This window comes from Molossus molossus, unplaced genomic scaffold (assembly GCF_014108415.1).
Source record: "Molossus molossus isolate mMolMol1 unplaced genomic scaffold, mMolMol1.p scaffold_m16_p_3, whole genome shotgun sequence".
Classification (NCBI taxonomy): domain Eukaryota; kingdom Metazoa; phylum Chordata; class Mammalia; order Chiroptera; family Molossidae; genus Molossus; species Molossus molossus.
In genome coordinates, this window is record NW_023425366.1 from 86601016 (window position 1) to 86712195 (window position 111180).

The window sequence follows — 111180 nt, forward strand, 5'->3', positions numbered from 1 at the left end:
GCTGCCCGAATCCAGCACATCAGAGGCCCTTCAGCCTCACGATTTGGAAAAAGGGGCAGATGGAGAAGGGTGGGCGGGGCCTTGTGGAGACGGACAGGAGAGGCAGAGAGTTAACCATTTCTGTCTTCCTGGTGCATACCTGGACTTTGGATGACCTACAAGGGCTTCCATCCCTGATTTTACCCTTCAATCAGCCTTTTGTAAGTTCTGTTTCCTTTTATGGTTGCCTTGGTATTCGTATATCCGTGACGATAAATAGTATGCTGTATCACTGTAACAGTTTGGTAGGGCTGCCATAACAACCCATCTTAGACGAGGTGGCTCTTAAGCAATGAAAATGTATTTCCTTCAGTTCTGGAGGCTGGAAGGCCAAGCTCAAGGTATCATCAGCAGGCTGCGTTTCTCCCGAGGCCTCTCTGGCTGCAGACAGCCACCTTGTTTCCTCACATGGTCTTTTCTGTGTGTGATGCATTCTCGGGGGTCTCTCCTTTTATAAGGATGCCAGTCACAGTGGATTAGGGCCCCACACCTATGACCTCATTTAACCTTAATTACCTCCTGTCTCCAATCACACTGGGGAATGGCTTCAATACCAGTCTGGGGCGGGGACAGAATTACCTCCGTAACAGTCACCTCTGTAAAGGGTATTGTGAATAGTACTCTTTATGTTATCATATGATTTACATCTGCATATATAATCTTCAGAAATCATGGTTATTATTTACTTTAGACATTGATCTTTTGAAGAAACAAAAACATGAGCAAAAGCTTTTTAATATTTATCCAGTCATTTCCTGTATTTGGGGGCCCTTCATTCTTCAGTGTAGCTTCAGGTCTCCATTAGGCACTTTTTTGTCCTTCAGCCTGAAGAACTTCCTTTAATATTACTTTTTCTTTGTTTTTCAAACTGTAAGAGAAAGTCTATTTAGACAGTCACAGAGGGAGAAGAAGTGAGCCGTGGAAGAAATGGGCTCAGGGAACAGGTCATGGAGCCTCGGGGCTCAGGAGAGGGCGAGGCGAGGAAAAGGCTCAGGAGGAAGGGGGTGGGCCTGCTGGAGAGAGAACCACCTCCGTTAACATTTCTCATAGCTCAGCGAGGCCGGCGACAAATTCAGCTCTTTTTTATTTTTATTTTTAATTCACTCTGAACATGGCTTCTTCTTTACATCCTTAGTTATAGGACTTCTGTTCAGCTAGTCTTCGGTTGGTCCTCCAGGTTGATCATTCTGTAATTTTGATGTGGTCGTGGGAGGAGGCAAACACAGCATCCACCTACTTCACCGTCTTGACCCTCACTCAGCTTCTTTTGTGTGTGTGTCTCTGGTGTCTCTGTGTCCACATCTCTTCTTATAAGAACACCGGTCAGATTGCCCATCCTGACAGCCTCATTTCAGTGTCACCTGTTCAAAGACCCTGTCTCCAAATACAGTCTCATTTCAAGGTATTGGGGGTTGGGACTTCAACATATTAATTCTAAGGGCTCACAAGTCAGCTTGAGACAGTCCGCATGCTTCAGACTTCAGGAAAGAGAATACCCGCCTCACAGTGGTTTGAATAGTAAAGGCATTGTATCTGAAGGGTAGCCTGGCTGGGTCTGAACCAAAGTTGAATCAGTGACTCAAGACAGTGTCCTCAGGACCAGATTCTTTTCATCCGTCTGATCTCCCATCCTCAGCATGTTAACTTTTTTTCCTACAGAGTTGCCACCTCGTGGGCAGAAAATAATTTTCTCAGCACTGGATAACTTACTCTCCCTCCAGCCTCATTCAAAGGGCAAGTGTGTATGGATGGGGGCGGGGCATAGAGAGGGCCGCAATAAATCTGTTCTTTTGTAATGTCTGTCTCTTTTCACCAGGGGATAAAATCTTTCCTGAAGTTCCCTCAGGTCTCAGCCATCACTATTACTGATACAATCCCAGGTTTTATTGGAATGAAAACTGACTACCCATGATGAGTAGTTGGGAGAAAAACAAAACAAATATGTGGAAGGTGTTGAATATTACATAACTTAATTACTACTAGCAGTGATTTTCTAATGTTGAGGACTCTGGGTTTCTAAAAATAACACTGCTTACTTTGGCTGTCTTCATTCTGCGTTCAGACCCAGAATATGCCCATCAAATAAAGTGTTCTTTGTGTTTCTGGGAATGTTGACAATTCCAATGATGATAATCAGTCATCGTGACAAATATTTATTGAGTACTTAGAATGGGCAAGTGCTTTATACACATTATTTCATTTCATTTTCATAAGGGATCTATGAGAAAGGTAATATTGTTAATCCTCATTTACAGATGAGGGATTGTGGTTTGGGAGGTGAAGTAACCTGTCGTGGGTGCCTGGCCAAGCTGGGTTTCACCCCTGGCAGCTCTCTCGCGTCGCCGCCCATCCCTGTGCTCTGAACTGCTGCAGAGTTTGACCCTCAATCCAATGCTACAGATGCCCCCGTCTTCTGTGAACTCCCAAAGGCTGTTACCTCTCCAACACTCAAGGTCTTCATAGCTTGTGTCTCGATTTTATTTTTCACATTTTGTATTTGCCAGTAGTGGGAAGGTGAGCCATGGAGCGGGGCGCTAACCTGGTGACCTTCAACAAGTCTGCAGTCTTCTCTACCAGGCCCAGAGAAAGATGGGACAACAGGGCCACACCCCAGCACTCAGGGTCTGTCATCCACAGACCTGTTTCCATCTGCAGACTGCAAATCCTGTTTACCTCAGAAGTGATTTACATTTCAAAGTAGGGAAGTGGGAGTTCACAATCAGTGGAGCAGACTTCCCAAACTGAGAGGGTAACACCAGCCTCAAGTTGGACAATGTGAATGACGCAGAGAAATGTGTCTTTCACTGTGGGTTCATGCAGCAGAGTGCCAGTCTTCATGATGGCGCATTTGTGCTCCCATCATAATGTCTCTGTGTGAGGCAGGTTTTGTAAAAGCTGGGACTTCCCATGGTCATGGTGCCCAGGCTGTGCCCTGCAGGATGCTTGGGCAGCGGAGGATGGGCCTTTGTAGATTCAGTGCTCTGTGTGCCTCTCATCTGCAGCTCTGAGGCCGGGAGTGACCTGGAGCTTCTGCTCCCAGGTCCCATCCTCACAGTGTAGAACCAGTGTAGACCTGGGGAGAGCCTGTATTTCTCTACTTAGTTCCTGAACTCCCGTTGCCAAAGCTGTACCAACACCCTGGGTGTGGCAGTTCACTTAGACTTTCGAATTCTTAAACCTTGGGGGAAATTGTTTTGTTCAGTTTCTGTTTGTTTGTTTTTTTTAAATCTACTGTTACTAATAATTTGCATGGGGAGCTGAGCAGGGGAGCGAGGTGAAAATTCCATATCTAATTCTGAGGCTGGTATGTTGAATGCTGTAACTTCGAGTTTAGTGATTCATGTCATGTCTCGGAGAACCTTTTGCAGTTCCAGTGGGCGTCCAAGAAGTCATTCTGCATTTCCCGGTTGAGATTGCCTTTGAGATAGTTTGGAGTATGTCACTTGCTATATGTTTTAAAAAAATTTAAGGTGTTATAAGGCAAATTTAATTAAAACCATACAAATGAAATAATTTACCTAAACAAGAAGTTCACTGAAACACAAGTCTTTCCTTAGACCCTGACGCCCGGCTGATTTGCAGCTGGGCCCCTTCCACTCCTCAGCACCTTGCAGTCTTTCCCATCCGCTGGGTTTCACTGTGCTGACACCTAGACCTTAGCACTTAAAAAAAAATGTTTCTATTGTGAAATGAAGCACAAATACCCCACCAACCCACACAAAACAAATGCACATTCTGGTGAATTACTGTGAGGCAATCGCTCATGTAATGATCACTCAGGTCAAGAAGTAGAACTTTGCCACCTTCCGCAAAAGCGCCTTCATGTATCCCATCCCTATCTCGTGTCCGTCCGTCTCTCCAAAAGAAAATGCCATTCCGACTTTTACAGTAATCACTTCCTCACATCCCTTTCTGGTTTTATTACCCAAGTGAGCAGCCTGACCACTGTAGTTTAGTCTTGCCCATTTCTTAAATATTTGATGTCTTTTTTCTTTTTTTTTTTAAATCCTCACCCGAGGACATTTTGCATTTATTTTCAGATAGAGCAGGAGGGAGGGAGGGAAGAAGAGAGAGAGAGAAACATCGATGTGAGAGACACGTTGACTGGTTGCCACCCACACGACCAACAACCGGAGCCGGGGCCAAACTGCAACCGAGGTACGTGCCCTTAGTGGGAACTGAACCCAGGACTCTCTGGTCCGCGGGCTGACACTCTAACCGCTGAGCCAAACTGGCCAGGGCAAAAATTTGAGGGAAGAGAAGAGTGGGAGAAAGAGAGACACATCAATGTGAGAGACACAGTGATTGGTTTCCTCCCACAGGGAAACCTGCAACCCAGGTACATGCCCTTGACTGGAATCAGCTCCTCGGGCCACACTCTAACTGTTGAGCCAAACTGGCCAGGGCTTAATCAGCTATTTGATTACCCAGTGGTATAGCTCACAGAGAAAAAGCAAGATAAATGCTTTGTCCAGTTTTCAATAATTGGTTTCCTGTTGTTCTCAGAAGGTGACCATTTGGTTTTTATCAAGTTTTATGATTTTGGAACTAAATATGTTTGATGGGGTTCAATCCATTGAAATTTAATTTTTACTAAGACTGAAATAGTCTCATCTTTGACCAGTGAGAGGCTCTTCCAATTAGCTCCTGAGTCCTTCTGACATGACCTTAATTATCTTTGATAGCTTCTGTGCTATCTGGTATGTTAAGGTGATTTAGGCTTGTCTTATAACTGGAATCAGCCATTTCTTCAATAATCCTTGGTTTCTTTTAATGAGAATATTATTTTAGGGCCAGCACCTAGGCACTAGGGAAGACCATGCACTGGATCGGTCATTGTCTCTAGGCATTTTTATTGGTTAGGGCTGGGAAAATACATACATACACATATACACATTTGCATATAAGCTTATAATCACATATAAAGATATAAGACATTGTGTGTTTATATTGATATTTCCAAGCCAAGTTCAAGATGGGTTTTTGTTTGTTTAACCTTTTCTATATGGCCTGTATTCAACAGGCTGCTTATTATCAGTCCTCATATCAGTGTCTTTAGGCATTTTGATTGAAGCTATTTCTGCAGTGGGATCCTAAGTAGGGCTCATGGGAACAATATTCCCGAAGTTCCTAAAGTGACCTTTAGGCAGTTTTTTTGGCTATAACATCCTTGGCCCACATTTTCTTTCCCTGAAAATTTTAAATATGTTACTTCATTTTTTCTGACAAAGTATTATTGTCAAAAAGTCTGATTACGCTCATCTGATATTCTTTTTCTCTATATGACCTACTCTTGTAAGCACTTTTTTTTCTTTTTCTATCTTCACCCAAGGACATTTTTGCATTTGTCTTCAGGTAGAGTGGGAGGGAGAGAGGGAAGAAGAGAGAGAGAGGAACATTGATGTGAGAGAGACACGTTGACTGGTTGCCACCCACACGACCACAACCGGAGCCGGGGCCAAACTGCAACCGAGGTACGTGCCCTTAGTGGGAACTGAACCTGGGACTCTCTGGTCCTTGCGCTGACTCTCTAACCACTGAGCCAAACTGGCCAGGGTGTGCCCTTTTGAGAGCATCAGCTGTATATCTATTTCCTTCAACCTGCTATCTACTTAGCATTCTGGTACAGTGATTAGTGAGCTACTGTGTTACCAAATCCAAGTTTATGACCTGGCCAGCCGTGATGCCAAATAACCTCTTTCTCCTGTTAACTCAGAATAAGCCATTTACTGTCAGTACCTATGGCTTTTAATCTTTGTAACCCCAGCTGTACCTTGTGAAGTGTATCACATGAGCACTAAATATATACTTGTTTGTGAAATAAATGGTGTGAGTTTTTTCCTTTCCTTTTGAGCCAGTCAGGAACTGCCCTGCCCCTTTGACTCTTTTCCTCCAATCACGCGTCCTTGGCTCAGACACAGCTGTGCTCACTGAGGCAGGCTCCCCCGAGCCGAAGGTGCGTGGGTGCTGCACCCACTGTCTGTGGTTGTTCCTGTGCTCAGTGTCGGGCTGTCAGGCCATGTTCTCATGTTACTGGGTTTCCAGGACCAGCAAGGGGGAACCCCTGGCTCACAGAGTGTCTAGCTCTACACCGGATGCCACCGCGGTCTCCATGCCCATTGCCCGCCCCGCTGTGGATTTTCAGCAGGGCTCATGGGAACACTGACCTCTTATTGTGGGTTTACAGCCCAGGCCTCGCGGGGGTGCTGGAGCACCACCTGCCCTTCCCTTTCTTGGCTGACTTTTTCGCTTTTCCCTGCTTATCTGCCAGAACCCATGGCAGGATATCAGAATGGGAGCCCTGGGCCCGAGGTGCCGATGCATTTTGTTTAATGTACACACTTTCATTTTTTAATTTTAATACCAAATAGTGGTGCCTACATGCCAGTTTGGCCCAAACTTCTGCTGCTCACCGTTGTGTTATTTATTCTAGTCATTTACCTGCCTGCCTCCTCTAGACAGTGGGGTTCGTGATCTCTGACACAAACACCCACATTTCTCAGCACATCTGTTATGTGGGGAAGGCCCTGGGCTGCCCATTTATGCCTGGCCTGCGCCACGCAGCGGTGCCCTGCCCTGGTGCTCCGCGTGCGTCCTGGTCTGCGGGCCACGCGGGCTTTCTGTTCCCGTCCTCTTGAGAATCTCGATGCCATGGAATTAACAGGAAAAAACAAAGAATGTTACGAGACAGTTTTTAAAAACATTTACCCTACAAAAGCAATGGTGAGAATAACCCAGAGGTAATGGAATAGTGGCTCTTCCCCAGCGGATGGAATGCAGAGGTGACCTCTTATCTCAGGTATGAAGAAATAGTGAACCGTCATAGCCTTGGCCACGCCAGGGAAAATCTCACAGGTCATGGGGCTGGTGGTGGGAAAAGCCACCATGACATGAGAAGTTTCTCACTGACCCACTGTTCTGCTTGGTCGGTGCCCCTGAGGTGAGGCTGAGGAACCAGGCTCGCCACTCCTGTGGCTGGGCTCACGGGAGGCAGGTCACCAGCCTGACCCACCCCAGTCATTGATCCCAGATCTAGCATTTCACATTTCAATGAAAACAGTTCTGGGAATGACTCTTTGCTCCTAGGAAGCTCCACAGAAAAATGGACTTGTGTAAAAATGTACCCATTTTCTATTCTGCTTTTATTAACTCAACAGAAATCATGCTGAAGACTTTTTCTTCTTTTCCTTTGCCCAGCTGCCTCTTGCCTCTTGCCTCTTGTCGGTCGCTATGGGAGCCAGCTGTGGTGGGGAGGCTCAACATTTTATTGAGCACTTACTGTGTGCCACGTATTGTACTAAGATGTTTATATCATTGCCAACCCCTACGTTCTTTCATTATTATTCCCATTTCAAAGATAAGGAAACTGAGACCCTGAGAGTTTAAGTCCCTACCGGAGGTCAAAAACATAGCTGATAGTCACATCCATTGGTTCTTGACCATATTGCTGTATACTTTCTTCCTCATACAGAAACACAGACTTCAACAGCCAGCTTGCAGGGGTCTGTTCTAGGTCAGTAACAGGGCTGGGCTCCAGGGCTTGGATGGTGGAGCTGGCTACTCTGTGATGTTTAGATCTTGAACAGACTTTTCTCAGGAGCTATTCGAGACCCTTGATTTAGACTCTACAGCATGAGTGGGAAAGGGGGTGGGGAGATATGCAAATCTAGCTCAGAGACTCAGCCTTGAGTAGTAGTCCCAGGGTTGGAAACCCCATACCAGGGCTGCAGACCCCATACCACCTGACAGCTCTGTGTCCTACTGATAACAAGTCAGCCTGGTAGCTAACACCTCAACAAGAGCGTGTAAGGAAGGTGAGACTTATATGTGTCAATTTCCAAGTTTGTTAGACATTCTAGTAGTGAATTTGGTGGAGAAAGAAGTAAAAATTATTTATAATAAGATTTTTAATTCTTACTATCTATGTTCTCTGTCTCTACATATGTTCTCAGATGTTTTTTAAGCATCGTTATTTCTACTCAGGGATAGTATAGACAAATTTTACTTACATGGGCTTTTTGAAACAATAAGCAAAGGGTGCAGATGTTATATGGACTGACATGGAAAAGGTGGGCTGTGACCAGCTGTGTGATCTTGCTGAGATATTCAACCCTCTAGGTCATAATAGCCAAATCTTAGAACTGTAAGGTATGGACTAGATGATCTCTAATTTAGCTCTGAAATTCTGCAGTTCTGATTATCACCTGCACATTTCATTGTCATTTTGAACATGGAAACCAGGCAATGTCCAAGCTACTGATAGAGCCGGTACGGCAATGCCTGGGGCCCCGGGAGGCAGCTGACCGCCCCAGTGTGGAATGCGGAATTCTGCACCAGCAGCTCAGCGTGGGAAGCCAGAACGCGGGCTATAACATGAGATAAAACTCCTGTGAGTAAATTTATTTTTAGATTATCTTGTGTTCACCTTCATTGCCCAGATAAGTCAAGTCATTGTTAGGTGTAGTAGCGTAGGAGGAAATTTGCTCTATTGTGTCCTACACAAGAGAACCCTTCTGTGACTCTCGAAGAGGCACAGACAGATGACCACACATGAATTTAATTTGGGATAAGAAGAGTACGTTACAATGTTGTTTTAAAGAATGAACAAAACAAAAGCTCTAAACCAGTTAAATATGCCTCAGCAGCTCGAATGCATTGTGGTACTTCCTCGAGGTGAAACACCACGTGGCCTCCAAACAAGGTAGCTCTCTGTGCACTGATATGGAAAGATCTCCAAGAGAGATTAAATAAACAGCCCAGTAATGAGCTCATTAAGTTTAAAAAAAGGCATATTATATGTTTATGAATGCATAAGCATTTTTAGAAGCATGAACAATATACTATTAATAGTGGGTGGGAAGAGGGGAAAGAAGGTTTAACTTTTCATTTTATACCTTCTATAGTGGTTAAATTTCAAAATCAAAAATACATTTGGTAAAGGAGAGCATTTAAATTTCAGTTGAGTTTTTGAGGCCTTCTAATACTTCCTTAGAAAAAATCTGAATGCACCAAGCATGCCAAGCAAAGCAAGATGGTGTCTGTAAACACTTTAAGCTCTGAGCATTAAGATCCTAAACTCCCCCTAACTCCCCCATTTCACCTCCCAGACTTTATTGTATTCCTTTTTTTTTTTTAATCCTCACCCAAGGACATTTTTGCATTTATTGTCAGACAGAGCAGGAGGGAGAGAGGGAGGAAGAGAGAGAGAAACATTGATGCGAGAGAGGTACATAGAGTGGCTGCCACCCACATGACCCCGACTGGGGTTGGGGACAAACTGCAACCGAGGTACATGCCCTTAGTGGGAACCGAACCTGGGACTCTGGTCCACAGGCCGAATCTCTAACCACTCAGCCAAACCAGCCAGGGCTGTACTCTTTTCAAAAAAACTTTTCTAAATTGATTTTATAGAGAGAGAAAGAGAGTGGAAGGGAGAGAAAGAGGGAGAAATATTGATTTGTTCTACTTATTTATGCATTCATTTGTTGACTCTTGTACGTGCCCTGACCAGGGATCAAACTTGCAACCTTGGTGTATTGCAGTGATGCTCTAACTACCTGAGCTACCTGGCCAGGGCCACTGTACTCTTCTTAACATGTAGCTGCTCAGTTACTGTGTTCCTCTAATGTCAGTTGTTAGTGGCTCCCGAGTCTATCCAAAAGAGCTGTGTGGCAGAGCGGCAGAGCATGGCCCGCAGGTTTGTCACGGTGCATCCAGGCAGTGGGCTGAGGACCTGCTGAGCACCAGGCACCGTGCTGCCTCAGGGATGTGTAGGTGAATGGCATGCTTTTCATTTTTTTTTTTTTTTTTTATCCTCACCCGAGGATATTTTTCCATTTTTTGTACAGATAGAGTGGGAGGGAGAGAGAGGAAGGGAGAGAGAGAGAGAAACATCGACGTGAAGGGACACATCGAGTGGCTGCCACCCGCACGACCAACCAGGGCCGGGGACAAACTGCAACCGAGGTACGTGCCCTTAGCGGGAACCGAACCCGGGTCTCTCCGGACCGCAGACGCTCTAACCGCTGAGCTAAATTGGCCAGGGCGGCATGCTTTTCAGAGACTATGTCTGACTTCTCACCTTGTAAAACAAGTTTCAGGACTAAATACAACAACAAATGCAAGGCTCCTTGCCCAGGCCCCAAAGGATACTATTTGCTCACTTGCCCCGCCCATTTTTGTGTAGTCAGGCAAGGTCTGACCCCATTACTCTGCCAGGTGTTCCCTTTGGTTCTCATTCCTAAGCTGCATTGTTCTAGAACACACCCCACTCTTCCCTGAGTTCATCTTTGCTGGTTAACGCCTCCTGCCTGCAATGCCCATCCTTTCTCTTTCTAGACACAATCAGACTGTCCTTCAGGACCCAGCTCAGGTGCTGCCTCCTTGGCTCTATTCTTTACCAGGAAAAAATGTCCTGAATAATCTCTTCCTCTTCAGAATTTGAAGAGCTCCTGTAGTCTCCCCGTCTTTATGTTGAATTTATCACTTAGGCATTTTACCTTAGTTCGCAGCTCTCTGTGCCTTTGGCCCCACTAGAAGATCTTCCAGAAGGCAGTACCTATGGCTTGTTCATCTCTAGAACTCACCTCTTCAACCACGCTCTCAGAAATAGGCATTCATGAATAACTTCATTTGAATGATTTGCTCAAATATTCTTTTTACTCTCATTCAAAGGATTATTTCAGTTTGAAACAACAACAAAAGAAATTTTAAAAATCTACTGTCATGCGCAGGTTGAGCAGAGTTTCTTCCAGGGGCAGGAAACTTGGAAATGGTAGAACTGCTATCCTTAGATCATTTTTAGGGAAGGACATGCAGGCGTCCATCGAGGGGAGTCCAGGCACTCACCGCCTTTCACGTGAGTACCTGGCTCCTAAGTCCTTGTCTGAGGACATGAGATCTTATCCTGACAATTTAAAAAAACAAACAAGCCCTGGCTGGTTTGACTCAGTGGTTAGAGCGTCAGCCTGTGGACCAGAGAGTCTCGAGTTCGGTTTCCGCTAAGGGTACATCCCTCGGTTGCAGTTTGCCCCCGGCCCTGGTTGGGGTCATGTGGATGGCAGCCAGTCGATGTGTCTCTCTCACATCCATGTTTCTCTCTCTCTCTTCCTTCCTCTTCCCTTCCTGCTCTATCTGAAGATAAATGCAAAAAACAAAAATGTCCTCGGGTGAGGATAAAAAGCAAGCAAACTATTAAGTAAATTACGACAACCACATCAGAAGTAAAGGAAATTCAGAAAGAAAAACCTTAGGGTTATAGATGGGTGTGAGGAAGCAGCTTCATTTTTCATATTACTTTCCATCCTTAGCCATAGTTATATATTATAGCTGTGACCATAGTACATATCCAGTTAGTGTTCTGCTTATTTTGTAGCATTATTTCCTACACATTTTCACTTGTGTTTTATGGACATTTGATTCTGTTTCTCAATAAAACAAAGGTTTGGGGTTCAGTTGAATGCTGCCTTTCTTGAGCAAGAGATGGAGACTGTAAAAGAAAGATGTAGCCTGAGGGAGTGTCAACATTGTATAATTTTAAAAGACATGATCTTATTCTGATGTTGCTGAGATGTCCTGGAGCAAAATATTAACCCGATTGAAGTTTGCAGTACAATAAATGAGATTAAGATCATGAGCCACTTTTGTCCTGGCTAGTTTGGCTCAGCGGTTAGAGCTTCGGGCCTGCGGACCACAGAGTTGCAGGTTCGATTCCAGCCTAGGGCACGTACCTCGGTTGTGGCTCAGTCCCCGGCCCTGGTCAGGGTTGTGCAGGAGGCAACCAGTTGATGTGTCTCTTTCACGTAGACGTTTCTCTCTCTGTGTCTGTGTCTCCCTCTCTTCCTCTCTTCCTCCCACTCTATCTGAAGATAAATGGAAAAATATTCTCTGATGATGATTAAAAAAAAGATCATGAGCCACTTTAAAGTGTTTTCTTGAATGAAATGCTCATCTTTAAGAGATTAGAGAGTGTTTGCCCAAGCAATGGCCCTTTATTTACAAAGGCTTGTAGGGAGCAGCTGGAAGGCAGCTTTGCCTTATCAGCAGGTTTGTATAACTAGCCCCACACTGTTTGCTAAAGACTTCAGGTCTCCAACACTAATGGGATGGAATAATTTTACATAGAAGAATCAATCTCTAGTCTCCTTTTTCAGAAGAAACTAATCTGAGCAATGAGGTGCGTTTAACATGTGCAAATCATTAGGCTCAATACCAGAATCTCTTTGAGGTCTCTGGATATAGTCTACAAAGAGAGAGGGGAGCATTTAAAACTAAACTTCAAAAAAATAAAAAATGAAACTTCACAGAATTCTCACAAGCACTATATACCCATCCTTGGGACTCAGCCTTCTTGCGTTGGCCCTAGGTTAAATGGACTGGATTTGTGCTCCCTCTATTGACGTGAAGCCACATTCATCCTTTGTACGATGAGAACCTACTGTCTATTAACATGATGGTTAGCTTTCCTTTATAGAGGTTCTATTTATTTTGCTACTTCTATTATCAGTCAGAGTCATTAATATAAATGTTGGTTCAAAGTAAATGTGCCTTCTGGGCCAGGTGACCTGTTAGGAATTAGTATATTTTATAATTATCTTGCTCTAGTATACTTATCATGTATAATCTCTCTCTTTAGCATAGGGATGATGATTAGATTTCTTTGTGTTTCCCAAAGGGGTGAAAGCATCTGTGTGTGCTATCTATGGTTTGGTCTATAAAAGGACCCATGAAAGATTGGTCCTGTTTTGTTCTGTTTTACCTATGGCTTAAAGAGAGATATGCAGTCTCATTGGTCACCCAGCCCAGCTGCAGCGAGTCCCAAGGAGACCTGTGAGAAAGCTCTGTTAAAACCATGTCGACGTAAGAAATGTCCAAACCTGTACGGAATTCTTATAAGAGTATTTGTGCCAAACTGATGACTTGCGCTGGGGAGCAAGACCTCAAATGCTCCCAAGAATAACAGTTTTGCAGCTGCTTATAATGCGTTTGAAATGGAAAGAACATAAAGAAGATTCCATGGAGGCGGGAGACAGCATGTGTTCTCTTGAGGGTGGTCATGGCTTATTTCAAAGGTGCGTTACTGTAGGTGCACAGAAGCAGTGCACAGGGCTTGCTTAAGGCAAAAATAAACCTTTTACTAAAAAGTTAAGTGCCTGGGGAGTGACTACCCACCATGACCTGCCCAGTTAGCAATTTATGATCAGATCGCCCTGTGAAGTTACTTTCCATAGAGTCCTCATTTTTTGTCTATAATCATAACAGTCCTGAATTCAAGAGATGACCTGAATGGGTCTTTCATTTTCTTTACAATATTTTAGGATTCAGAAGAAATGTCGATTAGAGACCTATGAAATGCCTTCCCCTCCGGGGCCTGCGGCCATAGTGCCTAAAGGAGGGATTCTGCAGGGTGTAGGCTGCTTAGACATGACTGATGGACAGCAAATCCTTGCTGCTGTCATTGCCAGTCTCTTCCCTTGTTCCCATCCCTGACTCTTGCCCCATCCACTGCCTGTTTTTCACCTGTGACAATGCTATCACCTTGGGGTGAGTTAGAAATGTCAGGGCGGGAGGCAAGTCCTGACGCAGAGGGGAGACAGGTCTGTCTCTCTGGATTCCTGGCAGCATTTCACAAAAGCCAGGGCTGGGATCAGAATCCAAACTACCCTCTGCTACTACTTCTGCACTACCAAGTCCTCGAAGCCAAAAGTAAAAAAGTGAAAATAAACTCAAAGATGACAGAATCCTCCAAAACTTATATGAATGCAGCCCAAGGCATAATTTCACCAGTAGTTTCATCTAGTTATTTTTTTTCTTTTATCATTCAGTCAATCAACCAATGATTACTAAGTGCCTTACTAAAACCTGCAGAGAACTGGAAAATGGCAAAGAAGGTTCCTGCCCTCTGGAAAATGTTAATCTAGTTCTAGGAAAAAGGTTAGGATGCAAATAGCCGGATGGATATTCATTTCTATTGCTGCATAACAAATTGCCCCAAAACTTGAAGAATGAGCATGCATATGACACACAATCTCTGTGGGTCAGGAGTTTGGGAGCAGCTTAGCCAGGAGATTCTAACTTGGGTTCTCTCATGAGGTTGGAGTCAGACATCTGAAGGTTTTTCTGTTTCCTGTTTTCCCCGAGGATTCAGTTCCGAGATGGGTTCGCTGACAGCTGGCAAGTCAGGGCCAACTCAGTAACTATGTAGATGCCTCCATAGGTTTGCTCTCTGTCCTCCTGACATGCTGGGTGGCTTTCCACAGAGTGACTGGTCCCACAGAGCACCAGGTGGAAGCCTCACGTGCCCCTTAGGACCCAGCCTTGGAAGTCACATGCCATCACTTCCACAGTATCCCACTGGTTACACAGGTCGTCGCAGTTCCACGTGGGAGGAGACTATGCGAGTGAGTGAATGCCAGGAAGTGAGGGTCACGGGGGAGGGCGGGGCATATGGGACACTGGCTATCTCAAGAGGCAAAGATCTTGTGTAGTAATGAAAAAACAAACAAACAAACAAAACAGTGTTGAGGTGCTTCCAAGGAGGAGGTGGGATGTAAAACTGATGGATTTTCAGCAGCTGAGGTTGGAGGTGGGGGATCGGGAAGGACAGGCATCAGGAGCAAAGAGGGTTGACAGTGACAAGGTATGTTCAGCTGGAGCCAAACCTGACAGGGTGATTTGGGCCAAGGCCTGTGAGGTCTTGGAGGCCAAGTGAGGGAGTTTGGACTTTCTTTGATTGTTAGTGATGAGTCATTGACAGTTTTTGAGCAGGCGAGGGACATGGTCACTTTCCTGTCTTAGCTTTAGTCTGTGTCTGAGCTTTAGAGTTTGGTGTCCATGCTGCACACCCACCCCCTTTTTCTTGGAATTATCCAGTTTGTCAACTCTAATTTCTAAAGCTCTGCAACACTTCTGCCCATGCCCCTTGAGCACATGCTATTTTATACTGTTTAACTTTTCATGTTTTTGTCTTATCACAAGTAGATTACAAGGGCCATAATGGCCGTATCTTTATCCATTTCTACTTCCCCTGCTGTACCTAGCTCAATGGGTGTTCAATAAATATTTGCTAACTGATTGGATAATAGCAGCCAATGACTATAGCCACTGTTTCCGGCCTGTGGTGCCACTTTACAGTCAAACATTTTTCGAAAGAGACAGCAATTGCAGGATATTTGATTCATGGATGTGGAAAAAGTGTTCACGGTCATTTTTGTGTGCTTGGCATTTGCCAAAATATCTATAGGAAACTTGGAATAATAACTTTATTTTAAAAAACTCATGGGTTATTTTTAGTTTCAAAGAGAGTTCTTATTTTGTCTAAATTAAGCAAATGAGGTAATAGCCGAATGAAGTGAAGGCAGGGCCGCTTGCCGCTCTCCGTAGGGAGGGGCAGCCTCTTGCATGCACGTAGAAGACATTTATGGAGTTACGCTCGCGTTTAGGATTTGGGGCAGGGTTTTGTCTTCCTCTCCCTTCCTTAGTTTGAATGAAATGGTCATTGTCCATGTATTTTCATTGGCCAAGGAAATATTTTACCATAGTCCATGAAAGTCGGAGACTTCTGGTTGCATGCTAGCAAAGGCAGTTTTCTGAGAATGCTCCCAAACAACTAAAAAAGCAAAAGACCAGGAATGGAGACTATATCTTCAATCTAGGAGACATCTGTCATCCTGAGCACCACAGGACTTGAAGACAGGAAGCAGATGAAGTGATTGTAATGAGTTTGTAGAGGGAAGGGGTTAAGAATAAAATGCCTGGCCCTGGCCAGTTTGGCTCAGCGGTTAGAGCGTCGGCCTGCGGTCCGGAGAGACCTGGGTTCGGTTCCCGCTAAGGGCACGTACCTCGGTTGCAGTTTGTCCCCGGCCCTGGTTAGTCGTGCGGGTGGCAGCCACTCGATGTGTCCCTTCACATCGATGTTTCTCTCTCTCCCTCCCACTCTATCTGTACAAAAAATGGAAAAATATCCCCGGGTGAGGATTAAAAAAAAAAAGAATAAAATGCCTGCAGGGGGATGAAGGGAGAGGACCAGATGTCAATGATGTGCTCACAGAATCCCGGGAAGGCTCAGAAATGAGAGTTCCCAGTTTCTGCAGAGCTGTGGCAGAGGACCTTAGGGTGGGAGTCGGGGTGTGAGAGTCAACAGGAGGTGACGAGGATTCTCAGAGTGAATGAGTAAGGAGGGAAGGGTCGCCATCACAGCTCTGAAACAGAGAGCAGCCCATCCAGATTGGAGCAGGCAGGAGGGCTCCAGGACAGATGTTTTAGGGAAAAGAGTGAAATTGATTAAAAAAAGAAAGAATGGGCAGTTGTGGGTTTGAATTCTGTCTCTGTCACCAATGAACTGTGAATATAAGCAATTCAGTTAATGTCTTTGGACTTCAGTTTTCTCATTTGTTAAATAAAATGTTGGAATAGATGACGTTTAAGGTCTGTTTCAAACTGACATTTTGTAATCTATTGGGTGAAAAGGCAATAAACCCCCGGCAATTCCACTCCTAGGTGTCTACCCAAGAGAAATAAAAACATATGTCCAGAAAAATACTTCTGTGCAAATATTCATAGAAGCACTCTACATAAGAGCCACAAACTGGAAATAGCTCAAATATCCATCAGTTGGTAAATGGATAACAACATGTGCTATATTTATACACAAGAGTACTAATTGATGATAAAAAGGAAGGAAGTACTGTATCTGCTACAACGTAGATGAACCTTAAAAACATTGTGCTAAGTGAAAGAAACCAGACATAGAACACTCTCTATTGTATGATTCACTTTAATGTAATGCCCAGAAAAGGCAAATGCATGGTCAGAAATAGATTCATAGGTGCTTGAAGCTGAGATGAGAATGGGGATTAATTGCAAGCAGGCACTTTTGGGTTGATGAAATGTTCTAAAACTGGATTTTGGTGATGGTTGCACGACTCTCTAAATTACCAAAAGTCATTGCATTGTTCAATTACAACGGTAAATTATACCCAATAAAGCTATAAAAAGGAATGGGTAGCCAGGTAGGGGTGAGGGATGGAGAGGTGTAAATAAAACAAGATTGACAATTAAGTTGATCATTGTTAAAGGTGGGCGATGGATAATGAAGGCTTATTATACTCTTCATGGTCTTTTGTGTGTTTGAAAACTTACATAATTAAAATGTTTAAATTATAAAAATAAAGAAAAAAAGGCAATCACTAGCCTGTTCTAGTGTGGAGGTCAGATACCACTTGCAACCTTTTATAGTAGGGAACATTCTAGACACTCTTGAGATATAATTTAACCCCCATTGACACCACATGTACAGTATCTCAAATCACTTTTAATGTGTTAGCTCTTCCCAATATCTCAGAAGGCACCTGAGAAACTCATGGTGATCACATCATCAGAAAAAAGGTTAAATTTTGATCATCTTGTTCTGTTTAAGTAAATGCGATACATTTTAGAAAGAATAAAATTAAAATAAGCTTTAGTGCTTTACAGGGAAACCCTCAATCTTAGAAAAGTAGACCATAAAACAATGTCCTTTCTATTAGCTCAGAAGAGCTGGGATTTTTTATACTTGAACCTTAGAAGCAACATTTCATTCCAGATGCAGTGTACCATCAAAATGAGTATATGAGTGATTGTTATTTTGCCCGGCCTGTGTGGCTCAGTGGATTGAGCATCCTCCCATAGACTGAGAGGTCCCTGGTTTGATTCCCAGTCAGGGCACATGCCCAGGTTTCAGGCTTGATTTCAGGCTTGATCCCCAGTAGGGGGTGTGCAGGAGGCAGCTGATTGATGTCTCTCTCACATTGATGTTTCTCTCTCTCTCCCTAAAAAATCAATGAAAATATATTTCTTAAAAAAAGAGTGATTAATATTTTCCTTGCTTACTGTGTTCCTGTACAAGGATCCATTTTCAAGTCTCACATCTACATTATAAAGAAGGTAGTCCTTGTCCCCATTTTACAGTGAGGAAAGTTGAGGCACAGAGAGGCTGAATAACTTTCCTGAGATCAAGCAGCTGATAAATGTTAGTCCTGGGACTGCCTGTGATTTTACAGCCTGTACTCTTACCAATTTTATTCTCCTGGTTGAATTGGAACATATTTTCTGTCAAAGTCCTTTTCCCCACAAACCTTGGTCTAACCAATATGATATGCTTCCTTCATGGAGTCCACACGAGGAAGACGAGTTGGTGTTCTGGGGAGAGGAACCGCAGGGGTCAATGCCAGGCGAAGGCAGTGACCATCTCCAAGGCACTCGAGTTTTGGGCTGCCTCGTGCTAAAAACGTTACAAATGGGCCCCACGCTTCGAAGGTCATGGAGACAGGTGATTGGAATTCAGAACTCAGATCCTCATTTATTGGCAGAATTGTTATGTGTTCTAAATGGTCTCCAAGTTTCCAGTCTATTCTTGGACTTGCCACCCAGCTGTGTACATCTGTGTACAGAAACCATCAATGGTCCTGCACTGCCTATAGACTGAAGTCTGAATTCCTTAGTTTGGTGTTCAGAGCTCCTCACATCTTGCTTCACCCTGTCTTTCTATCCTTCTTCCCAAAGTTCCCCATTGGGCACCCTATTCTCGTGCCATCTGGAGCTACACAGTTCTTACCTGTCTGTGGATTGGTTTGTTCCTACCGACTACATTCCCCGGTCCCCTTTCTCTGTGGGGCCAGCTCCTATTCAGCCTTTAAAGCCCCAGTGAGCTATCATCTCCTATGATCCTCCCTCAGCAGCACTAGCCGCTTCCTTCTCTGGATTTTCATGACACTTTCTAATACCTCAATTACATGTGATTTTGTCAGTTATTGGTGTGCCCCAGTTCCTTCAGGCTGGAAACCTCGGGGTCCCATTTTTAGTCTCATCACCCAGTTTTGTGTCTGCCATGTAGTGGGTCCTCATGGGATGTGGGTGGAATGAATTTTTCCATAAACTCTGATTTACAATTTTTAAAGATTTTTAACAAATCATCTTTACGTAGAAAAGAAATGGGAACTGACCTGGGAGTATTAAGGTATATATTCACAATGCACCAAAAATGTACTCCAATGTTTGATGGTCTGAGCAGCTCGCCCGATTGCTCTGTGTTGGGGAAGGATGAGGAAGTGAGAGCCCGGGACGGGGGAGGGGAGGTCGCTGCTCCCAGGGATTTTCCCGGTGTTTCAGGAAGGAAGACACCACTTACATGACATAATTTTAAAGGTCCTATCCAGCTCTGAAACGTTTTTGGTTGTTTCAGCCCACTTTATGTTAACAAATAAGAGAAAGGAAAGATTGGTTATTCACTCACTATAGGACCAAATTTCGTGATCTGTTTGGGGTCAGACTGGCCACGCGTTGAACTGGAGCTTCAAACCACATACTGTACGTTCAGATGAGCTAGTTCTGTGAGTGCTCACCGGCGTTTTATGGACCAGGAGATCCCTGTGCTCTCACAGAGGCTTACACCCCAAGGGAGATAATCCAAAAATATTATCATTTTTTATTAGAGAAAATAATTTCTAGAGCACACTGAAAAGTTTTTTTTCTCCTTTACTTCTAGTATGTTTCCTGATAGTCACTGGGTAAATGTTAAAAATAATAATTCACCTTCCTTTGGGAAGGATGGGCCGAGAATGACTTCTGTCTCGATTGAGAACTGCTTCTGCAGAACTCTCACATTCTTCCCCCGTAGCAAGTGGGGCAGCCTCTGCTTTTCCCTGGACATTTTAGGAGCTCATCCAGAGGGTGCTGCTCACCTCGCCATCTTTTCATCAGGGTTAGCTGGATCAGTGCATTCATCATTTTTTTTTTTCCTTTATTGATTTCTAGAGAGAGAGAGGAAGGAAGAGGGAGAGATAGAAACATCGATGAGCGAGAACATCCACTGGCCACTCCCTGCTTGCCCCCCACTGGGGATTGGGCCCACAACCTGGGCATGTGCCCTGACCGGGAATCGAACTGGCGACCTCTTGGTGCATGGGTTGACGCTCAACCACTGAGCCACACCGGCTGGGCATCATTTCCATTCTTAATTAACACTGAGAGCATATGATCGAAGATGGCTCGCCTACAGAAATAAACACCCAAAACAGCAAAATAAAGCAACGCTCCCGTCAAATGCTGAGCATGAAAGGGGGACCGTGAAAACCTGGCTTGGTTTTCTTCCTGCCCTAATTTTGCATCACCATTGAAGGCGAGATCCCTCCTAATGGGTGGAGATTTATATTGTAAATTGCTATACTTTGAGCCATTACAACGATAACTTCTGCCTTCATTCACTTGATTTTATTATGTTTTAGAACTTTGCTTGGAAAGGCCCACCTGTTGTGTCTACCTTTCTCTCTGCTGCTTCTAACTCCTCCTGTGCCCTAGAGCCCTACAGAGCAGAAACCACAAACTAGGAAATTGGGGAGCGGGGGCCTGGTTTCCCAGCGGATTCCCTTCTGGGAACAGCTCTGCCGCCAGAGAAAACATTCCAATTTGGCTAGCACGAACTTCTTGGTGTTCCATTACCCACACCAGTGAGATCATTAAGAAGACGCTCACTTTGGGCATTGTGTTTTGTTTAAAGTGTGTGCGGTCTGGTAGAAAATGCTCAGAGCTCTGAAGCTACAGGATTGCGTCCCAGTTAGTGTTTTGCTGCCGACAACATGTTAGGCTGGAAGCACTTGGCCTCCTTCCTGCGGCCTCTGCTCTCCCCATCACAGTGGGGATGCTGCTGCGAGCCACGGCCTGGGCCCCCATGCCTGCACCTCTTGACTTGACTCTCAGCGCCCTCAAACATCGGAGACCCGGCTTTCCCCTCCGCCCCCATGGGGTGCCAGGTGGGAGAAGTAAATCCAAAGTTGTGTGATGGCACAGAAACCAGAAGGATTGATTATTTGCATCACACGAATAAAACAGAAAGGAAAAACAAGTCGACTTCGAGTAGAAGTTCCACGCAGCGTGCTGAGGACAAGAGTAACCATGACAGCGACAGAAACCAATGGGAAGGAAGGGTGAGCCTCTCCCCAGCAGTGGCCCAGCAGTCACCCTTCCTGCAGGTGCTCCCCCAACATTGTCACATTAAGTGGACCCTGCGGTAAGAGTAAATACCAAACAACCTCTTAGCTTCAGGCACCTTGTGCAATAGTTGCCCATTGTTAGGGAATGAACTATTTCACCTAAGTAAATTTTCCAGGTAAGTGGTTTCTAAGTGTCAACATTTCAACCAGTTTCAATGGAAGTTTTCTTGACCTCTTTCTCTTCCTCTTAGCATAAATGGCAAGACTGCCCCCTCTGGGTCTTCCTCCCAAGGGTTCGAGTCATCCTTCCAAGAGACAACTATCACCCTGTCATTCTCCAGCTTGAAATTCTCAAAATGCTCCCTCTGCACTCAGGATCAAGTTCACTCCAACTCTACCTAACAGATTAAAGGCCTCATTATTTGGTTCCAGTCCAACATTCCAGCCTAATTGCCTTCCCCTCTTCCAAAGGTCTTTGTGCTTCCGCTGTTTTGAACTATTTGCAGTTAGTTAGTTGAATCTAAACTTTTACGCACATTGCTCCCTCTGCTCGGAGTGCCTCCCCTTCTTCATCTGGCTGATTCCTCTGCACTCATCCTTTGAGCTGCTCTGGAGGGGCCCTCGTCCCTTGAAGGCCCTGGGGCCGCCGCGTAATTAGATGCTGCTCTTTGGGAGTCCTCCAGGGCATCTCTCCAGGTCTATACTGTACTGTTATTTCAAAGCTATTGGCCTGCCTCCCCCACCAACAGCAATCACAATAGCTAGCATTTGTTGAGCATTTACTAAATATTAGGCCCTTTACTAAGGGTTTTATTTGTATTAACTCATTTAGTCCTAACAGCTATACTTTACAATAGATGCTATAATTATCTCCATTTTAAGGATGCGTAAACTGAGTCATGGGACATTGTACAACTCACCCAAGGTTTTACTGTTACTGATTGGTAGAAGTAGGATTTGATCTCAGGTGTATGGGCTCCATACCCTGAATCATTACACCCACTGCCAACTGTCAGCAGGGAGTGGACCCAGTGAGGACACACAGTGGGCATGCTCGGTTTGAGGGGACAAGTGCATGAGCTTACTGAAGCCAGCTGGTCTGAAACAAGGGATGTACGAGGTTGGCATTTAAAAACCTTTGTTTAACTTAACTACTTCCTCCTAGTTGGATGTCAGTTCTTGGTGTAATCCCTATTAATCTTACCTTGATCAGTAAGAAAAATCCTAAATGTCTTGTTGTTTAAACCCAGACCAAATTGCCCAGGGGAAAGAGCCTGGGGGACAGGGTAGAGTGTTGACGACAGAAGGCAGTGATGACCTTCTAGGACCTTCTGGCCCTCAGTGACCCACTGGGAAAGCTGAGCTCTTTCCCTGCCGTGATTCGTGCTGTGACCCTAGGCCAAGCCCTCAAAGCCTGCATTTCAGTTATGTTCTGCGTCATGTTCCAAATCGTGTTTCTGTCTTGTTAGGAATGTGATCCGAGACCGTGCATACACGAACTCACTTCAGTCAGACAAGAGTAGCATAACTATCCCTGTTCTCCCCCTCCTCCGACCTCCCCAGCGGATAATTTCCTTGTAATAAACTGATACTGACCTTTCGGAAATTATTTTAAATTATCGTCTATGTAAATCTTGTACACGAGTTTCCTTTTTGGATGCAAAGGAAGCAAATGAAAATATCTCTGTTTAATACAAGTTGATTGAAGTGATACATTTTGCTATATTCTAACCCTGTGTATGAAGCTGCATTGCACCAGAATAGAAAAGTCCCAAAGGAATGGTGAGGTGAAAATTATCTTTGAGAGGGCATACAGTTAAATCATGTATAAGTAAGCCAATGTAGTATGCCTTCAATCGTGACATAAAGAGGGAAGAAATACCACGCTGCTTAGAGGGTGGAGTGAGATTTGCTTACATTTTTTAACTCCACACCACAGAAGAGCCAGTTTTGATGCTGTGACCTCCCAGGTCCAGCCTCACCCAATGAGCAGAATCTAAGCTGATTTGTAAAGGAAAATCGAAGGTCTGAGAAAATGTAGGGTATTTAAAACATCTTTTTTTATAGTCATTTTAGCGGTTCCTCCTAAATCATTTTTTCCTTTCATTTTATATTTCTCATTCAGAACTGTTGAGGGTTTATTAAGCTCCTAAACTCTGAAAGAGACCAGACAATTACAAAATTTTTGAAGTTGCTTCACAAACTAAGTAGAGCAAAGAGAACAATAAAATGAAGTTAAGATATATTAGATACTCAGTGAACAGATTTCTTTTTAACAGACCGTTTTATTAAATATGTAGGGAGAGAGGGATATTTTCTAGTTGTCCAGGAGGAGATAACATTTCCAAGTTTTTGTTTCAATTTATGACTATTAAAATACAAAGGTCTTCATTTCAGAAGATCTAAGTCCTTCCTGTTTGAATGAGTATCAATCCTGATTTTAAAGGTTGTTTGGAACAAAATGTATTAAACTCTTAAATCTACTTTTTACATATTATAAAGATCACCCACTTTGTGTGGCAAATATAGATATTCAAATCTCCGTAGCTCAGGTTTAAACTGGAAATTACTTTGCCTTAGATCTGGGTGACCTAAGAAATCTGCCTTTGAACACGCTTGGTGATTCTGAAGCTGGTGGGCCACCAAGGGAGAAACACTGCCCTGAGGTCTCCACCTTCTGAGGGTTCCTCATGGCCCCCGCTGACCTGTACTCAGGACCTGGCTTGTCCTGCTGACCACCATTTGTTCTGGTCCTGGCCTGACACTGTCTCCCACCTCCCACTTGGTCCCTCAGACAAAGAGGACACTGGCTATGCTGCTTGGCTCCATCCTTCCAGAGGACAGGACTTCCGAATCCTCAGCGCTCTTCCTTCCCAGCATGATGACCAGGCTATAGCTTTTGGCCAGACTTGCCTGAATGATCAGGAAACAAATACGAAGCAAAACTCTGCTAGGCTCTCAGGATCTCCTAGCAAACTTACCCCTTCGTTGGTCCTTACTTTTCTTTTTTGTAAAATAAAAAAATATCATGGGTGATGTTTTCCCAAAATGGGTAGCCTGTCCCAGTGGTTGTCCAAGCCACTATCTTTAGGAATCTAGAATTACTTACACTGTGGCTTTTTTTTTTTTTAATGGAAGTAGTATATGTTCAGTGAAATACCTCAAACCTTAAGAAAGAATATGGGGCCCTGGCTGGTTTGGCTCAGCGGTTAGAGCGTCGGCCTGCGGTTCAGAGAGACCTGCGTTCGGTTCCCGCTAAGGGCACGTGCCTCGGTTGCAGTTTGTCCCTGGCCCTGGTTGGGTTGTGTGGGTGGCGGCCACTCGATGTGTCCCTTTCACGTCGATGTTACTGTCTCTCTCTCTCTTCCTGTCTCTCCCTCCCATTCTATCTGAACAAAAAATGGAAAAATGTCCTCAGGTGAGGATAAAAAAAAAAAGAAAGAATATGGGGTTAAGTAAAACAAATAAAACACTTTTCTTTCCCCCTACTTTACAGTTAGAAATAGCTTTCCAAAAATTTTCTATGCCTATGCAAACACATATATTATATGTGTGTGTGTGTATATATGTACACACATGTATTCGAGCATGCATGCCCCCCACATACAAATAGGATCATATTACTGTATTTCATGGACTCTAAAATGCTATTGATTGATACACACCAATTTCATACATGTGAAGTTATGAAGAGATCTGTATTCATAGTTGATAGAATAGAATATTGCTCTTTTAGAACTCACTTTTTCTCCCCACACAGTATTTCGAGCATCAGTCTATATTATCAGAGAGAAGGATCTATTTCATTCTTTCTACTTCACTCTATTCCATATTCCAAATCTATTCAAATACATGCTCATATTCCAAATTCATGAGCGTGTCATGATTTGTTTAAGAATTCTCTTACCTTTAGAACATGCGTGATGTTTATAGGTTTTTATATTTCAAATAATGCCACAGTAAGTATTCTTGCTAGTATGTCACTCCATACAAGCAATTATATGTATGAGGCAGGTCTCCAGAAGTGGAATTGCTGGGTCACAGGGGGTGTACACAATGCATTTTTTTGTTGCACCTTCTATAAGACACTTAACTAGCTTCCGTGTTTTCAGTGTCAGGAGGGAACCAAACACACAGGTGAGTAGTTTCTTCCAGGATCCCGAGCAGAGAAGGTTTCTGGAAAGGTGAATAGACACATGTAGTTAAGCACCTATATTTATCCTTTCATTCCACAGTCTTTCTAATCTAAGATGCATATTTGTCATTTTTTAAGAGCAATTCTCAGATGGGAATGTATGCAGATAATGTCACAGCTCTCCCCCAAAACCCCTGCTATTAAATTGGGTGTATGGCTGTCAGTGGCATTTCGGAATTGAGGAAAAATGAAATACAGTGTATTTTAGTAAGTGTGTGTACAAGTCTTTACAAGACTTATTTGGAAAGTATTTGTATTCTGATTTCATGATGAAAATATAGTTCTAATTATTTTCCCATCAAAGCAGTCTTGGAAACCAGACAGAGTTCATCAGCAGCGATTACTTTGCATTAGAGTCTGCGCGTGTAATGAGAGCAAACCTTTGTATTTGCTAAAGAGCCGCCCTACTTCAAGGGAAAAAATCAAGTCACAAGTAGCACCTGGAGAAATACTAAAGCCGTGTCACTTAGAACTACAGAATTTAGAAGCTGATTTCAACCCCCTTAACTTAACACAGAAGGAAACTTCTTACGGCTCCACACTCATATTCCGTGCATCTTGCCCAACTGAGAATTGGTATTAACAATATTATTAAGTGAAGATTGCAGAGCTGGAGGCACACTTGAGTCATGAAGTTGCTGCAAATGACACATTTCCCCGCCCCCACCCCTGTCCTGCTGATGAAGTCCCTGCACTCCTCCCCCTGGGACCCCTCTGAGGGGCATCTGCGTCATTCCCCAGGGGCTTGGTGTTGGCGAGTCTGGCCCCTCACATCTGTTTCTCCTGTTTAATTAGGTTTGAAACGAAACCGCCCCTTCTCCTCCACCTTTATTTGTCGGTTTCCCAGCTGGTGTGCCGTCCATCATGCAGGCCACACTCTCCTGCCTCTGGCACCAAGTAGCTTCCATTACATCAGGGGCGGCGGTGGGAGTAGGTCTGAAACAGTCGGCACTCAATAAATATTCGTGGCTGTCTTCGCTTTTGTGGCCTTTCTCCATGCTGCTGTCGCATTGCCCTGGCAGGTGTCTGAGCCCGGGAGCCGGCGGTGCCCTGTGGAAGTCGCCTCCTTTTCTCTTCAGTTATCTATTGTGTCCCAGTCCCACACGTAGAAAAGCAAAGGCAGCGTGCACATGGGTGATAAAGCTGTTCCGCTATTCTCGTTAACTGTCAACTGGTATCGGAGGAGACAGTTATTTTACATTTTCAGTTGCTTTTTGTGAAATACAAAGATCAAAGACCTTTGCCGCACTTTCCTCCTCTGCTCAAGCCACAACTTCCTTCCTATGTATAAAAGCCTCTGCAACACGCACTGGTGTTCTGCTCTCTCACCCTGAGTGGCAAGTCCTCATTTTACTGGACCAAGATGAGATGCTCCCTCTTCATCTGTGGCTGCCTCTGAGTCTCTGAATGGACACCCATGCGTGACACTTCGAGGCCTGTGTTTAGAAGCATCTTTTGTTTTTATTTCTTAAAGGACCAATGACTTTGTAGGGTGCTCCTCCATAGTTCTCAGTTTCTATTGGTATGAACTGCTCTGAGAATCTGATGAAAGCTGGGGGTGGGGTGGATGCAGGGTGAGGGGGGCAGGCTTGGTAACCAGGGACAGCTGTGACTCGCTCCAGCACGTGCTCTGAAAACCATTCCCTTTCAACAGTTGTTTCAGAGACATGTTCACAAGATGGTTCTAAGACTAATGAGAAGGTACCAGTAGGGGAACTAGGGTAAGAGCAAGGGCGGGTGGCTAGTTCTACAGGAGACTGAAACACTAGTGTTCAGACTGGGAGAGGCAGAGAGGGAGAGCCCCACCCCAGTCTCAGAACAAGAGGCGCAGCACCCCGTGTGAAGACATTCCCACAGCCCCAGAGCCCACCCAGGGGCTGTGGGGCTCGGTGGGTCTTCAGGAGGAATGTTCTGTCGGAGCTGTGTGTGGGCCCAAGACACCCATGGGGACCACTGCCTGCATTTCAGCTCTAATGCTTCCCAAGTGTGAGGTCTTGGCCCGTTCAGTCACGTCGTTTCTTTTAAGCTGAAGTAACTTTTAAGTTTTCTCAGTGAACGTGGGTTGAACTAGAACCAGGTACACAGGACGGTGGGAGGCCCACCTGGGATAACCTGGACGAAACACCTGGCACGCAGCGGGATTTCAGCAAGCAGCCGTTCTTTTCTCTTCCTCTGCTCGTCTGTGATTGATTTTGTGGGGAGAGGTTTTCTTGCCTAAGGATTTTAGAGCAACAGAAATCACTGACTGCACTGAGGGTGATTGTATCTCTCAGAACTCAGCTGCCTTTGCAAAGGTAGGAAATGGGTGCTACTTTTCAGTGCCACCACATGTAAGGTGCTGCTGGGGGGCACAGGGACTGGCACTGTTTCTGGTGGGCACTGCACAAAGGCTAGAAAGTCTGTGAAGCATCCGAGAAGGGCTCAGCGGAGAGGGGCCCCTGTGTTCCCTCGCAGAGGTTGAGCCTCCCCCCAGGACAGTAACTCCAGCGGGGGACACTGCTGGGCAAGGCCCAAGGCTGTATGTAGGCCCAGCGAGTTAGTTCCCCAGAGAGGATTACCGGACAGCTCTCCACAGAGGAGGGAAGGACGGTCTCAGAAAACGTGGAGGGGAAAAGGAACCAAACCTGGTCAGGGCCAGCAATGCCTGTCTTCAAGGCTGATGAAATGCTTTGAAAATGGAGTCGCCCTTCACGTTCTTCTCCTTTTCCCCCCTGTTCTCTGTTCTCCAAGGTCCACATAAGAGTTTTTCAACAAAAACATTATATTCCAAAGGCTTAAGTATTCCTAGCTTTGTGTGGTGTTCATTTGAAAGGGAACAAAAGGAGGAAATGGAAACACATTTTGAAAGGTAAAATGAAAATTAGGAACCTAATGACTGAACCCTTTTAGGTTAGTGCAATGGGGGAATAAAGTGACCAGCAGAAGGAGTCAAGTTGCAGGAGCGCTGATGAAGGGCCCTGTGGGTGTTCACGCAGGAAGGCGGAATTAAGCTCTGGTTTGTGGAGTCTGGGTGTTAAGCAGGGGAGTAAAATATCCACAGACCCCTGGTCCATTTGAGGTTCCGCAGAATGTTACTTCTGTTGTTTCTCCGGGGTGATTGCAAAGGACGGAACTGGCTTCTTCAAGGCAAAGTGTTTCTTCATCCAGTTTCCACCATATCCTGCAGAACCACCCTCCCCTCTCTGAATTCTCCTTCTGCTGCATCCTTTCTATTTCACTTTTTTCTGGGCTCTTTTTGTTATGCAGAAGAGATTTAGTGTCATGACATGGACTATTGAAAACAGCACTAGCTAATAACCTTGTCATCATACCTCAGAATCAGTATAAATGGAATTCTTGTCTAGAGCATTTTCAGTGGGAACCCAGGTATTACGTTCAGCAGAGGGACCGTGTTAGGTAACTGCAGAGCAGTACCAGGTCAGTGTGCTTCGAAAGGATATCATTTGTCACGCCTTTTACCTGATAAGCAAAAGGCCCAGGGTTGGAGAGAAGTGGGCAAACAGAGGCTTTCTCCATCTCAAATACTATTAATAAGATTGCAGACTGGCAGCTTATGTATTAAAATGTGAAACACGTACACCTTTTGACGCATCCGTTCCACCTCTAGGAATTTATTCTTAGGTAATAATTGGACACATGCAAGGACCTAGTTTAACTGAGGTTAACTTAGTTGGGGTACTGCCCCATGATGGGCTAGTGTTGAAGCATGACAGAAAGAAGAAAGAACTATATATTGGCTTGGAAAGGTGGTAAAGGGGTAGGCGAGCTTATTTGGCATTTACTATTTGGAAGAGGGGGCTCGGGGGAACTGGTGTGGGGTGATATGCTATCGTGATTTGCATTTCCCTAATTAGTGATGTTCAGCACCTTTTCGTGTACCTTTCGGCCACTTAAATATCCTCTTTAGAAAAATGTCTATTTCATTTCTTTGCCCATTTTTAAATCAAGTTTTTGTTTGTTTGTTTGTTCTTTTGCTATTGTGTTGTGTGAGTTCCCTACATAGTTTGTATATCAATCCCTGGTTAGATGTATGGTTTGCACATATTTTCTCCCATTCCATAGACGGCTTTTCACTTTTTAAAATCATTTCTTCTGCTGTACAGAGCTTCCTAGTTTGATGTAATTTGCTTTTGTTATTCGCGCTTCTGGTGTCATACCCACAAAATCATTGCCAAGACCCATGTCAAGGAGATTGTTCCCCTATGTTTTCTTCCAGGAATTTTTATGGTTTCAAATCTTACATTTAAGAATTTAATCCATTTGAGTTCATTGCTGTGATTGGCATAAAATAGGGATCCAATTTCTTTCTCTTGCATGTGAATATCCAGTTTTCTCAGCATCATGTATTGAAGAGAGTATCTTTCTCCTGTCAAGTATTCTTGGCACCCTTGTCAGGTGTTAGCTGACCGTATGAGCATGGGTTTATTTCTAGGCCCTCAGTTCTGTTCCATTTGTTTGTGTGTCTGTTCTTATGGCAATATCCTACATTTTGATGACTGTAGCTTTTTAATATAGCTTGAAATTAGGAATTGTGATACCTCCAGCTTTGTTTTCTTAGAATTGCTTGGTAGTTCCATATGAAGTTTAAGATTTTGTTTTTCTATTTCTGTAAGAAATGGCATTGGAATCTTGGCAGGGATTGCATGGGATCTAGAGAGGGCTTTGGGTGGTGTGGACATTTTACAATGTTGGTTCTCTCAATCCCCTGAACACAGGATATCCTTCATTTATTTGTGTCTTTTTCTATTTCTTTCATGATTGTCTTCTAGTTTTCAGTGTACAGGTCTTTCGCCTGCCTCCTTGGTTAAATTTATTCCTAAATATTTATCGGTTTTGATACTATTTAAATGGGATTGTTTCCTTTATTTCTTTTTCAGAGAATTCCTTGTGCGTGTACAGAAACATAACTGATTTTTGTATGTTGATTTTGTATCCTGCAAATTTACTGAATTTGTTTATTCTAACTTTTTGGTGGATTCTTTGGGATTTTCTGTATATAAGCTCATGTCATCTGTGGAGACATGTATGCTTCTTTGAAATTCTGAGATTGTACATTATGAAGCAGCCTTAAGATGGGTGGTTTTAGTTGGTGCATTATTGTATACACATTGGGATCCTCGTGCTCCAGAAGGGCACACAGTCTGGGAAGACAAGGTTCCAGCACTTGAAACATTTTCATGCGTCTAGTTTAGCTTGTAAACTAAGTGTTAAATTGTACAGCACTGACCGATTTATTTATTCAACACATATTTGTGCTTACTGTGTGCTAAACATTTATGTGTGAAGTCTGGGATTAAAGTCAAGAACAAAACTGAGTTAGTTTTCCACACTGTAGACAGAGTAATTTCTTCAAATGCACTTAGCATACAATCTATGCAATCTATAGAGGCGATGTAACATAGTGGTTAAGAATGGCCTGTGTCTGTTTTGTTCACCCATGAATCTCCAGCAAGGGGGACAGGGTCTGTCTGATAGAACCATTCTGTAATAGCTGTGGATTGAATAAATGCTCATAGAAATAGTCCATGTGCTATGGGAACTTTCAAACTACTGGTAAAATTAACTTTTCCCATCATGTATAAGATATTTCTCTGTCTGTCTCCCTCATAATCACAAATGAGCATTTTTGACAAATGCTAGGTAAAGCACCACTGTGGATGACAGCACTTCTTATTTTGATTCAAGAGGGGTTCTGGATATAACAGTCAACATTTGCTAAGCTCATTTAAAATGAATGCGTATGGTGGATCTGGCATCTTTGGGAAAGGTTACAATGAAGTGAGCTGGGCTGAGAGGCACTTGCAAATCCAAGAATGAGAAATGAGAGTTCTAGCACAGAAAATAGAACAGGAGAGGGGACTGGAAAGAAGAGTTAGTACCAAAATACATAGAGTACTCATACAACTCAACAAAAGGAAGACAAAGAATCCAAATAAAAAATGGGCAGAGGACCTAAATAGAAACTTCTCTAAATAGGACATACAAATGGCCAAGAGACATAAGGAAAAATTTCTTAACGTCACTAGTCATCAGAGAGATGCAAATTAAAATAACTATGAGGTATCACCTCACACCTGCCAGAATGGCTGCCATCAGCAAATCATCAAACAAGTGCTGGCGAGGGTGTGGAGAAAAGGGGACTCTAGTACACTGCTGTTGGGAATGCAGACTGGTGCAGCCACTATGGAAAACAATATGGTGTTTCCTCAAAAAACTAAAAATGGAACTGCCATTTGATCCAGTGATCCCACGTCTAGGAATATATACTAAGAAGCCTGAAACACCAATCAGAAAGAATATATGTACCCTTGTGTTCATAGCAGCACTATTTACACTCGCTAAGATCTGGAAACAGCCCAAGTGTCCATCAGTGGATGAGTGGATAAAAAAGCTGTGGTACAGCCCTGGCTGGTTTGGCTCAGTGGTTGGAGTGTCAGCCTGCGGACCAGAGAGTCCTGGGTTCAGTTCCCACTAGGGGCATGTACCCAAAAAAAAAAAGCTGTGATACATATACTCAATGGAACACTATGCAGCTGTAAGAAAGAAAGGTCTCTTATCCTTTGAGACGACATGGAGGGTCCTGGAGAGTATTATGCTAAGTGAAATAAGTCAGTCAGAGAAAGACAAATATCACATGATCTCACTTATTTGTGGAATATAAAGAACAATACAAGCTGATGAACAAAATAGACCCAGAGACATAGAAATAGGGTACAGACTGACAAACCTCAGAAGAGAGGGGGCAGGGGAAGGGAAGAGATAAACCAAAGAACTTATACGTATATATGCATAACCAATGGACATAGACAGTAATGCTGGGGGCGGGGGGATCGGGTGGAGGGTGTCAATGGGGGAAAAGGAGAAACATCTGTAACCAAAACAACAACAACAACAAAAGATTTATTAATAAAAATTGAAGAAAAAAACAGAAAGAAGAGTCAGTAAAGCACAGTGAGTGTGAGGAGTGAAATCTGAACTCCAGGATTAAACTAAGGCAGGTTCTGAGTCTTCATGGTGGTTTCTGGAACAAAATCTGCATGTCACGCACCCTCTCTATGTCTGGGAAATTTTCTCCTAACCTAACATTTTGAAGCCAAATCAGTGAGAACTTGACACATTCCTAGTTGGTGGAGTTCAAGTCACTGATTTGGATTCTTGCAGAACCAGAAAGGCAGCATTGCATGATGGTTAAGAGCATGGGCTTTGGTGCCAGAGAGAAATGGGTCTAAATTCTGGCTTGAGCTTGGATGAGTTTCTTAAACTGCCTAAGCTTCAGTCACCTTGTCTATGAAATGGGGACAGGAATGCATGTCCTTTACAGCGCTGTCAGGAGTCAGTGAGAGAACGCGTGCACGGCACTTAGATAGCACGAGGTGCTTCCTACAACTCGGTACAAGTTGCTGATGGTCATTGTTCCTGAACTGGGAGAAGCAGCTCTGTCATGGGTGCCTGCATGTGTGCGTCTACTTGCTTTTTTCCTAATTAAAGAAACAGCAGTCCATCTGTTAGCGTAACCAGTAGGCTGGCACGTGGTTGATGGGGGCGCCATAGCCAGAGACGAGCACTTAGGGGAGCAGTGCTCCCAGGGGCAGTGCTGGGCCATTCTCTGTGAAAATTGGAACTAGGCCCCATGTTGCTGGTAGAGGAGGCTGGGTGTAATGGGCCGGGGGGAAGAATATCGGCTGCTGGGCCATGGAGCTTTTGTATAGGTGTCAAATCCAGGGAGATCCCTGGTAATGTCATCGATGGTGAGATGTAACCCCCAGGAAGGGCTTGCTTTCTGTTCCCATGTGGGCTCTCTGGGTGTCTTCCCAGCCCACAGATTGTTTGTTTATTGTTTTTAATGAACCCAGCATTTGTCTCAAGCACTTGTTAAAGAGACGGCAGTACCGAAGTTGTCTTTGTTGTAGAGCTGACACTTAAAAAAAAAAAATTAATCTTCACCTTATATTTTTCCATTGATTTCCAGATAGAGTGGGATAGAGTGGGAGGGGGAGAGAGAGAGAGAAACATCGATGTGTCTAGAGAGACACATTGACTGGTTGCCTCCCGCACTACCCCAACCAGGGCCAGTGACTGAACTGCAACCAAGGTACGTGCACTTGATGAGAATCGAACCCGCGACTCTTTGGTCCACAGGCCGATGCTCTAATTGCCAAGCCAAACTGGCCAGGGCTATAGAGCTGACATTTAAGTTTGTGTTTCCTGTCAGTGAAGCTTGGTTTCTGAATATACACAAACCGTGGAGTGTTGTAAAACACAGTGTGAAGATTCAAGTAAATCTTGATGCTCTAGTTCCTGTCCAACCAAAAGGGGGAAGAAAAGTTTGCAGATAAGAGCTGCAATTCACTTTTCTCGCTTTTATCTCTGTCCTCTGTATGTTGGCTGTTTTCTGCAATCATGTAGATCCCAGTACTAAGATAAGGAATACTCTGATTTGGGGGAGTACAATGTCTTTCTGCATTGTGTTATATTGATTGAACAACTTACTTGATTTCATTAATAGACTCTAGGGAAGAGACTCTCACACCTGCTGCATATTAGAATCTCCTGGCTTCAAACATCAGGTGCCTTGGACCTAGCCCAGATGAATTAAATCAAACTCTCAGCAGGGGTGGGTGGGTGGTTGGAGGTGAGACTTGGAATCAGTATCTTTTAAAGTACCTTGGGTTGCCCTGGCCAGTTTTGCTCAGCAGTTAGAGCATCAGCCTGCGGTCTGGAGAGACCTGGGTTCAGTTCCCGCTAAGGGCACGTACCTTGGTTGCAGTTTGTCCCCAGCCCTGGTTGGGTCGTGTGGGTGGCAGCCACTCGATGTGTCCCTTTCACATCAATGTTTCTCTCTCTTCCTCTCTCCCCCTCCCACTCTACCTGAACAAAAAAGTGGAAAAATGTCCTTGGGTAAGGATAAAAAAATAAATAAAATAAAATAAAATTCCTCAGGTTGCTTCCAATGTGTAGCCAAGAACCAGTGTTCTGGAACAGTGGCTCTCAACCTGTGGCAGTTTGAACCCTCCTCCACCCTCCAGGGGACATTTGGCAACATCTGGAGACGTGTTTGGTTGTCACAGCTAGATGAGTGGTGTGCTACTGTCATCTAGTGGGTAGAAGCCAGAGATGCTGTTGAATAACCGACTGTGCACAGGATAGCTTCACTGTAACAAATATAATTATTGGGCTCAAAATTTCAGCAGCACTAGGTTGAGGAACAATGTTCTACAACAATCAGGCTTACGAAATGAGATACACCAGAGCCGTGTCAGTGAGGAAGCATAGCGTGCAGAAGTTTTCATTTTTGGCCTCCCAGCAAGATGAGAGGTGAGTGACTCAGTAAATGCCCCTACCCCTTGAGTCTCTTCTGTCCTGCCCTCACGGTGGTCCTGGCCTGCCTTTGTAGTTGGTGCACCTCCTGGCTCTGATTTTTTGGGGCAGGATCCCTTCCTGTGGTTCCATAAGTTTACTGCACTTGAATGTCCTGGAAGAAGACTAAAGTTAGGGAAATTAAACCCATAGCAATTAGCCAAGATAAACAATTTAGAAACAGGCTTTTGAGTTGCTTATTTTCTTATGTAAAATTTCCCAAAATTAGGGAGTGAACCATTTGAAAGTGATTTTACATGGGCTCGAAGAAATCCGACTTGAGGCACTATAGCCGGTTCCTTCTCTCCTTTCCATTTGATTGGCCACCAGGAGGCTTGGAAAGATATTTTTAATTTTAGTATAGTATAGTTGTCTTTAATTTTGAGACATTCAGAAATAATTTTCTAGCAGGTTAACGGTAACCTATATTTATTATATTGTATAATTAATGCTATGAACTTTATCTCCCTCCACCCAGTTTTCCAGTGTGACACACATAAAAGACCTTTGCCATAAATAACTTGTCTTTCCCCATGTACACTGTCAAGTTTAAGGTGTTTAATTCGAGGTGGCAAGTTGTGGTATTAAATAAAAATACAATGTAACATATTAAATATACTCAAAACTGTTTATGTTTCTAAAAGCTGATGGAAGTTGGTAGTTCCAGCTTTTGATGTTGCTTTGAATTCATTCAGCTTATGCAGATGGTTGATTGCCAGTTCTTTTGAAAAAAAATTTGTCCCTTTAAAGGGATTTTAAGATATTTCAAGTGGTACTTTTAATGCTCTACATCAACCTTTTATACTTGAATTAATTTTATGTATATGAATCTGGGGTTATGCCTATAAAGAGTGTTTTTTAAGTTTTCTCTTTTTTTTTCCCATTGCATGAGCCCCTTGACTTCAATATAATGGAGTTTGTTTATTCAGTAAACATTTCAGGGCCTACTAGGTATGTTTTTCCTTAACTGATATAATGGCTTTATTTATTTATTTTACTGCTGAGTTTTATTTTAATTTTTTTTTTAATCCTCACCTGAGGACATTTTTAGATTTTTTTGTTCAGATAGAGTGGGAGGGAGAGAGTGGAAGAGAGAGAGAGAGAAACACCGACGTGAAAGGGACACATCGAGTGGCTGCCACCTGCACGACCAACCAGGGCCGGGGACAAACTGCAACCGAAGTACATGCCCTTAGTGGGAACCGAACCTGGGTCTCTCTGGACCTCAGGCCAACGCTCTAACCACTTAGCCACACTGGCCAGGGCTAAGTTGTTTTTATTTTTACTTTTAAACTTATCTTGATTGCCCGGCCAGTGTGGCTCAGTGGTTGAGCATCGACCAATGCACCAAGAGGTCACCTGTTCAATTCCTGGTCAGGGCACATGCCCAGGTTGTGGGCCTGATCCCCAGTAGGGGGCATGCAGGAGGCAGCCAATTGATGTTCCCTCTCATTGATGTTTCTATCTTTCTCTCCCTCTCCCTTCCTTTCTCTCTAAAATTAATAAAGGAAAAAATTAAAATAAAAAAACCTTATCTTTATTGTTGAATATATTACAGATATCTCCCCTTTTTCCCCCCTCCTCCCCAATCCCACCCTTCTCCTGCCTTCCCCACATTATTGTTTGTGTCCATTGGTTATGCATAGATGCATAGAAGTTCTTTGGCTTATCTCTTTCTGCCCTCCCTCCCCCCTTCCCTTTGAGGTTCATGAGTCTAACAACCAATTTGTACTTCTTAATTCCTTCATCTTTTTCACTCATCCCCTCTGCCCCCTCTCATTTGGCTAGCAACAAAAAGTAGCTGTATCTATGAGTCTGTTTCTGTTCTGCCTGCTCATTTTGTTTGTAGATTCAGTTGTTAGTAGATATGTATTTATTGCCTTTTATTGTTCATATTTTTGTTCTTCTCCTTGAACATTTTATATAATACTGGTTTGATGGTGATGAACTCCTTTAGCTTTTTCTTGTCTGGGAAACTCTTGATATGTCCATCAATTCTAAATGATAGCTTTGCAGGATAGAGTAATCTTGGTTCTAGGTCCTTGCTTTTCATTACCTTGAATATCTCTTGACACTCCTTTCTGGCCTGCAGAGTTTCTTTTGAGAAATCAGCTGACACTCTTATGGGAGTTTCCTTGTAAGTAACTAACTGCTTTTCTCGTGCTGCTTTTAAGATTCTCTCTTTGTCTTTAATCTTTGGCATTTTGATGATGATGATGTGTCTTGGTGTGGACCTCTTCGGGTTCATCTGGTTTGGGGACTTCCTATGCTTCCTGGATTTGTATGTCTGTGTCCTTCACCCAGTTAGGGACGTTTTCTGTCATTATTTTTTCAAATAGATTTTCAATTTCTTGTTCTCTCTCTTCTCCTTCTGGTACCCCTGTGATGCAAATGTTGGTACACTGGAAGTTGTCCCAGAGACTCCTTACACTGTCCTCATTTTTCTTTATTCTTTTTGCTGTTCTGATTGGGTGTTTTTTGCTTCTTTATATTCCAATTTGATGGTTTGCTTCTTGGCTTCACCTACTGTACTACTGATTCCCTGTGAATTATTCTTTATTTCAGTTAGTACATCCTCCATCCTCCTTTTTTATGTTGTTGATGTTCTCACTAAGTTCCTCAGAGGTCTCCTTAAGTTCCTTGAAGGTGTCACTAAATTCCTTGAGCAACCTTATAACCAGTGTTTTGAACTCTGCATCTGATTGATTGCTTATCTTCATTTTGTTTGGTTCTTTTCCTGGAATTTTGTTCTGTTCTTTCACTTGAGACATGTTTCTTTGTCTCCTTGTTTTGGCTGCTTCCCTGTGTTTGTTTCTATGTATTAGGTAGAGTTGCTATGTCTCCTAGGCTTTGTAGGGTACCCTATTGTTTTAGGTGTCCTGTAGGGTCCAGTGGCACAGCCTCCCTGATCACCCCAGCTGGGCCCTCGAAGTGTGCCCCTACTGTGGACTGCACACCCTTCTGTTGTAGTTGAATCCTGATTGCTGTTGGCACATCAATGGGAGGGATTTACTCAGGCTGATCAGCTGCAAGGACTGGCTATGCCTGCTGACCACTGGCCTCTGACTGCCTTGGAGGATCAGCTGTGTAGGGGCCCACCACACAGAGCAAGACTTACTTCATCAGGGCTCTGGTACCCCCTGAGTCCACTCATTGAATGTGTCACTTGTGGAGGTGGTTGAGTGGTGCTGCTTCCATGTGGTCTTAAGCTGCCCACTGGGTGTGCTGGCTCTGGGGCAAGGTTAGCCACTGCCTGTGTTCTACCTGGGGCCACCCAGCATAAGCTACAAAGTGATCTGCTGATGGCTGCTTGTTGTGCTGGGCTTGGAGGTGCCCAGGAAAAGCTAAGTTGTGAACCAAGGCTGGCTGCTTCTAGTGCCAGACCTGGGGCCACTTAATGAGAGATATGGGGCTGGCTAACACCAGATGCTGCTTTTTTTGAGAGATTTTAGGAAAATCTGAAGCAGGATCCAAGACAGGCCAATCCTATGGTAAAGCGACTGGAAACAGCTTGGGTGGGCCCAAAGGTTGTGTGGGGCGGGGCCTCAGGGAATCACCAGGGCAGGGCCAACAGTGAGCCAGGTTGCTGGAGTCCCAGATGTGGCTGCCATCTGCTGTCCCAGGCAAGGGCTCACTAAAGGAACAACAGCTTCTGCCAGCAGTCTGTCAGAGAGAAAGCTGCCTCTCTAGCTCTCACCCCAATGCTGAACAACTCAGTTCTTCCCCATGTGCCTCTGGTGCCTTTCAAGCTACCTCCCCAGCGCTGGAGCTCTGAAGAAGCAAGTCCGAGTAAGTCAGTGCACAGGCCCTGTAAGAGGAACTGCTTGGGGCTCCAGCAGCTTCAGCCTCCCTTAGCCTCAGTTCCCACTGATTTTTCCAGCCAGAACTTATGGGGACTTCTTTTCCTGGCACCAGAACCCTGAGCTGGCCATCTGATGTGAGACGGGGACCCCTCACTCCTCAGGGAGGACCTTCACAGCCAAGGTGTCCCTCCTGATTTTTATCTGCCACACGTGGGTGTGGGACCAGGCCGTCCATGTCACTGCCCCTCCTACCTGTCTCGATGTGGCTGCTTCTTTAATTCCGTAGCTGTAGGACTTCCATTCAGCTCGATGTCAGGCAGTTCTGAATGATGGTTGTTCTGTAGTTTAGTTGTAATTTTGATGAGGTTGTGGGAGGAGGCAATACCGCGTTTGCCTATGCCGCCATCTTGACCGGAAGTCCCGATATAATAGATTTAAAAATTGTTTTAGCCAGTTTGTGGTTTGAGGCACTAAGCCAATATTCTTGCATACAGGGTGTCTTTTGCATCTAGTGGGTGGAATGTTTTAAATTAAGACTACACAAATAACAGTTCATGTAATATTTGGCATGAATGCTCCAAACTTCTGTGTTGGAATAACATATCCTGTTTCTTCGTTGAGTTTTAGCAACTCTGTAATCCAAGGGACACTTGAATTTTAATCTAAGCCTGGTTTTTGTTACTGTGCTTTTAATTTAATTTATAACTGCATTTTAAAATAGTTCTTTTTGGATATGTAAACATTCAGGTTTTTCTTCTGACTTTGGAGCTTTGTTGTATGAAGTTTGCAGAAAATTAATCCATATCGATTGTCATAAGAACCATTAAATTGTATACTTAATGATAAATGGTCAGATATTCTCCTTGCAGTCTGAGTGTGTGTGCATGTGCGCGTGCACGTGCCAGCATGTGTGTTGGTGGGGGGGGGTTCTCTTTTGAGACTGGGGGACAGGATGAGGAGGAAGAGAATTAATGCTTAAGGACTAAATGGATCAAGTATGAACTTTGAAGTAGAAATAAGGTGGAACCATTCTGGTTACTTGGAAACCAGGGTTATTGTGGGTTATTGTATATATATTTGTGTATCTTTACTCCAGAATGTTTGTCTACACCTTGATCATTGTAAAGAACAGCTAGATGAATTGGTAGCTCCTGTCTAGATATTTCCTAGAATCAGGACCTGTTTCTCCATACACGTAAAAGCACTGGTTTGGTTTGGGGAGTACTGGGATAACACGTGAAGCAAGAGTTCATAGTTTTCCAAATGTTTGAAGGATATGGAAGAGGTATTACATATGTTCTGTGTATCCTGTAGGCACAGAACCAGAGTTAGTGGGTTGAAATACAAGAAAACAGAGTCTGACTTAGTTCAGGAAATGTCCAAAGAAACCATAAACCATGGGCTGGTCAGGGGAAGGGGTCGAAATAGTGAAGAAATGTAGAAATTCCCTTCCAATGTAGGCTGTCAGGAAGACCACAGGTGAGATTGGACATAGGGGATTCCCACAGTGGACTGGAAGTAGACATTGGATTAGCTCAACAATTTCCAACTGGTATGCCACAAGAATTTTTATTTTTTTTAATGTTTTTTTATTGATTTTTTAGAGAAAGGGGAATGTGGGAAGGCAGTGGCCCTGGATGGTCATTGTCAGTGTCCTCAAAATACGATTTCACTTGCCTTCAGATTTCAAAAGGTTCCACAGTCAAAATTTTCTGTTTTGTTGTATGATCCTGTATATATGTTTTTGTCAGCTCTGTAGTTTCCAGGGGATTGTTAAAAATGGAACTAAAAGAAGGACGTGGTATTCTGCTAGCAAACCACTTTCAATATGTGCTCTTTGAATGGCCTTTGAGCTCCGAGCTTAGGAGGCTGCCAAACAGGACTTGGAACCAAACCACCTTTGTGACCCAATGGAACAGGGAGGCAAGTTGGCTGAACGGGCTCTCGTGGTGAACTTTCTCAACGTGGCCGTGTGTGAGCCAGGCTCCAAATGTCTCAGACCTGTTGTGACTCATCTGAGCTGTTTATGAAATCCTCAAACCTGTTTGGGAAGAAGGCTGGGACACAAGCGCTGGGTCTTGAGCAGCAAATCTTATTGAAAAAACAGACAAGAACGTAATCAAGTTTAACTTGTACTAACAGAAGTGGGACTGTTGGTCGCCACTGCCATGGATCTAAAGAAGCATAGGGAAAGGTTTTTTCCTGAGAAGATCCAGGGCAGAGTTTCACACTTCGCCCCCAGGGCTGGGAGATTCTGGGCGAGGTTTCCAAGTCTCCCTCCTCCCAGAGCTGCTATCTCTGCCTCCTTCAGAAGGAGGATCAGAGGAGCCCAACAGTCAGGGCTGAGTCAGAAGGATAAGCAAGAACGGAATGACACACTTCCTGCCCTGAGTTCCAGGGAGTTTTTATGATTTGTTTTTCTGTTTTGCTTTGAACATTCCCTAAAAAGACAAGACTGCCCTGGCCATCTCTTGATCATCAGCCTCAGTTCATTTTTGTGATCTCACAGGATATACACACTGCTATATAGTTTTGTGACTTACAGACTTTTTAAAACCTTCTTTCTCGTTACAAAGTGTATATAGTATATTGACCAACTGCAGTTTGAACCAAAAAATAAAGAAAGAAAAATGGGGAGAAAAGGTATTCCTTAATTTCACCGCCCAGAAAAAACAAACATTGTGAATATATAATACCAGGCTTTTATCTGTATGTCTGTAGTTTTTCCCCTATAAAAATTATATACTGCTTAATATAATTTCTTTGCCTTTATGTGTTGCTTTGTAGCCTTTGTGGAGAGTTCTCATGTTACTAATTACTCCACAAGATCGTTTTTAAAGACTGTAACCTGCCTCTAGATAGATGTGCCGTAATCCACTTACCCAATGCCCCATTTGTATAGTCGGGCTGTTTGGTTTCCACCGTTGGCATAACAACACACAATTCCCTGAACGACAACTGCCCACACTTGTCTCTGTTTCATTGGATGTGTTCCTGGAAGTGGTTCAAAGAGCATGTGGAGTACTAAGGTTTTGATCTTTATTGCCACTTGCCTTTCAGACATTTTGCCTGTTTTACGTTCCCACCATATCATATAAACTTCTTACCGTGTCCTATATGGCCCTTACCTACGCTGGTCTTTGCTAACTTCCAGCTCCTTCTTCCCATGCTTCCAACTCTGCGTCCCCGGGCCCTTCCCCCGCTCCTTACCCTGGAGCATGTCGAGCTGTCCTGTCTCGGCTCAAGCACCTGCTCTTCCTCTGGCTCTGACGTACCCCTGCAGTGCCCCCTCTGCCCGCGTGATCTCCATCAGAGCCCCCTGTGCCTTTCCATCCTTGAATGTCAGTTTTGTAAGACAGGAGACCTCATGTGTTTTATTGCCCACCTTGTCCCCAGCATGTGAGTCCGTGCCTCGCATGCAGTAGGTACTGGATAGATGCAGGCTGATTTTGTCCAATGAGTGAAGAACTCACCTAGGAATGTGACATATACTGGGGATAGTGAGATGTGTGAAACGATGGATCACTGTCCCCTGGAGCAAAGCATGCTAAATGCTGGGAGAAAGCTCCCAAGTGGCAGAGGGAGTCAGGAGTGGGAGCTGGCGTCTGCCTACAGGGTCATGAAAGGCCTCGTGGGAGCCGGGCCGTGGGAGACTGCAGTGTTTTGCAGCTGGTGGAGAGGACTGCGAGGCCAAGGCTGTGAGTGAGCAGAGGCCCGGCGGTGGGCCGTCGAGGAGCATTGCACATTCCTCATGGGGTGAGCGGGGAAGCGAGGGCCGGAAAGCGCTTTTTATACTCAATTCTAGGCGCAGATGGTGATGTGCTTTGGGAAGATGTGCTGTGAGGGCACCTAAGTGAAAGGAGCAGGAAGGACAGGCCAGAGGACGGGCTGGGGCAGGGAAGGCAGATGGGGCATCGCAGAGGTGATGACATGAGAACTGGGTGGCTGGCAGGGGGAGAGTGAGGTTCGTGCTGACACAGGTGTGGAGTCTGAGCGACTGACAGGAAGGTGAGCTCTGGAGCCCGAGAGGCTGCGGGAAGGACGACGTGCATGCATTTAGAGTCAGCCCGCCCCTTGCTGTATCAGTGAGCACTGTCTAGATTTCACTCGCCCACGTGCCCTTTTGGTCCTGAGGGCCTTGGGCGGTGAGAAGACAGAGGAGGATAAAAATATACCCCAAGACAGGGCACTGTGGGCTCCTGTGGCCCCTCCTCCTCTGTAGGAGTTGGACTGCTCAGTGGGGAGGGAATACTGGGCTCTGACGCCTCTCCCGGGGTATGAGGTGGTTCCCTGGCAATGTCTGCTCCCGTCACACGGAGAAGGAGCTTGTTTGACGTCAGCTTGTCGAGTGGTAAACCTGTTCAGTTGCTAAGCTGGGCGGGGGAGGACAGGTGCTGATTGCTGGCTACAGGAAACAGGGGCTCTGGGTACAGTGGGATAAGGTGCAGAGGAGGGTGGCACACTGTCCTTCTGCAAAGGGTCAGAACTGCTATGTGGTTTTCCTGGGGTGGGGTGGGGACCAGAGAGAAACTTTATTCAAGACGTGGTCTAACTTTTTAAAATTGCTCTTGAAATTCAAGTTTCTGGAAGTTATTTTTTAAAATTCAAGTCTGAGAATAACCATTTGGGTAAAGCGACAGAATGACAAAGCTCTCTGTCCTCTGGAGAGGGAACAGAAAGTAGAAGTGCTTTGCACCGTCCTCTGGGAAGTCGTCTTTCCCAGAAACCAAAGGGTTTAACAGAATCCGCACAGCAAAGAGACCCGGAGAAGCACAGACCAGAGGACAGCAGAACCTGGTGCATGAGCGACCGTCCAGACCAGGAGGAGAATTAGTGATGACAGGGTGACGGGTGATGATGGAATCCAGAGAGGTTAAAACAGAGAAAAATGAGCAGGTTTGGCGACGGAGTGAGGGTGAGGAATTCAGCCTGGGAAATATCATATGTTGCATATTAACTAGAAATTCTGGAAATTTATAGAGACATTTACTCTGAATTGGAGAGTTTTTCTTGGCAAATTGAGAGTTTAATTAGTTTAATATTTTATTACTAGGGATCATGTTCAATTTCGCATGAAGGTTTGCAGTGGAAGAATGCTATAAAATGTCAAGACTCTGTTTATACTCGGGTCAGGAGAAAATAAACCCCAGTCAAGCGCCAGCATATTTATTGCAGCAGAGGCCCGTGTTTCTCTGCTTTGTAAATGCTGAGTGAGTGTTTTCATTGGTGGTGTAAGTGTGAAGACAGATCTGAGCCTGCACCCTAGGAAGACAGACACACACGCTCTTTCTGGAGTCCTGACGCCCGGCTCTCGCCGCAGCTGCAGGCCCAAGTAGCCAGCAGTGTGATTTGGGGGCATGCCTTCAGCCTCTTTGGGCTGCCTCATTCTCCTTGCTTGTGAAACGAGACTAGATGGGATCAGAGGTCTTGCCAATACTGAAGTTAGATGATTCTGAGAGAGAAAAGAGATAGCATTTTAGTTTGTTTCTGAGTAACATTTCATAAAATGTATTCTTAAAATATAGAAACACACACTAAATGGTAGCAAAGTCTGCCTTCCACACTTACTTTCTGTGCAGCCCATTTGGGGAGGCTGTGAGTGACAGCTAAGATGACAGACTTGCGAAGTCTCCACCTAGCCCTGTCTTCGATGCCAGTGCTGGCCCCAAGCTCTGTTCACACGGTTTAACTCACTGCTCTGCTTGGCCTTGAAAGGCGGGTTGCCAGGTGTCCTTTCCATTTCCCAGACAGTTCCTTATTTGCGCTTTCTCTCTGGTAAACCAAGGACACTTTCATGCTATATGAAGAGAAGAAAAGCCAACATATTTGGAGTAAGACGTAGCTAGGTTCATAGCCTGCTACTGCACTGAAAAGGTCTATTACATTTATGGAGCTCAGGTTCCCCACCTGGACGCAGAGGATGACGGAGCCCACCTCCCCGGGTCTCAGTGAGGACTGGGAACGTAGGGAGAGCATCGTGCACGCTGCCCAGCATCCAGCAGGTGCTCAGCCAGCAGGAGTCCCCACCCTGGTCTAGGCAGGAACCATGTGCTTTTCTGCCAGGAGGAGGCCTCCTTGGGTGAGAGAGGGCAAGTCTGACCATCTGCCATCTCTGTGATAACATCTGTGAAACGCTCCTGGAGCACCTTGCCCATCTCGGGTGGTCTCCTGGAATAATCCCCCCAAACCCTCTTCTTCTTTCCTGCTTCGCCAATGACTGCTTATTCCTTGAAGAAGAGGAGAGAGACAAAGAGAAGTTGAATCAAAGAGGAGGCTCACCCGGCCACTGTGGCTCAGTGGTTGAGCGTTGACCCAGGCACCAAGAGGTCTCTAGTTTGATTTCCAGTCAGGGCACATGTCCGGGTTGTGGGCCAAATCCCCAGTGGGGGGCATGCAGGAGGCGGCCAATTGATGTTCTCCTCATTGATATTTCTCTCTCTCTCTCTCCCTCTCCTTTCTTCTCTCTCTAAAATCAATAAAGAAAATAATTTTTTTTTTTACCCTCACCCGAGGATATTTTTCCATTTTTTGTATAGATAGAGTGGGAGGGGGAGAGAGAGAGAGAGACATTGACGTGAAGGGACACATCGAGTGGCTGCCACCCACACGACCAACCAGGGCCGGGGACAAACTGCAACCGAAGTACGTGCCCTTAGCGGGAACCGAACCCGGGTCTCTCCCGGGCTGACGCTTTAACCGCTGAGCCAAACTGGCCAGGGCGAAAATAATTTTTTTTAAAAGGAGGAGGCTCTGGTTTGGCCATGGTTTTAAGGAGGCCCATAAAATAGTGAAGGTGGTTGAGAATGGAGGAGAGAAGTGTCCAGAGAGAATCAGTGGGGTACTGGGACGTGTGTGGAGTTTGAACGGAAAGAAAACACTACTACTCTTGGCGGCCACCGTATCTTGCACTGAAGACCAGGGAGCGTCTTGGGAATGTCAAAGCGTGGAGGTCAAGGTGTCTCTTAGACGTTTCCAGTTCTCTCTGAGGCGGTAGAGTCTGATGAAATGAACAAACAAAGCTCTCTTTTTCATTCACACACATTTCATTATTCTTGTGGCGATTTTGTTGACGGTGCTGTTGATAAGGATGTGGGTAGTGATAAAGGAAATATTTTTCTTGGGGTGTGTAATAAGCAGCTGATGAAACTAGGCCAGACTGAGAGAGCGTGTGTTTGGAGATTGTTCTGGGAGGGTGAGGCCTAGGTCCCATGGCGTCTGTTCCCAGCCCTGCCTCACCTTGCAGAGCTCTGTTGAATATGCTGCTTGACCTCTTTCGCTCTGTCAGTGTCTGTGGACATCGGGATTGCCACCGACTTTCACTGGGTGTGGGGACAGTGTAAGTGTCTTGCTGGGAGATGCCTAGATAACGTGTACATAACGCATGCTCACAGAAGAGAGGGTCTGGTTTTCTGATAGCCATCATCAGTCTTGTGTTTGCAGAGAGGTGGAAAAGATATTAGATAAGATGGACCCAGATATTCCTAACAAGGCTCATTCAACATCACCATGAAGCTCTGGGTGCCTCCATCACAGGCAGTGCCAGCTGTACTCTCGGGTGGGGGGCTGGGGCACCCTGCTTCAGCTGCAGCGCTGTGCTCACCAGAAAAAGATGGAGAGTTGTGTGCATGCCTCAGCACAAGCCGCCTTGACAAAGCTTGATCTGGGCAGTTGCTCGGTCACTGGGCCACCGGGCCGGGTTTCTAGGGCTGGACATCCCTGCTGCCCCTTCTCCCCTGCCTGCCTCGGGGCATGGGTGATGCCTCTGCATTGGGCCTCCACCACACCTGTTGATCCTTGAATCTGCTGAGAGTGTCCTAATTTGAAAGTCCCAAGGAAGCATAGAAGGGCTGTATTCATGTCTACATAGGCAACCAAAGAGAGGTAGATACTTTTTTTATATAAGGCTGTTCTGTAAATGGTGACTGTCCCTGATCTTGGGCCCCTGTCTGTGATTCTTCTTTCTTCCCAAATCAAGTAGGATGGCCAGAATATGTCATTACAATGGCTGGGGTTGCTTAAAGCAGCAAACTTTAATAGATCTGAGCAGGTAACACCTGGGCGTTGTGTTCTCAAGAACAAGAAGAGGGAGGGGTGTCTGTAGGAGAGAATCCCCTGCCAGCTTTGTAGCCTATCCAGATGCATTGTTCTTTATTCTGCCGTTGGTGGAGAGCTCACTGTTGGTCCCGCTGGTGTGGAGGTGCCCAGTGGATATACTGCTTGCAGTCTTCTGTGCCCTGGCCTGCTGTCAGGACCGCATTGGAGCCTCCCCGACTGCCTGCAGCATGTGTGAGGGCCCTGCACCAGGCCTCCTCTGCCTCCTCTGCCGCCCCTGCCCACGCGTCACTGTGCTGCTCCTTCCTCTCCTGTCGGCAGTGGGCGGAGTGGTCCCCGGTAGCCCCCTAGCCATGCAGCTACCCCCGGGGCCACATTATAAGGAGATGTAAGAGACCAACCCCTCTGTTTAGATGTAGCATTTCTGCCCTTTACACGTTATAACTTACCCTTGGACTTGCCCCCGAGGCAGGGTTTGGGAGGTCCTTGTGATGCACAAGCCTGCGCTTCCAGGAGGAGTCTTCTCTTGGCATCTTCTTTGACCCTTGGTCCCTGATGCATCCATAGAGTTAAGGGGCCAGGCAGAATTTGGGAAGATAACACAAAGACACACAAAAAGGATGATTTCTAAGGTGTAAACTTCAGACCATTTATCGCATGGTAATGGAGGCTAAAGAAAAGAACCACATAGTATGTTTGCAAGCTGATGTGGAGTTGGTGTGCCTTTCAGCCTTCTCTCCGAAGCAGAAGTAGGCGTTACTGCAGGTCAGCAGCAATGCGCGTTACCATTTGAGTTACTGCATGTCAGGCAATATGTTATTTTTGCTTCACATCCTTCTCTGTGCCTCTTGATACCAATTCTATGAGGTAGGCGATGCTATTTGACAGAGAACAAAATTGCTCAGAGAGGTAAAGTGACTTGCACGTCTACACAACCAGGTAGTGGCATCCCTGGAGGATGAACTGAGCCCACTGGACCCCATGCCCTTGACCATTGCAATTCACTCTGACGTCTTGCTGAGTGCCTGACAGGCTCAAGGCAAAGTGTGATTGCTTCAGAGGATAAAAATAAAATCCAGAAACTGACCAGGTAAGATAAAATACATAAGTCACCAAAGGGAATATAAGGACAACTGTGATTAGGTACCCAGAAAGTGTTGCCAAGAAAGGAGGACCCTGAAATCCTTCGTAGTTGGTGGGAATACTCAGAAAAAGGCTTCAGGGAGGTGGTTCACTTAAAGTGCGCCAGGTAGACCTGGCAGAATCCTACATGGTGGGGACGGAGAAGGGAGAGATCTGTAGGTGGTGATGCCTGTCAGAGCGCCGGTCAATAAATAAGCTTCTAAAGGATCATTTGATAGTGTCTGTGTATATATCGTGTGTCTGTGTATATGTGTATGTATTGTGTATGTCTGGGTACAGTCACATGTACGTTTTTATAAAAACCTTATATCCTCTTCAAAAACCAACAACTAAAGATTTTAAGTAGCAACATTGTCTAAACTCTGTTCTCTAGTTCTGAGAACAAGAACACCTCCAAGCAGTATTTATTATTAATAGACATTCATGTTTATACTGGCCAGGTAGAAATGAGTTTTTTTTTTAATGTATGTTTTTATTGATTTTTTAGAGGGAGAGATAGAAACATTGATGTGAGAGAGATACATCGTCAGCTGCTTCCTGCACGCCCCCCTACCCCCACCCCCAACTGGGCATGTGCCCTGACCAGGAATTGAACCAGAACCTCTCAGTCCATGAGAAGACACTCAATCCACTGAGCCACACCAGCCGGGCAAGGAATGAGCTATTTTTTTATTTACTTTTTTCCAGGCATCTATGATTGGGGCTGCTCCCTTTTTTTTTTTTTAAAGTATGTACTCCTCTTTTCTAGCATGTTGAAACGTTAGACTTCCTGTTTCTGCTTGATTTGGAAAATACCTTCTGTTCACCTATCACAGGTAATCCCTGTGTTTCTGTGCAGCCGTAGTTTACAGGTAACAAGTGCAGGCAGCGACCAGTCCATCCTCACTGAGATGTGGAGACCGCTCTGGATTCACAATTAAAGGCCACCTAATGCATTCCACTACAGGTGACGAAACCCAGCTCCCAGAATAACAAGCAGGACGACTTTTAAAGTGGCTGTTGTTGACCAGTGTCTTCTGTGCATTTGTTTGTAAGCTCATGGTGGATTTTTCTAAAGGACTGTGTACGTTCTTGTGAATTATCCTTGGGGAGGGCTGACTCTTCCTGAAGGTGAGACAGATGCCCTAGGATACAACAGGCTGTGTGTGTTCCTCTGGTCGGTGTGACTCTGCCAAGACTCTGTGAAGCTGTCCTGATCGAGACAGGAAGGAAATGCTGAAACTAGGTGAGTTCAAACTGCCCTCACACTGCCTCGGATGTGAAGTCCGCGTCGGAACCTGGTGGCGAGTTCAGATGACTAAGTAACCTGGTGTTGCTCTCTTGGAGGGAATGACTTTTGGTCACAGCTTTAAAGCGACTGTTCAACAAATCACAGCTTTTCTTTTGCTATGACTCTGGGTGTGGAGAACCGGTGTTGAGCTGAGGGAGGTTTGACTCTTGTGGGTTGAAAAAATGGCATCTGAAATTTGCATGTAGACAGTTTCATTTGCAGACAAATGAAGGCTTGAAATGTATCTGAAAAGATCGGATAACTTTCTCACTTAAAGTGACTTCTTTGTACAGTGTCCATGACTTTACAAACTCTGAGACATCTCGGACAGATGCAGTAATGCCGTGTGATGGTCTGCAAACGTGAGGGTGTTTGTTTCTGCCCTCCCATTGAGTCACTGTGCATCAGAACCTTCCTACTAACTTCCTACTACCATTTCCTCTGACAGCCGACAGGCAATTTTATCCTATGCATAAGCCCTTTTGTACTTTTAAAATACACTTTAGGTTTGTTTTAAGCCATACTTAATGCTTCTAGGAGTAGACTTAATTTTATTTTTAAGGTAAACTTGAAAAGTTTTTGAGGATTGAAATACAGAGAGTGTTTTTAGATAGTCCTTAAAGTTAGATTGATATTTACACAATTTTTTCAAGTTTATACATACTACTGGTTGAAGTTTCTCTAGAATTTTTCTGCTCAAAAAACTTTCCGGAGCTTACATTGAATGCTAGGTCGGAACTAAAGGTTGGAAGAGGTAGGTGGGTGTTGCTATATCTAGTTTCTTGACTCATTCATTGGCTGCTTAACAGCTAATGCTACTTCCTAGAGCCCTGACTTCTGTTATACAGAATGTGGTCCCTGGCACATCATTTGTGTTCAGTGTACATTTTCCTACCAGATGCCCAGAACTGTGTGTGTGATTCTCTGTCAACTTTCTTCCTATATGTATATAGACACATTCTGTCCCATATATAAAAATGGTTTTGTGTCTGTGACTGTAAATCATGGCATATCCGCAGTTGGGATCAGAGCCAGGTCTCATTGGGAAGGTTTTATGGAAGAAGGGGGTTTGGGGTAGAATTCCAAAGGGAGGGTAAGTTACATACTTTGGCAGAAAGAAGCGTACATAAAGCTTCCAAGGCTGGAGTGATTAAGTCAAATACATTCATGAGTAAGCATGAACCATGTAAGAGCAAATGATAAATTACTGGTTGGAAATACTGGGCTGAATGTGAAGAGGCAGAGGGATAAGTGGGGAGGAGAACAGGATGGGCGTGTGGCAGCTTCTCCAGTCTGTTGCTGGTAAATTGCACCCTTGGGTACCGGCACCCTGACCATGTTGCCGTCTCGTGGAACTGGCCCAAATGCATGCAGGAGCATCACCCACCTCTTCCCACTTCAAGTTAAATTAAGAGTGTGGTCACTTGGTGGTAGGGAAGCTGACTTCTCTTTCCCCCAGGGATTTTTAGATGAAGAATTAGACAAAGTAGATGGGGGTAACTATGTTCTCCAAAATGATATTAATTTTGCCTTAGGGGAAAAAATATAAGTATAAATAAATAGATATATTTAAATAGATGATATATTTATGTAATATGAAGAATTTCCCGTAGACAGCATTCAGAGGCTGTGGCATTGCCGAGGGAGCAGGGTGTTCATGGCCCTCCGGCTGGGGGCACGGAGCGTGCAGGGAGCAGCAGGGGAGACGTTCTGCCGCGGAGTGAAGACATCTCATCTGGCTCTGGGATGGTTTTGTGTTTCATATGGTATTAGAGTCCATCCTGGTACAGTGGTGAAAGAGGAGAGCCCTTGACCACAGATCCCACAGTCCACAGACCTCAGAGCTAGAAGGCACTATAAGGAGCGCCACCTGCCCCCCCCTTCTAGCCATGCATGTATCCATTCTCCGAAAATTACTGATTTCCTCTTATGTACCAGGCACTCTTCCAGGGGCCAGGGAAATACCAGTGGACAAAGCAGACAGAAGTCCCTGTCCTTGGAGAGCCAGCCTTCTAGACAGTAAGCAAAGCAAAGAAGGAAAACATTCAAAGGTAGAGCAGGGGAAGCTAGATCAAAGGAAACTAAGCAAGAATTTGTGCTAGGAATAGCTTTTAAAACAAGGTAATAAGGGTTTTCCAATGGCATACTTTTCTAGCTACCTTCTGGCCTTTGCCACCTGTAGCCTTGATTATTTCCATTCTGGATGTAAAAACATAAATATGCAAAGCTGTGTGTGTGTGTGTGTGTGTGTGCGCGCGTGTGTGTGTGTGTGTATATACACACAGTAGGTGAGATACTGTTAAGTGATAAGGAGGGAAACATTTTTTTTTAAGTTGAAAAGGGGAATAAGGATTTGTATGTGTGTGTTGGTGGAGAGGATTTTCTGTTGTGTGTCCTCACTGAGAATGTGACATTATTAGACTCACATGAAAGATGTGAGGAAGCCAGACTATACATATCCTAGGGAGGGACGTTCTGGGCAGAGGGCAAACAGATGCAAAGGCCCTGAGGTGGGAATGGGCATGATATTCCCAAAAGGCCAAGGGGCTGATAGGAGGGGAGATGATGAACCTGTATGTGGTGAGGAAACAAAATATTTAGCACCCTGCAGACAATTGTAACGAATCTCACTTTTACTGGCCATGAGATGAGGAGCCATTTGATCTGGTCTAATCTACTCACTTTACAAATGAAATTTAGAACAAAGAAGAAATCGAGTCAGGTGCCCAAGGTTATTCAGCGTCACGGTGCCAGAGCCGGATGAGAACCATCCTCTGACCCCAGCATTCTTCCCACCACCCTGCTGCCCGGGTGGGATGTGCAACCACAGACCAGCCCAGACTTTCAAGTGCGGTGGTCCCGGAGGAAGCCAAGCACCGTGGGCTCCTCTAGCAGCTGTTTCAGCCTGGTTCATGGTGGTTGTTCCCCCAGTGTGTCCTGCCCACTTCTAGAAGACCCACAGCAAACAAGCAAGGGTCAGACCGCTCATCCCTGAGGGTCCTCTGCTGAATATTGCCTTCTTTTGTTTGGATGTGGAGATAAATCCTTTTGGTTTTCCAAAAATTTTAATCTCATAAACCCCAGAATCTACAATCTCGTGAAGCCTCCCTACATTCATTTTTAAGTTACTCGGATATAGTTAGCGTAAGAGGGACCGGTTGTTATCAAATGCCGTGTGACCTGGACAACTTTTGCCTGACATTCATTGTCTTCTGCTTTTACTGTGAGCCAGTTCAAGCCTATTTGCCCTCCTCTCATTTCCTTTAGATCTTGTGACTGTTGTCCTTTGGACACGGGCCAGGTCCTCTCATTTCACTTTCTGTCGGAGGTCGGAGTGCAGAGGAAAACAGCTGTGCTGTCGCCTGGGTCACCCCTTGCCGTTCATCACCCGTGGCCTGTGTTCTGTGGACAAAGCAACACAAGGACTCCCTGGCCAGTGTGGCTCAGCGGTTAGACATCGGCCCGCAGACCACAGGGTCCCAGGTTCGATTCCCAGTCAAAGGCACGTATCTGGGTTGTAGGTTCAATCCCCAGCCCCGGTCAGAGTCACGCAGGAGGCAACCAATTGATGTGTTTCTGTCACATCGATGTTTCTCTCTCCCTCCTCTCCTTCCTTCCATTCCATCTAAAAATTGATGGAAGCCCTGGCTGGTTTGGTTCAGCGGTTAGAGCGTCGACCTGCGGTCTAGAGAGACCCAGGTTCGGTTTCCACTAAGGGCACATACCTCGGTTGCAGTTTGTCCCCGGCCCTGGTTGGTCGTGCGGGTGGCAGCCACTCGATGTGTCCCTTTCACATCGATGTTTCTCTCTCTCTCTTCCTCTCTCTCCCTCACGCTCTATGTGAACAAAAAATGTAAAAATGTCCTCGAATGAGGATTAGAAAAAAAAGAAAAAAAATTTGATGGAAAAATATCCTCAGGTGAGGATTAACAAAAAAGAAAAAAGAAGTAACACAAAGAATTTGTGCAAGGTTGTCCCATCTTGTGGAGAGAACTAACTCATTCCTGACTGTCTTGCCCCTTCTTTCCCTTCTTCCCATTATAGATACTGTGAGATTTACATTATCATCTTTTTCTTTTATCCTCACCCAAGGACATTTTTGCATTCATCTTCAGATAGAGCAGGAGGGAGAGAGGGAGGAAGAGAGAGAGAGAGAAACATCGATGTGAGAGAGACACATCGACTGATTGCCACCCACACGACCCCAACAGGGGCCAGGGATGAATTGCAACCGAGGTACGTGCCCTTAGCAGTAACCGAACCCAGGACTCTCTGGTCCACGGGCCGACGCTCTAACTGCTGAGCCAAACCAGCCAGGGCAGTTTACATTATCATCTTACTCTGCATTTCCATTTTTTTGTATCGTACTTTTTCTGTGTGTTTTTCTTTACATATGTTCACTTGCGTACATTGTCTATAAATGAGCTCTGAAATCCCACTACTTCATACCACTGGGGTTAACACTGATTGGCATCCTCTGGTATCAGTACTCTCCGTAGTCAGTTCTCCGTCTACCCCTGGAGCACGAGGGCAAAGACCCTGTGGCCCTTGGTTTGCAGTCTTTAGGAGAGTTGTCCTAGCTGGCTTTGGGGAGAACCCAAGGAGTGCCCGCTGGAGGAAATTCCATGGTCACAACTCAGGACAACAGGCAGAAGCAGAAATGCGGGTATTTATGTGGGGGTTGCAGTGAGCAGCAAGTAGGCCTTAAGAAAACTTGACAAGAAACATTTCTTCATTTCTAGCTCATAAACAAGGATTTGCTGCATATGAGTGGTGGAGCCTGAGAGTGTTCAGTCACAGGTGGCTGCAAAGACAGCCTAATTAAACCACTAACCGATTTCCCCAGCTTCCGGAAGGTCATTCTGTCGGCACTCGGTGTCTGGGCTGGGACTGCGGAATGGAAGTGCAGGCATGCGCTGAGCTGTGTGCTGTGTGCCTTCTCACAAGCAGAGGTGGACTTGGAGCACATCCCAAGGAAAAGCTGGCCTGACCCTACAGACCAGTGCTGTCCGGTGTTGATTTGCCCTCTCTGCTAGCTGCGTAATAAGTTCCTAACTTCACCAAATGTATCCCTGAGCTCCTTACCCCACCCTTGACTCCTGGGACAAATCCCAGGGTGGGCCTGACCTGGCTCCTGGCTCCGCATTAGGTCTGGAGTTTTTACACAGTTTTCTTACCTTATACATCTTGCCCTTTCTGCCCCCTATCAGGAAGGAGGCCACCTCTTTGTGGCAAGGATGTCCCCACACAGGGTCCATCGGGAAGCCCAGCAGGATGGCAGGGCCGCAGCATGCTGGGAGTGTAGGACCCTGGTCCTATCTCTCGGGCTCTCGCCCTGCCTTTGCCACCGAGGGTTTCTCATCATCCCCCCAATCTGGGGGCGTGGCTGTCAGGCATCACTGCCATCAGACAGGTGAGACTTGGCCTTGCTGGAGGGGGACTTCCCGACCGCGCTCTGGCCTTTGTCAGGCAGCCAGCTTGAGAAAGCGGAGGAGACGGGCCAGCCATGCGGGAGGCCGCAGCAGCCTTAGCCCTCGATAGCAGCACAGGAGACTGGCAGCTGGGGCTCCTCCTATGCAAGAAAGAGAAACCCAGTGTAGGCTGGCTCAGACAAAAGAGATTTACAAAATTTTTTTAAATTCTCACCTGAGGATACTTTCCCATTTATCTTCAGACAGAGTGGGAGGGAGGGAGGGGGAGAGAGAGAGAAAGAAAGAGAGAGAGAAACGAGAGAGAAACAAACATCAATTGTTTGCTTCCCACAAGACCCTGACCAGGGGGGCTGAGGACCGAACTGCAACTGAAGAACAGTACGTGCCCTTGACTGGACTCAAACCCATGGCTACTTGGTCCGCAGGCCGACGCTCTAACCACTGAGACAAACCGGCTGGGGCAAAAGAGAATTTTTTATTGGCTTGCATGACTAGATTGAGTTTTGACTTAGCAGCTCAATGATGATGAGAACCCATTTTCTTTCCAGTCTGCCTTCTGTGGTTGCACTTCATCCTCAGTTTGCTCCTCTTGTGGTGGTTAAATGTCTGCGGCAATGCAAACTTCACATCTGCAACTCTGTCCAGAGGGAGCGAGGGCTGCCTTCTGGTGGCTCTGTCACAGGAGCGAGTGGCCTTTCCTAGGAGCCCCAGCAGAGTTCCGGGGCCTCATGGACTCGGACTGGGCCATGTGCCCAATCTTAAGCCAGTTGGAATGTGCTGTGTTGATTGGTTTAGGCTTGGATTGCCTACACCAGTCACTATATGGGGGAGGGGGGGTACAATGACTGAGTGAAAATGATCGGAGCTGAACCTGAGGGCTGGGGGTGCGGGTAGTTTCCCCCTCAAACAGCACCTTGCTAAAAAGGGCAATGGAAGTGATGTCAAGTCAACCACATGCCTACCACACAGGCTTCCTTCCACTGTGGCTTTTTTCTCTGTTGCTTCTTATTTGGTGACTGGCTATGATATAATACTGTGAATGGAGCCCTGCATATTGAATTACCAACCCCCCAGCCTCCAACCCCTCAAGACAAGGACACAGATGCTATCAGGGTACCAAGGACATGCTCCAGGAACCACACCTCACTGCAGATCAGAAAGGGAATTCTCAAAGGTCGATAAGCATCCCCAAGGTACCATAGACCTGCTCTGGAAAGCATTGAGCAACGAGAGTAAGAACTAGAGAAAATTAATTATAGGCAACTTTCAACCCATGGTAATTATAAGTCCCCATACAACACTGCAGCTCAATACAATTTTTCTTCTAAAGCAGTGTAATAAGGCCATATGTCCCTATAAAGAATACCCCATAACTTGTACAGATATAAGCTGAATTGCCATATATGACTACTTTATCTATTTTAATTGATATTACGGGGCTCTGCATTCTGTAAAGACTCTGAGGCTGGCCACAAATAACTAAAATAGGGCAATTAGTCATATAGGGTTTTCTTTTGTTTACTCCAAATGGGACTTCCAGGAGAATATTGATCTAGGGTGGGGGAAGGACTAGGGCAAATTCCGAGAGCTTGTGGGGAGTGAAAAACATGGTGATACAGAAGAAACCACCAGTTTGTCATGAGTAAGGAGCAGAAGAGAAAGGAGTTTATCTTTTGCAGATGAAATTCATGATGAGGGTACAGGATTGCAAACTAGAGCCTTGTCTCCAGCCAGTCCCTCGTCCCTGCCATGTCTCTGAGGGCAGAAAAGCCCTTTAATAGGGGTGGGCTTTGACTGAAACCCTAACGATGACCTTGAGTGAGCTAGACTGTCTCTGCACCAGAAATCAAGCCCAGGAATACTAGGCGAGGCTGCAAAAGGACACCGGTGCCTAAACGCAGGCTGTGTCTCTGGGCAGCTGATTGCAGAGGGGACACCTCCACAGTGGAGGTCTTAGACACCTAGGTTCTAGTCTCTGTTAACACGCTGGGCCTAATTTCTCATTCATGAACAAGTTTGAGGAATGAAGAGTTTAAATGAGAGGACCTGACAGGCTTTCTGTGAGCACTAGCTTTCTCATCCTTTCTTGAGTTCTGTGCAGGGTGCAAGAGGAAGTGATGTGAGGAACTGAGATGGGGTTGAGGTAGGGACTTAAATTCTCTGTGCCAGAACAGACAGACAGACAGGCGATGGCACAGTGTTCGTATTGCATGCTGCAAATGTCTTCACTAGCCACCCAGTGGCTGACTGGCGTTGTGCCGGGCATGGATTGCTCCAAGTTGACTGTCATAAGTTGGACACTGCAGATTCTGCAGTATGACCACAGCTCACAGAATAGCAGGGCTGTTTCCTTTGCCAAGCCTGGCTTGGATCGGATATTGGCTGCCAGGCTGGTGTTCTGTATCATCCAGATGTCAGGGATCTTGTGGGATCAGTGTACGTGAGGTGAGATCAGAGGGTGACTCTGGCAGATACTTCTGTTGAAAGTGGTTTCAAAGCCATGGTCACATGGCTTATTCTGAGACTGATGAGCCCCACTGGTGTTTTTGGTTTCCTCTTTTGTTAAGAGGCCGATTACCAGCAGTATTGCACACGGTTGTGGTTTATCGTTTTTCAGCGATCCCATTGCCCAATAGTCCCGTGCTCCACTCTGAAACCGTTAACGCTGGAGCTCTACCTGAGCAGGAGAGCAGTTATCTGTTTGCTTTTAATTCCAGTGGTCCCACTCCTAGACGTCTGCAAGAACCAGGCAAGAAATAGGATGTGTAAACGGTGCTTTGTATGATCGACTGGAAGTCGAAGAGGCTGTGGCCAACTTGCAGGGGACAGGTCCCATCAAAAGGCATTAAAGTATTGGTGAAAAACAAAACTTATCTGGCCCAAGAAAACCTTGCGAGCTGATTCAGACCTAAGGTTACCAGTTTGTGATTCATGGGATATTACAAACTGACTAACCAGCTACCATTGATATGTTTGTTCAACTTCAGACATGCCAGAGTTTATGAACGCGAGCTTTTTCTAATTTTGTTTTTATAACACATTTTTAGCTTTTTACCTTAGATTAGAAGACTGAGAATTATTGGGATAAGTGGTAAAAACCATATTTTTACCCACAGATTGGAAATACTTCAAAAGAAATAATGTCCTCATGAAAATCATTTCTTTGGTTCATGGCCATTGGAGGCTGAGTCAATTTGGAGAAATAAAGGTTGAAATCTCAAAACAGTTTGCGTATTTGACATAAAAAAAAAAATGTATCACTAAAGATAAGGAACCCCAAGCATTTGAAATTATACTTCTGCCCTGCAAGTTGTCTGCTGAGTATATACACTCCTTTTTTCTTTTTCTGGGTGTTAGCTGTGTGGGGTTAGTGACGAGGGAGGAATTGAAGGGGACAGCTTGTGTCCCCTGTTTTCCCAAACCCACAGTCCATGTTACACTTCCACCTGGGTGTGCTGTGAGTGAACCGAGAAAGCAGGGAATTCCATGGTTCTTAGATGTTAGTCACCCACAGGACTTTCCTCTAAGGGACCCTTGTACGTTTTAAAGAACCTGACGGTAGAACAGAAAACTGAGCTTAGCCCGAAGTACCCCCTCTTGATGGAAGTATTTCCTGTTGTGCCGAGAGGATGATTGGAGGGCTGGGAGCCCCCCAGACCTCTCTGAGGGAACAACTTGAGTTACCCTTCTTCAGGTGAGACCTGCTGGACTAGCTAGCCCCAGCCACTGAGCGTGGAGTGGGGTTCGATTTCATTCTTCTTTTATTTACATTATTCAAACTCGGATCAGAGTCCATGCAAATTCGTGCAAATATATTTTTGTAAGAGATGGATGGCACCCAGCTCCCCTGTGTCTGGTGTTGGCTGGTGGGAGAGTTCTGGGAATTTAAATATTCCTTCGGCGAAGCAACTCAGAGCTGTGCTAAAATTGTGTTCTTTTGATGGTGCTTTCTCTTCAGAGTGCTCTCAACTTGTTCCTTTCAGTGAGACTTGGTCACCAAGTAGTCCACCAGCCCTTTCTCTGCTTCCTTCACACCAGCTTATTCTGTAGCCCCTTGCAATTGGGAATCTACTGCCAGTCATGCTACTCAGTTGTCTTTCTCAAAGCTCCCCGGTGGCCACCCGATCACATCCATTGGCCTTTCCTTTAGCCTTTCTTTATGACGGGTGGTTCTTCCATCTGTGGACCACTATACATGCTGCTAACTCTGCCTGGAACCATTCTTCCTTCTTTTCTCCCGCATCTCCTCTTCCTTGGCTAATTCCTGACCCTCGAATCTTAGCTTAGGCATCACTTCTTTCAGGAAGCCTTTCACGCTGACTCCGTTCGCTGGGTCTGGTGTAGGTACTTGTCCTATGAGGAGCTTTCATCGCACTCCGTTCTTTTCTGCCATTGCACTCACCATACTATATTCTAATTAGTGCCCCCCTTCTCCTCCACTGCACTAGAGACTCTGTGAGGACAGGTACCTTGGTGGTTTTATCTACACCATGTGCCTTGTACCTGTGCATGGCAGATGCTCAGTGAATATCTGCAGAATGCAGAGCTACATAAATGAAAAGGATGTCTATAGCTTCCTGTAGAGCAGACGACAACCCCCTGGTTTCCTCCTTTGACCTTTGGTTCTTCCTAGGTCCCTGGGACCCCCAGTTAGAAGATGTAGAAGTGTTGTTAGATGCTGTCAATAAAAAGTGACATCTGGCCCTGGCCGGTTTGGCTCAGCGGTTAGAGCATTGGCCTGTGGTCCAGAGTGACCCAGGTTCGGTTCCCACTAGGGGCACATGCCCTGGTTGCAGTTTGTCCCCGGCCCTGGTTGGGTCGTGCGGGTGGCAACCACTCGATGTGTTTCTTTCACGTTGATGTTTCTCCCTCTCTCTCCCTCCCACTCTATCTGAACAAAAAATGGAAAAATGTCCTTGGGTAAAGATAAAAAAAAGTGACATCTGGCCCTGAGGAAGAAGACAGCTGTCAGGAAATCCTGGCCATTCACATCAGCCACTTCATGACCAGGGAGTAACTCTCTGCATTGCTTATGTTGATAGTCGTGGCTGCCTGTTGATGAATCCAAAGGAGAGGATGAGTTCCAGGGGTCCTGACCACCAACAGAATGGGAAACATTGTTCAGGAGGCCAGGCTAATGGGTAGTAATGATTTTACCATCATCCTGGAGAAAGAACTTGACTATAACTGGTGGCAACTGTAGAGAAACATCCACTAAGACTGAGAGGAACTGATAAGTATTGTGTAGACATAAAACTGTGTAGACTGTACTGCACTTTCTGGGTTTAGTGAGCAGAAAGCAGGTCCATGTCTATATTATAGATTAGTGTGATTAACAACAGTGGTTTGTCGAAAAAAAAGAGTATGTTCCAGAGCCTTTGTATAGTGAAGAGGAGATAGTCTGTGCAATCTATGTTAGAAATATTTTCATCAAAAACTGAGTTTTATAGAAGCAGCAGGACTCTCTTGAAGAGCCCGGTTGTATGGGGAGCAGTCTGAAGGAAGAGGCTCAAGCATGTGCCCACACTGGTTGTCTGACTCAGACCTCAGACTCAGACGGGTGAAGAGGAACTCTCGCCTTCCCTCCTGCCACAGCTGTGGCTCCGTGGGCCTCCCCTTTTCTATTAATGTCTAGGTCCCTCTTCCTCCAAATCAGCCAGCTTCACAGCCGTCATGCCGGCTCTGCCATCGACCTCTCTTTTCTGATCTCTTTCCCTCTAGGAGGGTACGGCATATGTGCCTTGAAATATAATAATGTGTGCTCTGCTCAATCAGAGACACCATCGTACAGAGAGAAAAACCATGGAATGAGGTCAAAGGACCCACGTTCTAGTCTCACTTCACACCTAGTCTGATCTAAGCGACTTTGGGCCAGTCGCTTAATGCCTCGGAGGATCTGCACCTTCTCCAGAAGCAAAGGCACCAATAGAACCCCTGATTCTTTCCTTACAGGGCCCGTGGCCACGTCCATGGCAGCGCTCTCCGAGGCAGACTGTGCCACCTCCCGAGATGTAAGAGTAGAGGTGTGCTCCGCAATGTATCTTGCGTGATACCTAGTGCATAGTAGGTGCTTGACAAACTATGCTTATTGTTGCTGACAGTATTAGGAGAGAGCTGAATTTAAACACACAAATTGTTTGGTTCTAAGCTGGTTGCTGGTTCAGAGTTTGTGGCTATGACCCAGGGGAGTACGTTTTCCTTCCTCTGGTCCAGATAACAGGATATTTGGGACAAAAAAGGTGCTGCTGTTTTACATTCACAGGTTAATTCTATCCACTAAGAAAACATATGACAAAATTAATTATATATTGTATGAGGACAGATCCCAAAGTGGCTTTTTTTAATCCTCACCCGAAGACAATTTTTTTTCCATTTTTTGTTAGATACAGTGGGAGGGAGAGAGAGGAAGAGAGAGAGAGAAACATCGACGTGAAAGGGACACATCGAGTGGCCGCCACCCGCACGACCAACCAGGGCTAGGGACAAACTGCAACTGAGGCACACACCCTCAGTGGGAACTGAACCCAGGTTTCTCTGGACCACAGGCCAACGCTCTAACCGCGGAGCCAAACCGGCCAGGGCTAAACACAGCATATTTTAAATGCAGGCAGCTTCTGAGAGGAAGCTTGCTCCTGAGACTTGCTTAATAGGACATTTACCACCAGAGAGAAGTTCATGCCTTGAGTAAAGAGGTGTCTGAAATTCCTATGGGGGATTTATTAGCAGATACACTCAGGTGGCCGAGGGACGGGTGTTAGTTCTTAACGTAAGGGGAACAGAACTTCTACTCTGAGGATGGTGAGGTTGTTGCTTTTTTAAAGTGGGCAGCTGCTGCTGTTACCTTGCTGGCCCTGGAAATGCCAAAAACTAAAATGGACTTTTGTTCAATTCATCTTATTAATGGTTCCCAGGATAACTGTGGTGGGTTTGATAGGTGGCTGGTGACGTTGCCTCCGTGGAAATCAGTTCAGTCCACTAGCTGAAGCCTAGACTCGAGTGGCTTCAACTGTGGGTGTTTGCATTTGCTTAGCACTCCTGTTTACGAAGATGTTAGAGGAAGTCATCCATTCCGTGCATGTTGTAAAACAGAAGGGTTGCAGCTGTCAGAACTATTTTCTTCTTGGCTCTTTTGCTGAAAGGTTGTTTTTTTTTTTTTTTGTAAACCTGGTAGATTTATGAATTGAGGCAGATGACCAGCCTCCATTCTGCAAATGCAATGCAAATTTTCTTTTCTTCTTTTCTTTCTTTGAAGATAACAGATATTTATGGATGCGGTTCCTTGTAATGTACTTTCGGGTAAAAGGCAATGAAGCTTATTCTTATGTTGTCATAATTCAATATTATGAAGATTAAATGATTAGTTATTTAGTTATGCTGTGCCTTCAAAGTGTCCAGCATGTGCTCTTCTCTCTGAAAAGAAGGGGGGAAAGCTCACAAGGTATAATCTTGTGTTTTAAATGGCTTACAAATCTGCCCCAGAAGACAGGGAGCATGAAGATGATCAGCCTTTAGTATTGAAGATCCCTGTGGAAGTATAAGCTCACCGTGGGCCTCAGCAGGCTGCACAGAGGGGAGCTGGGCCCTGAGCAAGGCCTTGGGAGCGGTGGGAAAAGGATGTACCGTAGCAGGAAAACCAGACCAGCAGCGGCTGCTCTCACAGTGTGGCTGCACAAGGGGATATGATTCATCGTAAGGTTTGTGTCAAGTAATTTCCAGTTCATGGAAACAAGTATCAGAGTTTCTGAACGATTCCTTGCTTTTCAAATCATTCACGTCTCCGTGTGCGCGATCATGATCCTGCCGCTGGCGCGCCCTCCGCGCTCACCGGCAGCGCCGCGCTTGCTTTGGGAGAGACGGTGGTGTTTCAGCTGGCATCCTGGGCGCCTCGCCCACGCCTCATTTCTCTGCCGCCTACCTGGGTGCAGGGACTGAGGCAGCCAGTAGTCGTTGCAGGTACGAATTATTACACTTCTAGTTTTGGTGGCCCTAGAGTTTTCAACCCATGGTCTCATTGAGAGGAATGTGCATCTGTCTGTGTCTGCAGGGACAAGGCTACTTCCAGGCAGGGCGAGCCTGAGAAACCATCCAAGCAGACGGGTCCTAATGGGAGCTGAAATGTGTCAACTGGAGCAAAGGTTCCCAAATGTTGTTCACTCAAGCCTCTGTCATTTTTTCCATGTCATTTCTAGGATAAAAAGAAGTAACTGACAGTTTTAATTATGAATTGCATGGGTCCAAATAACTTAATGACTAATTATGTACTAACAACTTGGTAGCCACGTGAAAAGGTAATACATACAAATTGAAAGATAGAAATTAATGTTTTTACTTCATTCTTCACCACAGTTACTTACTAACGGAATGTGTGCACCTGTCGGGCTCTGCGTGTTTCAGTCGGGGTCTCATCAGGAGACATGCCACACAATCATTTGGACAGGGAAGTTTAATACCAAGAGATATTAACTAACAAAACCGTATGGTGGCTGCTCAAAAAAAATCAAAAATAGGAAGATGGCAGCGTAGGTAAACACGGGATCACCTTCTTTCACAACCACATCACAATTACAACTAAATGACAGAACAACCATCATTCAAAACTGCCTGAAATCTAGCTGAATGGAAGTCCTACAAATATGAAATTGAAGAAGAGGCCACATCGAGACTGTGAACACAGCAAGCTTACATGCCAATGCAGGGAAGTACAGAAGGAGAATGGAGGAGTTTTTATAACCTATGAAGACATAAGTACGAGCACCTTCTTTTGAGAGGAGTAAGCATCTACAAAATGAGATAATAACATTTCCATCTTGGCAAATGTTAATGATGCTTTAAAGCACAAACACCAGCAATAAAACTACATTAGCACAAATGTATAAACATCGAGAGAAAAAGAAATCTAAAACAGGATCACTGTATGATCTAACCATTCCACTTCTGGGGATATACCCCAAAAGAATTGAAAGCAGAGACTTGGACAGGTTTGGGGGCACCCACATTTATAGCAACATTATTCACAATAGCCAAAAGGTGGAAGCAACCCAGGTGTCCATTGATGGATGAATGGACAAAGAAAATGTGGTACATACATACCATAGAACATCATTCAGCCTTAAAATTTTAGGAAGGAAATTCTAACACATGAGGCAACGTGGTTGAACCTTGAGGGCATTGTGTTAAGTGAAATAAGCCAGTCACAAAAAAGACACATATTCTGTAATTCCATTTACATGAGGGACCTACAGTAGTCAAATTCAGAGACAGAACGTAGAATGGTGGTTGACGGGCTGAGGGGAGGGGAGAAGGGAGAGCTGGTGTTTACTGGGTACAGAGTGTTGTTTTGCAAAATTAAAAGGGTTGTGGAAATGGATGGTGGGGACAGTTGCTCAGCAGTGTAAATGTATGTCACACCACTGAACCATTCCTGCAAAAAGGATTACAGTGCTACAGTTTACGTGATGTATTTTCACTACGATTAAAAATTATAACGAGAAAAACAAACTATTTTTTAAAAACAAAATATTAACTTTTAGGAAGTCCAGAGCATTCTAAAGAATAGAGGAATGGCAAGTGTAAGGAGCAGCCACTTCCCTGGGTTTGAGATCAAGCACCAGGCATGGGCTTCCCTCTCTTCCACGCCAGTCCTTGTTGGAGAGGGACGGCTGGCTCCTTGGGTGGCAGAGAGGTCTGTGTGGTGCTGTGCTGGCAGAACTTGCTGGAAACCCACCCTCTAGGGTGCTGAGGACATCTGTGCATGGGGAGGTTTCTCACTAGAGCTGCTCTGCTCCACACCACGGTGGGAGACGTCCGCAGAAGCTGCTGGAAGCTGGGTGCTGCTGACCACCAGGTACAGCAGGAGGCAGTTGATGAAGGAGGTGCCTGGGTGCCGGAGCTGCCATGTGTGCTTGTAGGAGTTCGCAGCAAGACCACACCCGAACCAGGGAGGAAAAGTCCCTCCTGTAATGTAGCTACACTTTGTTTCACCGGCAAAGCTTAGAATTGCACCAGCTGGCAAAAATAAAAAATGTTTCAAGTCCCATGTTTATTGTCTCACAGCAGGTGATGAAGGGTGAGTTTGGAGCTGTGAGGAAATACATTGAACACTGACCACCTCACGACTTCTCAAACCCTGAGATCAGACCACCACCCCAATTTGCTTTCCCTCATTACTTTTCACATACTTGCTTTTTATCACAGCGACCACCGACAGCCTAGCTTTGCAAAGAAATGATGTCATCCAAAGAAATGGAGCGCAATCTAATGTTACGAATTAGTAGTTCATGTAGTGTCTTGGAGATGTTGAATGATGCTCTGTTTCCTTCAAAATGTGACATATCCTGCAACAGGCCCTGTGAGTTTGCTAAGTGTTCTGAGGCACCAGGGCACACAATGTGGGATCTTAGGTCTAAAACCATGCATCTCGTTCAGCAGTTCTGAGCACACCACTCTACGATATGAAAATCTAAGATGCTGACTTGGTTAAGAGTACAGAAGAGTCAGGTGTAAAGTGAAAATTGTGTGGGGTCGATATTATTTTTGAAAATCTCTTAGGAAGTTACCAGTTTGGAGAATAACATACCATCTTCCAGTAAGTATAAAACTTACTGTATCAGTATTTCCTTTAGCATTGGAACAGGTTGCTGTTTCTTTGGGACCAGATGAAATAGTTGGCTTGTCTTTAGAGGCACTGTGATTTGAAAAAAAAAAAAAATGTATATAGTCTTAAACACAGCATTTATCCTCAGTGCCTGAGCTGCTTATGGTGTGAGAGGCAATGCAAAACGAGAGTCAGGGAGGGACCAGCCAACTCCCAGCTCCGTCTGGTGCTTATTCTGCGGCATAAAATCATGAAGTGGGCATGGTGGCTGATGTGCCATGTACATCATCACTTTTCTCTCTCTCTGTTTTGTGCTGACTACATGGCTGAAATTGAGAAAGTTTAATGGCATGTCATGGGACTTTGCTGTTGAAATAGATTTTAGATGAAGAAATTAGTGATTTTTAGCCATCTTCTGTTTCTACTAGGAAAGGAATTGTCTTAATAAGACCATTGTTAGGTAGATAGGCAGGGACAGTGTCCCAGAAAATATATTTATTTTGGTGATGTCTACAACTTTGTGAAGCATAACCATTACCTATGTCTATAGCTGTTCTTTAAGAAGAAGCTGAATAACTTACGTTTTATAACCCGACCTACTCAAATGGAAAAGTTCTGACCCATGCCTTTCTGGGCTACCTGCAAAACAGCCCCCCCCCCCCCCCCCCCCCCGGCCAACCCTGTTTGGAAAAATTCTGCTGTGGTTCACAGATTCACTACCTGCTGAGTTTGTCTGTTGAGTTTCAGCCTTGGCTGCTTTTGCCTGGCCAGCCTGGCCCTTCACCTCCCAGCCTTTTCTGCCTCTGAAACAGTGACTAGTTGGCACAAAGGTTAACTTCACAGAGATCCTCCCCATGGCAGAAACTCAATATAAAAACCAAACGATGACAACTTGGAGTGCATTCGACTGTCAGACAGAGCTCAGGCCAGGAGTCTGTGGTCCAGATTCCACAGACGGAGCGCCACTTTGTTTTCTTTGAACGAAATTTCAAATTTCGTTCCAAAACCCGAGTAAATCTCGTAACTGCTCAGACGCAATCAAGTAGGGCCCATTACCCCACCTGCCTCGGCGTGCTTTTCCACCCCCTTGGAGTGAGCACGTGGAGGAGAGAAGGGCTCGTCACCGCCACCCGGCTGCTTGCTCCTGAAGGCTTCACAATAATCAATGACAGATGTGGCCGGCGCTGCGGCCTTGTATGACTGTCTCACATCGCATGCAGCTCCAACCCGCCCGCCGGTACGAGGGGGTCCCCACTAGGTTACTGAAAAAGCAAATCCAGTTAAAATGTATGTTTGTCTCATCACAAAAGTATTTCGATGCTGTAAGGAGTAAAGGCAATGGTGAGACTGGAAATAATTTGACACTCGCCACCCTCACACTTGAATTTCAGTTGGTGATGAGGAGGAACTTTCTAATGATTGGAAAGGAAGGGGGGCTGTCTGAAAGGACTGGGTCTTTGTGAACAGAGGTCATGGAGGATGTTGGGATGAATGCCTGTTGCCTCTGCTGTGTCTAGGAGATGGCCTCACCGCCAGGGAGAGCATTAGAGTAAACGCCCTCCCAGGTTCCTTTCCAGCCTGAGTTTCCGTGACTGTGATCCTTGACCCCTTTTCCTCCTGCTGCGTTTCTGAAGGAAAGGCAGGGATTTGTAGATCAGCTGTGACACGTCTGGGTCCTGCCTCCCTTATTACTGGTGAGTCCCTTCTGTAGCCCCTGCCATGTTATCCCCATTAACCTGGGCACATTAAAGAAGTTCAGTCCTTTAATTTTTACTTTCTGTCCTTGGACCACACCCACGAAATTGCCACACCTAACTCAAATGGTATCCGTGAGATCAGCATGTCGGGCTTCCAGATAGATGCTCCACCACCTAAAACAATCTGGCATTCTTCACGAAGTGTATTCGGAAAAGTGACAAAGGGGGACTTGACTGCCAGTGCTCAATCACATTTCATTATGGCTACTACCCTGTTAAATAGGGACACACAGAAGCTCAGAGAGGCCAAATGACTTGCCTGCTTTTAGAAGAAAAATGAGAGAAGAATGAATAGGGAAAAGAAAACAACGTCCTAATGAAGAAGTGTTTGCTGGGCTTCCTGGGACCCGCCACAGTCTCCCACACCCAGTGGAGTTCTCCTGCAGGCTCCTGACAGCTTCAGGTCCGAAGGTTACTTAGGGTCCTGACTGAACTTCTAATTTAAAAAAAGATTTGTATTTTCATGTCCCTGAATACATAGAAGCTATTGAACTTACAGCTTATGTAAAGCATTGAGTACCAGCCATGGAATAACTTTAACTGGAGGCTGTGATCTGGACATTCAGACAGCTGTTTGAGGGAATCATGGCCAGCTCAAAGTCTTTGGTAGTCTCCCCATATAGCCCTCTTGGAGTTACTCTTCTGCAAAATAAAAGAACTTGAATTTTACGTGAGCAGTTTAATGGAATGAAAAAGTCTGGATATAGGAGACGGCAGGCCGAGACTGCATTTATTATAGTCTGAAGAATATTATCATTTTTGTCTTGTGACCTTGAGCAAATCATATAACCTCCCTTTCTATCTGTAAAATGGGTATGATGACCCCAGGGAGCTAATTGGAACGTCTGAATGAAACCTGTGTCAGTGGAAGGCATTATTGCTAAGTGTTATAGAAGAAAGGCCATAGGTCGTAAATTCTTCAGACAGGATTTTCAGACCTGATTTTGAGTGTGTGTGTGTTTAATCATCTACTAAAAACTTTTTAGCAAGGCAGATTTCTTCGGAGAGAAATAAAAGCGAATGATGAAAGCCTAGGAGACAACAGCGCCTCAGACGCACTGTTGCCCCATGTGCGCACACACCAGGTGTCAGCACCTCTTCTCTTCCCTCGGACCTGTCCGCGCACACTCAGTACTAGTGAGTGTGGAGTCTTTATTGAGGATGTCACGGAGGACAGGGTTTACCTATAACAAACTTAAACTCCCAGGCAGGGCCCTGGCCGCAGCTTTCTCCCTCTTCCATCCCTACTCACCCTCAGCGTTCTTCCCTGATTCACAGCTGCTCCTTCCCTGCCAGCCCCAGACCCCCAGCCTCACCCCAGGACCCAGCAATGCATAAGCGTAAGACCCCTTGAGGAACAGGGCATGGCCTCCTGAGAAGGTCCATAAGTGACCTCTGCTGTCATGTGTGTGTCCCCTCCTCCAGTTCTGGTAGGTAAATCTTGAGGCAAGGAGAGTGAGATCGCCTGGGCCAGGGCTGGGGAGAGACACCCGTGTAGCCCCTGCTCTGTTTTGGAAGGTTAAATGCAACAGAGTGTCCGAGGAGGACGAGAAGGATGCAGAGCCTGCTGCCCCAACCAGGTGAGACCAAGAACACAGATCTTTTCACATGTGAGGAGAGAGGCTGAAAACCAACTTTACAAATAGAACATGAAAGTCTTCAAAGCCTTTCAAAGGTATAGACATAAGACAAGAAAAGTTGAAGAAAGCCCCAAAGTCAAATAGAAGAAACTACTTTTTATACCAAGTATAAACAACCTTTCCCCCCGGCCTCCAGTGTTATATGCACAGATTCAGCCTCTTACTAACAGGGTAGAAATAAAAATATTGATGAAATGACTGGTTTTGTGACCTAGGGTTCTTCTGACCTACAAGCTGTAAATATATAGCTAATTTACAGAGCTGCTTAGTGTTTTTCACTGCAGAGAACATACAACCTTCTTGAATGTGAGCAGAGTATGTGATTCGTCCTGAATTAACTGCACCTTCTCCTCCCAGGCCTGCTGGTCTTCTCATTTGCGTGAGTCTAAGCACTGCTGACCTCCCCTTTCTGTCCTTCCTTCCTTCCTTCCTTCCTTCCTTCCTTCCTTCCTCCCTCCCTCCCTCCCTCCCTCCCTCCCTCCCTGCATGCTTGTTTAAATTCTTACTCCAGGATATGTTTATTGATTTGAGAGAGAGAGAGAAAACATCCATGTGAGGGAGAAACTTCAATCAGTTGCCTTCCATATGCACCCCAAACCCCTGTTCTTAACAGACATCTAGGCGAATGTAAGCAAAATGCCCAAAAGCCCAGACTTTTTTGTTTGTTTTAACAGCTTTTGCAATATAATTTAAGATGAGATTTTTCTGCTGCTCTGTGATAAAGTTCAGTTTAGATGTGGTATTAATAAACCTTCCTTAGAACCAAGGTGACATGGAAGGTTGAGTTCTTTAGGTCTGTGGTCAAATTATACCAGTAAGCTCTGCATGAGCGGGGCCCCTTTTCCTGTGACACATGTAAATACTTGATAATGACTGACTGAAAAAACCAGAATCTTAGCCAGCATGTTAACTCTCCCATCTTGATGCAGAAGGTGGGAGATTCATTATTGGATATGGGTAGGAGTTCAGCATCGTATTTAAATGCAGTTTGGTATAAATGAGAAATGTTGCTAACTCACTTGCTTTTTGAAAAATCAGGTTGTCTATAATAGATTGTTGATATGACTTCCAAGCATTTTCCGAGCCACACTAAGTGATGTTGGAGTATTTCTGAAACATACAAGAGTGAACAGGCTCCACCTACAGGAGAGAACAACTCTATGATGTACTGAAGTACTGGGGCTAGAAAGTAGCTGATCCCCTTTTGAATAAATGCAGTGCAAAATCAAGAGGAAGTGACTGACCTAGTATATATCTGGAAGCCCCAGAGAATCAGCTGCCCTTTGTCATCATTTTGCAGAGTGGGGGCATGGGGGCAAGGTTGTGCCCACGGCAGATAGAGGGCTTTGAGGTTTTACAGGTGAGTAAGGAACATCCTTATCCATATACGATTTTTAAAAATAAGTTGGGTGTTCCTTGCACGTCAGCTTGGTCAACGCATTAGTTCCTCTCTAGGTTTCCTGAGGATCATGGTGAATGTTCAAAGATCACCTGAGCTGCTGAAGTGACTCTAAATTGAATTTCAAGGGTGACGTGGCAGTGTTTGAACTGTTCATTCAGCAGTTGTTCTCCTTGGCTAACCTGAGCAGGGCGGAAGGCCTTTTTTTGTGAACCCTGTGAAAAAACAAGTGGGACATTAAGGACATGTATTTTGACACACCTTATGTGGTTTGTGCATAATTGGACTTGCAAAAGGACATTTAATAAATAATTCTTGGGGGGCACTTGCTGAAAGAAGAGATGGAAAGTGAGTTCTGCCTGTGGCGGATGGGCCTGGAATTTGGGTTTGATTTTTGCATCATCATTGCCTTGAAAAGGTGTTGCATCTTCCTCCAATTACAGATGGACGGGAGTTATCTTATTTATATAGTTTACAGTCCTGGTGAGATCCTGCAGGGCTCCTGGTGGACATCTGGGCTGCTGGGGGGAGGGCATGGACAGATGGTGGGGGGAATCCCAGAATGTCCTTTTCTTGGACAGGACAGGAAAGGTCACTTCTGACTGGTGAGGGAGCATTACTTTGGATTCAGAAGGACCCTCATATCTCCTCCATAACTCTGAGGTTACTGGGTGGAGGACACATCTTAGTGGCTTCTACCCCAGGCTGTAGCCCATGCAGTTAGCTGTGTCTTTCAGGAGGGGCAGCCTGTTACCCTTTTGGTGGTGAGGTCAGTTTCCGGGAGGCTTTATAGTCCTGATGTCTTCCAGATGTTTCTCCTCTTCTCTCCTCTCTGACTGGCTGCGTCTTCCTCTCATCATCCTTCCCTTTCAGTGAAATTCAGATAAAATTCTGCTTGGGGTCTTAGGCATGTTAGAATCATTCAGCAGTTGGAAGTGATTTAATATCTAGGCCTTATATTAATATTTATAATAGCCTTCACTGCTTGTGAATAGCATAAACGCTTTTTTTTCCCTGTTCAAACTCAATATTGACATTAAACCCAAGAGTATCTTTTACAAAAATTTACTTTTAATGGTGTGATAGTTTGTAATAATCTGTGTGGTACTTTATGGTTTTCAAATCACTTTTTGTTTATATTACCTTCTTTAATACCAAACATAAATCTGTGAAGTAAATAGTACTACTTTTATCTTCATTTTCCAGATGAGAAAAGGAAAGCTCCAAGAAGTTATTTGCTCAAGGTCATACAAATAATAAATGGCAGAACTAAATTTTAACTCACACTCTTTAAATCCATATCTTTTGTATATTGTTTTTATTAAGTTTATCATAGTGCCTTTCCTCTTGTTTTTTTGCCCATACAAAAATGGGAAATGAGGCCCAGGTGGTGTGGCTCAGTGATTGCACCCCAGCCCATGCACCAAGAGGTCCCCAGTTCGATTCCTGGTCAGGGCACATGCCCAGATTGTGGGCCTAACCCCCAGTGGGGGGCATGCAGGAGGCAATCCATATTTCTATCTCTCCCTCTCCTTTCCTCTCTATCTGAAAAAAAGGGGGGAGGGGATGAGGAAAAAGAAAGCAGCTGGAAAATAAATTTATTAAAAGAATATAACTTTACTCACAACTTCCTAATCGATCTGCAAATCTCTCCATAAGATAGGTAGCAGCTCTTGTCCCCACTTCTCCGAAGTAAAAACTAAGGTTTTGCAAAGCTAAAAAGCCTCCTCCTCTCAGTCTGGGGACTGAGACCAGGAGACGGAATCCAGAGCTGTTCTCAAGGCTGTCTGGCCTCTTTATTCTATCAGCATTTCAAACGCTTGGATACCCACCCCCACCCGCCTTTGGCATTTTGAAGGAATTCATCCCTGGTTGTTCCCAGGAGCTGGGGAGGGAACTGAGCTCTCCCTCTGAAGACGGTCCTTTGGGGAAAATGCTGGGCTGTTAATGCCTGCGGGCTGGAGCTTGAATAGTGCTCACCTCAGTTATACCAAGTAAACCACCTTGTCTGCTCTTCCCTGTGCAAAGGTAAGGGGTGGAGGCTGTCCCCACTCTCTTCAAAAGGCCATCCTCTTGGGCTTGTGAAGCAGGTCTTTCCAGTCACATGGACCAATATCCACGTTCCTTTCCAGCAAAAATAACGTACAAAACCGAGCAGCTTTAAAATTCGTAATTTTTGGCATATAAGACCCCAAGACAAGGAAAGTTAAATGGGCATCGAAAAATGTAACCCAAAGATTTACTGTCAGTGATGAGCTTTTTTTATTCTTCTTCTTTCTTGCACATGTATTTCACTGGCCTAGCCTGTCTCAGTTTCCTTTGCCGACCACACCTCTCTGCCCTGCCTCTCAGAGCCCGGGCTGAGGTCTGGGCCTGTTTCCCCACCTGCGTGCGCCCCTGGCCGTGCGCCTCCGACACGCGGGTCGCCTCCGCCCTGGGACGAGCGCCTGGGGGGCGGACTCCTGCCGCTCAACTGAGACGCGATTCGTCACTGTTGCAGAACTTTCCCCCTTAAAATCCCTGCACCATAACCAGCCCTCCCTCCCGGGGGAGGTTTTGATTTTAGTGGCTTTCCTTCCTTTTATTTTCCGTCGTGCCTGCGAGCGCACTGGCGGCCGGTTCCAGTGCAATTTCAGAGGTAACCGCCCCTGCAGCGGGTGACCCTGACACCATGCACTCCGAAGCAGAAGAATCCAAGGAAGGTACGATTTTGATTTCTCTGGGGGCCGGCCAAGTTTTGCGGAGGAATGTGGAGGAAGGGCGTAGTAAGGGAGCAGATGGGAGTCGTACAGTGAGCGGTGGTACTTTGTTCTCCTTCCCTGCGGCCTCACAACCGGGTTAGAGCTGCGTCCGCGGACCCTGTGCCCCCTCACCCCGCAGCCCTGGAGCGGATGGCAGGAGGAGCCCCACCAGCTCTCAGCCAGCCCACTCAAGGCTGCCTTGTGGATTTCTCTGGAAACGCGCGGCCCCAGTGTTGACCTCAAGAATGCAAAATGGGCTTGGAAAAGCACCTCCTGTATGGGGCAGCCCCGTAGCCGGATCCCCTGGAACACCCTCAAAGTCAAGGGTCTCTTGAAAAGGTTTTTCAGAAGTTGGAAACGACATGTGTTTCTGGCTAAAAGGGGAAGCTGAGGGAGGGGGAGAAGTGAAAGCTCTTTACTTGGGGAATAGGTGAGTTAAAAAAAAAATTTTTTTTTTCTTGATTTTTTTTTTTGCTGGCTTTTCAGCAGCCAGTTCATTTTGTTGGGGGCTTAAGGGGCTGAGAGATATGACTGGAGCCTTGTGCAGCTTGAAACTGAGGAGGGTTTGTCTGTTTCTAACTTTGCCGAAGCAAAGGGTTTCATTTACTCCTAACAGAGAACGGGTGACAAGGCTGGAAGAGCTCCAACCAAAACACAATTATACGCTGATGTTAGTGCGCGGAGTTTATTTGTGTGTGAGTGTTTGTATGCTTTGTTTCCTGAAACTTCATGTATACAAAAGTCCTCTTGTACATGGGGGTGGCAGTGCGGATAGTTGGGGGAAATCAGAGCAAGGACGTAGAATGTTCAAGATTGTGAAATTCCTTTTCTTTTCAAGGAGCCTCTTGGCCAACTGGTAAATTGCAAGTCAATCGCAGCTGCTCTGGGAGCCTGAGGAGCAGAAAGGAACACTCACGTTTTTTCTCCCTGTGATAGATGTCAGTCAGGGAGAGCCCCTGGAAGTTGTCCTCTCCTGCCTTTTATTGATTCTCCTACCAAAGTAAAGCTCTGTGTTGGCTAATGTCGTCTCTGTGGGCTGATGTTTACCTTATTATGCCATGTGAGGAAAGCTGTCAATTAAAAAGAGTTTTGTTTAATAGAAATATGGGGCTGGTGTGAATGAAAATGACAGCCAGGAACATTGTTTTGGAGCTTGATGTGGAGCTTGGGGGATTAAAGTTTCCTTGCTGTGCCCTCTGTCCAGTTGGAACTGTATACTGCTGGATAGGATACATCTCTTTTTTCTCTTATTAACAGCAATTTCTAGTAAGTCAGAAGTAATCAAAGGAAGGCAAAGAGGAAATGGGCTGGGAGATTCCAATGGTGAACTTTGGTATTAATAATGAGTAGTATTTAAATTGGTATTTTCTCCCAGGCATGTTTTTCCTTTCTTATGGGTGAAAAGGGAAAGAGGAGAAAGTAGAAAAACAGTATCCCAAAATATATTATTATACATTTCTCTAGCGGCATCCACATTCTTTCCTCCTGCCCAGCTCTCTGGTTGTAACCCTGAAAACGAGTATGGAGGTCCCTTAATGCACCCCCTCCTGCTTGTTCCTCACCTCACCGCCACTTGTCCTCATTTTCATTCTACAGATCTGCAGCTGGCCTCCATGCTACTTACCGAGAAAGTTCAGAATTTTTCTTGTAAAATGATATGAGGTGCTAGAGTTTTAAGTTGATGGCAGTTAGGGTGGGATATGGAATAACTCTTGAGGGAGATTGCTCAAATACTTTATTAACAGATGGAATCATTGTTGCTTCTACCAGGAGGTAAAGGATGAGGTGTGGGTGTGTGTGTGCACGCACGCACGTGTATGCGCACTCACATGTGTCCTGGGCAGCTCTTGCAAGGCTGGTTATTAGCTAGGATCTAGAGCCATCACTCATGTCTGTGGAAGGAGCTATGCTGTGTAAATAACATCTTATTACTTCTCTATCCCTATTACTCCTTTCCCCTCTCCTCTACTTTATTTTTTTCTCCTGTGGACTTATGTGTCCCATTCAGTGTGAGATCACCGTAAGCTCTTTGCAATGTCTATATTGCAAGAAAATTGTCTTCAGATTCTTCATGCCTGATTTGCTGTAATGGGAGATACTTTTAAGTCATTATTCTGAGCCACAGTGCCAAGCCAGTACACTTTGGGGTTGAATCTGAAAAAAATATCAAGTCAGATTCAGAGGTCCTTAGAGGCCAACATATTTGTGAATGTAGAAGCAAATGACTGGGGATATTGTTAAGCCATCATAGTTCAGAAAGTACTTGACTCCATGCCAGGAGGGCTGAACTTCCATCCTGAGTCTATAGCCGCCTCCTAAAGAATTGATTTAGTTTTGCCTGCTTACAAATGAATAAATAATTGTGCCTGAGTGTTAAACAGAGAAAAATAATCCAGGCCTCACTTTAGTAAAAGCTGAATATGCTTAAGATATTCAGGCATAAAATGACAGGAAAGTAAAAGAAATGAAGGGAAAACCCACTTTATTAAAAAGGGGAAGCCATTTAAAGGAAAGATATCAACAGTTTACATCCAACAGATAAGAGCTTCCTGGAGAGTTAGGTCCATGGCCATGTTTTTGGCATTTTGTTGCTTTCTGTTGAGTAAATTCATTAACCAGTAGGCAAAATGAGTAGCAGTTAAAATTTCTGAGGACCTTTCTAGCACTAAGCATCCAGGGATCCAGAGATCCAGGGTTCCTTTGCCCTGGTTATTGAAGCTTTGGTGCTAGCAAGTGAAGAAGCCATTGTTAAGGAGGGGTTGCCTGGAGAGGACTTGGAAAAGAGTAAGTGAGTAAGCTCAGCGCCTCCTCCATTGCCCAGAATCACATTTCCCACCACCACCTCACCCAGTCGTGTGTGCCTCGCCAGGCCTGCTATTTCACAAAGAAAACCGTGGCCACCAGAGGATTCCCTTAGCTTCCTGCTTCCAGACCCACAGGCTCACCTCCACGTCCACCCCCCTCTCCCCCCCCCCCCCCTTCCACCTTGACTCCTCACTGCCTCCGTCTGCTCATGTCTCCCTGGCTCCCTACCTCCCGCCTAGAGACGTCCTCAAGCTCCCCCTTCGGGGTGTTGGCACTTGCTGGTCTTTCTGCCTCAAATATCCTTCTCCCCACCTGACTTCTTTTCCCGATCATTCCCTGGCTGGAGGCTTTTTCTGAACCTCCAACCTAAGTTAGGATCCCTTCTTGCCCTTTCTCAGAGCACCTAATCTTCTCGCTGGCACGCACCACGTTGGTTAGCATCTCTTCTCCAGACCACATGCCCTATGTCTGTTTTATTCTTCACTGTGTCTCCAAAACATACCCAGTGAGAGGTGATCATTCAGTACTTTGTAAAATGAGTGAATGATCTCCATTTTTAAAAGGAAATGCTCAATATTTTGTTCAGTTTCAGACACTCGTCTCTTCTTTAAAATGAACCCTTTAAAAAGAAAAAAAACTTGTGTGTGTTTCCTACTTTCTCATTCTTTTTCATCCCTCAACCCACTGAAGTTTTTTTTCCTACCACTGCACTGAAATCGCCAAAATCATTACTGACCTCTCAGGTGATAAAATCAGTGATCCAGCATTCATATTTTTGTCCTGATCCTCCTTGACCATTTTTTGCAGCATTGGACACTAGGAGATCAGTGTCTCTGCAATTCTGAATTCCTTCCTTAGCTCGTATGGCACAACACTCCCCCGATGTCCCTTCCCTTTTCTAGCTACTATCTAATATCCTCACCCTCCAGCCTGGGCTTCTCTCAGAGCAGCCTGGCAAACCCGATGCTTTGAATGTCATATAGGGACCTCGAATTCAAAATGTATAAACTGAGTCCAGCATTTTCTACTCTTCACAGATCTGACCCTCCTTTTGTATTTTCACTGATCATCACTCTCTTTGGCTCCCAGACTACAAATCTGCAGGTTGTCCTTGACCCTGTCCTTTCCTTCATCCTCAACTTCTACCTGCCACTCATCCTCCTCATTATCCGTTTGGTGTATCCCCCCATCTGCCTTGGTTCGAGCCCTCAGCATTTGTACCCTGATGGTTCTGGTAACAACCCTTGTCAGCTGGGTTTGTGGTAATGAGAAGTGGCAATTGGTTCCTGCTGTCATACGCAAAAGAAATTTATTGAGAATATATTGGGTTGTTCACACATCCACAGAAAGGTCCTTCACACATCCTCCGAAAATGCATCAGAAGATGCTGCCAGGACATACCCAAGAACTGCCTGGGAAGGAACTCACCATGGCCTTCCCCTCCTCTGTATCTTTCATTTCTGTCACTACTAGCACTCCAGATGTAGCCGAATATTGGGTTGGCATCAACATTTCAAAAATCTCAGAAATAAACCATCTGACTCATCAGTGCTAGATTGAATACCTACCCCTTGCTGCCCATGGAAGAGGGAACTTCTGGTTCCAGCTTTGGTAGTGGGAGAGGGGCCTGACTCCTACCACCACTTGCAGAACGTGGGTTTCTCCAGAAATAGGATGGGTGTCCTAGGTGGATCACCAAAACAACAACAGATATCTGCCACACCACTGGACTGCGCCGTCCAACCCTTCGTGTTGCCCTTTTATTTACGTCCTTGTTCCCTGAACAAATGCAGCTTCTTTTGTTGGGACCGCTCTCTTGCCTCTCCCCAGGGGCGCCTACTGCCACCTGGACCCTGTTTGGAATAGATGCTCTTTCAGAGCGTTCCCATAACACCCTACACTTCCCTCAGTTGCACCATGTTTTCATTTATTAGGCTTATTCGTTTTCTTTTTCTTTGCCTCACTTCATTATGAACTTTTTCATGGGAAGATTTGTACATTTTTGTTTGTTTTCTGAATCCTCAGTGCTTGACCTAGGGCCTCTCATATAGGCGGGCCTGATAAACCATTATCAAATTAATTTATTTAAAATGAGGTTATATGAAATGATGAAACTTTTGAGAGTTAGAAGTTGTCTAACCTCACTTTATAGGACTAGTACCTTTCAAACCTAGAAGAAAAACCTATTTAGGGTGTCTTAAGTTCTCCACTAAAGTCTTTTTAATGACAGAGGCAAAACAAGCATGTGTCTTTCGTCACCGGGGGCAGGGCCCAGAGTGGCTTGCTGGCATCTCCAATCGTCTTGAAGACCCAAGAAATAGTATTGAAACTAAAATGCATTGAGCTCTTCCACGTGCCAGACATGGTGTTAAAGGTCTGATTGTGTATACTATCTCACTTAATACTTACACAATAACCCGTTGTTTTCATTAGACATAATAATTAAGAAAACTGAGGTTCAGAGAAGTTAAAAACAAGGCCTCTGTGAAACTACAGAGCTATCAAAGGTGGAATCAGGATTAGAACGAAGGCTGGCTGACCACAGAGGCCGAGATGTCAACCCTGACACAGTGCTTCTATGATATCCAAGAGCTGCCCTCCCCGTCCCAGGTAAGCTTGGCACTCAGGAGGATGCTCTCTGTGCTCCTGTGTCTGCTTGTACCCCAGTCTGAGAAGCCAGGAGTGGGGAGACCCAGTGTCTTGGAGGCAAAAGAGTAGAGCCCAGGCCCTGCCTCTTTTAAAGCTGTTCAGGGCAAAGGCAGGGATTCTTGAGTGCATCCTTCTACCCCGACGCAGCAGACCAAGGAGCCCTGCAAGACTGGGTAGGAGGTGTCTGGAGCCTGCTGCAGAGAGAGACACTAGGACCTGTGGGACAAGAGAGGGACCTCACTTTCTGTGGCAGTGGCCAGACTGGAACAGAGTGTGGACTTCCCTGGTCACTCATGTGAAACAAGGTTCAGTTAATGTGTGTGTTATGTTATCACAACTGGGTGACTTTGTAGCATCCACAGAGTTTCAAGTTTCTTTAAAATCTGCAAGGTGTGTATACATACAAGTGTGTGATTCTCAGCACAGTTGTGTTCCTCTCAGTTTATTCATCATATCTCCTGATAATACATTAACTTGGGGGAATATGAGCAGGCATTTGTGCTCGCAATTACAGCCCCACTCAGTTTCAAGATTATTTAACAGGCTCCTAACCTGTTCTCAGTGCTTCCGCAGAAGTTTCCCTGGGCTCCAGGTTACCTGGAGTCCATCTCACCACAGTCTGCCGTAACTGGTCCCTAGTTCCCTCATGGGTTTTCAGGAAGCCCTTTTTGATCAGTCAGCTTGGCAGTCAAGTGACTAAGGTCAGTCAAGTGCCAGGAAAGAGGTCGGCCTGCAGGCTGTCCGCCAGCGCATTGTGCCAACAGGCTGGCGTGCAGAACCTCCAAGGATCTCATGGTCAGCATCGCCCAACCTGCTAGGGGTTACGGCTCTTCGGGAAGACAAAAAGTAGAGACTTCCCCGAGAAAGAATGGGACCAATACCGGGCAGAATATTTATCATTGAAAAGTTCAGTTGTTCCGTGGTGGTGACTTATTAATATCCTCTTCAATCATCAGAAAGCCCAGTGGTATTATAGAAGCTGCCACACCGTGCAGTGTCCTCGGAGTTTTAACCGCACATACAATAGCTTGCGTAGGAGCAGTCATTGCGAAGCGTTTCTGTAGTCTTCTCCCCTGCCCCAGCCCTTGCTTCGCAGAGGGAATGGAGAGGCAAGCACGCAGTGGTTCGGCTCTGATGCAAGGCAGGACATTTGGTGCTGCTGACCTTGATGTCACGTATTCTGTAGAAGGTATAGCCTTTGCTCAGGGACTCCAGACTCTGATGTGATGATGTCTCCTTTTAGTAGTCAGCCATGGAGTGAGGTGTGCTGACGAGGGCTAAAAGTGGACAATCCAGTTAGTGATCTGTGCCCTGCCGTCCCCTCTATAGTGGATGTCACTGATAACCTGGTATTGCCTGATGTCCCCAGCTCTGGAAGCTTATGTATATTTGGGCCTTTTCTTCCTCACTTCTGACAGTTTCATCAGACTGAATAGCACACCTTTCTTGTCCCCTAATTATGGTGCCATGGGACAATGAGGATAACGTGGATGATTGAATTCCCTGCTCCTGGCTGTTGGTAATCCCAGAAGTAGCCAAGAAGTGGATGAGTGAAAGAGAAAGCAAGTAGGGCCAGAAACTCCCAGGACCTGGTGAGTTCATTTCAGAATAATGCAGGGTCGCTGGGTTTGCTGCAGCCTGTTAACACTTCCGTCTGTGTGAGAAAGATGCTAACCACTTTGGAAGCTGTGGAAACGGCGTGGTGTATACCTCTCTCCGTTTAGTGGAGTGTGCCTCACGTGTAGTGTCAACTGAATTATTTAAAAAATCAGATTGTTATGTGTACCTGTAATATTTAAGGAAGATCTGGAGCGAGAAGACTTTTTGACTCTCTGTAACAATGCAAGTAGAATCACCATGATTTAGAGTTAGAAGCAACTTGATAGGCCCTTCATCTAACCTCTTCACTTTGGAGGAGAGGAGCTGAGGTCCAGATTGGTGATATCCAGGCCCTTTCTAACCCCCCTGGTGCCTGTTTGGCAAACAAGAAATTTTGCAAATGTAGGTTTTGACATCCTGGGTCCTTGCATGAGAGCTTCAAGCAGGACTGATCTGTTTACATAGATGCCACTCACTACATTTTGGGGGAAATTTAATGGAATGGTTGAACATGCGGAGATGTCCTATTTCACCCTCTCCTGCATGTACCTGAGCAGAGTAGGAGATGAACATTGTGATATCAACTTGAACTCTGCAAATAGAGCCTACTAGATCCCTGGCTTTGAAAGTGGTAGACCAAGTGAGAGGCAATTAAACAGTGAGCTCACTTGTTTTCATTCCTTTAGGAGCATCATTCAGGAAAATTGGCCATTGAGGGTGCTGGCCGGGAAGGTGTGCAGGTGTGTGGGCGGGGAGGGAGTCTGCATTCAGACGCCGGGCATGCCGTTGCAGGACAGATGCGCATCCCACAGCCTCATTGCCCCCAGTACCTCAGGCCCAGCGTGTTCTGGGGGTCAGAACCCATTCTTTTTCAGGAAATGCCTGTGGGGCTGCAGCCCACTGCTCCCCCAGCCTCAGACCAAGATATTTAAAACAGTAAAAACAACTGCTTAAAGCTTATTCAAAAGGCTTAAGAACCTTGAGGAGAGTTGTTAGAGCTGTCGTGTGTCCTGAGTGACTAGCTGCTGAGTGGGCAGTAAATGGCTGAGGGGTACTGGTGCCGATCTGGGCTCCGTAAGACTGTGCAAAGCCTGTGTTATTAGGCGGGTACCTTGTGGTATGTATGGTTTTAAAGTTGTATGGGGGTTTGTGTTTGTGTATATAGTATTATCTATGGGCTCATGTTGAAATACACTTGTAGTGACAAACAAAATTTAATTTTTTTTTTTTTTTCCTCACCCGAGGACATTTTTCCATTTTTTGTTCAGGTAGAGTGGAAGGGAGAGAGAGGAGAGAAACATCAATGTGAAGGGACACATCGAGTGGCTGCCACCCGCACGACCAACCAGGGCCGGGGACAAACTGCAACCGAGGTACGTGCCCTTAGCGGGAACCGAACCCAGGTCTCTCTGAACCGCAGGCTGACGCTCCAACCACTGAGCCAAACCGGCCAGGGCGAGCCTGGCTTTAAAGAGCTCATCTGCTAAGGGATGAGAACACATCCTGAGTATTCGATAAGTATATAATGGGAATGAGGGAGGTGGGGGGGGGGAGGGGGGCGGGAGGCAGAGATGACTGTCCCAGCTGGGAGCATGTGCCTGGTCTCCTGAGGAAGGGAGACTTTCATCATCTCAACTGGCACACACCTTCAAGCCCCAGCTGCCAGCACTTTCCTACCTGGTCTCCTCCCCTGTCATCTCCGACCCCTCCCTGTGGCATCACACAAAATCAGCACTGTGCATGAGGGTGACAAGTGACTACAGGCAGGAAATTTAATCTAGCTCTCCATCCTGCATAGAAGCTTTGGCCAGTCTGAGAAGTAGAGGATTTTTCTCTCCTCCTTCTCGCCTCCACTTGCTCTCCCCCGTGTTTTTCCTTCCTGTGACAGGAACATGTGTCTGAGAAGACTGCTGATGCTTCAGTAAGTAATGGCTTAGGTCTGACACAGTGTGGACTCTGAGGGCTTCAGTCTTATGCGTGTCAAGTAGGATTTGGGCCACACGAGTAAGCCGAGCCAGTCTGAGGTGGTAAGCAGTTCTCACACCCATGAAAGTATACCAGGTGGCTCGTTCCTTGTGAGAACCAATGAGATAATGCTTGTCCCTCAGTGCTGTAGAAAGAAGGAGGCTTGTAATCACACCCGAAGATCAAACCCGCCCATGGCCTGCCTACGCTATCACCCCGATTAGGAAGTACTCACTCCACGTCCTGTGGAAAGCAGCCCAGGTAAAGCCATTTGATACGAGTGAAGTATGAGTGCCCTGACTGTTCTTATCGTGAAGCGCTTGCAAAACCCTTCTCACCTTCCAAGGGTTAAAGTTAGAATTAAATCAGTTACGAAACAGCTAGAATGAAAATGCACCCCTCCCTGATATCACAAGTCTAAACGTGGTTCTTCAGAGAAGGAGATAATTAAAGAAGGGTTTTCTCGGGAGAGTTTTCAAAGAGGTAGACTTCAGGGGCAAGTAGCACCTACTGAAAGGGAAGATTTGGGAAACCAGAATAGCAAAGGATGTGGAGGAAGGGGGCCATTTGGCAGGTTTTGAAATTTCAAGGGAACCATGAGGTAGAAATATAAGTGGGAGCGATGGGGAGTTGGAGGAGGTGGGAGACACGGAATGGGATTCGGGCCTGATGCAGAGCCCCCAAGGGAAGGGGTAGACATGGGGAGAGAGCGGAAAGAAGTAGTAAGGAAATAACTAAAGTTAAAACCAAACCAAACCAAAAAAGTGTGCAGAACCAAAGAGGCGAGCAGCAGCATAACTAGGATAACGGATCAGAAGTTTCGGCAGTTTGTTTGTTTGATTCTGCATTTCTCCAGAGGCCTGACGGTGCAGTGGTCCCCAGAGCAGGGTGCAGACTTGGAGTCCATGAGCAGTGCTGTTCGCAGGGCCCAGGAGCTCTGGTTCCCAGGCAGGATTACCCCAGACCCGTAAACAAGGACGAGCCACTGAGGAATGCTGCCGCTTAACTTCCAGCTCTAGATGGGGGCCAGTCAGAAGCCAGGGCTGAGTTGTGTTGGCTTGGATATCTAGTGACTGTCTGACTGGGCTAGACAAATGATTTCCTCAAAAAGCTTGCAAACGGAAGATGATGAATTAGAAAAGCAGTAATGCCAGCCTGTGGGCATCATTTCAAAGCTGTCAGCTGAATGGATTGTGCCATCCGTTTTTTGGAAGGCCAGTGGCACCTTTGGTGAATGGCTATTGGAGTAGAAGGCCAGCTCGCCCTCCTATGAAGCTGAACCTAGCTTCTGGGGGGCACTCGTTAACAAGTCTGATGGTAAGCAGGCTCACTGAAGGATTTCGGGCTGAAGGTTTTTTATGGGGAAGGCTGGTTTAAATTATTTGGCTCACTCAACCATAGCTCTGACTTGATCAAGCTGATAACCTTAGAAGTACTGGAGCGATTACTGGTTGTTGCTATCTATCCCAGCATGCTCTGGGGTTGCCCTCTGTGCATGTGGTTAAGTCTTGGGGGATGAGAAGTGTTCTTGTTTCTCTCAGCAGTGGAACTTGAGCTTGTTTCAACATGTATGAGGGTTAATCAGGTAAATTATGCTGTTGGGAGAGGCAGCTGAGCTGAAGCCTGACACAGCCCTCAGGGTTGCTGGGGAAAGGGTCATTCTTAAAATCCTTAATTGATTTACTTTCTTTCCAAAGATGGGTTCTTAATGTAACACTATGGTGTTAGACCTGTTGATTAGACCAGCTGATCAAGTTTACATTTACATTAGTCCTCTGCACATTTGTTTCTTTAAAACTCAGATGGCCCTTCCTTTACAGCGGTTCTCAACCTCTGGGTCGTGACCCCTTTGGGGCTCGAATGACCCTTTCACAGGGGTCGCTAAGACCATCAGAAGACACATATTTCCGATGGTCTTAGGAACCGAGACACCGCTCCTCTGTCTCCAGGCGGGTCCTTCCACATGCAGATCCGCCCACATACAACAGGAGGAACTGTATTAAAGGGTCCCGGCATTAGGAAGGTTGAGAACCACTGCTTTAAAAGATAATTGGACCACGTTAAAAGAAGAAAGGACTAAATCAGTGTTGCTGGGACATTCTAGCCTCCAGGCATGTTTGTAAGTGGAGATGTGGAATGTCAGTTGCACTGTTGACCGCGGAGGGTGGGAGGGGAGAGCTATGCTGCTTGGCAGGGTGTGCGGGAAGATCACAGAACGTAGCAGCAGCAAGTTGCCTCCTAAAGCAGTGTTGCCTGCCCTTTGCTCTTTCCCCTCCATGGCTTCCTCTGTCCCTGTTCTGTGAAATAGTCAAACCTGTTTTCATTGTATATCTTTAGTTAGCCAGATTTTTTTCTTCAGTGTTCGATGCTGTTTTTCAGTCCATGAATGACTCAATTGACTCAATGTAGGCAGCTACTAAACTTGGCAGTTTGTTGCCTTCTTCGTGCCCCTGGACAGGAAGTGTCAGTATAGATATGACTAACCAGTTTCCAGGCTTAAAAATAAAGCGGGGGATTTCTGGACAGAATAGGCCTTTGTCACTCATTTCAACATGTCCATTAAGTGTGAAGCTCAAAGCCAACCACTTTGGTTTCTCATTTTTTCCAGACCATCACTTTACCTGAAATTTTCTATTATACAAATTGAAACTTATTTTATGGTGGTGTTGGTGTGTGTGTGTGTGTGTTTAATGGAATAAGAGGGTATTTGAATAGTCGTGAGAATCAGGTAGAGTCAGTATTCTCTCCTTATTGCTTCTTTTATGTTTAGTTCCATATATATATTTATTTAATTAATTTTTTTAGCCTCTCCCAGGGGTATTTAAAAATATATATTTTTATTGATGGATTGATTTTAGAGAGGAAAGGAGAGAGAGAGAGAAAACATTGATGAGAGAGAGCATCAATTGGCCGCCTCTTGCATGCCCCCCCACCGGGGATCAGGCCCACGACCTAGGCATGTGTCCTGACAGGGAATGGAACTAGCGACCTCTTGGTGCATGGGTCGACATTCAACCAGTGAGCTACACCGCTGGACTCAAGGGCATTTTTCCCATTGATTTTTAGGGAGAGTAGGGGGAGGGAGAAAGAAAGAGAAACATCAATGTGAGAGAGACACATTGATTGGTTGCATCCTGCATGACCCGACCAGGGACAAACTGCAACTGAGGTACGTGCCCTTGACCGGAATCAAACCCGTGACTCATTGGTCCATGGCCGACGCTCTAACCTCTGAGCCTAACCAGCTAGGGCTGGCAATTTTTTTGGTAAGCTCCTTTTAAATCATCTCCCTCCTGAGGTGGGTGACGGGGAAGTAACCTTCACTTGCCTGCGTAGCACCTTAAACCCCAGGTAGTAGGAATATGCTTGGACACCTGCATGCACTGTGTGATGTGTCTTCTTGAATCTAACGCCCACTGGAGTAGCATTTCCCCCCCCCCCAAAAAAGTTACTTCCAGTCAGTCTAGTAATCCTCAGATCATGTTTTTGTCAGGTAGCCCTTTAACAACTCATGAAGAATTACACTATTTTGACAGATACCAAATGTTTTGGGCATCTTGTGGCCTATAAGCTATTGGTTCCAGGACTTCAAAGATAATTTTATATTTTATTTTTTCTTGCCGTCTTCCTAAAGAATGTAATTTTCCCTCCCTTAGTAAAACTGGTTTTTCTCTCCTTTCTTTTTCTAAGCAGCTTTTTTTTTTTTGTCTTAAAGACTTAAGAACTCTTAACACCACATTTTGTGGAAGCGCTAAAGTAGACACAGCCTTTATGAGATGAGAATGTCTCTAACAATGTCAAAAAGGGCTTTCTCTTTCTGAATACTTAACTCTGCGCAAGTTTTTGTCTTTGAGCTTTTGTGTGTTTTTCAGATAAGGAATTGTGCCAAGGAATGATGATTTAAAATACAAAATGCATGCAGATATTTTTGGTTTGGGTTAGGGTAAAAGTAATGATTCTTTGGGACAACTAGGCTTCCTTTGCCAAATTTAGAAATAAATCATAAATGTGTAAAGAACAGGATTGGTTACTATACTTGGGTGGAATGTGTCTGTGGCTATGAAATGCTTGTTCTTCTGTGCTCCTTATTGTGTCCTCTGTTCTCAAGATCAGGGCAGAACGGTAGACTAGCCTCTACTATGCTTTGCATTAGAGCTTGATAAAAATCTGGTCTTTTGTAAATATAGCAATCCTGTGCCCCAAATACCCTCTACTTGTTCCAGTAGGATGCTTTCATGGGAAAAAGAGAACTGTTTATAAATGCCTGACTTTCGCTGAATGAAATGATTCCCTGATCTAAAATGTTAATCTCCTGTATCTTTGTAGTGATCAAGACTCTTGTAGTTTTTATGGTGATGGGCACATGGTAGGGAAACAGAAAATGCTTCACAACCAGTGAAGTGTGAGGATAGACATAGGTAAAACTATTTTGCAGAATTAAAGTCTTTGCTGTTTTTATGAGATTCGTGGATCATCCCAAAGATCAATTGTTGATGATCCAATATCTGGCCTTGCTGCCTGTTTTTTATCTGTTTGTTTTGTTTTCCCTGTCTGGTTTTTGGGTACTGGAGGGTAATGTACTCACTAAGTGACTGTACCATCCATGGTGTCAACAGTCAGCTAAAACCAAGGTGGACATTCAGAATAGACCCATCTGCTCTTGGAGGCCATGTGGGTGATATTCGGTCTCCTAGCCAGCGCTTTGAATCACAATGATTAGGCCTAAGCTAAGTCCACACCCACAGGAGGGCTTTAACCAGACCAGGTCTGCCCAGAGTTAGAAACTGGAGAGTTGTCTTTCAAGTTTGGGTCAGGCTGGCCTTTATTCTCAGAAGACTTCTGGCACATCTTGTGGGGCAATGGAAAAGGGGGTGTTTTAGGTGTGACCCTTACATTTGAAATACCTGCTTCTTCCCCCACTAGCTGTTTTGCTTGTTTTCCCACAAAAGCATGTCCCTTTTCAGTTCACTGGAATTGTGCATCTGTGGTTTTCCTGGGTTCCAGCCACTGGGTCACGGATTATCCCGAAGAAGCTTATTACCATCAAGTCTAGTCTAATATAAAAAGCAATTTTTAAGAGTAAGATTAGAGAAGAAAAAGCTGTTACTGGATTGGGAGACGGAGGACCAGTGAGTGAATGCAAATGTAGAGCTCTTTAGGCTGAGTAAGGGAGGCTGTTAAACCCAGTTTAATGCTTTTATTTACTAAAATCCCAGTTTTCATTTGTCAGTGTATACCTAGAAGATGAGAAATGGACTTTATCAGACTTGGACAGCAAATCAAAGGCCTCAGCCCTCTTTAACCATGAACATACATACCTTGAAGTCCAATCAATAATGGGTAATAAAGACAAGCTACTGGTCAAAATGATCTCAGTTGTACCTGGAAAGAAAATCTTGCTTCTAAGACCAGAAGGGCCCAAAGTATTGGCCTTTCTAAGCTTGGGCAGCTGTTTGGCATTGAGCCCGGAGACAAAGGAACAACAGTTACTAAGACCTCTGCTGACCCAACACCAGACTCCAGCCAGGGTTCTAGGCATCTCAGCTACCCAGAATGATTTAAAAATATATATGTTAAAATGTTTCAGATGCATCACCCTCCATCAGAATGCAATGAGCCGTAAGTCAGCTCAAGAAAAGATGACCCAACTCCTGACCCTTTGATACTTTACTAGATGCCATTAAAACCTTGAAGAGCTGAGAGAGTTTTAAGGCCTTCATTTGGAACCTGGTCTCTTAATCCAAGAATTCTGTAGCTTCCTTTTTATGTGTGCCTGTATCTAAAATTGCTCTATATTGTGATAATACCGACTTAATGGAAGAAAAATGATGTGAGACATCTGCTATTCAAGAATCTAATTTTTTTGGATGTTGACTAGAGTCTCTAAACATTCATTTAAACATGGTTTCTAAATTTTGATGGGTGTGGTGTGGTATATGGTTTTATTTAATTCTGTAGGATGTAGTGAAAAAAGAGTTTATTTTGATTCATGAACAGGGAAAATATGGCAGAATTCATTCCGAATATTTGCTGGAGACTGTGCCCTACATTGGAATGTGGGTGGGGTTCTGGCATTTGTGTATTTGTATGTTTCAGGAAAATAAAGGTACAGAGAAGCACTTGTTTATTGCCTATATAAAGACTAACTGTACAGCTGACAGCTTAAAAATACTGTATGAGACGATATTTCATGTCCAGCGGCAACATCTGTTTCTGTCATTCCAAGATCCACAAGTGGCATTAAAGACAGATCATGCTGAAAACGGAAGAGAAAAAAATACCTTCTTTTTGGCAAATCCATTAACTTCTCTCACCATCCTTTCCAAAAAAGGAGTAGACTGAATGGCACAAATGGAAAATTACCAAGAGATTAGTTCAAGGGGTAAAGTGTTCCTTTAGGGTAGATTTAATTTTCAGATTTAGAAACTGACTCAAATCATACATCCTAAAAACTTGGTTCATCTTTTTCCTAAGCACGTACAACTTATGCATCGTCTTGCATTTTAGAGATAAATTCAGTATTATTTCCCTCAGGTGTCTTCTGCCTTTTGTAGCAAGAAGAACATTAGAAATCATATGAAGAAGAAAATTTCAATAAAGTAGGTGGTCTTTATCCACAAAAACATTATTTTAATTGAAGGTTCTGTCATCTATCAAGAACGTAATATAAAATACCCACTGTTTTTGATCAGTAACATTTCTCAGGAACAAAGATATGACCATTAACCAGGCTAATCATTTGACTCAGTAAAATTATATTCCTGGCCTTACCAATGAGCACCAGGGCACCATGTGTTCAGATCTTATAAGGCTTTTAGAAAATGAATCTAGATACCTTAAAAGTACAAATTGACCATTATAAATTGCCTCCTAATACTTTACAAAAATGTTAGTTAATACTGCTCTTATTTATTTAAGGAGATCTTTGTCCTATGTCTCCTTACCGAACTGACCCTGATAATGTGAACTGGTTCTTCTTAGGCATGAATGACATTTGGGTTATCACAGAAACAACTCAGCCCCTTTGTCCACTCCCAGAAACAAAACCTAGACACTATGTCCACCCCTTCCCAATCTGCTAGGCACACTTACTGCGCTTTAAAACAAAATCTGCCCTAAGTAGGGGGTGGCTTTTACTTAGCACACCAAGAATGGCTCCCCAGTAGTAATTATTGTTGCTATTACATTCCTTACGGTATATACCCCCAAATGTAAGAAAGTGCAAAGAGATGCAGATATTTATCCCTGCGCCTTTTACCGTGTTGATCATTCTATCTACTGGGCCATTTAGAAACTGGTTCATTTCAGTTCATTTAGAAACTGGTGTGGAATTTTTAAAAGTCACTTCAAAACTCCTCACCAGGATGTCAAGGCAGGCATGCGCCAGGAGCCCGAGCAGGTGTCAGGTAATGCAGAGCCTCCACCAGACCAGGCTGTGCAGGGTGGGAGAGCCGGCCCTGCCCTGGCGGAGTTCTCATTCTGGAGGAGACGGCAGGCGTGCACATAAGGATGCACACGCCAGGGGAGTGCAGCATCGTTTAGAGTGGTTCAGGAAGGGCTGTCTGTGGCTGAGACAGGTGAGGTAGAACGTTGAGGAGGGTGGCATTGACGAGGAGGAAGCTTTGGAAAGGAGGGCCGCGTGGTACCATTGGTGGTGGTACAGCAAATGATTGTAGGAGGCCCCAGTCCTAGCGTTAAATCCTCTTCAATCACGTAGCGAGAAGATTAGTCCTTTTTTTAGTGTCTTTGGAATACTTTGCGTCATTCGGGGAGAACGCTTGTGTTTGTGGCTGACTTTTGCCACCTTGTTCTTAGTGGCTCCCTCCTTCTGTGCCACGCAGGTCGACATGGGGCTCATAGCCTTTGGCAGGCAACAGTATCTGGCTAGAAACAAATAGTATTGGGGATTTTTTTTTCTCCTTGAATGTATTTTTATTATTTAAAAATTTTTAAATGATTCTTATAATTATGATATATTTAGGGGAGTAATACCAGTTTCCATTCACATAGAGTATATAGTTTTCTTTTAAAACGAAATTATGGGTTTTTTTTTATCCTCATTCGAGGACATTTTTCCATTTTTTGTACAGACAGAGTGGGAGGGGGAGAGAGGAAGAGAGAGAGAGGGAAACATCGATGTGAAAGGGACACATCGAGTGGCTGCCACCCGCACGACCAACCAGGGCCGGGGACAAATTGCAACCGAGGTACATGCCCTTAGCAGGAACCGAACCTGGGTCTCTCCGGACCGCAGGCGGACGCTCTAACCGCTGAGCCAAACCGTCCAGGGCCAAAATTATGTTTTTTAATAAAACGATGTTAAGTAATCATGGGAAAATAAAATACAGATAGTAAGTAGACGACAAAGGCAAGTCCTGCTAGTGGTACAAAAAGGACAGGGGATCAGGATGTTGTTCAAGTAGATACAGGGTATTGTTTGGGTGAGAGAGATTTCAGCAAAAATCCTGGGGTGGAAAATGAAAAGCATTTTGAGGGAAAGTTGAGTCAAGAAGTTGGTGGACGCCAAGAGATCTGTTGGACAGTCAGAGCTAGGAAGCCATCTGGCTTAGCTTGATTGGCAGCCAGGGGAACAGAGGGCCGGCCTTAGCTTGTGGAGTCACCGCTGAAGTCAACCCATGGTGCTCTGAAAAGTGATTCAGAACGCGCTGAGCCCCTGATCATGTAAAGTAGGGGTGGGTTAGGCATATGTCTTGGGTGGTTTTCTGGCCCCTGTAAGCATGTTGCCAGGTGGTATATTGGAGAGGGCCCGTTTCTACCCCGGCCTCCCTTCTAGTGTTGCCAGCTCCTTTTTCTTGAAAAGCTGGAAATGCAAATGTTTATGTCACTGCTTCCAGCTTATACATTTTTTTTTTTATTCATTACAAAAACAAAAACCTTGAAGTATTGTGAGGTTCCATTTTTGAGGTGATGAGAATGTTCTGAAATTAGATGGTGGTGATGCCTTGTGCCTATAATAAAAATTATTGAAGTGTGCACTTTTAAAATGGTTACAGCGGTGACTATTACCCAAATTCTTTCTAAATTTTAAAAAGAAAAAATCATTATGGAGGCCCAACCAAAACGTATTGCCAACCAAAAGTTTGTCAGCTCTGTTTTAAATGGAGGAAGGACTGCTTGTAATTTTGATAATCTCCACATAAAGTACCTTTCATAGGGGAGCCAATGCATACCAGAAGGAGTCAATGGGGGTCACACTGTGACCCTGAATTAACCTTTGGGCCTCTGTGGTTCTCATGGTTTCTTCCATCTCTAAAAATAGGACTGGTACTAGAAACGGTGAGAAGTGGCATGGAGGCTTTGATTCCGGAATTAAATGAAGGGGTGAAGAAACAAAACTACGAAAAGGTGGGGGCTGCCAAAGTGTTTCAGAGAAGTGATTTATTTTGTTGTTATTTGGCAACTGGTCGTAAAATTGATCTGTTATGTTGTTTGCCAAAGTTTATCTTAGCCAAATATCTACCATTAGGGAAGTAATCCATCTCCAAGACAGCAAGTTAATATATTTAGGAAAACGTTTTTCAGTTCTTACAAGAGAACGACTATAATGGTCTCTTTAGTTATTTTCTTTACCCAAAAAATGAGTTTAATGTATCAAGGATGTGTCATCAGCACCAAAGGATTACAATTATTTTAACAAACTATTTGTCTTTATGGTTCTTGGGGACTTGATTATTTTAAATTCTAAATTCAACTTAAGTTAGCCAGTTTCCTTGAGGGCAAAATCTAGAACTTAAGATTTTACATTATATCCCAACTTAATCCTCAACATTTTCATTCTTAACAAACTAGCAAAGAAAGGTGGAATGTATGCCTTTTTAAGTTTCCAGTTTTTATGAATTAATTCTTTTTGCCCTGGCTGTTAGGTCAGTTGGTTAGAGTGTCATCCAGATACATCAGGGTTGCAGGTTTGATCCGTGGTCAGGGCACATACAAGAATCACCTGATGAATGCATAAATAAGTGGAACAACACATCATTCTCTCTCTCTCCCGCCCGCCCTCCCTCCCTCCCTTTCTCCTTCCTATTCTCCCCATCCCCCTCTCACTAAAATCAACAAAATAAAACATGCACTTTAAAAATATTTTTTAAAATAGAGAGAAAGGAAGGGAGAGGGAGAGAGAAATAGAAACATCAATGAGAAATCACTGATCGGCTGCCTCCTGCACACGCCTTAGTGGGGATCGAGCTCTCCAGAAACCGGGGCATGTGCCCTGACCAGCAGTGGAACCAGCGACCTCTTGGTGCATATCGGGATGGTCTCAACCCACTGAGTCATACTGGTGGGGCAAAACATGCCCTTTTTAACCTTTTTTTTTTTTTCCAATCCTCACTCGAGGACATTTTTCCATTTTTTGTTCAGATAGAGTGGGAACGAGAGAGAGGAAGAGAGAGAGAAACATCAACGTGAAGGGGACACATCAAGTGGCTGCCTCCTTTGGGGCTGGGGACAAACCGCAACTGAGGCAGGTGCCCTTAGCGAGAACTGAACCTGGGTCTCTCTGGACCACAGGCCGACGCTCTAACCGCTGAGCCAAACCAGCCAGGGCGTCCTTTTTAATCTTAAAAAAGCAACATCTATCATAGGAACAGAATTATCTTATTATCTCTTCAGAGTATGGGTTATACAGTAATTCTTACCAATTCCAAATGTTATCAAGAGATTATTATTTTTTGGATGCCTATCTTTAGTTATGAATTAACTCATTTAGAATAAACATTTTCCAAAGGATTACATTGGAATATTCATAGGTTAGGTAAGAGAGTATTTGAGATATGATACCTAATTAATAGTAATATAATTTATTTATAGTCTTTTATTTTGCTTGTGTCTTATAAAAATATTATTTATTTTGTATCCTCCTCCTTATAATTTCTGCACCCTCTAAAGGACCTGTGAATATTTTTAATCCAGCAGATAAAGATTAATTGAACACTCATTATGGCAACAGATAAATAATAAATTGTAACCAGTCCCAAGGGTTTTACTTTCAGGGAAAATGGAAACAAATGAATATAATATAAAGCAGTTTGCAAGAAGTATTAGAGACAGGATAGAATATTTCTGACTGAACTAGCCAATAAAGGCTACGTGGAAGAGGTGGTATTTGGGAAGGACTGTGAGGGAATGAATAGAATTTCACCCAAGATGGCTCCCCCTTTCTTCCTTCACATCTCTGCTGAAACAAATACCTTCTTTTCAGAAAGGCCTTCCATGACCCGCGATAAAACAGTAAAGTTTCCCTCCCCTTCCCCACCATCCTCTCTTACTCTTTCCCAACACACACACACACCACGCACATACACACCTTATTTTTCTCCTAGCCCCTGCCACTATTTGACATTGTTTTACATGTTTGCTTATATTTTAGATCTCCCTCTACTAGAATCTGTGCTTTTGGAGAGCAGGCACTTTGTCTGGCACACAGTAGATGCTCAGTAAAAATGTGTTGACTGAATGACTGACTGACTAGGGGAAGGCATTTCTGCTCTGAGTCTGTTACAGGCAGAGCCACACTGGTGTGGAAAAGTGAAGGTCACCTTTCCACCAGGATCTTTATAAATATGGCAAATTTAACACCTCTCTGTGACCCAGTTCACACACGTAGGAATAAGGTGCCCAAACGTAGCTTCCTGAAGTCTGTGACTAAATAACAAGTGTTATAAAAACAAATCATTATCGCTCTTAACCTTCCCACCATTTCCCCCAATGAAAACCCTCCTTAGAATCTCACTGGCTGTGTGTAATTTATGTTTAAATTATTTCTGAAATCAGTAAGACTCATACACATCCTTTGCTTTCTGACATACAGGTCCAATGATGGGCAGAATTTCTAACTCCTGACTAGCCAACAAGAGTTCTATAGATTGGCTCTGAAGAGTAGTGACAGGTATTTCTGTAAGGAAGGCGTTGCCCACACCAGTGCCTCCAGAGCCGGGAATGAACATACATGTGTGAAGAGGGCCAGGGAGGGCTTGTGGTGAACTGCAAAGGGTAGTCTCCTCCCAAAGGGGGCAGCCACATGTAGCCTGCTGGGGTTTGTCCAGGGGCTGATCCTAGAGTTTCAGAGCTTCAATGTGTCTTGATACTCAGTGAGATTATTTACTTTAAGCCCCAGCCGATCCCATCTTACCATTTACCTTCCTTTAGTGGGATCTAGCCTCTAGGACTTGGACATAGCTATAAAATGCATGACTAGCTTAATTTTTAATGCAGTTATTGAGGAAAGGTTTTGACAAGAATGTTTGGCGGCTGTGCCAAGAGGCATATTTGAGAAATGCCCAAATGGAGGCGATGAGGTTACTGCTCCCAAAATATTTAAAAAGACCGGTTTGGGATCTTTGCATGGATGGTTCCCGAGCATTTGCTGTTGCAGTTGAGTTAGCTAAATATGGTCACTTCTCCACACAAAAGCGGCTGTTTTTTCCATATGTTTTGGCAAAGGGCAGGGGAAGAAAGCAGTAGACAAAAAAGAAAGAAAGAAAAGAAAAGGCATGTCTTCTATATAGTTTACACTTCTTTAAAACAAAAAGTAGTTCACATCCCACATGTAAGGCTGTTTGTTCATGGAGCAGAAGTAAGTTCATTTGTTAAGCTTTAAATATATGGAATTGAATTGACTTCCTGACACATCTTCATGAGTTTCTGTAAAAAAAAAAAAAAAAATTGCAAAAACATATATGCATAACCCATAGGCAAGGACAACAGGAAAGTGATGGCCAGAGGAAGGGGGTGGGGCTGGGTGGAGGTGGGCAAAGGGAGGGAAATGGGGACCTCTGTGATAGCGTCAGCAGTAAAAATAGTTAAAAATATATTTGATGGGCCCTGGCCGGTTTGGCTCAGCAGTTAGAGCGTCGGCCTGCGGTCCTGAGAGACCCGGGTTTGGTTCCCGCTAAGGGCATGTACCTCGGTTGCAGTTTGTCCCCGGCCCTGGTCGGTTGTGCGGGTGGCAGCCACTCGATGTGTCCCTTTCACATCGATGTTTCTCTCTCTCTCTCTCTCTCTGTTCCTCTCTCTCCCTCCCACTCTACCTGAACAAAAAATGGAAAAATTTCCTCGGGTGAGGATAAAAAATATCTATCTATATATATATCTATCTATCTAACTATATATATATATATATATATATATATATATATATTTTTTGATGGGTTTCATGGAGACATATTAGAGAATTATAGTTTGGTCTACTCCATGCTAGCTGGAGCATACATGTTAACACTTTGAAGAATACAGAGCTGAATGGACATGGTACCTGAGTTGTCCAAAATCATAATCAAGTAAGACAGGGCAGAAAAGCATGTTGAAAGGAGAGATGTATTCCTCTTTGGATTTGGAAAGATTGTTCTGCCACTGAATTTGGAAAAGCATCTTGGAAAAGGTGGCGTTTAAACTGAACCTTACCGGATGAGCAGGACTTCAGGCAGAGGAGGAGGGGGACGGTGGATACATAGCCTCTCTTTCATGTCTATTTTGTGATGTGTACATAAGCCCCTTGAGCCTTTTTTTTGGTTCAAGGAGTTGCCTTATCTTGGAAAGCGCACAAACTCGAAGAAGTGGGGTTCTGCAGCTGGCTAAGCAGCATTGTGGCATTCAGTAGAAAATTCACAATCAATGAGCACTATCTCAACTTCACTTTTCCTACTGAGCGCTCGTGGAGGCAGCCGTGTACCTTAGTTCTGCCACTAATTCTATGCCCTGGGACAAGTCACTTGATTTCTGAGTCACAGTTCTCATCTGGCTCCCACGGGTTAAGTAATAAGAGGACCAAACCAGAACAAACACTTTTGCACTAGTAAAAATATTTTGCAAACTGTAGAGCTCTATACAAATGTCAGCTGTAATGTTGTTTTCTGGTTGTCCTTGTTATGTGGCCAGGAGCCACCTGATAAGACCAGAAAGGGTGTGCTGAGCGCCCGTGCCAGTGTTAGGGGTGTGTTCCCTAAGTGCTCAGCGCGCTGGGTTTTAAAACCTGCCACTGGTTTTCTAAACACTTCGTGCATATACATATTCATGAGACGCCAGGGCCTCCGGCAGGACTGGAGAACTTGAGAGTGGAGAAGTATAGAAAATCATGGAGCTTGTTTACATTCTGGGGTAAGATTGGATTATTGTATCAACAGTGGAGAGGCTCCCTGTCCTCAAGAAAATAGGTAAATAAACAGCTTAATCGAAAAGTCTTTCAGGAAACCATAATGTATGCTAACCTATGTAATAAAGAAGCGTTCGAAAATAAGCTGATGAACAAAATAGACCCAGAGACATAGAAGTAGGGTTCAGACTGACAAACCTCAAAGGAGGGGGTAGGGAAGAGATAAACCAAAGAACGTATGCATGTACGCATAACCAATGGACATAGACAACAAAGCTGGGGGGGGGGGGTTAATGGGGGGAAAAGGAGAAACATCTGTATCAAAAATTAATTAATTAAAAAAAAGCTGGATAGAAAAAAGAAAAAGGGTACTTCACTCAAGTCAGTTTTGTATAAATGCTTACAGGATATTTTTAGTTAATTTGAGGCCTCTTCATAGTTTACATTTTGGTTCAAGTATCATGTAGAAGAGACTGACTTTTCTTGGATCCATCATTATAATTTTTTGAGGCTTTCATAGAATAAGTTATATTCTGAAAGCATTTTCTCGGGTTCTGTGCAGATGCTAACATCTATTTTTTTAGTGAAAACATTTTTAGAGGGAATCAAATCTGTTCCTAGTCTACGTACAGCACGCCTTCGTGGCCAGAGTCTACTCAAGAGCATGGCTATCTGAAAATTGTAAAGTACACCTTAATGATAGCAGTATTAATGACAATAATAACAATAGTTTATAGAAATGGACCCAATTATTTTACATCTGGTACTATAACAAGCACTTCATATGGATTATTTTAATTTAATCCTTATAGAAACCTTAGGTATGCCCATGTGCATGTGAGGAAACGGAGGCACAGAGAGGCTAGGTCGTTTGCCACAGGGACACAGGCGCTCAGTGGGAGGGCCAGGCTTCTGACCCAGACAGCGGGACTGCTGAGCCTGGGTTCAGTCACCCTTTGCCTCGCTCTCCCTGACTGCCGGCCTCGCCCTCCCCTGTGTGCAGGAGGCGACTATGCATCGATTCCAGAGGAACAGCAGGAGCCTAAGTCAGTTGGTTAGCCAGTAATTTTCACTGACCTTATTCTACAGATTTGTTCATGGGTCCTCTGTGGAACACTTGGGTAAATAAAGTTAAAGTGTTTTTTTTACTGCCTGGTGCTCAAGACCTTTAGTGTTATTAATGCATTTTGTGCATCTCACAGGGGACCTTAGTATACACTGTTCCCCAGACTCATTTAACTAGAGAGAATCTTTTTTTTCCCCTTCATAAGACTCTTACCTTCTATAATAAGAACTAGTATTTTGTTGTTCATGTAATTTAGGGGGAAGTTCTAGCTAGTTCTCCTATGGGTTTCCCAAGACATTTCTCAGGTCCTAAATAGATGGGTAATCCTTACTTTTGACCCTTTCTTATTTAGTCTTGAGTGTCTTTGGTGCTTAAGTACTTAAGTAGACTTTAGTGACTACTTACATTTGCCTGGGATAGTCACAGATCTGCTGTCAGGGTGTAATTACTAATAGTGCTCTTCTCAAAGGTATGCCATTTAGATGATAAACTCTATGATTGCTCCAATCATAACACTTATAGTCTCCCCTCCCATTAAATAAAGACCTGTGTTTCACACTACCTACCTTCTCATCACTCACTGAAGGGCTCTCATTGCTATTGCACGGGTGAGAACGAAGGTAACAGCCCTGTGCCTCTAGCGTCTTATCATTTTGTCAGAGTCATGCATGGAATTACGGACACTTAAATAGTTTATAGTCTCTCATCACTCAAATTTGTATTTTTTAAGAATTGCAAGCCTTTAAGACTGCTCAGTACGTATTCATATATATGCTTATCAATGCAGAAAACACACACAAAAACCCCGACTCTGAAAGGTACCAAAACGCTAAGAACAGTTGTTGCCTCCTGGAAGCAGAGGTTGGGGTCAGGACCACACCGTGGGTGGTAAAGTTGAGAAAGAGACTTTTCACTTTATATATTTATATTCTGGCCTTTGAATACCATAAGCATATTTTTGTATTTAAAAAAATTTTTTTAATGTTTTAAAACTGCTCAGCCTTATCCATGGAGACACAGACGATTTCAAGCCCAACTGGGATGATCTACCTCATGGGATCCATTCCTCCCGCAAGGAGACCTTCGAAGCTCTTTCCTTTCATTTCACTTTACTTAGTTGAATGTGATTAGGTCTTTCTTTACCTTTGAGAGGAAGCTGCTTTCTTAAAGCAGTATAATGAAATTATAATGAAATGTAGTATAATGAAATTATCTTTTAAAATTGATTTTAGAGAGATAAGAGAAAAATCGATTGGTTGTTCCACTTAGTTATGCATTCATTGGTTGCTTCTTGTATGTGCCCTGACCAGGAATCAAACCCACAACCTTGGCATATTGGGACAACACTCTAACTAATGGAGCTACCTGACCAGGGCAGTAAATGAAATTCTTAAGAGAAGAGCTTGGGGTTGGACATATCAAAGTTCAAGCTCGTCTCTTCCACTTATTGACCCGTGGCCTTGAGAAAGTAACTTAATTTCTCAGGGCATCAGTTACCTTGTATGTAAAAAGGGGATAATAATAGCCTCCCTCTTGAGTGGTTGTGAAGCTTCAATAAGATAACTGCAAATTCTAGGCAGTTCTGGGGAGAATGTAGTAAAAGTTCAAAATATGTCAGCCAGCCAGTGGGCTCTCATGGCTGTACGCCACCCGCTCCGACTTTGGATAGCCACAAAATTCATTTCTGTTCCTGTAACCTCTGTCCTATTTTTACCAGACTGACATTCCTTGGGGTCCAACAATACCACTTCATATGATTATCGCCAGACTTTCTTCCAGCCCTGGTATCAGTGAACCTGGAGGCTTTGGGGGTCTCTGGTGAGAGCTTTTGCCATGCAGAAAGGCATCAGGGCATCGGAACATCCCTGAGGCAAACCGACAGGAAAAGGGCAGAGATGGGGTCTAATATGAAGGTAAAGGAGTTGAAACTCAGAAAATGACATTTTTCTATTTAAGGTCATCTCAAAACTAAGCCATGGGAATAAGAGACACAAAATCAAGAAATTCCAGAATTAAAGCAACAAAAATGGTCTGAGATCATGGAGGGAAAGGCTTCATAGTGTTTCCTTTAGGGCATAATCTCTCTTGTCCATGAATTTGGAAAATTAGGGAACAGAAGGAGAAATGAGTAGGAAGAACACAGTGTGTGCAATTATATGGTGTGAGTGCCTGCTCCTCCATTTCAAGTGATATTAAATAAAGGAGCAAAACTCCATGTGCATTGGTCATGAGCCTAGCACACTGCTGGGTGCTTTCAGATTTCTGCCTCATTAGATCTCACTGAAGCTGAAATGCTGATCCACTTAGCAGATGAGAAAACTGAGATTCAAAGAAATTACATTGCACCCAAGTTTACAACCCAGGACCCTTGACCTTGAACCTTTTATTTCCATCCATGCAGTTCTTACTTGGTTTCCTGCCTCACCTTTGGGTTCTCTGGGAGGCTTTGGAAACGGTGAGATCATGTGACCGAAGTGATCTTGTCGGCTGCTGTAGATTTTCACTTCGGCTTTGTCTTTGGCCCATTTCTCTTCCCTCTTGCTTCTGGTGCACAGTTTTGCATGGATGTTGACACTGTTTCCCCTTCTGTCATTTTGTGTAGACTTTAATTCTGTTCTCCAGTTTTCTCTAGACAAAATACCCTTACACCTATCTATCAGAGTCCCTGTAGTACTGACTCTATTGCTAACAAGAGATTCAACACCTTAAAAGAGGGAAATTCCTTGATCAAGTTTTAATATGTATTAGATTTTTAAAAAATGTCATCATGGAAAAGGAAATATAGCTCCTTACTAGCCGAACTGTGTGAGGTCTCTGTTTTCACACAACCATCTGGCATTTTGTGTTTCTTAGTTCCATATTACTTCCAGAAGGAGTTGAATAATTTTAACCAAATGTGATTTAGAACAAAAGACTATCAGAATGTATTTGAAGTTTAACTTGTTGAGTTCTTTATTTTATTTATTTTTATTTATTGATTTTAGAGTTAGAGAGGGAGAGAAAGAGAGAGAGAAAACATCAATTTATTGTTCCATTTATTTATGTATTCATTTGTTGCTTCTTATATGTGCCCTGACCGGGGACCAAACCCACAACCGTGATGTATGGGGACAATGTTCTAACCAACTGAGCTACCGGGCCAGGGCCTAATTTGTTGGGTTCTTTATTTTTCTTTATTTTTTATCCTCACCCGAGGACATTTTTCCATTTTTTATTCAGATATAGCGGGAGGGAGAGAGAGGAAGAGAGAGAGAAACATCGACGTGAAGGGACACATTGAGTGGCTGCCACCCGCAGGACCCAACCAGGTCCAGGGACAAATTGCAACCCAAGTACATGCCCTTAGCGGGAACTGAACCCAGGTCTCTCTGGACCGCAGGCCGATGCTCTAACCGCTGAGCCAAATCGGCCAGGGCTTGTTGGGTTCTTTAAACAAACTTGTGGAGAAGGCTGTTACATTGTCTGAACATGTCCTATGTGGTCCATGTCCATTTACTTTTGGAATAATTCCAAGAGGTGGGGCTCGTTCTTCTCATGTTATAGATCGGGAAACTGAGTCTCAGTAATATTCCTGAGCAGTGTGGCAATATGTGGAACCACTATATACGGAATATTTGGACTTTTATAAGTAAACTCTTCTTCTCCAGTATCCTGGGGGAATGCATTGCCACTGGAAATGTGTACTAGAAGGCAAGCTTCTACTGCACTTTTTTTATACTTTAAATTCATATGTGTTAAGGGGTATATTTTTAAGAAGGTAAACTCATGACTCTCATACAAATACAAAATGTGTGTGTCAAGAATATTACTTAAACCATTAATTAATGACGAATCAGTAAACTCTTATAATGGGCTCAGAGGAGAATTCCAAGTGCAACGCGGGCGAATAAGAAAATGCGCCATCAATTGCTTCTCCCCCGGACATGTGTATCTCTGCGGACAAGAGCCACTGGCAAATACTGTTGGTTTTCTACAACTCTGAGTTGTCAAATAGCTAAGTAAAAAACAATAAGAAGACTCTGGAAGGGGGTGCTTTATAATTCCTGGTTTCCCACTGAAAAATCACCCAGTGATTTTTTTTTTCTTTATTGGCCCATTATAAAGTCACAACTTTCCCCTTACATTTGTCTTTTTTATTGTGTTGTCTTTTAGAGTGAGTATGTACTCTTTGTAAGTGAATCACTTAGCTTGTCACCGTGATGATACACACCATCAGTTTTTAACCATTTGGGGTCAGGAAAATCCATACACACCAGAATTTGCACTCAGTATCAGGTGAAGGAGCCCAGATGTGTTGATTCTTTGAAGACTATGTTTTTTGTGTGTGTTAGGGCCTCCATCTCTGTGACCTGAGGCCCATTTTTGTGTCAAGGTGCCTGGCACCTGTCCTTTCTCCCTGGCGAAGATGGCTTCTGGGTGACTGCCGCGGTCACTGCTTCCGACCTGCGGGGCCAGTCCCCTCGCAGCTGGAATGTCTGCTCTCCTGCTGACTGGTCCCACCTCCCCGCACTCCCTCTTTCTTTGTGCTTGCTGTTTCTTCTCTATCTTGTTGAATTTCCCACTTTGGGATTTTTGGGAGGGTGGAGGCTCTCCAGCCTTCCCACGAGTCCTTGCTTTTCTGGAGCACTACCAAATCCCAGTGGAGGGAGGTCAGCTCTCGGCCTGTCGGCTTCTTGTGACAGTGTTTACGGTTGGTGTTGGCCACTTGTGTATCCCGAAAGCTGCCTTTTTGTTAAGCCCCATTTAGATTTGGAGTTACTCATGTGCAAGAGAGGTAAGGTTTTATATATTTGTTTAAAGAACTTCTATTAACAGATCACAGCAACCGAAAATGCTCTCCAAATTGTTTTCCTTTTCATCTTTCTACCACTGAGCCCACTTGATCACATTTTAGCGGGGCAGGAATTAGCAGTGACACACGTGCACCTGTCGTCGCCACCTAGAAGTTGTGGGTGTAACAGATTCGATGTGCTTGCTGGGGAGGTGCTAAAGAAGTGACCTGAGTGTGCCACTGTGTCAGCAGTTTCTGAGTTGGAATAATGTTAAGGGGAATTTTTGTTAATTTCGTAAAACTATAGTTTTTCATTTGTTTTGTTTTTGTTTGCTTCTGAGCACTTTAAAAAAAATTTCTTTTCCCTTTATTATTTTAGAGAGAGAGGAAGGAAGGGAGAGGGAGAGAGAGATAGAAATGTTAATGAGAGAGAACATTGATTGGCCGCCTCCTGCATGCCCCCGACTGGGAATCCGACCCACAACCTGGGCCTGTTGAGCACTTTTTTTTTTAATGTATACATGGGTCAGTGTATTTTTACCATTAATGTTTATCTCCAGCAATATAATTGTTGATGCTAACGCTGAATATCAATTTGCTTTTCAGCAAATGTTGCTGAAATCGACTATTTAATTAAGCAAAAAAGGAGATATAAAGGCTGGGGGGAGGGGCAGTAAGATAAGTAGGAGCAAAATAACGTTCACAATATTTCTATTAGACCCTTTTAAATAGTTTTAATGTAGTAATAATCCTTTGTTTACTCTTAACTATGGCTTCATTTTTCATTAGTCAACAACATACATGTATATTTTCAAACACAAGTGAATTCATCCTAATAGGTAAAACATTGAATCAAAATGTACAGCACTTTCTCCTTGAGAACATCTATTCACAACTTGGTTGCTTCCCAAGACATACCTTCGGTCCATCCCTCTGTACATGTTTAATCATAGAGCCAATCAGACGTGGAGGTGGGCCTGTGTTTTATCTTCTACCCTATCTCAGTCAGAACCTTTGCACCCTGCTTTTATGCTGAATATTTGTGTCATTGTCCTCTGCTGTTTTCTCATTTGCATAACAGATCTTCCTCTTTAAGAGAGCTGATGACTGTAAAAGAAACCACAATCTGGCATGCTCTTAAAGGAAAGAAAACCACATTTTTAGCTAGATAAAACAAATATCTGTTTCTCTAGCCTTTAAAGCAAACAAATGAAAACACCAACATATGTATTTAAAACTCTCATTTCGCAGGTCAGCATGTTTGTGTGAGAAGTATTTAAGTGTAGCGAAGTAGGGCGATTCATTCTGCTTCTGTCAGAGCACAGGTACCGGACACCCTTGTAGGTCTGGGGATGACACAGTGTGTAAGATACACAATCTCTGCTCCCCAAAAGCTTAATTCTAGTAAGGAGAAGTAGACATTAAACATTTAGGCAAATGATGGGAATTTCAGGAACAAGAAAGTGAGATGATTAGCAAAGATCTAAGGGGAGCATCATTTTCTAATTTACATTTTTTAAAACCCTGGCTGCTTTGTGGGAAGAGATTGGAAAGGGGCATAAACTAGGCCCATGTCTGTGGAGATCAGTGGATAGAATTTAGAAATAGAAAGAATTTGGTAATGAACTGGGTAAGGAAAAGGATGGTGATTCCCAGGTGTCTGACTTGAGCAAACCGATAGAAGGGATGCTATGAATTAAGATAGTAAAGAATGGAGGAGGAGTACTTTGGGGGCGGGAGGGAATCAAGGATTCAGTTTTGGACATGGTACATTTGAGATGCCTGCAAAATAGCCAAGGAAAAGATAAACCTTGAATGCATTTGAAAATGAATCCAGAAAAGAGGTCAGGGCTGAGCTTTGGCTGTGGGTGTCGTCGGCACATGGATATCTCTGAAGCCATGGGAGTGGATGAGATCACACAGGAGTGCGGGTAGAGTGAAACAGAAACACTTGATCCAGGACCAGCTCTGACGTGAGCCTGAGCAGGAGTGGCTAAAGGCAGTTAATTTGCTAGGGGGGAAAAATCCTATTTCATGGTCACAGACCACACAGTTCTGGCCCAGAACTCTCAGCCACAACCCCCAGTTGTCTCCGGAAAAGCCTTCAGTAAGGCGAGGAAAGAAGTCTGCTTCATGCATGTCTTCCCTGCATCGGGGAAGAAAGAGCTTCATTCTCCTTTTAAAAGGTGATCGCACCAGATAGAATCCAAAGAATAACATGGGAGTGTGAAGCTGGGTTTGAAGTTCCTCTGAGGCAGAGGTGGAAGCCTCAGAGATTAACTTCTCTGTTCTGGTTCAGACGTGGTTACCAGTAAACTGGGGGTGGGGTGGGGAGTGGGGGGGTGCGATCTTGCTTAGTTGGCAGCAGCCTTGCCTTTTGTGCTTCCTCTTATGGGAAGTTCAAGTGCTGCACCATAGAGTTTCTGTTTGGTCTTTATGTTTGAAAGTACATGAGATGGCCCTGGCCTGTTTGGCTCAGTGGTTAGAGCGTTGGCCTGTGAGGGTTCCATTCTGGTCAAGAGCATGTACCTGGGTTGCAGGTTCAATCCTGGCCCAGGTTTGGGTCGTGTGGGAAGCAACTGAGATATGTCCCTCTCACGTCGATGTTTCTCTTTCTCTCCCTACCTCCTTTCCACTCTCTCTAAAAAAAAAATCAATGGAAAAATATTCTTGGGTGAGGATTAACAACAACAAAAGAACATGACGCTTCTTAAAAAAAAAAAAAGAAAGAAAGAAAGAAATTAAATGGGATATTTAGATTTAATAAGAAAAGTAGCTTCGATGAGGTGCAAACTTGCAGTCCAGCTTTGGGAGAAAGAGGACAGAGGGATCTTTAGAATGGCTCTCCCTCTGGCTCCAGCCATTTCCCCAGATACAGTATTTCCATCAAAAAGACGTTGCAGTAAATCACAGCCGGGACGTTTGCAGACTGTGCATGTTCTAATAGATTAAAAGCAGAATAACCTTTCAACTCCATATAAAATAAATTTCTGAGGTCCTAAGTTATTTATTGCCTATCTCAAAATTTGGGGGTATCCCTTTCTGTATAAATCATGTTTATTTGTTGAGGTCCGTATCATAAGTTCAATAATGGAAGATAGTCCCTGGTCTTAATATAGTAATATGAACTACATGTGTGCCATTTCTCTGGATATCAATTCTTTAGTGTGAATTAACCTATATGTTCTTTTGCAAAGCATTGAAGAATAGGAATAGAAATGGACTATTGCTAAAATGATGAAAGCATTAAAAAGCATGGAAACGTTCATAAAGTTGCCTGTTTCTCATGCCTTTTCACTTTCCTTTTCTTTCTCAAAATATATTTTATTTCTTCTTCTGCAGTTTCAGTTCATGTTTCAGAAGTTTAAATATCAACATTTGTTTGAGGGCACCATTTCTAGTTCAGTCAAGATGTTCTTTCACGGTGCATGGCCCTGTATATTTATGAATGATGTTCTGGTCGCTGGGAACCACTTTGCAGCTACCTATACTATATACCTTGAGCTACTCTGGCCCAGATTTCGGGTCTAACATGGCAGTTCTACACTGAGGGAGTCACTTTCCTGGGGTGTCCTCCTGGCCTGGATTTGGGAGCAGCAGTTTTCTAATGTTGCTAGTCTGTCCAAACTGGAAATAATTTTGGATCATTGATGCCCTGGCTCATTTCTACATAATCTGTGTTTTTAAGACTTCATCTTTCATTACAGAATGACTGCTTTCCAACACGCAGGCCTAGACTTACACACTGGCATATGCAGAGAGAACAGCTGTTCCCAAGGCCAGGGGTGGGATAGAGACCCTGAGGACCCCGGAGAGGGAGGAAGCATAGCTGCAGCATGCACGGGGGTACGGGGGTGGGATTGGAGAAAAACTAAACTAGGTTTGGGGAATAAACATTGATTGAGCATTTTCACTGACTGGCTGTAAGCTGGGAACATCACCTAGTGTCTCATTAATATTTAACACATACGACTATTATAATATGTACCTTAAACCCCTGCCATATTACGTTATGAACATTCCAAAAGTGAACTCTAAGCATCAGCTTTTTCAAAGTATATTGTTCATGTAGCACATTTCATTAGCTCCTATAGTATGGTTATTTTTTCAAAACGTATAAAAAGGGTAAAGGGAACAGTGGCCATTCATCAGAAATGGCAAATTACATTAAGCTCTCCAAGGAATGTTTTATTTTTCCCCAGTACTCGGCTTCTGGGAGTTGAAGTTCAGGGTGGTTAGAATGGCCAAACTGGTAGATACTGGCCGGTGTCTTGGGGAATTTGACTTTTTGCAAGTGGATTATAAAGCCAGGCTCTCCTTTGATTTGCGTCCATGAATTTGCCATTTTATTCTATATCATAACGTTGTCATCTGTCTTACATTGAAATGAGTTTCTTTAAATTGTTCTTGGTAACTGTTTCCCAGAGGACAATTGTGGAGTTGATTTTATATTTTTGATGTATTTCTTATCAAGTTAAGGTAGGGAAAAATTACATAAAAACTTACTGCCTTGTGAGACATACTATTTTTATAATCAGAAGTGTTATTTTTAAGAGGCTTGAACCCTTTAACTTCTAAACAAAATATTGCCTACATAGCAGAAGGTATAAAACACTTGAATTGCTGCCCTGGCTAGTGTGGCTCCGTTGGGTGGGTGTCCTCGTACGCATGGAAAGGTTGCTGGTTTGATTCCTGGGCAGGGCAGCTGCCCAGGTTGTGGGTTGAATCCCTGGTAGGTGGCTTGCAGGAGGCAGCCCTTCAAGGTGAGAGCCATGATGTTCGCTCTCACATCAATGTTTCTCTTTCTCCCTCTCCCTTCCTCTCCCTCAAAATAAAAATAAAAAAATACTTGAATTGCCAAAGACCTTAAAGATTATACACAACAACCTGTTAAATTTACAAATGAGAACATAATGCCCTGAAATGTAAGGAATTTCTTTTTAAGCTCATTTCTAAATGGAAACTAATTATCAGTAGATGGGAGGCAAATCATATATCTTGTGGAAAAAATGAGAAGAAAAATACACTTTAATATATGTTTTTTAATTTGCTCTGTCACTTGTGCTGATCTGTTGTCCCCCTGTCCTTTGTTTTTAGTGGCCACAGATGTCTTTAATTCCAAAAACCTGGCCGTTCAGGCACAAAAGAAGATCTTGGGTAAAATGGTGTCCAAATCCATCGCTACCACCTTAATCGATGACACGAGCAGCGAAGTGCTGGACGAGCTGTACCGGGTGACCAGGGAGTACACCCAGAACAAGAAGGAGGCGGAGAAGATCATCAAAAACCTCATCAAAACAGTCCTCAAGTTGGCCATTCTGTACAGGAATAACCAGTTTAATCAAGATGAGCTGGCACTGATGGAGAAATTCAAGAAGAAAGTGCATCAGCTCGCTATGACCGTGGTCAGTTTCCATCAGGTGGATTACACCTTTGACCGCAACGTGCTGTCCAGGCTGCTGAACGAGTGCAGAGAGATGCTGCACCAGGTCACCCAGCGCCACCTCACCGCAAAGTCGCACGGACGGATTAACAACGTCTTCGATCACTTTTCAGATTGTGATTTTTTGGCTGCCTTGTATAATCCCTTTGGGAATTTTAAACCCCACTTGCAAAAACTTTGTGATGGTGTCAACAAAATGTTGGATGAAGAGAACATATGAGCATTTGAATAAAGATTGTGACTGCTCGCGATGTATCCAAAGATGGAGCACTGTTGATTTATGAAGGAAGAGTTTTTTGAAGAGTAAACGTATTTCAGAAAGACTTTGCCCAATTCAGTTGTCAGACATGAATGATAAAGTTTGTGAGGCTCGTTTTATTTGAAGAAAAGCATATTGCCAAACATTATGGTTAAAAGCTTCCTAAGGGTTAACAGATCATGAGAAAGATGTGTAGTTGCATAATGCAAATATCAAGTTATACAAAGAAAAATAGGCTTGGCTCCGAACCTTGAGACATCTTTACTAGGGCAGTTGTGTTGGCGGTACATTGGATATTTCTAACATGTACAGAGTTATATATTTTGATTCACTTTTATTCCTTACTATGTATATGTACCTCTTTTAAAAAACCAAGAGCTTTCTCTTGCTGGCATTTCTCCTTTTGAAACCATTCCATTTTCAAGTCTACCTTTGTTAAAAATTCTTTTGTTAAAGATTTCTGTCATTGACATTCAAGAATTGTCTTAATTAAGAATTAAGACATTAAAGAATTAAGGCAGTCAAATTGGAACCCTCAGAGGAATAGAAAACTGCTTCTCTGGAATCAATATTGTAGAAACCGCCTGTATTTGACATTATGAACAATGTCTTATATCAGAATATGCTTCTGGTGTTGATTCCCGATTTTTAGTACCAACTGTGATATTTCCCAAAATGTGGTAATTCCCTAAAACGTAATGGCGTGCCATTACCTTGAAATGCTTGCTGAGGGCTTAAGTTTTATGTTATCTTGAAAATGTGCTGATGGAATCTCCATTTTTTAATACTCATTTTGAATGTAAGAGACAAAGAGAAAATCTAGATTGTTTTTTATATTAAGACAATAAAAACTAAGTAATATCAAGAAAAATAAAACAATCTTTATTTTAGAAATGAGCCCATAAAATTTAGGGGGATAAGGGGCAAAAAAGAAGAAAAGATGTTGCTACAGAACACAAGAATGGAAATAATGCATTTCAATGTTTAGTAAGGTTTGATAGGTCAATAAAGAATGCCACTTTTTTATTTAACTGATAAGGTGTTTGCTACTTTTTAAATTTGCTATGAGTAAACCAAAGAGTATTTGCATTCCAAGCAGTTTGCGTCTTGTTTCTATATAATGTTATGTGTGCACGTATTTGCATTGTCTCCATGTCTTGCTTTGAATTTGCCTGCCTCCCACAATATTGACATTCAAATAACAGTTCTCGGGGAAAGGGTCTACAACTAAAAACTCCAGAGGAGGTGATCAGTTTCTCTGGGACTGTTATGTGCTTGTCTAAGCAGCAAAGGCAAGGGGTACCTCCCTGTTTGATACTAAATCCTGACATGAAGATTTGAACTTAAATTACTGTTCCCAGAACTGGTAGGTGACCACTAGATGTTATAGAAATAGCATAGCATAATGACTGCAGAAATGACCCCTTTAGCTTCATATCCTGCCAAGTAGCTTATGAGTTTAGTTCAGCAGCTTCCTCCTCACATGAGAAAGCCGAGTGAGTGATCTGTGGAAGCTACTGATTTGGTGCATTCTGTTCTCACCAGACCTCCCTCAGTGGGTGTGGAAAATAGAGTTCCCAGGCTATGCACAGGACCACTGGAGAAATGACCTAGGCATCCATTTAGATCAGTCTGGGCCCATTGGATCATAGAGTTAAGTCTGCAGGCTAGCAATGAATTATACATGGGGGATGGGTAGAGTGACCCATAATCTCACACTGAAGGAAGGTAGTGGGAGGTAAACCTGTTTGTTGTTATCTCTCAGCTTAGTCTTCTGGAAGGAACTCAACCTCTTATTCCTGGAAGGTATGCCCTGGATCAGTTCATCTCTGATGCACAGGACTCTCTTTGTGCATGAATTTAGTTGTGGGATGGGGGGTATAAAGTGTAGTGGGGTGGGGGTGGGCGAGGGTGGTTAAAGCCGGAAAGAATCCATATGTACTTAGGATAGATCATTCTGAGCCAAGCGATAATCACTTGGGGGGTCTTGTTAACAATTCAAAAGATTGAGCCTTTTTACATTTTAGAAATAACTTACGAATTGTGTTGTAATTGACTTTTACATTTTGGTGCTGATGGCATCTCTGCAAAACATTTTGAGTTGATCAAATAGATAAGCGATAATACTGGTATTTAACAACTGACACAGAGTGGTTCATTGTGTGCCAGGCACATTAACTCATTTAACCCCTGCCATGACCTTCACCATTTTTCAGGTGAGGACATTTTGTCAAGAGATGTTAAGGAATTTGCCCAAGGTCACATAGCTATTGTGTCAAAACCACAATATCAACAAAACTGTATTTTCGTTTAAAGATATATGGATAAAGGCACTTCTAGAAACATCATTGGTTCAGAGACGAGTGGGCAGTATGCTTCTGAAGTGGATTTCACATTGTGACATTTTAGATATTTAAGTCGTACAGGTGTGACCTGTTCCTGAGATCTGATTATAATTTTTTTAAAAATCCTCACCCGAGGATATTTTTTAAAAAATCCTCACCCGAGGATATTTTTCTGTTTATCTTCAGATAGAGTGGGAGGGAGGGGGAGGAAGAGAAACATTAACATGAGAGGGACACATCTACTGGTTGCTTCCTGCATGAGCCCAACCAGGGCCGGGGATGAACTGCAACCGAGGTATGTGCCCTTGATCAGAATCGAACCTGAGGCTCATTGGTCTGCGGGCCAAGGCTCTAACCGCTAAGCCAGACCGGCCAGGGCAAGATCTGGTTATAATTTACACAAAGATATTTTATGAAGTTTTCAACATGGCTCCCCATTGGGGGGCATCACATGGCTCAAATTTCTGTCCCCTCTGGAACTGAAATTTAAGGTGCTCGCAGTTAACAATGACTTTGAACACGGACACAGGAGGTACCGTGTGCCCCAGCCCCCAGGGGGTCTTTCGGTGGACACTCAGCCCTCTGTATGTGCACCCGGCAGACTCGACAGCTCACCGTTGTGTTCTCCAGGAAACATCTGGCACCAGTCTGCAGCTTCATTATTTTCCAGGTTTAGAGGCTGGAAATATCTGAACACGTAAGTTTAAAGATAGCCTTTGTGTTTTTCTGATTATGAGACCTTTTTGTATACAACTCAAAATTAGTTTTTAAAAAGTTAAAGTTAGGACCTTTAATAGTACAGAAATAATGTGCTCTCTCTGTCTTATATAACAGTATCTCGTTCGCCATTATCTGGAAAGTTTTTTTTCCTCCCACCATCTAAATACTTAAAAAACACAAAGCTTAAACGTTGTGATGGATGTTTCCCTGCAAAGGATTAATATAGCACTTTTTGTTTTTTGGGTTTTTTTTATCCTCACCCGAGGACATTTTTCCATTTTTTGTTCAGGTAGAGTGGGAGGGAGAGAGAGGAACAGAGAGAGAGAGAGAAACATCGACGTGAAAGGGACACATCGAGTGGCTGCCACCTGCACGACCAACCAGGGCCGGGGACAAACTGCAACCGAGGTACATGCCCTTAGCGGGAACCGAACCCGGGTCTCTCAGGACTGCAGGCCGACGCTCTAACCGCTGAGCCAAACCGGCCAGGGCGATATAGCACTTTTTGTGATCGACATTTCAAGTCAACTGGATTTGCACTGAAAATTTAAATTTATCCTTGAGATACTCCATGAGAGCATATAAGCTAAGTTATAATTTAGCATATCAATCTTGACAGATAATAAATAAAAGATGAATGTGTCTGTCCGTGTGATGAAATACTTGTAGTAAAAAGTTTAGTACTATTTAATTGCTAGGAGATTAAAATATTCTAATGAAACAAACTTAGTATGTTTATAGGATTTATAATAGTATCACATTTTTAGCCCACCTTGCATTTCCAAACCTGTGTTATCTAAATTAGTTGAACTTTGCAGTGTTTGAAAAATTACTGCCTTACTTGATACATTGTATTCCTGGGCATAAAGCTTCTGTGTAGTTTGTTAAGCTCAAAGCAGGTTTTCACATCCAGTGCTGTTTGTGACAGATACATTTTTATCCTAGCTCTGAAATGATTTTCTTACTGTGATTCAGATGAAGTCTTCATAGAAAACCCCCAGTGAAAAACACTGAGGCACCCACCAGAAAAATTAGTCAACTTTTTGTTTCTAAATGGAAC

The 111180-nt window shown here is 44.3% G+C and overlaps 1 protein-coding gene across 6 annotated transcripts; it reads left to right on the forward strand.

Moving 5' to 3' along the window:
- The first annotated feature begins 1360 nt into the window (after positions 1–1360).
- Positions 1361–108068, forward strand: TNFAIP8 (TNF alpha induced protein 8). 6 transcript variants are annotated; one of them, XR_004961602.1, is made up of 3 exons: positions 7509–7552; positions 8281–8428; positions 14179–15777. XR_004961602.1 is itself a non-coding variant. In XM_036278581.1 (2 exons), exons 1-2 carry the CDS (start codon positions 72319–72321, stop codon positions 107014–107016), a joined length of 597 nt encoding a protein of 198 aa, XP_036134474.1. In that variant the 5' UTR covers positions 72098–72318; the 3' UTR covers positions 107017–108068. The 6 variants fall into 6 exon arrangements, 3 of the variants coding, with proteins under 3 accessions (XP_036134474.1, XP_036134476.1, XP_036134475.1); XR_004961603.1 differs by having other exon boundaries at positions 14298–15777; XR_004961604.1 differs by lacking the exons at positions 7509–7552; positions 8281–8428 and adding an exon at positions 1361–1441.
- Positions 108069–111180: the final 3112 nt, after the last annotated feature.

What these genes read in the sequence shown, in the direction of transcription:
- TNFAIP8 (XM_036278581.1), top strand. Translation starts at nt 72,319, where the DNA reads ATGCACTCCGAAGCAGAAGAATCCAAGGAAG. An exon ending in AGCAGAAGAATCCAAGGAAG is followed by an intron (nt 72,350 to 106,450) that starts GTACGATTTTGA and finishes CTTTGTTTTTAG; the next exon opens with TGGCCACAGATGTCTTTAAT.